Source organism: Papio anubis, chromosome 18, assembly GCF_008728515.1.
Source record: "Papio anubis isolate 15944 chromosome 18, Panubis1.0, whole genome shotgun sequence".
Classification (NCBI taxonomy): Eukaryota; Metazoa; Chordata; class Mammalia; order Primates; family Cercopithecidae; genus Papio; species Papio anubis.
In genome coordinates, this window is record NC_044993.1 from 34,218,296 (window position 1) to 34,362,474 (window position 144,179).

The window sequence follows — 144,179 nt, forward strand, 5'->3', positions numbered from 1 at the left end:
GTCTAGCTATCTTATTTATTCTTTCAAATAACCAATTCTGGTTTCATCAATCTTTTGAATTTTTTTTTTGTGTGTCTCAATTTCATTCAGTTCAGCTTTGATTTTGGTTATTTCATGTCTTCTGCTAGCTTTGGGGTTGGCTTTCACTTGTTTTCCTAGTTCCTCAAGATGTGATATTAGGTTGTTAATGTGAGAAATTTCTAACTTTTTAATGTGGGTATTCAGTGCTATAAAGTTTCCTCTTAACCCTGCTTTAGCCATGTCCCAGATATTCTGGTATGCTGTATCTTTGTTTTCATTAGTTTCAAATAATTTCTTGAGTTCTGATTTAATTTCATTGTTTACTGAGAAGTCATCCAGGAGCCGGTTGTTTAATTTCCATGTAATTATAGGGTTTTAAGCAATCCTTTTGGTATTCATATCTATTTTTATTGTACTGTGATCTGAGAGTGTGGTTGGTATGATTTTGTTTTTCTTTGGATGTGCTGAGGATTGTTTTAGCCTGATTGTGTGGTTGATTTTAGAAGATGTGCTATGTGGTGATGATAAAAATGTATATTGTGTTGTTTTGGGGTGGAGAGTTCTTTGGAGGTCTATCAGATCCATTTGGCCCAATGTTGAGTTCAGGTCCTGAATATCTTTGTTAGTTTTCTGCCTCAATGATCACTGTTATGGGGTGTTGAAGTCTCCTATTATTATTGTATGGTTTATCTAAGTCTCTTTGTAGGTCTCTAAGAACTTGTTTTATGAATGCAGATGCTCCTATTTTGGGTGCCCACATATTTAGGATAGTTGAGTCTTCTTGTTAAGTTGAACTCTTTACCACTATGTAATGCCCTTTTTTGTCTTTTTTTGACCATTGTTGGTTTAAAGTCTGTTTTGTCTGAAATTAGAATAGCAACCCCTATTTTTTTTTCCAGTTTGCTTGGTAGGATTTTCTCTATCCCTTTACTTTGAGCCTATTGGTGTCAATGCATGTGAGATGGGTCTCCTGAAAACAGTATACAGTTGAGTCTTGCTTCTTTATCCAACTTGCCACTCTGTGCCTTTTAATTGGGGCATTTGGCCCATTTACATTCAAAGTTAATATTGATATGAGAAGATTTGATCTTGTCATTATGTTGCCAGCTAGTTATTATGCAGACTTGACTGTGTAGTTGCTTTATAGTGTCAACAGTCTATGTACTTAAGTGTGTTTCTGTGGTGGCTGGTAATGGTCTTTTGTTTCCATATTTAGCATTCCTCATGTAAGGACTTCTTGTAAGGTGTGTCTAGTGGCAACAAATTCTGTTAGCATTCACTTGTCTGAAAAGGATCTTATGTCTCCTTTGCTTACAAAGTTTAGATTGCTGAATGTAAAATTCTTGGTTGGAGTTTCTTTTCTTTAAGAATGCTGAATATAGGCCCACAATCTCTTTTGGCTTATAGGGTTTCTTCTGATATTAAACTTTTCTTATATCTGTTACAAACTGCATAGCACTGGATTAACTTTAGCTATCTTGATAATTTAGTTTACATATTTAATCCATTTATATCAGTTTGCTTATTGGTTAATTTGGATTTATTTCAGTCATATTGTTTTTGTGATATTTACCTTGCTTCTTCCATGTTCTTGTCTCTTTTATGCACTAGTGGTTTCTTGATTTTTAATGAAATTAAAATTTTAAATTAAAATTCCCACAATAGTTTCCACATTTCACCAGCTGTTTCTGTTCTTTTCATGGTTCCCTTAAAATCTTAACACAGATAATTAATAAAATCTAAAGAAATCCAAATCTCAATCCTACTCCTGACTAAGGCTTTAAACCTGATCATAGTCCTCTCCTCTTTTATATGTTATGATTGTGTAGTATTTTAGTTCCACTTTGTTACTGATATTTATTCACTGTCCACTGTCTTCTCCTCTTCTTCCTCCTATTTCTTTTTCTTTACAGTCAATTTTTTAAAAAGATTTATCTACCACTTATTTTATTTATCATTCTTCCTTGAATTTTGGTCTTTGCATCAAGGTTCATTTTCTTTATTTTTGAAGTATATACTTAAGATGCTTCTTGAATAAATTTTTTTTGTTACAAACTGTTTTTGTTTGTCTGAAAATAGCTTTATTTTACTCTCAATACTTAAAAATTAGCTTAGTAGGATATACAATTCTAGGTCGACAGTTATTTTCTCTCAGCATTTTAAAGATACTATTCCACTGTCTTTTGGCTTTTGTGGTTGCTGCTGACAAATCTAGCAGTGCTACTGACAAGTTTGTTCCTTGGTAAGTAATATGTTTACTTCTGGCTGCTTTAAAAATCTTCTTTTAGTTTCTGCAGTCCACTGTGTTGAATTGAGGTACAGATTTCATTTTATACATTTCCCTGGGGCTCATTACAGTTCTGAATCCAAGGGATTCACATTTGTTGACTCCAGAATAGTATTATCTATTAGTTCTTCAAACAATGCTTTTTTTTCCTCATTCTTACTACTCTCTTCTCAAATTCCAATGAAATCTGTGCCAATTATTCTTATTCTTGTATTTTTTTTTTACCTTCTTTTCCTCATTTTTCTCTCTTTGCCTCTGTATGCTGCATTCTGGACAGTTTCTTCAAATCTATTATCAGTTTCCTAATTCTTTTGTAAAGCTGTGTCAGTATTTACAGTTTAACTAATCTATTTAGTGTAATATATAGTTTTATTTTCTAGATGCTCTATTTCTAGAAGCCTTTTTCAAATAGATCTGGTCTTTTTTATGGTACTATGTTCACTTCTCATAGTTTCATCATTTTATTAAACAGCCTTTAAAATCTTGCTTTAATTTTTATATTCAACAATTCTATAATCCAAAGATTCTGAGATTTTTCCCGATGTTTGTTTGTGCTGACTCTTGCCTTATCTCCTTGCATATTTCATAATTTTAGAACTTTGGTTTGGCTGGGCTTTACTTGGCAATCCATCACATGTTAGGTTGAAGATGTATCCTTCCAAAGATTTACATTTCTATCTAGTTGGTATCCCAGGGAATTCTTAATTTTCAGCATTGGGGATTCATAGACCATATCAGTAAATTTCAAACTTTGAAAACATGTGAGGTCAGCTCTATATTTTAAAATGCTTGGGATGGAGGCAGTGAGGAAACTCTGCTTCCACCTATGATGGGATAGCTAGTACTTGGTTAGCCCTCTTGCTATAAAGTATTATTAAAATGAACAAAATATATGAAAACTATTTTCAGACTTCAGACAAGAGGCAATGCAGGACTATGATTCCCAAGAGAAGGAAAACAAATGAGGTGATATAATGACCACTCTGCTTTATTCTGTCTAGAAAATTTTCTGGACTGTTTTGTAGAGTGCAAGAGCCCAAACAGAATACAGAAGTGTCACTTAGCTAAGGAGACAGAGATTAGAGCCTGAGGAGGCTAAGTTGGTTGGAAAGTGTGGAGTATGGTACTGAGAAAAAGGAAGTTGGTGATAGATAGAGCTACAGAAATATCTATAAGAAACCCCTTAAGTCTTTGGTTAACTACTGTTACAAACTGAATTGTGTCTTTATCCCCCTCACCTAAATTCATGTGTTGAAACCCTAGCCCTCAACGTGCCTGTCTGTGGAGACAGGGCCTTTAGAAAGGTAAGTTAAGGTTAAATGAGATCATAAGAGTTGTGCTCTAATGCAATAGGAATGGTGTCTTTATAAGAGAAACAGATACCAGAGCGCTCTCTCTCTCTCTCTCTCTCTCTCCAGACATGTATAGAGAGAAGAGATCATGTGAGGACACATGAGTAGGCAGCTGTCTATAAACCAGAAATCTTACCAGAAACCATCCTTAATAGCATCTTGATCTTGGACTTCTAACCACTAGAACAGTAAGAAAATAAATTTCTGGTTTGTTAAGCCTCCCAGTCTGTGTTATTTTGTTATGGCAGCCTAAGTAGACTAATATAGCTACTAAGCCACACATGATCAGCGAAAGACTCCATGAGGCCAGATAAAGAACATCTATTGAAGAAACAAAAAAGTACTGAGGTAAGAATATCTACAAAGGAAGTTGTATATTGAATAACTACTGGAGCTCACATAAGGTTAGAACATAGAGCATAGAGCCAGAGCGTAGAGACTTTGTTGAATATCCAGGAGATTCAAAAGAGAACCTCAGAAAGGCTACACCTTAGGCACAAGGCTAATCTAATCCTAGAGTAAAGAATACTATGGCTCCTTTATTGTAAAACCTTAAAATAAGCCTAGAAAGAGCCAGGCTGATCTGCAAGTAAATTAACCACCTGGCAGAACAAAACTATACACTCGATTTAAGGATGACAGCCAAATCTAGACACTTAATAAAGTGGCATCCATAATGTCCAGGATATAACACAAAATTATCAGACATGTGAAGAAAAAGGAAATATGACCTATTACTAGGAGGAAAATCAGCTGATAGAAATAGAAACAGGAATAACAAAGACAGAATAGGAAATAAGAATTTTAAAACTACATATAAATATATTCTAGAAATTTAGGAAATCTATGAACACAATGAGAGAATAGGAATTCTCATTAGCCAAATAGAAGCTAAGAAAAAAACTAAATAAAACTTCAATAAGCAAAAAAATGTGGTATCTGAAATGAAACATTTATACTGCAGTAGATACAATTGGTGAACTTGAAGAGCAACAAAAAATATGAAAACCAAAGCATACAGAAAAAGGAAGATGAAAAAAATTAACATAGACTCAGTGACCTATGGGGTAGTTCAAATGGTCTAACATATATGTAATTAGAGGAGAGAAATGAGAAAGATTAGGGGCAGAAAAATTATTTGAAAAAAAAATAGCTGAAAATTTTCCAAATTTCATGAAAACTCTAAACTTACAGATCCAAGCAATTCGATAAACCCCAAAAGCATAAAGAATATCACACTAAGGCAAATCATAATACAATTTTTCAAAACTAGTAATAAAGAAAAAAACATTAAAAGTAGCCTGATGATAAATTACATACAACAGAACTAGGAAGATAATTACTGTTAATTTATCATCAGAGACAATAAAAAGAAAAGGACAATGAAATCTGTAATGTACTAGAAGGAAAAAAAATCAACCTAGAATTCTGTATCCATCAAAAATATTCTACAAAAATGAAGCCAAAATAAAGACATATTTAGACAAAATAAAGTTGAGAGAGCTTATCAACAGAAGATTTGTGCTACAAGAACTGTTCAAGGAAGGTCCTCATGCTTAAGGAAAATGATGAAAAGTGGAACTACATAAAGAAATGAAGGGTGCCAGAAACAGTAAATATGTAGATAAATACAAAATACCTTTCTTTATCAAAGCCTTACTTTCTCTCAAGGGTAATTATTTATAACAAAAATAATTAAAGTGTCTTGTGGGGTTTAAAACACACAAATAACATATGACAATAGCAGAAATAATAAGGTAGAGTAAAATGAAAGTATATTGTTGTAAGGTTCACATGCTATAGGTGAAAAAGTATACTATTATTTGAAAGTAGACTATATTACATTAAAGATACAGTTTAGATGTGAAAGATATTGTAAGCCTTGGAGCGACCATTAAAAATAGGTAATTATATCTAATAAGTCAAAATAAAATATAAAGTGATAAAATGTCAAAAAAATGATTAATTCAAAAGAAATCAGAAAAAGAAGAGAGAGTATCCTAGAACAGATGGAACAAACAAAACAAAAAGCAAGAACTAAGACTCTGTATGGTAGTAAACCTAACTGTATCAATAATTACATTAAATGTAGGTGGAGTAAATGCTCCAATTAAAAGACAGAAAGTGTCAGATAGAATAAAAAAATCAAGGCCTGAATGAGTCATAAAATGTTCATTTAAGAGATGTTTAAAAATATTTATTTAAAAAATAAGGACACAAGTTAATAGTAAAAGGATGAAAAAATATAAACCATGCAAACACTAATGATAAGAAAGTTGGCATGGTTGGAGTAGCTATGGTAACATTAGCAGCATTTATCAACATTATCAATATTTCATAATGATAAAAGGGTCAATTCATCAAGACAATGAAAATCATAAGTGATTATGAATCTAAGGGCAGGACATCAGACAAACTGACTGCTGATAAAACCATGGTTGCAGTTGACAATTTCAATATCCCCTTTTCAATAATTATAGAACAAGCGGACAAAACGTCAGTGAGGCTATAGAGGGTTTATATAGCATTACCAACTAACCGAACCTAATTTATATTTATTGAACATTACACTCAACAAATGCAGAATACATATTCCTTTCAAATGCACATGGGACATTCAACAAGACATACACAGACTGGGTCATAAAATGAGTTTTGAAACATTTTTTAATTGAAATTTTTTGAAAAATCAGAGATTCTTTCCCCCTGCTCCAACCAAGCACCCAGCCCAAGACGGAAAACTTTCCTCATTGTCTTTTTTGTCAGAAGATGGATTTTTCCAGTTCTTTCTTTTACTGAGCCTCTAACCCTTCATCTGTTTTTTCTCCTATGAGGTCTGAGTTTAACATTCCCACCTTATACAAAAAGCTTGTCTTTTGTCTTCTTCCATAGCCAAAAAATACTAAGTCCCTTTGTTACTGAGATTGACAAATGTCTACAGGACAACTGTAACTTTTAGGCTTTTACACAGTTCTGGTTTTCAGCTGCTTTCCACTTTTGGCCATTGAGGAGTTCCCTCAGTATTTTGCATGTTCATCTTATGCATTTCAAAATACGTTTGTGATATTGTGTTCAGTATTCTAGGGGTTTTGTGCCCAGCAGGTTCTCAGGTTTCCATGTTACTGGAAGTTAAAGCCTGTCAAACAATTGTTTGGTTATTTTAAGGGTTCAGGTTACTTTGGCTGAATCAAACAACCCTTTATTTAGAGTCAGGCAGACTTGGGTTTGAAATCTAGCTCTGGTATTCACCAGTTATGTAACTCTGAGCAAGTGATGAAACTTCTCTGAGCCTTAATTTACATATGAGTTTTAGAGATCATAAGTCTGGGTTTTCAAGTTTGTTGTAAGGATTGTCTCTAATCTTACACAATACAAGGCAGAATAAGCAAAAAAAAATTAATGTTATCATTATTCATTCATTCATCAAAGATCAAGTGTTTACTATGTGTCAGGCATACCTTCTATGTGCTAGGAATAACAGACAATAAATGTATAAACAAGTAAATAATTTCATGTAAGTTCAAGTGTAACAACAAAACAGGTAGTGGGATTGAGAATGTCTGTAGAAACATAATGGGCATTTCTAATTAGTGATTGGAGTTCCTACTGGATGATGTGACATTTGATTTAAAATCTGAACCAAGATGAAAACGTTCTGAAATTAGAGTGTGGTGATGGTTGTACAACTCTGTGAATATAGTAAAAACATTAAAATGTATACCTTAAATGGATAAATTGTATGTATCTGAATTATATCTCAATGAAGCTGTTTGTTCAAAAGACTAAATGAAGAAGAGAAAGCCAGATAAAAATCCTGGGGAAGAACACTGTAGCTAAGAGAACAGCAGCACAAAACTCTGAGGCTAGAATAGGGCATTAGCCAGTTTGAAGAAAAGATTTGCTGGTAGGAGTTTAATGAGGGAGGAGATTGGAGACAGTTGAGATTTAGACTGTGGGTACGAGCCAGACTCAACACCCTATTTAAGGGTGACAGGGCTTTGTAGGCCATGTTGAATATTTTGATTTTTTTTCCAAAATGCAATGGGCCTTTGAAAAAAATTAAACTGGAGAAGTGATGTCTGGTTTATGCTTTGAAATAATCACTGTGCTTTCCATAAGGCAAGAGAATTAACAGGATAGAAAAAGCACAAACAGGAAGAAAAGGAAAGGAGATAATTCCACGGTAACTAGAATGAAGTCCTAGGTATCCTACTTTTGACTTAGTCCTCAGTTCCCTCAAACTCTACTTTTTTGATTATATTCTTATTTTGAGAACAGAGGTGTGACCAAAAGGGCCATGACAGCAGAAGGACTGATAAGAAGTAGAGAATTCATGCTCCACCACTACCCACAAAGGAAAAAAATTATTGTAGTATCCTGAAGTTCAAATTGTCTCTGATTTCCAGTACCTGGACTACTCAGAAGGTTTTGACATTTTTGGCTGACTGAAAATAGGCCATTCTAAACCGTCTCTGTCTTCCATTTAAAAACTAAGTCAACATTTGATATATATCATTCATCAGTAAGAAAATATATGGCAGAAGCTAAATCTATAAATTCTATAAATCAGGCAGCTGTATTGTTTTATATAAATGATTAAAAGTATGGCCTTTACAATCAGACAAAATTTGATTTAAGCTTTGTCATTTAATGAGTGACTTAGAAATAGTTTTAAATTTTGTTAAATAAAATAAGGCACAAACAAAACTATGAGTCATTGAGGTTCAAATGAGTTGAACTGTAAATAAGATGTCTGTACATCACTTAGCACAATGACTAATACATAGTAGGCCAATAGGTAATCCAAATAGGTAGCAATTATAATTATTATTGCTTATTGTAATAATTGTTGTTTGTTACTTTTACAAAGGAAAAAGTATTTTGAAAAGATGAAATCTACTCACCTTTAAAAGACACGAACCTGTTAACTTCATATAAAATTACCTTCAGGCTAAGTTATGGTTAAAATTACCATACTCGATGTAATCTATAATAATATCAAAATTTTCCTGTAATAAAAGTAGTTTCAAACCAATTTTAATAATTATAAAATCTTCAGCAGATTTTTCAGTAAGTTTTAGCAAACTATTTCTAATTATGAACTACTATGGAATATTGAGTTGGATTTTTTAATAGATCCCAAATGAAAGTCAAACTCATATGGAGAGGTGAAGCCAGCTGGGCTTCTGGGTCGGGTGGGGTCTTGGAGAACTTTTCCGTTTAGCTAGAGGATTGTAAATGCACCAATCAGCACTCTGTGTCTAGCTAGAGGATTGTAAATGCACCAATCAGCATTCTGTAAAAATGGACCAATCAGCACTCTGTAAGATGGACCAATCAGCAGGACCTAGGTGGGGCCAAATAAAGGAATAAAAATTGGCCACCTGGGCAAATAGTGGCGACCGGCTCGGGTCACCTTCCACACTGTGGAAGCTCTATTCTTTTGCTCTTCACAAGAAATCTTGCTGCTGCTCACTCTTTGGGTTCGCACCAACTTTAAGAGCTGTAACACTCACTGTGAGGTCTGCAGCTTCATTCTTGAAGTCAGCGAGACCAGGAACCCACAAGGAGGAACCACCACCTCGGGACACACCACGTTTAAGAGCTGTAACACTCACCATGAAATCCGCGGCTTCATTCTTGAAGTCAGCAAGACCAAGAACCCACCAGAAGAAATAAATTCTAGACACAGTATGTTTAATATTAGAAGAATGATTGCACATAGTTTGTTACAGATTTCCAAAAAACAGTAGGTACACTTTTTAAAATTTACATTTGCAGAGAATTTTAATGACATTGAAAAATGTTATGCTATAAGTGAAAAAGTAGAATATAAAACAGCATATACACATTGTTGTTTTGAAAATGTAAGAAACTTTGAAAAAAGATGGAGTAAAATATGTGTAAAATTGGTAATAGTTGATTTAAAGTGGTAGAAGTAAACTTAATTTTTTCTGTTTATATTTTTCTCTACCTTTTTAATTTTGCTAATGTGCATAGGTTCCTTCAAAATAAGAAAATGATAAAGTTAATACGTTATAAAAAATAGGGAGCTGGCTGAAGTGCAATGGAGACAATTTGTTAGAACATGTTGGTTGTTACACAGACACTTGAGAGGTTTGTTGGGAGAGAACGATTACCTAGGAACAAGAGTTACAGTAAATGAGGTAAAAAGGGCAAAAGTTCTTCAGATTACTATCCTATTTACCAAAGTTTGTGATACGTATTTTGAATATATATGAAGAGTTTCACCTCTATCAAGCCATAGCACTTATTTATCACTCTGATATAACAATTTAACAAAAACTTGAGGCGTTCATTCAAATGCGCAGAAAAGGAAACAAATGTAAAAAGTCTGCTTTCCCGGGAATGGTCTTGTACCAGTATCTTTCTATCCATGTTAGCATTTTCTATATAAGAAACAAATACCCAAAGACTTTTGTAGTAGAGTCCATCTGTACCAATATAGTCAATGCCCTTCTATTTGAGCATCAATTAATAGCCTTCAATGAACCACCTTGCATTCGGTAATAGTTTGAAGGTGAGAGTTCTGATTCTGGGAATCAGATAGCTTTACTGCTGTGCCTCATGCAGAGAGTAGAACAGATGTCTTCTAAAAGGGAGGCAGTCTCCTTTAAATATCCATAAGAGCTAGCATTATCATCACACTCAGCCTTATAAGGCTCTAAAAGCAGCGGCAGAGGAGGACTAAACACACATAATGCGAGCAACTTGGTCTATAAGCAGTCAGTATGTCATTATCCTTCAACAGAACTGTTTCAATTGAATTTTTATGGTTTCGAGGTTTTAGGATAAAATATTTCTCACTTCAAAGAGTATTTTTTTATATTATTATATGAAACCATGGTGCATTTAACTGACTTAATAAAATGTAATTCTTACTTTAAATCTTAAGAGGAGAAAAGCCTCTGTGAAAGAAATCTTTGTTATTAGCAAGGCATATAAGCAGAGTCCTGGTCTGCAATAATATTGATGATCATGACTTGTGTTACTATATAAAATTCAACCAGTTAAAATTCAATGTCTATAAGAATATTGCTACTTTTGGCAAAATTTGAGTTTTTCATTAGAGTAAAACTATTTCTGACATTTCATAAAGCTTAATGCAAACAAAGATGATAAATCATATTCATAAATATGTAAACATGATACTAAAAAGGTATATTACATTCAAGACAAAATGGCAGAACCAGAATTTTTTTAATTGCTAAGAATTTTATGTAGCAAGTTTGTTTATTCAGTAACATAATCACAAAATAGAAATATCACATTCACAGAAATGGAAATAAAGAGCATAAAATATTATTCTAAAACAGAAAAGCAGTGGGATCACTTTCAAGAGCGTCATAGAAAACCTTTAATTTACAGTGCTATGCTTTCATGATTAATAGGATTAATGTGTGGTTTTTCTTTGATAAAAGTCATGATTTTTTAGTATTACATACATTCATTGCATATGACAGACACTATGATAAAGACATACTGTTCTAATTACTTAAACAATTATTTTGGCTCATTGAACACCTTGTTTAAATAACTTTAAGACATATAAGAGGCAAATAATTACATATACCTAAGGATAAAATTTTCAGGTATTTAATTATCCAAACACACATTTACTCATTAAATTAGAACACTAACTGCTTCATATGTAAAACTAGTTTGAAATCATGACTCTTGATTAAACACATACTTCAACATCTCTCATGAGACTTCCCAACTTCAAAAATGACTTTAAAAAATTAGCTTGGAGGTGAATCACCAATACATTCAGAAACACAGCCAAAACAAGGAGTTTTATTTCAAAGACTGAATTCAGAAAATAAGCCAACTATTCTTGTACATTATATTAATAAATTGGTTCTTTGTTGAAAATCTCAAACGTGAATGATATTAGCAATATGCATGTATGAGACCCATTAAAAATGGCAATTCAGAAAAATTATTGCTTAACCTACAGGAAAAATGTTGCTGTTGGATTCCTGCCTGGGTCTTAAATTGTGGTCTTGCATTAATAAAGTAGGTTTTTTGATTCCCTAGTTTTGGGTGATACTTTGAAACCATTTGTGTTTTCTGTGAAGATACTTCACCCAAGTTCTAAAATTTGAGAGTCTACTTAACAAAATAAAATTCCCACTTGGAAGATAATATATTAATTCTAATATGATATAAATAGAACAAATCTGATTCATTTATAGGGCAAGTGCTACATTCTGAACTATCTAACTCAAATTAAATTCAACTCTGTGGCAAACAATTCATTTTCTCATTAGCCAATCAACGTTACCTTCAATAAGGCAATTCCCATTTACCCTCGGGCCATAGCAGTTGTCTTAAAACCAAGTTCTAAACCTGTAGTTCATGTAAAAGGATATGATTTCCTTAGCAAGTAGTTAAGAAAATCTACAACAGGCCAGGCACGGTGGCTCACGCCTGTGATCCCAGCACTTTGGGAGGCTGAGATGGGTGGATCACCTGAGGTCAGGAGTTCGAAACCAGCCTGGCCAACATGGCAAAACCACATCTCTACTAAAAATATAAAAATTAGTGGGTGTGGTGGTGGGCACGTGTAATCCCAGCTACTCGGGAGTCTGAGGCATGAGAATCACTTGAACCCGGGAGGTGGAGGTTGCAGTGAGCCAAGATCGCACCACTGCACTCCAGCCTAAGTGACAGAGTAAGACTCCACCTCAAAAAACAAAAGAGAAAAAAACTACAATAGAGATGTATGTTAAAGAGAATATAAGTTCTTAAGAAGTTGCATCTAATTAATGAAGCTCTCCCTTCCCATATTCAGTGATCCAAGACACTGAAATTTAAATGGAAAATGAATCTTTAAAGTTATAGATGTAAAATTCTCAGATTCTTCATTCTTATTTCCCAAATGGAAAAGGATTAGAAATAATAGAATATTATTGATTTTTAGAGGAAAGTAGATTAAAAAGTGTTTATATTTTTAAAACTTTATATAAGGTTGCTCAATCCTCACCAATAGTAAGACCATTGCATTCATTTGTATATGCAAATTAAACCGGAAAATCCATAAAAACATATGTATCACCAGTAAACGAATCAGTAAAGTACGATATAATATAAAAGAAAAAGAAATATTGCTTGATTTTTTCCAATAAAAGCAAGGTTAATAAAAACATTTTTAGTAAGAAAATCTATCATTTTTATTTAAAAAATCTTTCAATTTTAAACATCATTACCAACACATTAAAAGTATTATCAATAAGTGCCTTTACAATTTCAAGCAAAAGCTACTGTGTTTTCCTTATTGGAAATACTGCTTTCAGTCATCTTTTTTGTCTGAGGCACTCTCTTCATGCTTTTCAGGGCTGACTTTATTACTGGCAATGGAGGGGGTTGTCTGGACTTCTTTTGGTAATGAAAACACATGGCACGTCTGGAGGTCTAGGTATGTTGTAAATATCTTAGCATATTCTGGATGCCTTAAGGCAAAACTTTTAAATTCCTCTAGAAGAGAAAGAAAAAAAATCCAATAAGTTGGGGTGAATCTTCTTTTGACATGATGCAGATTAATAAATGACTCTAATAATGCAATTATTGCAAAATTCTACTACTCAACACACGAATATTGCTGATGAAAATAAAAGTTGTACAACCACTTTGGGAGATAGTTTTTCCATTATTTAGTCAAGTTGAAGATATACATACTCTTTGACCCATTAATTCTACTCTGAGGTATGTATCCTAGAGAAATTTGTGCATATTGTACTCTGAGAGACATGCATGAGAATGTTCACAGCAACATTATTTATAATAGATAAAAAATAAAAACAACTTGGATGTCCATCAACAGTAGAAATGCATAAATAAATTGTGTCATACTCATGGAACATAAGGCTATAAGGCAATGAAAATGAATGAACAGCTAGTAGTCACAATGTGGATTAATCTTAAAGCCATAATGTTTAATGAAAAAAGCAAGATATAAAGTAACACATAATTGTATCAGTCTATTTATATAAAGTTCAAAAACTTAGACAAAACTAAAATTTAATATTTAAAGAGACATACTTTAGGGGTGAACTGTTAAAGTAAAATAAAGCAAGGCAGAGATTCCTTTTTAAGTCAGGATAACAACCCTCTTCTTTAAGAGAGAGGTAGAGGTGTGGTTGGGAAAGGGCACACAGAGGTTTCTGGAGTTGTGGAAAAGCTCTATTTCTTGACTTGAATGGTAGTTACACAGGTGTTCACTTTATAAAACTTCATTGTGCGTTATATGTTTTATTTAGTTTTCTGTATTTTTGTTATTTCTAGCAATTTAAAAAATGTTTTAAAAATTCTATTACCCACCACTTTCTATAACTGGTTTTTAGAATTATTTGAGCCCTTAACTCTGGTACAGAAAAACAGTCTTAAAAAGCTGAGCCTTGATTTATAATCAATAATGGATAGGAAAGTGTACAATATATAATAATCATACCACAAGACCTCCAAGTAGAGGAGTTCTTTTTATCTCAAGTGTTTTAGAAGCTGGGATAGGGCTATAAAAGGCTTAGTTAATTATCAGGATTTGAACCTCAATCCTCCAGTAACCTGGAGTTTCTGAAATATTATTCTGTCTTCTATTTTTAAATCCTTCTACTCTCTACTTTTGGGTGGATAAAACTTTATTGAGCTTATTACAGCAAAGACAGCATGGTCTTTGGATTAGTTGCCATTTGGCTCTATAATAAAATAATTTTAACTTTAATGTTTAAATTTAAATAAATTTAATGTCCTATTTCTATCCATTTACTTTTTAAAAATCCTCTGATAAGCAAGGGTCTGCGTCATGACACATTAGACTACCTTACTCTTGAATATAAAAGGTCTTAGTCTGCAGTGACCTGTGATCATGCCATTGCACTCCAGCCTGGGCAACAGAGTGAGACCCTATCTCAAAAAAAACAAATATACAAACAGGTCTTAGTGATGAGGAAGTCACCAGATTGAACCCAAATCATTATTTGCAATTGCAATGTTGTTTTGCATTAATAAACCACTTTTTATTTCTAAATCAGGCAAACTACTAATTGTTCTTTATTAACTTCCAAAATAAAGTTTCTAGTTTCTAGGGATACATTATAGAAAAAAATAAAAATAAAGTTTCATCTACATGAGTCTGTTTCAATGACAGAGACACATAGAAGACTTAAGTGACTTTGAAGATAAGTGAGCATGACAGTTGATTTACTGAAACCAAGAACTTTAATTTCAAGACTTGTGCTATGGCCAAAAGATCAAGATTTTCTGTTGGGATGTCAGTGGCATTAAAGAGTAACTCATTTCTAGAAGTCCTGTGATTGACTCTACGTGGAATTTGAGCATTAATTTAGATAACAGAAAACTGAAAATAAAGTAATTTAAGGCAGCAGTCCCCAGCCATTTTGGCATCAGGGACTGGTTTCATGGAAGACAATTTTTCCATGGATGGTAAAGGGGATGGAGGAGATGGTTTCAGAATGAAACTGTTCAACCTCAGATCATCAGGGACTGGATTCTTATAAGGAGCATGCAACCTAGATCCCTCGCATGCGCAGTTCACAATAGGATTCATGCACTCCGACGAGAATCTAACGCCTCCACTGATCAGACAGGAGGCAGAGTTCAGGCAATAATGCTCACTCGCCTGCCACTCACCTCCTGCTGTGCAACTCTGTTCCTAACGGCCACAGATCAGTACCGGTCCATGGCCCAAGGGTTGGGAACCCCTGATTTAAAGGATCACATTTAAACAATTTAAATGGTCACATTCATGACAGATATCAATATCTACTTTTTAAACAAAATTATACTTAAATACTTCAAACATGCTTGAAAAAAATAGCAGATTTGCCTATTTGCAGAATAAGGGGAGATATTCTATATTCTGCAAAGAAAAAGGTTGAACTCCAAAAAACAAAGCAGATTTCCCTGCAAAATTACTTAAATCAACAGGTTATAATGGGTTTTCTACAAATCATTTTTAGTATTAGCTTCCACTGAAGTAGTTATTCCAATAGTTTTTCAAAATTTAGTAGTTTAGAGTAATAGTCTTACTTATGAAAAGAAAATAGCCAGGGAAGAATTAGTATAAATGAGTTTATGACTCATAAGTTTCATTTCAGTATTTATACTTCCCATTTTATGCTATTTTTTCAAATGAACTCAATAGATTAAGTGCTCTAGGCATTTAATTATCTAAATGACAGTAATTAAAAGTAAGAGAAGTATGTGATCTACTTTTCCCATCCCATGAAAGTTAACAAGCTGAAACTCTTGAACACCATAAGGAAAGAGTAATTAAAGAGGAGTCTCCCTCCAGCCTCAGGTGAAAGACTGGGGAAGATAAGCCAGCTTGACATCCATGACCACATCAAACCCAAGATGGGGAAACAATTATCTTGGCCTCTCCATTGAGGTGTGTTTCTCAACAACTACACTGTGAATATAGAGAAACTTCAGCCCAGTGCAACTTGTTTTGATGGGTGGACTTGAGTCATCAAGAGAAAAGACAGTTACTGATGGATAGACCTGCCACTTTGCCACAAGGTCTTTCTCCCTGATAGACCCTAACTCACAGGCGCTGCTAGCAAGATGGCATGAGACAAGGAATGTGAAAAGTTACATAGGTCACTAATAGTAAACATCAATAAATGGTTTAGCTACTATTATTGTTGGTGCCTCAGTCCATGTTCCTTTACTATAGTTGCAACCTATTTGGTTTACTTGTTCAGTTTTGCCTGGCCACACTGACACACTTTACAGTGAGAGCACTAAAGTATAGAGTCAATAGTGCAGGCTCCAAAGCCAAACTGTTTTGGTTTTTGAATTGTGGTTCTGATGTTCTTTAGCTAAATTATCTTAGATAAGTTACTTAAATTCTTTGCATCTTAGTAAAATAAGAATAATTAAGAATACCGATTAGATAGGCTTGCTATAAAGGTTAAATGGGTTAATATATATAAAATGTTTAGAAGAGTGCCTAGCATATAAGTCCTCAATAATTAGCTATTACTATTATGCCATTACTACTATTATTACTGTGGTCATCATTATTACTATTATGTCTATTATTAATGTAATTAGTTAAGACAAACAGCACTCTTGATCATCAGTCCATAGTCTCGATGCCCTCCTTGTAAACTAAGTCAGGAGGCCAAATTGCCTACTCACCATAGGAAATTGAGTCCCCTTGGGCTATTTCCTTGAAGAGACCAGAAACATCAAGGTCAGGCACTCCAAGGGAAGCCTGTAGAATGGTAGAGAACTCTTCCTCTGTTATGTAGCCATCCTCATCAACATCAAAGAGCTGAAGAAAATAAAATGTAAGAATTAGTTCCCTCAGGGTCATAGTGGTAGGGAATAATCTTAGAAACATAAAGTCTTTAATAATTCAAACATCTACTGTGGCACGGGCTAGAAATATGTATATTAAGAAAGTATCATCTCTGCTACCCTCACAACACCTGTAGCTTGATGGTTGAGAGAGACAGGATTAAAACAGGAGCTATACTGATGGCACATAACAGGGGAGCTCCATGGGGAACATAATGAATCCTACCCAGAGAGGTCCAAGAAGGCTTCACAGGAGTTGACATTTGAGTTGGGTCTTAGAACATTAAGAGAAGTTCCCAGAATATACAGGGAATGGCAAGTGATTGCTTGGGGCTCCAGTCAGGAGATAGAGACAAACAGGAATCAGATCATGGTGTATATATAATTCCTCACCAAATCCTGTAGGATTATAATGGGAGTGAAGGTAGTGTGATCCCATGAGAACTGAGAAAACTTTGAGGCAGAGTATGGAGGATGAATTGGGAGCAAGAGGTTGATAAAACCAGAGGCAGGAAAACCAATTAAGAGTCTGATTTTGAGATGTAGGAAGGATAGGAAGGGATAGAATTCATAAAAAGCAAAGACAAGACTTGCATATCAATAAGGGGTCTGTAGTGATGGAAAGGACAGAAGTAAAAATGATATCTTCTAGCTTAGGCAACTGGGTGAAAGCTGATTACATTAACCGAAGTGGGAAAACAGAACAAGTGCCAATGAGATCAAGAATTAGATCTAGATAGGTTAAATTTGAATCAGAGGTTCCAGGAGTAAATAAGAGATTCAGAATATCAGTTTAGGAAACTGAGGAGTCTTGAGATATGAATTTGGGTAAACATGGAAACTATAGGCATGTTTCAGCTTATCTGTAGAGAATGCACAAAGTAAAGCAAGGCCTGGGAACAGCAACAGTTGAGGTATGAGTAGTGAAGAGGAACTGACAGAAAAGGCTTAGAAGCAGCAGCCAGACAAGAGAACCAGGAAATAGGAGCATGCATCTTAGAAGCTAAGGGGGTGTGTTCAGGAAAGAGAAAGAGATGCTAACAGTGGTAAGGGCCAACAGAGCAAAATGCCATAGGAAGGCCAAGCAAGAAGCAAAACCGTTTGTTGGATTTGATTATCAGAGGATCCTGATGACTTTAGTAAACAATTTCAGGGGACCGGAAGCCAGATTGTAATGGGAATCATGAGATGAATAGAAGTGAAAAGCAGAGGCAAGAAATATGGACTCTTCATTTTAAGAAATTATGAAACAAAGGGAAAGAGATAATCGGGGTAGTACCCAAGCACAAAAGAGGTTATTTTAGGAAGGGAGAGACTGAATATGTTTTAGGAGGAGGGGAAAAGGCAGTAGAGTGGAGTAGACTGAAAGTCATGCAACCAAATAAGGATAACTGATGGATAATTAATATTCCATATTCAAAATCCTCTCCTGGGTCTTAAGAATTTTTAATTATATGAGTACTTACTTTTTATAAGCACTGATCAAAAGTGTTCAAATCACTTTACATGTATTAACTCACTCAACCCTCACAATAGTCTTATGGTAGGTGCCACTGTCAGTCCTATCTTACAGATGGGAAAGCTGAGGCACAAGGAAGTTAGGTAACTTTTCCCAAGGTCACACCACTTGCAAGTAGTACAGGGGGCATCCAAATCCAGGCAGATAATATCTAGAGTTCCTGATGTTGAGATTTCTACTTCTGACCAAATACAAGATCAAAAACGGAGAAAAACAGGTATTAGATAAGGGGTGATAACTATGAAAAAAATAATAAGCAAATACTGAATCATGTTTTAATGGTCCCTAAAGGGTAGGAGAATAAAAAAAATGTAACTTGAAATTGAGATTTGTTGCCCCAGCAGACAAAGCTCTGGTCTCAATTCCATTTCTTACCACTCAGTCCCTAGTTAGGAGATACAATAGTTGAAAAGTGAAAAGTGAATTGGCATCTGTTTTCACAAGCTGTAGACCTCAGGCTCTTCATGTGCCTTGGACTTCACACAGTAATTGCTGGGACTCAGTCATAGCTCCCTCCTCACAAGCTCTAAGCTTTCTTCAGAGGCCTTCCATTTCTAAACAGTTTGCACCAACTCATCTGAACAGTCTAAATTCTTGCCAGGTTTGGTGCTTTGTTGTCTCTCACTTCTGTGTAAGTTCCTTTTACATGGTCCATACTAGAGACTTTTATTTCTTCTATATGTGCCCTTTGCCATAACTCCTCTCACTAAACTCTTCAATTTCCCTCACTTGCTCGTCACTACCCACTACAAAGTTCCTAGATCTAAGGTAAACCCCATGCATGATCCGGACTCTGGTAGAAAGTTTAACACCTCAGTTTCCTTTGAAATGGGGACTGATATCTCCCCATTGCACAGAATAATGTGGAATCTTAATGAAAACATTCTGTCTTTCCCATCAAGCACATGGCCCAAGACCAGCTGGACCCTCCCTGAAATGTGTATTATGAACAGAGTTGAAGTTTGCTCATTTTAACTGCAGTGCCCAGGGAGGGTGTAAGGATATTCCTGCAGCCAAGACCTCTGAATCTGCCTGGCTGTGAGTTTTCCCTTGAGTCTACTCCCTGGCCTTACAAATAATTCCACTTTGGCGTCAGTCAGCCAGTCTATCTTACTGCTTGCAAATGAAGAATCCTGACTACTATTCTACCTCTAAGTGTCACTGTGAAGGTGAAATAAGATAAAAGATGGGAAATTAACTGTGAAGTGCTATCCAAATAAAAGTGTGTAAAAGAATCCTATATCTAAAAGGATAGTACTAAATAAAAAGTATGCAAAAACACTTCCAAAACATAAAACACATTTGAAAAGGAGGGTTAAAAAATAACCAATGTAAAGCATAATTCTTGCCTTACTGAAAAAAAAAGGTAATTATAGTTTTAAGCCTTCCTTTCTTCCCTTCCCCTTCCCCAAACCAAGGTCTAAGCTAGATAAAAATCTCACAGCTTCTTTCGAAACGTAATTACTGTGATTAAAGGCCAAATTTTGTATCAGGTCTTTCATTGGTAAACCAAAAATGACCATTTGCTCAACTAAACTTACAATTACACATACAATCCCCAAACAGAAACAGAACTATCTAGATCAGAATAAGTTAGCTATGTGTGTAATTTTAGGTTTTATGATGAATAAGTCTGTAAAAGCTGAAGGATTTAAACTTTGGAAAAAGTCTGGCCCTTGCCTTATGACCATCTGCTAAGCATCAACCATTTAGGTTCTTTACAGGCCTAGCAGTTAACTCAGTTTAAACCAATCTGAAATAAAAAGTAAACTCAGGGGCTCTTCTATCAATGATAGTGCACATGAAAATTCCTAAGGCTCATCCCAAGTGGCCTCTAAGACATAAGAAATGAACTCTTGGAAGAAGAAAGTCTTTCTAGATAATAGAGGGGGAAAAGACTTCTTGGAAATGCAGGGAGACATTCTTCTCCAAGAAAGTCAGGAAAAGATGAGTAGAAAACAGAAACAGAAGGCCAGGCGCGGTGGCTCACACCTGTAATCCCAGCACTTTGGGAGACCGAGGCGGGCGGATCATGAGGTCAGGAGACCAAGACCATCCTGGCTAACATGGTGAAACCGTGTCTCTATGAAAAATACAAAAAATTAGCCAGGCGTGGTGGTGGGCACCTGTAGTCCCAGCTACTCGGGAGGCTGAGGCAGGAGAACAGCGTGAACCTGGGAGGTGGAACTTGCAGTGAGCCGAGATTGCGCCACTGCACTCCAGCCTGGGCAACAGAGTGAGACTCCGTCTCAGAAAAAAAAAAAGAAAAAAAGAAAACAGAAACAGAGAAGGTCTGCAGCTCTCCTGCTGGACGAAAGCAAGGGAACTACGTGGCTGTACAACAAGGGCAAATATACACAGCTTAGCAAGACAACGAGAGAAATCAAGTTTCTCTTTTACTTGAGAGACGACCTTAGAACTAAAAGGGCATATCATATTTAAACATACTGATTAGATGAAGCCCCTTTATTCTCAGAACAGAACCCACATTTTGGGAATGTATTCTTCCCTCTTCTTTTGCACTTGTAAGTAAATGGTCCTCAAAATTCAAACTTTCATCAAGCTCTGTGGGAACCAGGGATATGAATTTTATTCATCAGCTCCCAATTTAGACCCCTGTATTGCTGTGAAAATATATGCGATACTACAGAAAGCCATGAGGGGTGGGAACTTGGGACATTTATGATGGTGTTCACTTGATGCCACAATGACAAAACAAATGTCATTTAAAAAAAGTACCACTGAAAATATCACTGACATACAGAATGAGAAAATAAGGATAGATCAGAACTTTCCAGAGAGTGAATTAGGATGACTAGTGACAGGTGGTGTTTATTTATAAATTTCCCCTTTGGGGCTTCAAAATGGGGAAGCTGAAAAGAAATAATTTTTTAAGTTAGCTTGTGAAATCTCCTGCTCTTCAATCTTGATGCTGTTCATTAGGCTACTTCTAGAGACTTTTTGTGTAAACAAATGCTTGTGTTTTCTTTATTCTCAGTAGCAACTGATTTAATCACATTATTGTCCTGTACATGTCACAGCAGATCTATAAAATCATGTAATAGATTCACTGATTTCCAAATAATACACTTAGAGTCAACACTTGTTTACAAGGCAGACCAAGATGCTTTCAATGGGGCTGACATTACCTTAAATGCCACCTGGATGATCTCCTCTGTATTGGCAGGGTTGCACAAGACAGCCAGGCCAATCACATACTCTCGGAAGTCGATGCTGCCGTCATGGTTCTGTGAAAGGATGGGAGAAATTAATTAGAAGGGCCACTAGTGGAATTACTATTAATCCTACTACAAGGTGAAATTCAGGTATGCCTTATAGCTCAACATCATCATTCACTGTTCCTATTTGGAGAAAAGTCTCACTGAGAAGGAACAGCAAGCAAGTAGCCCAACTATTCCCAAGAAGGAAGAAAAATATATTTTCTGTTTAGCAATAAATATAAACTATTTATGACTGGGGCCATTTATCATGGCTCAATGGCACCCAGTGTGGGTTCTTGAGCTCAGCTTTGCCATGACTGGAGCCCCTCTGGGAGGCAGGACCTGTGAGTTTCATCCTTTGTGGAAGTGAAGTGTTCATTCCACAATTACTGGTGGTCCTGCCATAAAGACCAACATCAAAGGGTCATTAAGGGTCCTAAAGGGTTACTAAGCAATCTTCCACATGTGGAAAATGGAAAGAAAAGAAAAAGGGCAATAATCACAGCTACATTTTTTCTTTCTTCGAGGCTTAATCTGAAGTAAACCAGGAGCAACTGAAGCAAACTTGGGCAACTTTAATAGCCCTGGGGGACATCAATCACCCCAGAAGATCTTGCACTTCTAAGCCAATGAAAATAAAGCATAACTAGTATAATACACCTTAGGAGGCATTTCCTGATGGCAATATAAAGGAAGAAATTGATCACTGTAATTCGGGCTGATTAAATACAGAGTTTTCCCTGTACATTAACTGTTTACCTAGACAGGAGCACAAAGAAGATGAAAATGGAGAGAAGAAAGCTTAGGAGAAAAGGAAGAGAGAGAGAGACAGAGAGAGAGAGAGAGAGACAGACACAGAGAGAGATAAGGCAGACAATAGGGAGGACTGAAAGAAGATAAACCAGACAGAGAACTAAAAAAGAAAGACGGAGAAGAGGAGAACAGACAAATGAGATGGAAGTGTTAGAAAAAGATAGAGAGGTGGAGGGAGTATAGGAGGAAGGAGAAAGAAAGAGAACTGTAAGTACTTGATTATAATACCAGGTGTTAGAATCATTCATTTTGGCAGCAAAATTTTCAAGTGATACATTCCCAGATAAACTATGAGCTAGTAACAACAAAGCTAGGGCAGTACTTAATTTGATAGACTAATAATAATATTTGACACCACAAGAGTATGATAATTGTCTGTGATGAAGTATCTACACTTCAATCAAAAGTTTCTTAAAAGCAAGGGCTGTTTTCTTTGTGTAACAGTGTATTCTCATTCCACGGCACAGAGACAGGGGCTAAGGGAAAAAAAAAAAAAAAAAAACAAGAACAAACTTTTTCTCATCTACCCTTACCTACTATTCTAGGTTCATAGAACTTTCACTTCAAAACACTAAGCCAAGAATTCTTTGCTGGAGTTTCATGGATGAATTTGGGGAAGGGAGGGCTGTGAAGCCCCTGAAATGGTATGTAATTTTTATGACATCTTTCTAGAGAAAAATGTAGCTTTTATCAGCTTCTCAAAGCAACCCAAACTTAAAAAGTTAAGAATCATTTTCACCATATTACTTTATCTTACTGCAGGGCGGAAACTAAAAAGAGCAATAATTTAATCTCACTTTCCCACCAGAGAAGGTAGAAACAGAGGTTTCGAGATTTCCCTAAAGGAACAAGGTTTATTTCTGAAACAAACATTCAGGTCCTCTGACTTCCTTTTGTCTGATTACCAGTTTGTCAGAGAGCTGTTTTTTCTGTTTGTTTGTTTGTTTTTTTCCTTTTCTTTAATCAGCTTTATTTGTGTTGATTACATTTACATTCAACAGAATGCATCCATTTTAAATGTAGAGTTTGACGTGTTTTTTGGTTTTTGGTTTTTTTAAAGATATGCTCTTACTCTCTTGCCCAGGCTGGAGTGCAGTGGCTATCCATAGGCACGATCATAAGCGCACTACAGGCTCGAACTCCTTGTCTCAAGAGATCCTTCCACGTCATCCTCCAGAGGAGCTGTAACTACAGGCGTGTGCCACCACACCCAGCTTAGTTTGATGTGTTTTGACAAATGTATACACCATGGTAACCAGCACCACAGTCAGTATCTACATTTTCATCACTCTAGAAGTTTCAGAGAAGGCAGAGTATTAAAGGAAATCTTTTCCATCTTTGCCACCACCATTTAATTTTCTTATGCACTCTGGAGGGCTGTTTTTACTGAGCCTTAGAGGCTGAGGAGCTTCTTGAAACATGGCTATATTGCTCAACATAGATACATTTCTTCTGCAATTAACTTTTTCCACTAAGCAACATAGAAGTCTTAAATAGAAGTTCTTAAGAACAGATCCAAGAATGATTTATGGACACTGAAGTTACTATCACAGATTATCTGAATAATTGGAAATACTCCTTTGAATTTATGTTGTATCTTTATTGTGAGACATCCAGTTTTTATCTATACTACCAAACCCTATGTGTAACACAGGTCAAGCATCATTAAGTCATTTTGCAGATGGAGAAACAGCAGTGTGACAAACTCTTAACATTACCACTAGTCACAGAACAAGGTAATATTCTGGACCTCTAATTTCATTAACATACGTGTGGTTCTGAATGACAAAGAATGTTAAAGCAGATGATCACAAGAGAGGGTATATGAATGTTTCCATCCTAGTAATGTGAAGGAAAAAGCAGCATGGAAATTATTCTGAGAGATTATATTATTGGGTTAGTAAATCAATACACTGTTAAGATTCCAAATTCAGAATAACAAAAGTTAGAACTGGAAGGAATCTTATAAATCATCCATTCAACTTCTTCATTTTTACCAAGGAAAAAAATGAGACAAAACTTTCTCTGAGGTCACAAAACTAACTACTGCCATAGCTGCAATTAAAATTTAGTTAATCTGGCTGCTAACTAAAGCAAATGGCTTGATAAAATGTACCCCAAAACAGATAAAAATTATACAGCAAAATATACTATTTTTAATTCTTAAATATTGAATCAGTATCATGATAAGAATTATTCCACAATCTTTGGTTCTTTTCTTTAAAAACCTACTGAGGTCCCCAGGAAGAATTATAAACTTAATAAAAAAAAAATCTAGACTTGAAAATATTTCAGAGCCACATTTCAAAGGAGACCAGCTCTTTGGAGGGAGGCCATAATCCCTCTCCATAACCTGTCCTAATCTGGAGCCCAGAGAAGTCCAGAGTTGGAACTAAGGACTTGCATTGGTTAAGTACAAATAGAAAAGATAATGGTCTCATGGAAACTCCAGAGAGTGGGCGCCATCCCTTTCCTGGAAGTCAGCAGGATCAGAAAAGCATGGAGTGTGTGTGAGGGGAGGTCACTGTGAGCTTATGGCCCCCCAGCACATTTCATCTGCTCAGTCACACAACACCAGCTTTCAGGGCCAGCAGGAAGCTCTAGGCTACTTGTTCAAATATTGTCCACTTAAAACTCTTGAAAAAATACGTGGTGATTCTCATGTGTCTGATTCTCAGGTATCAGTTCCTTCCAGTTGTGTCACCATTGAATTTATTCAACATCTTTATTCATGTGGAATTAGATACTCTTTATAACTTTTCATGTTCAGCAAAATGTAAGGATATGGTTTTGAATACATTTTGCAATGATAGTCCCTCAAGAGGAGGGACTATTTTTCTTTGTTGTGTTATAACTGATATATATCATCCCTGTAAATGAGAGATAATCAATGTCGTCAAAATAATTTTAAAATGTTTACATAAAACAGAATTTACTTGACAGCAACCAACAGAAAAAAAGTCACATCTTGAAAGATACTCTATAAATCGAAAGGAGTATTAGTATTAAAATACAGTAAATTCTCAGTTATGCAGAAGAGTATGGGAAGAAGTATTCTATTTAACTGAATATTCTGATTAAGAGCATATTTCTAACCATATAAATTGTATCAATTTTCTAGGAATAAAATTGTTTTAATATACTTAAATATTTTTAAAAAGCAATTCAGAAGGTTCTTCAAGATCAGTAGGCACATTAAATATCCATACGTCATAAGTGCCTCCACAAATATTTTTTAAGTCCCCACTATATGTGTAGTTGTGTAATACGACTGACAAGATTTTTTTTAATAATTGTTTTTTCAAGACAGGGTCTCCCTGTGTCACTCAGCCTGGACCTGCCGGGCTCAAGCGATCCTCCACCTCAGCCTCCTGAGTAGCAGGGACTATAGGCGTGTGCCAACTTGCTTGGCTAGTTGTGGGGATTTTTAAATTTTTTTGTAGAAACGGGGTTTTGCCATGTTGCCCAGGCTAGTCTTGAACTCCTGGGCTCAAAGCGATCAGCCTGCCTCAGTCTCCCAAAGTGCTAAGATTACAGGCTTGAGCTACCATGTCTAGCCAGTACTGATAAGATTTCTGACTGGGGTAGCTAGATAAACCAACTTTTAAAAACACATGCACCACTACCCAAAAATATTTTTAAAGTGACCTTTAAGATCACATACAAATTTTGAATGTTTTTGGAAGTTTGCTGTTCATAGTTACAGAGCACATGGTTCTTTTCCTTTTTTATAGGTTATAAAATTTAGTGGATTATATCAAGATAAAGTTACTTTTCAAAATCACATGGGATATTTTGAAATTTAAAAATGTAGATGTATAATTTCACATATTTTTATCACTGAGTATGATTTTCAATTTACACTGATTAAATTACTTAATGTTAGAAATTTGAAAATAATGGCATGGAGTTATATGAATGATCTTATATAAATCTTAGGCTATAAATAGTCTTGCATACAGAACAGGCAAATTTTTAAAAAGGTGTCAAGTTAAGTATTGCTTCTAACACTAAAAATGTGCCTTTACAAATATTGAATGAAAACTAAGAAATTCAATCACTTGCCAGGCTATTGGTTCTGCACAACGCTAAATATTTGGTTACTTGGGAAAAGTTCAGATTTTTTAGTTTCTAGTATCCACTCTGATGTCTGAGGTTACTTACACAAATTCAGAAGAGAACAGGAGAGAAACTTAGGTAATTTCGGGATGTTTTTCCGTGAGCATGCTAGAAGAGAATCGTAAAAGTAGGTAATCCTTTAACTTGAGGAGCAAGGGCAATAATACTACTCCTAGTGTGAGATGATTGTTTTAACTTTTATGAAACATTTACAATAAAGCGAGGAACAAAAATGTGGTTACACTGTTCTTTCCACAACCATCCTGTGGAAAGGTTAAATTATAAACCTAATATTCTGAGACCTTAAAAGATGTCTGGCAGCTTTCCCCTTTCTTGGCTACTTTACTACATCCATGCCTAACATATTCCTGGACTTATTCTAAAATAGAGAGATTGATATTAATGTCTGGTTGCTGGCAGCAGCCTCCTTCTTGTGTAACCACACCTGGTCTAAGTAGCATACCAGACCAAGATTAAATTACAAGTCCCTTGAGGAAAGTGGATGTGATCTCTGTGCTTGGCTCCATTCAGAATTATATGTGTGTGGTGTTTCATAAATATTATATGATGGTGATGATGGTGAACACAAAGGCCAAAAGCCAACCTCTCCACATTTCACTAGGGATTTTTAACAGGAAGTTGAGGATGTTAACAGGCTAGTTACATCATTTCCATAGTTACAACTTTCTTCTAAATGAGTCCAAAGAGGAAGGAAGAATTTATCTGCAAACTCGGGATGACCCTCCAAAGTAGCCTGGGATAGAGATAATGTATTAAAAATCAGAGAAGCAGAATGGGTGGAGACCAATTAAATAGCAGACAGAGGAACTGAGCACTTACAATGCAGCCTCTCTAGCTGTGTCTACTGGCACCGGGATTCTGGATTCTGTTTGCTCTGCTATAATAGCCTGTTATCAAAATTATAAAGCCAAACCAAGGTCTGTACACAAGAAAGACACAACTACCCCAGCTTTTGGGTGGCAATTTCTTGGTATTTCTATCTTCCTTCTCCTGAATGCTGGCAACACTGACTCTCCTGTTTGGCCTTAGTTTTGGCTGAGACAGGCTTGAAAAATACTGTGAGGCGGCCCTACTTTAAAGCAATCGAGGCTGTCAACCTTGGCTGATCATCAGAATCACTTGAGGAGCTTTAAAAATATTCATCTCTGGGCCCCACTTCTAAAAAGTCTTATTTAACATATTTGGAGACTTAAGTATTAGTATTCCTAAAGAGCTCTCCCAGTGATTCCAAATTGCAGCCAGGGCTGAGAACAATTGCAATAGTGAGCAATATTTGTTCTCTATATTGGTTTACATTCCATTTAACTGATTACTGTTCATGTGTTTTTCTTTTTTCTTCTTTGTTTGCTGCTTGTTTCCTACCTGTAGTTTTCAAAGATGAACGAAAGAATTTTCCTTGCTCTAAGGCAGGACAAGACACGACAAGAGCTGGCTAACGTCAGCAGGGCATGCCTGATTTTGTATGAAGTACGTGTAAGAGCGAACATTTTGATTCATTAAGGCAGCTAGAGACATTTTTGAACTATGAGTATACTGTTTTATTCCCCAATGTCTTTGACTCTCTTTACAAATGTATCAAAACAAAACAAAATTGCTATGTGCTTTTTTTTTTACTAAAGAAACAGAATTAAAGAACTTTAGAATTTTAGGTAGTAGCTCCATCATTTTTTAAAAATGCTACCCTTATATAAAACTGCTTAATTTCATTGTCTGAACCTGTTTCTTTACGGTTAAATAAGTTTCCTAAAAAGCACTTTTCATTTTTTTACATAATGGAAAGACCAGGTGTAAAATTACAAGAAAAACAGATTTTGAACCTCTCTCCCCAACTTCTTAAAATGGAAAATGTATCTCCTGAGGGCTTTCTTGATTTATTCCAGGATTTAAAAAATTCATTCTTAACAACAATAACAACAATGATAAAGTTCCTACTCCTTGGAATTTATTCACCAAATAAGCAACACCTTTTAAAATCTACTCCGTTAGAACTCTACCCCACAACCTCCCCATCATATATATGTAAGTCCATATAAATCCAAATCTCAAAAACCTGATATACAAACCACTCAGAACATTTGTCATGAAATATCTGTTTTAATTCAGCAGTAAAAGGCAGCACACAATCAGAAATACGTAGGGTTGTGAAAGAGCTCGCCAGGAAATGACAGCTGTTGCACAGGGTATCAGCAACTGCGTACAGCATGGCAAGGTTTTCAGTCCTGTCCTCCTGTCCTCCTCTTGACTTCTCAGTGCTCACTTCAGGAATACATGGTCAACTGCAGCCACTCTTTGATAGACACTTGAATCAGGCCATCTCTATCTCTATCCAGAGACTTGAAGGCACGAAACATGGCATCCAGGCGGACCAAGCAGCTGATGAAATTGTTAAAATCCATATCTCCATCTTCATTAGCATACCGGCGGACAATCATTTGGTAAAGTTGTTCATTTAGCTGGAAGCCTGCAGCCTGCAGAGCTCCCCGCAGCTGAGAACTTCCCAGAGACCCAGAATGGTCCCTGTCATACTGCTTATAAACACACTGCCATTTCTTGATGTTGTTCCATAGATACTTAAATTCTTCAAAGCCCAGCTTCCCAGTCGTGTCACTGTCCATGACAGATACAATGCTCCGGCAGGTGTCAAGACTAAAACCGTCGGTCTTCAGATCCTTGTGCTTAGAAAGGACTTTGTTGAGAATATTCATCAGGTCAGTGGCACCCACCTCCATATCTGGTCCAGCCAGCTGTGTAAATTGTTGCCGAAATCGCCTAACTTCCTCACTTTCTGAGGCCTCCACATTGGTGAAATGCTGTTGAATAGGAGGCGGTTCTGGAGTATACTGAGCCGCTGCAGCCTCACTGATAAAATTCACAATTCCTCCAACTATCCCTCCAATATTTCTTCCTCCTCCTTCTCTTCTCTGACCACCTCCTCCAAAGAGGCCTCCAAGAGCTTCTCCAAGACCTCGATCTGCTCCTTCCAATAGAGCCTTTGCAAGAAACATGCTTTCAGTTTAACAAGCAAATGTGAAAGCTGCCGCAATCTTAGGGATGGTATGAGAAAAGATGAAATGGAGTTCAAGTGTTTACATGTGGAAGAACTGGCTTTTCTTTACCTGCTCACACTGCACCACGCCCCATGATGTGATGTTTCACATCCTCCTGAAGATACCTGAGTTCCATGAGGTCCTAGAACCTGTCATATTTTACAAGGCCTCAATAAAATTGTTTTCACTCTTCCAGATATTCATAAATTATAGTATGTATGACACCTTAGGATAATAGTTTTAAAGAAAAAATATTAAACTCTGCATTTTTATGTCATTGATTTCTTAGTCCTGTGTCTCAGCACCTAAAACATGATGTGCATTTTCCTAACAGGAAGAAGGTAAATGATGCAAGGAAATCAAAAATTTCTTTTCTAAGAAATATTTATTGTTAGGATAGAATTGAAGAAATCTTGGGCATTGGAAGAATATTTATCTAATCCTCTTCCTTTAGCAAAGATTCTCAAAATCAAGTAGTCCTAAGAAAAACTTAGGACGGAGATTTTTAAAATGCAAGGTCCTGAGTTCCCACTCCCAGATATTCTGATTCCATAGGTCTGCTGTGGGGTCTGTGATCGACATTGCTAAAATCTTTTTTGAAGTGTAATATTCATGTAAAAAATGTATCATATAAATCACAAATGGATAGCTCAAAGAATTTCACAGACTGAACACATACATGTTATAGCATCCACATCAAGAAATAGAATATCACCAGCACCCCAGAGACCTCTTCATACTTCTCTCCAGTTACTTCCTTCTTCCAAGGATAACCATTGTCCTGATATCTAACACTATAGATTTATTTCTGCACCTTAAATAAATTAAATCAGAAAGTACAGACTCTTTCATCTATTACTTTTTCATTATAAAAATTTTAAATATTTTAAAATTGTCATAAAATATGTATACCATAAAATATACTATTTTAACCATTTTTACGTATAGAGTTCAGTGGCATTAAGTATATTTGCATTGTGAAACCATCACCACCAACTAGCTTCAGAACTTTTGTCATCTGGCAAAACTGAAACTGTACCCATTAAAGAATAACTCCCATTCTCCCCTTCTCTCACCCCTGGTAACCATCACTCTACTTTCTATCTCTATGATTTGACTACTCTGCATGCCTTATATAAGTGGAATCGTACAGTATTTGTTCTTTTGTGACTTGCTTATTTCAATCAGCATAATTTCTTCAAGATTCATCCATGTTGTAGCACGTGTCAGAATTCCCTTCCTTTCTAATGATGAATAATATTGTATTGCATTAATATACTCATTTTGTTTTTCCATTATCCCATTGGTGAATACTTGGGTTGCCTTTTGGCTATTGGGAATAATGCTGCTATGAACATGGGTATACAAATATTTGTTTGAGTCTTTGCTTTCAATTCTTTTGAGTATATACCAAGAAGTGGAATTGCTGAATCATATGATGCTTCTATTTTTATCTTTTTAAGGAACTACCATATGCTTTTCCATATTGACGATACCACTTACATCCCCACCAGCAATACACAAGAGTTCCAATTACTCCATATCCTTGCCAACACTTGTTATTTTCTCTTTTGTTTTGTTTTGTTTTCTAATAATGGCCATCCTAATGGGTGTAAAGTGGTATATCATTGTAGTTTTGATTTGCATTACCTTAATGATTAATGATGTTGAACATCTTTTAATGTATTAATACTTACTGGCCAAAGAAGATCTTTGGAAAAGTGTCTATTTAAATCTTTTGGCCATTTTAAAATCTGGTTATTTGTTGGGTTTCTTGTTGTTGAGTTGCAGGAGTTCTTTAAATATTCTAGATATTAATCCCTTATCAGATATACAATTTGTAAATATTTTCTTTCATTCTTTCATTCTGCAGGTTACCTTTCCACTCTGTTGTTACTGTCCTTTGAAGCATAAAAGTTTAAAATTTGTATGCGGTCATATTTATCTATTTTTCTTTGGCTGCCTGTGCTTTTGGTGTAATATTCAAGAAATCATTGAGAAATCCAGTGTCTTGAAGTTTTTCCTCTGTTTTCACTGAAGAGTTTTATAGTTTCAACTCTTATGCTTAGATCTTTGATCCATTTTGAGTTAACTTTTGTATATGTGTAAGGTAAGTTCATTCTTTTGCATGTGGATATATAATTTTCCCAGCACAATTTGTTGAAAAGACTGTCCTTTCCCCACTGAATGGTTTTGGCATTCTTGCTGAAAATCATATGACCATATACACAAGGGTTTATTTCTGGGTTCTCTATTCTATTCCATTGGCTTATATGTCTTTCTTGAAACCAGTACTACACTGTTTTGATTACTGTAGGTTTGAAGTAAGGTTTGAAATGAAGAAATGTCAGGCTTTCAACTTCGTTATTCTTTTTCAAGATTGTTTTGGCTATTCAGGGTCCCTTGAAATTCCCTGTGAATTTTAGGATTGATTCTTCTATTTTTGTAAAGAAACATTGGGACTTCGAAAAGGATTGCTTTAAATCTGTAGATCACTGTGGGAAGTACTGACTCTTAATATTGTCTTCTAATCCGTAAATATGGAATATCTTTCCATTTATTTGTCTCTTCTTCAATTTCTTTTAGCAGTGCTTTGTAGTTTTCAGTGCACAAGTCTTTAGCTTCCTTCTTGAAGTCTATTGGAAGTATTTTAATTTTTTTCTATGCCATTGTAATGGAATTGTTTTCTTAGTTTCCTTTTCAGAATTGCTTATTGTTGGTGTATAAAATGCAACTGATTTTTGTGTGTTGACTTCATATCCTGTAACATTGCTAAGTCCCTTAATTAGTTCTGTTTTTTGTATGTGTGAGGGGGGATCTTTAGGGTTTTCTACAAATAAGATCATATCATTTGTTAACAGAGATAATTTTACTTCTTCCTTTCTAATTCATATGCCCCTTACTTCTTTTTCTTGCATAACTGTTCTGGTGATGATTTCCAATACCATGTTGGTAGAAGCATGAGAGTGGCATCCTAGTCTTATTCCTGATCTTAGAGGAAAAGCTTTCAGTCTTTCATCACTGCACATAATGTTAGCTATCAACTTTTCATATATGGTGTTTATTATGTTGGGGCATTTTCCTTCTAGTTTGTTGTGTGATTTTATCAGGGAAGAGTACTGAATATTGTCAAATGCATTTTCTGCATCCGTTGAGATGATCATATGATTTTTCCCCTTCATTCTGAGAATATGCTGTGTTACATTAATTGATTTTCATATACTGAACTATCTTGCATTCCAGGAATAAATCCCACTTTATCATGATATATAATACTTTTAATGTGCTGTTGAATTCTGTTTGCTAGTATTTTGTTGACTTTTGCATCCATGTTCATATGGCATATTGTTCTGTGGTTTTCTTGTCTCCTAGTGTTTTTATCTGACTTTGGCTGTTGAATTCTGTTTAATGTGCTATTGAATTCTGTTAGACAGTATTTTGTTGACTTTTGCATCCATGTTCATACAGCATATTGTTCTGTGGTTTTCTTCTCTCCTAGTGTTTTTATCTGACTTTGGCCTCATGGAATGAATCAGAAAGTATTCCCTCTTCTTTAATTATTTGTTAGAGTTTGAAAAGAACTGGTGTTAGTTCTTCTTTCAATGTTTGGTGGAATTTTCCAGTGAAGCCAACTGGTCCTGGGCTTTTCTTTGTTGGGAGGTTTTTGGTTACTGATTCAATATCTTTGCTAATTATAGGTCTATTCATATATTTTACTTCTTCATGATTCAGTCTTGGTAGTTTGTGTAGGAATTTGACAATTTCATCTAGCTTATGCAATCTGTTGCATACAGTTGTTCATAGTACTTACTCACCATCCTTTTTATTTCTGTAAAATTGGTAGCAATGTCTTCTCTTTCATTTCAGGTTTTATGTGTCTGGCTTTCCACCCCTCCCCCCCTCAACATTGTATTTTTGAGATTTGATTTTATATATATATATTTTTTTTTTTTTTTACCTTTTTCAAATCTCCCTTTTTCTTTTTTTTTTTTTTTTTTAATTTATTTATTATTATTATACTGTAAGTTGTAGGGTACATGTGCATAACGTGCAGGTTTGTTACATATGTATACTTGTGCCTTGTTGGTGTGCTGCACCCATCAACTCGTCATTTACATCAGGTATAACTCCCAATGCAATCCCTCCCCCCTCCCCCCTCCCCATGATAGGCCCCGGTGTGTGATGTTCCCCTTCCCGAGTCCAAGTGATCTCATTGGCATGTTCTCACTCATAGGTGGGAACATGCGGTGTTTGGTTTTCTGTTCTTGTGATAGTTTGCTAAGAATGATGGATTCCAGCTGCATCCATGTCCCTACAAAGGACACAAACTCATCCTTTTTTATGGCTGCATAGTATTCCATGGTGTATATGTGCCACATTTTCTTAATCCAATCTGTCACTGATGGACATTTGGGTTGATTCCAAGTCTTTGCTATTGTGAATAGTGCTGCAATAAACATACGTGTGCATGTGTCTTTATAGCAGCATAATTTATAATCCTTTGGGTATATACCCAGTAATGGGATGGCTGGGTCATATGGTACATCTAGTTCTAGATCCTTGAGGAATCGCCATACTGTTTTCCATAATGGTTGAACTAGTTTACAATCCCACCAACAGTGTAAAAGTGTTCCTATTTCTCCACATCCTCTCCAGCACCTGTTGTTTCCTGACTTTTGAATGATCGCCATTCTAACTGGTGTGAGATGGTATCTCATTGTGGTTTTGATTTGCATTTCTCTGATGGCCAGTGATGATGAGCATTTTTTCATGTGTTTGTTGGCTGTATGAATGTCTTCTTTTGAGAAATGTCTATTCATATCCTTTGCCCACTTTTTGATGGGGTTGTTTGTTTTTTTCTTGTAAATTTGTTTGAGTTCTTTGTAGGTTCTGGATATTAGCCCTTTGTCAGATGAGTAGATTGCAAAAATTTTCTCCCATTCTGTAGGTTGCCTGTTCACTCTGATGGTAGTTTCTTTTGCTGTGCAGAAGCTCTTTAGTTTAATGAGATCCCATTTGTCAATTTTGGCTTTTGCTGCCGTTGCTTTTGGTGTTTTAGACATGAAGTCTTTGCCCATGCCTATGTCCTGAATGGTACTACCTAGGTTTTCCTCTAGGATTTTTATGGTATTAGGTCTAACATTTAAGTCTCTAATCCATCTTGAATTAATTTTCGTATAAGGAGTAAGGAAAGGATCCAGTTTCAGCTTTCTACTTATGGCTAGCCAGTTTTCCCAGCACCATTTATTAAATAGGGAATCCTTTCCCCATTTCTTGTTTCTCTCAGGTTTGTCAAAGATCAGATGGCTGTAGATGTGTGGTATTATTTCTGAGGACTCTGTTCTGTTCCATTGGTCTATATCTCTGTTTTGGTACCAGTACCATGCTGTTTTGGTTACTGTAGCCTTGTAGTATAGTTTGAAGTCAGGTAGCGTGATGCCTCCAGCTTTGTTCTTTTGACTTAGGATTGTCTTGGAGATGCGGGCTCGTTTTTGGTTCCATATGAACTTTAAAGCTTTCCACCCCTCCCCCCCTCCCCCCCTCAACATTGTATTTTTGAGATTTGATTTTATATTTTTAATAAGCATCTTCAGAAGTCAGTCTGTAACAGGTAGCCCAGATAATACTTTGAGAAATCCTACCTTTAATACTAGTTATAGTCAGAGTACAAATCCTCCAGAGGTTGTTGGAAGTTCTATTGGTGAACTTGGGGAAAAGTAGCTAGGACTTAATGATTAAGTCATTATATTACTTAGCATTTGGGGTCTCAATTTCAAATCTACAAAATGATAATAATAATATCTCCCTTGCTTACTTTAAATGATTCAATCTGATTTATTATGTATCAGGACTTGGGCTCAGTACTTAGGTTACAGAGGTGAATAAAGCAGGATGGCTGTGCTCAAGAATCAAGTAGAACTATAGGAAACTGTTACAATTATAATATGAAGTCTATGTTCACATTTCTACTATTAATACTAATCTATTGTATTTGTATGTAATATGTTTTAGAGCCTAGGTTTGATTGAATTCCTCTGAAAGATACAAATGTATTTCAGATAAGGTAAGAAAAATTCAAGAAAAGTTAAGCTAGTTATCCAAGGTCATGTAGCTAGTGCACTGTCCTATGATACCAAACCAGTATGGGCACGCAAAAAGGAATCAGTGAATTCCACTGAGGCAAAGGAAAGGAGAACATTTACCTATAGAAGAGATCATGTGTAGACCTGACTAGAGACTGAGTCAGAGTTCTCCAAATAGATAAGGGATATAAAAGGACAGTCTAGCAAAAATACAGAGGAGCTAAAGGATATGAGATATTCAAGAGATGGTGAACAGTACAATGTAATGAGACTCTATTGCTAGGAGTGATGAGAGATAAAGAGAGATCAATAAGATGGAATCAAATTGGAAAGGGCTTTGACTGCTATGTGGCAGAGTCTCTCTCACAAATAATTGTAGAAACTACTGACAGCTCAAATGTAAAGTCAAAAGGAGATTAGATGTGAAATTACTTTGGAAATTATGTAATTCTAGAATTGAATAATGATTATTCTAGCTATTATTAGGGAGAGAATAGTAGCGAGGGGACATCGCTCTGTCCAGGACATGAGAGAAATGTCCTGTCTTCTGCCACACTGAGTGGTTTGTATAATACTTTCCAACAACTGATTTTATTTCTCATAGGCACAATGAAATGGCCTCTGTGAACACCAAAAGCCAAATGTCTTCTTTAACTACTCAGCAAAAGTATCACAAAAGAACTGTCTTCCTTTTAGGGAATCACAAGGGGCCATCTGGCTTTAGACAGATTTAAACACATTCATATAAGCTTCTCTCAGAGAAAATTACATGAACTTTGTTTTTATAATATTGCAAATTAACTTGATAATATCGACTGTCACATAAAATGTGCCTCCTTGTGCCCGTCTGAAGTGTTTTTTTGCTGTGGTTTAAATTCAATTCTTCTCATTTATTTTCTGTGAAGATGGAGGGCATTTGGCTAACAATTTCTCATAAGCCATCATAGAATAAAAGACTATTATTAGATTAACAAGCTTTTTCTCCTCTGGATGATTTAATCCCCTATGGCTATTTATTAGAACATTAATAGCAACCTTAATTTCTGTCTGTGGGAACTCTACCATCCATATCTGCAAAAAAAAAAAAAAAAAAAAAAAAAAAAAAAGTGTAGGACGGGAAGAGGCCACATCTGATGGATAATTTAGTCCCAATTTGGGGAACCAAGTTATTAGACTTAAAAAGTACACACTGAGACACAATGTTATTTAAAACATTATTCAAAATAGTCCAAAAGTGGAAGCAACCTAAATGTTCACCAATGGTGAACAGATAAGCAAAATATGATATATCCACATAAAAGAATACAATTCAGCAATAAAATCATGACTGATATATGCTACAAGATAGATAAACCTTAAAACATTATGCTAAGTGAAAGATGCCAGACACAAAAGACATACATTATAGGATTCCATTTATATAAAATGTCCAGAAAAGGCAAATCTATAGAGATAGAAAGTTGATTGGTGGTTGCCTAGGGCTAGGGGATAACTAGGTGACAGGAACTAACAGTTAATGACATAAAAAATCATACTGGGGTGATGGGAATGTTCTAAAACTACTTGAAAGTTGATGACTGCACAACTTGGTAAATTCACAAAAAAAATTATTGAATTGTATACTTGGGTGAGTTATGATATGTAAAATATGCCTCAAGAGAATTATTTTTTAAAAAGTCAATAGTGACAGTTTGTAGTAAAAAAGAATACCAGACTAGGAATTCTAGTCCCAGTCTTGCAATTAACCAGCTGTGTGGCCTTGGGCATGTAACTTCCTCTCTTGAGCTGGCAATCTTCTGCAAAATAAAGAAGATAGGCAATTTGATACCCAAAGGTCTGTTTAGCTCTACAATTCTGTGAATCTAGATTTGTGACAGCAACATCATTCTTGTATTTAGTTTCCTTCTGGCGCCTAGACATTTTTATGCTATATATTAATTTAATTTAATCTTTCTTTATCTCAGTCTGGTTCCACAACTTTTAAAGACATGCTCACTTACCCTTATTCCCACTTTGACATATTGTCTGGTGACTGCAACCTATTAAGTATGTTGCTTTCCAAACAGAATTCCAAGGGGAACTGAACCTCATCTAGAATAACAGAAGGAATCACAACTCCCACTTTAGATGAAGCCTTTCTGTCAAGTGGGGCTTTCATCTAACTGCAACATGATCTGGACCAGACCTTCCTAATTTGTTGATAAGAATGTCATGTTGGATGAAATCAAAAGCCTTTCTAGAGTCCATATAGATGAAATCTATTTCATTTTCCTTATCATCTTGGACTGTCACTCTGTCATAGAGGGAAATTGAATTGATATGACACAATTTTCTCTTTACAAAACCTTGTTCTTTACTTCCTTGTGCTCTTGGAGGAGGCCAGTAATTACTACCTTGCTCTAGTTTAAAAACTTACATTTTAATTTTACAGTCTCCTTTCTGTTTCCTCTATGCATCTCCCAAGTATACTTGCACTGAGAAGCCAAAAGTAAAGCATATAATTCTCATGTCTAAATGGACATTTTAGTTAACTACACTCGGACATAGGAAATACTATGACGGACTAAATGGAGGAACTAAGTGAACCTGAGAATTGAATAGGGAAAAACTCAGACATATAGAACCAAACTTTCAAGGCATGTAACCGAATAGAAAAGTTTATGTGTCCCACCCAGAAAGTTATAGCCTTTTTTTTTTTTTTGTAAACTATATCATATAAGTTGTGGAGTAGACTTCATATAGCAAATCCTGATTAACTGGGATTGGAATCAAAATGGTTCTTTTCATGTGAATTATGAAACACTATATTACATATAAAACCTTAACTGGAAACTTAAAAGATAGAAGACTTCACTGTTTATTTCCAGTCATTTAAGCCACCTAAGTGCCCTGTCCTAACTCTCGGCATGAGCAGAAAACCTGCACACTACAGCACCCTACCTTCTCTAACAGGAAGGAGCAGGCAAGAATGTTTGTTATTATTGGCACTCAAGATTTAACACATGAACTAATACCAAGAACAAGAACAAGGCAGACAGGAAAAACTTGGAATAAAGAAACACATTCATTCCACATAATGTGAAACAGTAATAAAACATCTACAGAAGTTTACAATAGCCAAGAAGGCTGGATTGCCAAAGTGCTAAAGTATACACAAACTTTTCCTGTCTAATATTTAAACAAAGTACATAGTAATGCCAGAAGAACTAAGTACTTGTTAGGAGGCAGAAATGGGAAAAATCATGACCGTTGTTAAATTTTTTACAGAATGGAAATCATAACTATCTATCTAAATTTTCCTAAGGAATAATCTATGATGCATATAATGGTGGTGGTAAAAAGAGAAAGTGAGCTCATGCCAGGCTACAGCTGAGAATTAGAAATCAATTTCCTCACTCTTTTCCTCTCATCTGTGAAGATGAATGATACACCACTACTTACAACTATGGGAGGATAGTTACAAGAGCTAGACAGATTAGTCAATAATAAAGAGTCTTAGTGATCCCTTTAAATCAGATGTAGAATACCCACGAATTAATAAGTCACTATAAGTCTGACTTATAGTGACTTATAGTAATCCTTCAATCCAGTTCTTAAACCTACAAGCATGCTTTGTTTTCATCAGCTTAGGAAATACAGTAGGGACCAGCGAACTACAGCTGGAGGGGCAAATCCAATCTGGTGCCTGTTTTGTAAATAAAGTTTTATTGGGACACAGTCATGCCATTCATCTATGTATTTTTATGGCCATTTCTGCACTATAATAGTGGAGATGAATAGTTGTAACAGACACCATATGGTCTGCAAAGTCAAAAATATTTTCTATCTGGTCCTTTGCAGAAAAAGTTTCCTGACTGAAATACAGCTTTGCTGCTAGTGAGTATGGTGACAGTGTTAGATAGAAAATTAAGATGAATGCATCTTGAGATGTAGTGTGGAAGAGACATGACTTGCTTGGGGTAGGAGGTAAGAGGCAGATAATATGGTATATTGGCAAGCTTGCAAAAAAAATTATGTGCTTACACAAATATGTGAGAACTGTTTTATAGGTACAGAAGATACTGCTGCCAGGGCAGCACACAACTGCTGAATAACACCATGCTGAAGGAGGATGAAATGAAGAATGATGTTGTTATGGACATTGTAAGACATTGTTATAACTGTAAAAATGATTGTATTATAATTAATTCTGATTTAGCCATTGTAAAACTTTCCTAATCTTGTGTTAAGTATCTTTGAATCCCTTCAAGTGTGCTGGCATAACATCTACTCTTAATCTGAATTATAAACATACAAAATGTTGAGAAGCCACTGTTTTAAACCATTGTTTAAGCCCTTAGCTCTCACTCATCTGGACATTTAACTAATCCCCAATGAACCTCTGAACCAGAGTTAAGAACACATTCACGAAAATAAAGAAGCTAACTTAAACCTAAAGTTGAAAAGGGTCTTTTTTGTTTTTCCAAGATATGAGACCTTTCCAAAGGAAATTATCCCAAACTAGTGAACTATGCCATGCTTTAGATCATGAATACCACATTTCTATTGGACCTTCAAATTGTCTGCCATCAAATATCTGAGAATCTAAAGACATGTTAGAAGGAGCTAATAGCATATTTTTGTAGGATAAATTGAGATAAAAAATATTATGAAGTTTTTGTAGACTAACCAAGAATGTAGGTGGGAAGAAAAAGTAAGGGAGTGGTGGAGAGATATTGAGGTTTTCCCTCCATCCCCTAAATGCCAACCACAACAGCATTAGACTTGAGAAAAGATGAGAAAAAAAAAGAAGAAAGGGAGAAAGGAGGATAAAGTGGGAAGGGAACATGGGAAGGGCATATGGGAGCATTTTCCACTGCAGGAATTTCTACCTGCTGAAAGAGCAACAGGGACACCTTACCTTTTCTCTTTCCCATCCTTCCTCCCTTTCCTCCCATTGTGCACTTAGTTTAGCAAGATAAACTACCCTGAGAGAAACAAGCTATGGAGCTGCTGAAATTTCTTGCCTATCCCATCAAACGTCCCTCTACTAAATCACTTACAGAGACTGAGAAAACAAGCCTAGCATGGAAAGTGGGTATGTGTATAAGGTGTGGCATCAATTGCACAATTCAGCTTCTCAAAACAAAGTAAATCTTCACAGGCACAGACATTCAGGTGTGTTCAGAACAGAAAGAGAGAGAGAGGAAGAGAGAGAGAGAGAGAGAGGAAAAAGGAAGGAAAGAAAGGTGAAAATGCATTAATCATTAATTCTCCAGACTATTTTCTCTACCTTCCAGTATGTTGGAGATCAAAAGAAAAGTGTTTTGAAGAACAGTTATGGTTTATATCTAAACCTCAGACATATCATACAAAGAAGTAAAACAAACAAACAACCAGAAAAACCCCATGATTATAAAATAATATGTCAGCCTACCAAATCAGTTCATGCAAAACTGTGGTAACCAAATAAGCTACAAAGGCTCACCAGTCTTCCAACTGCCTGGGCCAACTGTTATCTCTAGTCTGAGTTAGTCAATCAGCTAGCTGGCAGTTATTTTAATCTTTGGTTTATATCCCCTTCCCCACTCAAATCTTCCTATACTCAACAGTGCTGTACAAACAATGAGGGTGTTGGCAGGTATCATCAATCATCAAAAGACAGAACTGGTGTCATAGCAGTTCTGTAACTGCTAGCTATAATAGTTTGACACCTGAAGGACAGGGAAAGCTCTACAGATATTATTTTTAATTTTGATTAAAACTCCTTATGAGCACAATGTCTAAGATACGCTATAAACTTCGTCCTTTGTCCCTGTTTCATGTCCCTTCCTATTTCCCTGCCTCCTGTCCTGGTTTGTAGGTCCCTGCCATATTCTTTCCCATTACTAGTTTCATATATATAGAAATGTTACTTAAAATTACTCGCATGGTTTCCAAAAACATAGTGGAAAATTCTATATAAATCTTAGAAATATTAGTAATCATACAAGTAAAAAGGTACCTCTAATTTTCCAACTTGCACAGTTACATCCAATAATTTACTTGTGGCCAGTGCAGTAACTCATGCCTGTAATCCCAGCACTTTGGGAGGCCAAGGTGGGCAGATCACCTGAGGTCAGGAGTTCAAGACCAGCCTGGCCAACATGGTGAAGTCTTGTCTCTACTAGAAATGTAAAAATTAGCCAGGTGTAGGAGTGCATGCCTGTAATCCCAGCTACTTGGGAGGCTGAGGCAGGGGAATCACTTAGACCTGGGAGGCAGAGGTTGCAATGAGCTGAGATCATGCCACTGAGCTACAGCCTGGGAGATAGAGTGATACCCAGTCTCAAGAAAAAAACAAACAAACAAACAATAATTTACTTATTTCTTCCCCTAAATCTTCATTGCACTTTTTAGTAATACTGCTGCAGTCATACATTAGTATTTAATACATGAAAACAGATTATTTGTATGCTGCATGCAAGCCCAGAAGAGAGGTCCAGGCACTACACCTAAAAGAAGGTGGCTTAACAGCATCTTGTTAAAGAATAGTTCATCTATGAGGTCACAGAATAAGTCATTAGAAGAATGTACTGTGCTCTGGGAAAAAAGAAAAAAGCCCTGGTTATTTTGGTCATCAAGTAATGTTTTCTTTACAAACTACTTTTTTTTTCCAATAGTAAATATAAAGCTGGAACTTTTGTTACATGCCAAGATGGATGGAATCTTTAGCCAGTGTATCATTCTCTACTATAACTGGAAACTTTGAACAAAATACAAAAAGCAACTACCTCTGGACAAAATAGCATAGGAGGAGGATTGGTGAGGAAAGTCAAAACTTGAACAACTAGTAGGGCTGCAAAACCATGGAGGCAACTTAAAGTAGGACATTATTAAACTGTTGAAAGAAAAGAACAGTCAACTCAGAATTTTATATACAGGCTTATCTCATGTTATTGTTCTTTGCTTTACGGAACTTCAAAGATAATGTATTTTTTGTAACAATTTGAAGATGTGTAACAACCCTGCATGAGCAAGTCCATCAGTGCCATTTTTCCAACAGCACCTGCTCACTTCATGTCTTCGTGTCATGTGTTGATAATTCTCCTAATATTTCAAAAAATTTTGTTATTATTATATCTGCTATGGTGATATATAATTAGCAATCTTTGATGCTGTTTTATAATTATTTTGGAGCACTACAAACTCTGCCCATGTAAGATGGCAAACTTAATTGATAAATGTGTGTATTCTGATTGTTCCATGAACTGACTGGCCATTCCCAGTCTTGTTCCCTCTCCTTGGTCCTCCCTGTTCCTTGGACACAACAATACTGAAATTAGGCCAAGTAACAACCCCACGATGGCCTCTAAGTGTTCAGGTAAAAGAAATGGTTGCACATTTCTTACTTTACATCAAAAGCTAGAAATGATTAAGCTTAGTGAGGAAGGCATGTCAAAAGCCCAGACAGGCCATAAGCTAGGTCTCTTGCATCAAACAGCCGAGCTGTGAATGCAAAGGAAAGTTCTTGAAAATTAAAAGTGCTACCCCAGTGAACACACAAATGATAAGATGGTGAAACAGTCTTATTGCTGTTATGAAGAAAGTTTGAATAGTCTGGATAGAAGGTCAAAGCCACAACATTTTGTTAAGCCAAAGCCTAATCCAGAATAAGGCTCTAACTCTCTTCAATTCTGTGAAGGCTGAGAGAGGTGAGGGAGCTACAGAAGAAAAGATTGAAGCTAGGAGAGGTTGGTTCATGAGGTTAAGAAAAGAAGTTGTCTCCATAACATAAAAGTACAAGGTACAGCAGCAAGTGCTGATGGAGAAGCTGCAGCAAGTTATCCAGAAAATCTAGCTAACATAATTGATGAAGATTTTCAACATAGATGAAATGGCCTTTTAATGAAAGAAAATGCCATCTACGACTTTCATAGCTAGAGAGAAATCAATGCCTGGCTTCAAGGCTTCAAAAGACAGGCTGATCCTTTTGTTAGGGGCTAATACAGTGGGTGGCTTTAAGTTGAAGCCAATGCTCATTTGCCATTCTGAAAATCCAAAGGCCGTTAAAAATTATGTTAAATCTACTCTGTCTGTGTTCTATAAATGGAACAACAAAGCCTAGATGACTGCACATTTATTCATAGGATGATTTAAAGATTATTTTAAGAACATTGTTGAGACCTACTGCTCAGAAAAAAGATTCCTTTCAAAATATTACTGCTCATTGAGAATGCACCTAGTTACCCAAGAGCTCTGATGGAGATATAGAAGGAGGCTAATGTTGTTTTCATGCCTGCTAACACAATATCCATTCTGCCACCCATAGATCAAGGAGTAATTTCAACTTTGAAGCCTTATTAAGAAATGCTATAAGGCTATAACTGCCATAAGAAATGCTATAAGGCTATAGCTGCCATAGCTAGCGATTCTTCTGATGGATTTGGGCAAAGTAAATTGAAAACCTTTTGGGAAAGATTCAGCATTCTAGAAGCCATTAAGAACAGTCAAAATATCAATATTAACAGGAGTTTGGAAGATGCCAATTGCAACCCTTATGGATGACTTTGAGGGGTTCAAGACCTCAGTGGAGGAAGTAACTGCAGATGTAGAAATAGCAAGAGAGCTAGAATTAAAAATGGAGTCTGAAGATGTGACTGAATTGCTGCAATTTCTTGATAAAACTTGAATGGATAAGATGCTTCTTATGGATGAGCAAAGAAAGTGGTTTATTGCAATGTAAACTACTCCTGGTAAAGATGCTGTGAACATTGTTAAAATGACAACAATTGATTTAGACTATTACATGAACTTAGTTGATAAAGCAATGACAGGGCTTGAGAGAACTGACCGAAATTTTGAAAGAAGTTCTACAGTGGTAAAATGTTATAAAATGGCATCGAATACTACAAAAAAACTTTTTTTTTTGAGATGGAGTTTCGCTCTTGTTGCCCCAGCTGAAGTGCAATGGCATGATCTCGGCCCATTGCAACCTCTGCCTCCCAGGTTCAAGCAATTATCCTGTCTCAGCCTCCCAAGTAGTTGGGATTACAGGCAAGTACCACCATGCCCAGCTAATTTTGTATTTTTAGTAGAGACAGGGTTTCACCATATTGGTTAAGATGGTCTCAAATGCATGACCTCAGGAGATCCACCCACCTTGGCCTTGGCCTCCCAAACTGCTGGGATTACAGGCATGAGCCACTGCACCCAGCCTACAAAGAAATCTTTCATGAAAGGAAGAGTCTATCAATGCAGCAAACTTCACTGTTGTCTTATTTATTTAAAGTACCACAACCAGCCCAGCCTTCAGCCAACTACCATCCTGATGAGTCAGCAGGCATCAACACTGAGGCAAGACAATCCATCAGTAAGAAGATTACAAGTTGCTGAAGCCTCAGATGATTGCTCACATTTTTTAGCAGTGAAGTATTTCTAAAATAAGGTATATACATTGTTTATTTAGACATAATGCTATTGCATACTCACTAGACTACTCTATATTATAAATAAACTTTTCTATGTACTGGGAAACCAAAAACTGCATATGGCTCACTTTATTGTGATACTCCCTTTATTGCAGTGGTCTAGAACCAAACCCTAAACACCTCCAAGACCTGCCTGTACAACAAAAATATCCTTCAGAATGAATGCAAAATAAGCTAATTCTCAGATAAGATAAAATAAAGGGTTCTTACTCTTCAGTATTTACCCAAGTGAAATGAAAGGAAAACCTACATTTATATAATAACCTATACACAAATGCTTAGAATGACAGCTATAGTCATATTTGTCCCCAACTGTACACAAACCAAACTGCCTCAACTAGGGAATAAAGTAACTATGGTACATCCATACAATTGAATACTACTCAGCAGTGAAAGGGAATTAATTATTGATCTATAAAACACCATGCCTGGATCTCAAATGCATTATACTCAGTGAAAGAAGCCATACTCAAAAAAACTATATACTGTATGATTCCATTTATATGGCATCTGGAAAAAGATAAACTATAGAGATGGAGAACAGATCAGTGGCTGCCAGGACTTAAAACTGGGGGAAGGGCTTGACTACAAATGGAATAACTGCAAGAAAATATATATATTTTTTCAACTGTTGTGTATCTTGAATGCAGTGGTAGTTACATGCTTCTGTGCATTTGTTAGAACTCATAGAACTGTAACCAAAAGAGTGCATTTTACTATCAATTTTTTTTTTTTTTTTTTTTTTGAGAATAGGGTCTTGCTCTGTTGCCCAGGCTGGAATGCAGTGGCATGATCTTGGCTCACTGCAACCTCCGCCTTCTGGTCTCAAGTGATCTTCCCACCTCAGCCTCCTGAGTAGCTTGGATTACAGCTGTGCACTATTATGCCTGGCTAATTTCTGTATACTATCAATTTTATATATTAAAATACAAATTAAAAAATAGAAAACCTGAAGTCATGATACAGTTTTCCTAGGGAAACTTTTTGACAATTCAGTTATCTAATTGCATGTACTTAAATATTCATAAGCAGCAAACTGTATCCCCAATATAATGGCAAATGGCCAGATTTTCATTAAAATCTTTGTTACAAAACGTCACTTGAAAATAAAAATCTATTTGGTCTTCATCCAGGTTTGTGGAAGTCTAAAACCTTCAGAATAAAATTCTAACACGCATGTCATCAATACATGAGTTTTGATATAAATTTTAAAATTTCTGCCAATTATATAAACTCTTTCAATTCCATACCACAAATGTGGTTATATGGCCACAATATTTATTTCTGACCTGGTATTTAAAATAATAGATATATTATATTATATTATATTACACTAAAATAATAGATACATATATTATATTATATACGACACTATAATAAATGTTACAATACACACACACAATTATTAATATTGCTATGAAGGAGAAAAAAACAAAATCGTGCAATTAAACCATAGGCTCAGCCTTGATTCTTCTAACACTGACCTATCAAGTTTTTCAAATTGTCTACCATATTGATTTATTCACTGTAGGACTGACAGAGTAAAAATGTGAAAGATTAATTTTAACATACCCTGTCAAAGAGTGCAAAAAGTTGTCTCAAGACATCTGAAACAGGCAACTTTAAATACTTGGCGAATTCGTCAATTCCAATTCTTCCTCCTTTTGAGGAACTCGCGATAGATGCATATTCATCCAATTGCTTACGAACACCATCCCAATCTAATCTAAACACACAAAGAATTAGAGATACATGTTATTAGCCCTTTACAATTCACATGGACATTTTATGGGCATTATTTTACTAATGTATCTGAGAGAAAAATATTAAGTGTTAAATTTGTAAAGGAGAATAAAATAGGTACTTAAAAGCACATATTGAACATATATGCAGGCATTTAATCTTTTAAAGGATACTTATATAACTGACAATTATCTTAAATATCTCAGGGAAAGAAAAGTAAATAAAAAGAAGAACATTGTAGTGGAATAATAAATTATTCATGAGAAGAAAATAAGAAAGCAAGTATTTTAAATCTAAACATTACTTAGTGAGTCCATAGCACGTTACTAAGTTTTTAAAGGTGAAATAACAATTCTTGCTTTCAAGAAGCTTTCAGGCTGACAATGAATTCATATTTCACAAAACGTTATGATAGGGGGATTCATTAGACTATACACATGTCCTCCAAGATTAGTTATGAAAAACCACTGTGATAAAACACTGGAAAATGTACTGTAGCTTACATCATACCCTATCTCTGCTTTGTTGAATTAAACAAATGAGCTAACACATACTTCTTAGCCCAATTTCAGTGACTATCTAAACTTTTTAAATCTACAGAACATTGTGACCATAATACGCAAACAAAAGCAAAACATTTTTATCTTACGATATAAATAATATTTTCTATACCAGTTATCAAAATATTATACTTTAATACTGAACTTTGATATAGTAACTGGTTCTTCATCTCCTTCATAGACAGGATGTTAATAAATTCTGCAAATTCCAGATAGGGTTGAGAACAGAATGAACTGCAATAAGGGTAGAGGGAGGTTGAGGGTTATACCTGTTACAGCAAATAGCTCAACAAGGAAGTTCTCAATGGTTTAAACTAGATCATAAGAGCACAAAGAAGAATTTTTGCCTTTTTTAAAAAATAGGTATCCAGAAAAAAAGGTAGATCTAGGGCAAGTATTTAATATTCAGTGATGGTAAGAATTGCAACTATACAAATCAATTCATGTTTCACATGTGAAGTTTTGACTACCACATGCCAGTATCATCTAATGATGCTGTCCTTGTAAGAAGGTGGCAGGACTAACTTCTCTGAGTCACTAACTCCCTCTGAAGAAGGAGGCAGATCTGTGTGGATCCATATTTATTATCCCTTGGTCTCCTCCTGTGGCCAATGCACATATCTCTGAGTTAACTGTTCTTGAAAAAGCAAAAGTAGATGAATAAAATGTGAGATAAATTCACATCTCCGACTTTCCTAATAAACACCAAGTGGGAACTAGAGCAGGAGAAAATAAACAGATAGGATTTCAGATCCCCTTTGAACAACTTTATGAAAGTACAGTCATTTTAAAATACACTTACTTCAATTTCCGGCTAATTTTAGTAAATTCCACCAGCCCAGCTTCCATAGGCAATGTTAGCTGTCCTGCTGAAATCATCAATCTGCAATCTTCGTAGGTATGATCTGTTACTGGTATTCCCAGAGCTCTGAAAGTATTAAGAAGCAAACTAAAATTCATTTTTTTTTAAAAAAAGTAATCATATTTCATTAGGCTTTAACTGGTTCCAAACAACAGCAAATGAAAAAGTATTTACTACTTTTTAAACCAGTAACTCTCGCTTTTCTTGACAAAGAGACATGTTTCTCCATTTCTTTGCAGACTTACTAAGGATCAGGTTAATCTCCTTATATCTACATGCTTCTGTCTGTGTTGCTGATAATTTTTGTTTTGTGTTTTAACTATAATGATAATAGTTGCCTTCAGTCTCATCGAAAGTAATTAGAAGACTTAGGTTCGAGTCCTAGTGGAGTTTTTTACCAGCTGTGGATGAAGCCTCACTTTTCTCATCTGTACATAGGAATGAATACTGTCCTTATTCCAAATGGTTACTGTAAGGACAAAAAGAGAATGCCTGTGGAGGGTATTGTTTAAACAGATAAATGGAGCTGAACGCAGTGCCTCACGCCTGTAATCCCAGCACTTTGGGAGGCCAAGACAGGCAGATCACTTGAGGCCAGAAGTTTGAGACCAGCCTGGCCAACATGGCGAAACCCCATCTCTACTAAAAATACAAAAATTACGCGGGCATGATGGTGGCACACCTGTAGTCTCAGCTACTCAGCAGGCTGAGGCGGGGGAACCGCTTGAACCTAGGAGGCAGAGGTTGCAGTGAGCTGAGATTGCACCACTGCACTCTAGCCTGGGTGACAGAGGGAGACCCCATATCAAAAAATAAATAAAATAAAAGAAACATATAAATGGCATTTGTATATAGTGTAAGTAAACAGTCTATCCAAATTGCTAGCTGTCTATGTTTTTCATCTTTTATAGCTAGAGATCACCTTCTTGCTACATAGCAATCTTCCAAAAATACTGAAGCAAATTGATAAGTTAATATTTCTTCTAAACCTAAACATCCTCCATCCTTAAGTGAAAGTATAGCTCCTAGTTCCTACTTCACTACTCACAGATTAAATGATAGTGAATTAAATTTGAAAAAATATATATATTTATAAGAACTGGAAAAACACTGAATACCAAAAAACAAAAACAAAACAAAAAAAACATGCAGTACATGAGATAAAGATTCCTCTTCACTAAATTTTTATTCACAAATATTCAGTGAAAATCATAAAATTATGTCTTTAAACTGTATTGGATTTTGTTGAATCATTGCTAGAAACATTAAATTTTGAATGAATACAATCAGAATAAAACATTTTTTTCAGCTGGGTGCGGTGGCTCAAGCCAGTAATACCAGTACTTTGGGAGGCCAAGGCAGGCGGATCACCTGAGGTCAGGAGTTCGAGACTAGCCTGGCCAACATTGCGAAACCCCGTCTCTACTAAAAATACAAAAATTAGCTGGGCATGATGGTGGGCACCTGTAATCTCAGCTACTCAGGAGGCTGAGGCAGGAGAATCACTTGAACCCAGGAGGTGAGGTTGCAGTGAGCCAAGATCGCTCCATTATACTCCAGCCTGAGTGATAGAACAAGACTGTCTCAAAACAACAACAACAACAAATTTTTCTGTCTAAAATATTTTTTTCTAAGCTCTTTGATTAATAAGTGTTTTGGCATAAGAATATATAAGATGTAAAATTAAATTTTAAAATATTTTGGGACTTATAATAATAAATGATACAGTATAATAGTTAAGAGCTTGGGCATTGGTAACAGGAAATGTGGATTTGAGTTCTAGCCCAGACAGTCACTACCTAATGTGACTTTGGGCAAACTACTCACCTCCCTGAGTCAGCTTTCTTACTTGTACCATAGAGTTGATGTAAGGATAATGTTAAATAAGTTGAGGGCTTACCACAGTACTTGTGTTTTCAAATGCTTTTATCGTATACTTTCCTACTTGAGTCTCCTAATAATCAAAACCATGAGAAAGACAAGGCAATGATTTTAACTCCCATTTCACATGTGAGGAGAAGGGGATTTGGAGGAGACTTGTCCAAGGTTGTGCAGCTAATCAAGGTCTTTCTTACTCTTTATCACAAGTCATTATTACTTCCACACCTTTGAATTCAGAAAAAGGCTGTCTAAACAAATCCCTTCTCTTGTTTCTAAGCACAATTTGGGAAGCCAAAATATCTGATATAAGTTCTCTCATTTTTTTTTTTTTCTTTTTTGAGACAGAGTTTCACTCGTCGCCCAGGCTGGAGTACAGTGGCATGAAAACTCAGCTCACTGCAACTTCCGCCTCCCAGGTTCCAGCAATTCTCCTGCCTCAGCCTCCTGAGCAGCTGGGATTACAGGTGCATGCCACAATGCCTGGCTAGTTTTTGTATTTTTAATAGAGATGGGGTTTCACCATGTTGGCCAGGCTGGTCTCGAACTCCTGACCTTGTGATCCACCCACCTTGGCCTTACAAAGTGCTGAGATTACAAGTGTGAGCCACCGCGCCCGGCCCAGTTCTCTCAATTTCTGATAATTATCTTGCTTTCTACCTTTTGGATATAAGCTGGCATGAAAACATAAGAAAGGAAGAGAAGAAAACAACATAAAAACTAACTTTGTAGCTGATCTAGAAACTAGATAAAACAACCACATCTATATACACTTAATAGCAAATTTTTTGCCAAACATTTATTCTATTTTGAAAATAGTTATTCTGCAGAAAAATATTAAGATACATATATTAGAATAAAACATATAGAGACACATACACATACATATATACATGGCTGGCTATATATATGAAATCTGGCTATAAAGCTAAATTCAGCTGTGAAGCTAAATTCAGAGTTCTCATTGAATTTTTACTAAGAGAATAAACACTGCTGGTCTATTAGCTCCAAACTTACTACTGGGAATGACGGAGGTGGTATGTGGGAAGAGGGTGCACACCTGGAAGGCTCTGAGGCTGCTTGGGTGGTGGTATAGTATAAAACATTCTTTCATTACAAGATAGGGGTTGATTTATCTAATCAGAATAATGGCCAGTTACAACTCTCTTATGTGCAGGAAAATATTAACCTTATGTTTTATAGTTTCTAAATCCTAATTTATAGCCATCCATGAAGAGGTGACTTTTTCCCTCTTCTATGCATCTTTTTACATGGCAAACTTTCTCCTTTTTGGTGCTACAGTCAGTAACACCTTAGAAACACTCAGCCTTGGGCAGCTATATGAAGGTCGAAGGAATAGAAGGTGGGCCACGTCAGGAACCACTGAGATCATCACAATGCTCATTTGACAGTGGCGGGCCAGCTTAGGAGAATCCACCCTGTGCAAGGCACTGACTGGTCTTTTCTGGTCATTGAACCCTCCCCAGTCTTTCCAGTAAAGACATATTTCCTTATTTGTGGTATGCAGCTGGGGAAAATATTTATAGATTGTTATACTGACCTCATCCCTGGGCACATTATTTTATGTATCAAAATGAGTTGGGGAACGAGGCCTTCAGGGGTTAAAAAAAATCCTTAAAACGAGTTAAACAACATGTACAAATAATTTTCAAATTATTTACAAATTATAATCAAATATAGACACTTACTCTGCCATTACATTCCGGACTTTATTAGCAAAAAGGACAGGATCATTTTTTTCTTCATCATTTGGTACTTGAACTGGCATAAACTGAAAGACAAATATACCTTTCTATAACAATGTCTTAAGCCTAAGACATTAAATGCCAAGTAAATTAATTTATACATTATCAAAATATTAAATCATCTACCTTTCTAGAACATAGCTTATATGAGGTAGTGGGGCACTGGGCTTGGATTCAGGAGATCTGTTTCTAAGCCCTGGGTCTGCTTGTGTGTTAACTAGTATGTCATTTAACTTTGCTGAACCATCTCCTCAACTCTAAAAAGAGGGCTATGATCACTACTTCCCTGGTGACTGTGAGGGTGAAACAAGCCAGTGTCTGGAATTTTGGAAGTGTAAAGCTATAGCTACTAAAATCTTTCTCCTCGAGCTGCATTTTCAACTACTCCCATCCCTTTATGTGAACTTTTTTTTTCTTTTCTTTTTGTCTTTCATCTTCTCTATTTATTCTAATGTCAACCATATTTTTACTATTCGGTTGAACTTTAGTCATTTATTCTGCTTTTTAAAAAAAACTCTTAGTATTGGCTTTACAGCTTTTTGCTTACCACCATTTTTTGCTTTAGCATTTTTAATTGTATTTTTTCTCCACTTGATGTTCTGTGATGCCTCAATTGTACTGTTCTTGCTTTTATTTATGGTTTTCTAACATTAACAAGGTTTTAGTGCCATATTCAAGTTATTACATATTTTTCAGCACCTACTATATACCAGGCAAGATTAGTAGGACCCTATTGCCTGCTCTAAAGAAGATCAATATTTTAATAAGATAGAACAACACATTAATAACCCCATATGCTAAGTGTCATTATCTCTATTGCCCCCAATTATAGATGGGGCTCAATAGCTTAATTAACTTACCTAAAGGCATACAAGTCACATGGCCAGAATTCAGCCCAAGATTTGTCAGATTCAAAAAAACCTTATTTTCTCCACTAACCATCCTTCCTGGAGTATGAGAGCAAGAGGTAGGAAAGGATTAATTTTGTCAGGGGCCAAGGAAATGCAGCCAAAGAGGAAGGTGGTGCCTAGGGAGAGAGTGCACACAAGAAAGCTAATTCGGTTAAGGGTGCTCTACAGAAGAACTAATACCTGATGGTGGCTTTTTAAGGATAAGTGAGATTTTTGCCAATAGTTACTATTTATTGAATTATAACTAGAAACCAGGCATCATGCTAGGTGTTTTACATACATTATTTTATTTCATTAATTTTTCCCCAAAATAGGTGCTCAGGTGCTGCACTAAGCCCTAAAAACATGACAACAAAGTCCCTGCCCTCAAGAAGCTCTCCATTCAGTAGGGTAGAAATTTATGAAACAATGAGCTAAATCCACCAATAAGAGTTACCATCCATTAAACATCTACTGTGTGCCGGGTATTTTATATTAGGGGCTTTATATGATTAACTCTCTAAACAATTCCTTGAGGTAAATCCCACCACTTCCATTTGATAAATAAAGAATGTAACTAAAAGTAGTTGAAAATACCATTTTTTCCCCAAATGGACCTGTTTTCAAGTCCTGTCAATCATATTAAGAAACCTGTGAGCATTGGTATCTCAGAGGTGACATTTAAGCAAGGGAATGACATGACCAGGTCCAAGTTTTTGAGTGGTAACTTCAGCAGTAAGGAGTAGATGCATCAAAGAAGAGACTAAGAGTGGGGAGAATGTCTGGAAGCAGCTGCAATCGTGGGAGAGACAATAAGACCTTGAGTAGAGGGAGTGAGGATGTGGAGGATGACATAGATGCAAGTGGCATTTTTAAGAGAAAATGTATGGAATTATAGAATAATGTGCTATAGGACATTTTTACTTTTCACATTTATCTGATTATTTCCTCTCTAAGGGGGCAGCTGCAAGCTGCAGAAAGAGTTCTTGGGCTGGGTTGCTGCTTGAGATCTGCCGTGTGATCCTGGAAAAGTCATTTAGCCTTTAGGAGCCTCAGTGCCTTCTCCTGTCAAATGAAAACATTTAACTAAATGATCTCTGAAGTCCTTCCCATTGGAATTCTGTGTGTGACTCTCTATTTTGCATAGTTGTTTTTTAAGATGGAAAAATAAACTAAGCCACCAGAGGTCCCCACATCCTTATATATTTAGAATAACTATCTTTGCAAAGAAATATTTCTAAAAATTCCCTGCATCCTGATCTAGTAAAATTTCTTGAACTTTCTTAGTATAAAATCCAAGAAAAAAACAGTAAGTTGAAATTAATGTTCACAAAATCTCTAACAAAACAGTGTAAGAAATTAAAGTTTTTAATTGCCATATAATTCTTCATCTTTTAAAGAAGCCAAACAAACATTTGTAATACACTTGATTTGTAGGTCATAAAAGCACATACTGAAAACCTTGAAAAATAAATTGCTGCTACACTGTTAACCAAACATAATACAATGAAATACAGGTTTGGTTTCTATTAGTGCAGGTAGTATTTTTCATAAAATGATTTTTAATAACTCTCATATTGGCATGGCATCTTATTCTTGAGGAATTAAGATCCACTGAGAGTACAAAATAATTAAAATCCTAAATTTGACACCCATGGGCCTTGGAGGCCCTATTCCTCCTAAGAAGCAATTCAATGGAAATTCTAATAAAAAGTCACCTCTCCTAGGATAAGACCTTGCCCTCTATATCACATTTCCATTTTGTACAGTCATTCAAGACTCACAGTATGAATGTATCCTTTATTTGGAAAGGAAAATCAATCAAAGAAAGGGGAACATGATTGCCACTATTATGGTTCCCAACACACACCTATATACCCTAATGACTTCAAGCCCCGAAGTTTTCCTTTCTAACTTCATCTTTTCTCAGTATCCTCAGTACTCACATTGACGACTCACTTGACATCTTGGCCACAGATATTCTTCTAGACTCTACTTCAGCCATGGAAACAAACTTATGACTCTAATTTCTGATAAGTTCTTCAATCAGTTTCCCCTCATTATCCATTAGTGTTTATTTCTCCCCTAATCTGGTCTTGCATAGACCATGACAACCTAATGGTCACATCTGGATCTAATCATCCCTCTTTAATCATTCCACTCCCTCTGGCAACATCTCCCTGCCTATCTACACTGGACTTGGGAGTCAGATACTTCTGTATGACCTGTTACTTAGAATCTTTCACTTCTGCCATGCCCACAGTGCCAATCACACATCCTCAGCCACCTCTCCTGATCTTGCCTTCATATTCCTGTTAGGGACCACTGAGAGATGCTAAAAATGTTAAATATGTTCCATGCTTTTCAAGTTGCAATTCCACTTTTACCTCACTCTCCCTGGACAAATGGCATTTCACTTTCAACTTTATAAAGAAGACAGCTTACGTAAACTTACTCCCTTCTTTTGCACCTGAAACTGGCTTCATATCTCCACTCCCCTCTCCTTTCAAATACAGTATTCTCTGTACCTTCACCATACTTAACTTTGCACCATCCTGTCCCAGATGAGGAGCAGACTAAGTGACATGTTTCTCAGATTAACATCTCTTGTTTGTGCTTTTGGTCCCAGAGTCCCCCACTTCCTCTTGGTCCTTAAATTGCATACAAGCAAGATACAAAATTCTTCAGCCTACTATTTAAGACATCCATCAACCAAAGCCAGTCACTTACATAAATGCTCCGTATCACTAAAGCTAGTTTATTCATTTTTTCTTGACCACATCAAGCACATTCCTTTCTACTAAAAAAAAAATGATGAGGAAGATTGAGGAATTATGACACTATAATCAATCTTTTATTTTTTCCTTGCAACAAACAGAAAAGAATTTTAAAAGGACAATCTTAACAAATGTGCAGTTCTAGTTCTTTCTATAATTCTTTTAAATCTTCGAAGAGAAAAAATGCAAAATAAGGAAGATATTTATAAACAATGCTTGCTGCTTCCTTCCCAAAAGAACAGAAACATCCAGATGAGACAGAAAGTAAAAGTTAGTGCTTACTGAACACTTACTATGTGCCAGCACATAAGTAACCTTATTACTCCTCAAAACTCTATAAATTAGGTGTCATTATCCCCATTTTTGTCAGTGAGAACACAGGCTTAGAAAGGTTTCATTTTCTCAAGCACATACAGGTAGGTAGTAACAGGATTAGAACAAAAACTCTAGTTAATACCCTTTTTATATCTCTATTAGTATTCACACATTCCAGAATTTTACCAGGTTCCAGAAGAAATTAGCTTTGTTAGAACAAGTATAAATATAGGGTGTGTGTGTGTGCGTGTGTGTGTGTGTGTGTGTGTAGCTGTGTGATTGAGGTTTCCTAAAAGGCTTATTTTAGATTAAAAACTACAAATAATTGTAGTGCATTTGGATACTTAAATAAACTATATAAATGTCTTTGAATCCTCCCTAAGTAATTAACTCTCTATAGATCTTAAAAGTGATATATGCATGTAGCTGTTGATCATAATACTCATCATTAATTGCAATCTTTCCCTAAATCAGAAATTCTTTCTAAATAAAAAAAACCTTTCTATTATTTTAAGGAAATGAATTGCCCATCACAGAGCATTTTAGGCCTAAAACTAGCTACTATAAGCTCACTATAAGCTTTGTAAATGAATTTTCCTAATGAAAATACAGTAGTGTCCCTTATCTGGGATTTTACTTTCTGTGGTTTTAGTTACCAACAGTCAACCATGGTCCAAACACATTACATGAAAAAGTCTGGAAATAAACAATTCATAAGTTTAAATTGCATGCCATTCTGAGTAGGGTGATGAAATTTCATGCCATCCTGCTCTACCCTTTCTTCATCACAAGGAGAAGAGGGATGAGTATAGTACAATGAGATTTTGACAGAGAGAAAGAGAAAGACCACGTTCACATTCAACTCTTATCTATATTGTTATAACTGTTCTATTTAATTATTAGTTATCACTGTTAATCTCTTATTGTGCCTATTTTATAAATTACATTTTATCAGAGGTATGTATGTTTAGGAAAAAAGTGAGTATATATAGGGTTTGGTACTTTCTGCAGTTTCAGGCATTCACGGGGGGTCTTGGAACATATCCCCTACAGATAAGGGGGGACTTATTATATGTTTAATATGCCCACTACAGACAATTTTTATGTATCTATAATATATACTAGATGGCTTCTAAAGTCAACATGCTTTGAATACAAACTGAGATATAGCCTATGAAGGAAACTGACTGCACAGTCAATGTAAATGACTTGTTTCCATTCATAAACTAGCAGAGGCCCACTTAGTGCTTTATAGTGTGACTTAGCATGTATTCTCTCTCATGAGATAAACTAGCAGACTCTTAATTCATGTCACATTTTGCAATGTTTCCTACTAGCTATTTTATTCCCTATGCCCTAAGCCATATCCTTATAAACGTATACTTGTGAAGTAGCTGGTTAATAAAAGTATGACTAAAAGATACTTTAAGAACACCCATTATGCCACATTACAATTCAAAGAATAGCTTTTAGTAGAACCATACTGTAGACAGACGTCTTCATCATTGCTCAAGGATGCCAGCAGAACAGTTACACAGGACATGCGGTTTAGAACTAACTATATTTTTAAGATCCAAGAGTCGAGAATATAATAACCTTTTCAAAAACACTGTATGTTTCTATGTTGGGAAGCAGAGAGGGCTGGGAAGAGGTGGTAAGAAAATATTCCTAAATATTAGATTCATTACATCTTAGATATCTAATGATTTTGGTAATTAAAGAGTTCGGTAGTCACCATTACTGAGGGGAAACGTGTGAAACTAAAGGATATGGCAGTCAACATAATGGGGTGTCATGTGACTCACAAAAGCAAGAGTGTCTAAAAGGGCACTTTAATAATTCATTCAAAGTTCATTTGAAAAACCATAAAATTAATACCATATTCTTGAATAATACATCTTACATTAGGTTTACCTAATATTCAAGAAGTCCCAAAACCATGTTTAAAATAAGATACTAGCAAGGATTTCCATCAATTTTAAAGAAAAAGAAAAAAGGGGGTTACTTGAGAACAACCAAAACAATTGAAACTGGAGCAACTAAATGTACTGAGACCACAAACCAATCTCAGGCCGGGCCTCGTCAGACATAGTGGAAAAGCTGGAACCTCAGAGATGGCCCAGCTCTTACCGAGCTTCAAGCCAGGGCATGGTATACTTAGTGTCTGAAGGGCTGCTGGGATACATTTCGGTTAAATCCAACAGTGAGTATTAAAATATTAAAATATCATAAAGTATTCAGGAGTCACCTGGGTGAAAGGGGGAGTCATAAATTTAAAGTAAAAGTAATTAAAATAAGAATATCTGTACTAAATTTGAAGTCCACAAATTCCCATCCTCTTGTTCTGCACCGCAATTCTAATTCATCAAATCTCTGTCGATGCGGCTATTCTCAAGCAGCTGAAAGTCATTTTATTTGTGAAGTTACGGAACAAATAATACATTTTTTTTCTTTGCCAGAAAAATATGATCCAAACAGGTCTCAGAACTGGCTGGAGAATGCAAATATTGTAATTTTTTTTTTTTTAAGAAAGAAAAAAAAAAGAAAGCCATGACATAGAAAGGAAATGTGGTAATAATGGTCATGACAAAAAAACAAAAAGAGGACTCTGAATACCTCTGTTGTAATGCAGTTTGACCACTGACATGCTACGGCAAAAAAGACAGCTTTGTGTACATTTCTGTATGTGCTGCTAGATCTTGTTTTAGCTACAGAGGGGTGCATTGAGAGGAAGAGACAATATCTTGCAGAGAAGATAGCATGGCTTTTTTAAAGTATGAGTTTTCTTTTTTTTTTTAAGAAAAGTAAAACAGGCCTAGACTACCTTAGCAGCTATTGAAAAAGCAAGAGCAGTGCTCAGAGTATTTAGAAATATTATGATATATGGCTTCCTGAAGTGTATTCTATAGAACCCTGGTTCCGGGAAATATCCAGAGAAAAAGGTTCTGTAAGTCAGACATTTCAAAGGCACTGAGTAGTCTTGAGAAAAAAAAAATTCATTTTCTTTACCTTGATACTTTCTAAACTTACTAGTTTTTGTTCCCCAGGAACCTCTAAGAAAAACCTAAGAACAAGTGTGTGTTTTGTTTTCTGTTTGTTTGTTTGTTTGTTTGTTTGTTTGTTTTTTGGCCACAGTGAGAGATACTGAGCTGGTTTTAAAAGTGGGGAGGTGTGAAATATAATTAATAAACAGATATTTTCAAGACAGGCAGAAAACATGCAAATCTCAAGAAAATTTCACTAAACTCATTCTGAAATGTAATTTGCCCTCCTAAATCATTTGGTATTGCTAACAATCTCTAAATGGCCAAATCACTGAGCTATCCAACAGAGCAAAATAGTATTCTTGTGAATTAAATTCCACAGTCCTGTCACTTAGGCACTAGACCCCACTCAGAACTCTGTATGACACAGGCAAACTTAAGGTTTTCATTACACAATCCATGGATGCATTTAGAAAATCCAGGAGACCCATGATCAAACCGTCTCTCTTCAGAGACTACCTGAGGGTATTGCTAAAACTCACTGGATTCTGAATTCAGGGGTCCATTCTACATCATATCTAGAAACTAAGAACAGCTCTGGAACCAACCTTTAGAGCCTTAAAAACCTGGTGGAAATTTTCAGAATGTTATAATAACTCCTCTCTCACTACCTGCCACTGTAACTCAAACCAAAAGACTGTCCTGTGAATGATAATACGTGCTGCCTCTCGGACAGAATTTCCTTGGACTTTTCATGTGCAGGGTGATTTCACAGTGAAGTCTTCTGACCTCTATGTCTCTCCCCTTGACCCCAAGTAGCATCTCTTAGCTTTCATAAAATATTTTCTTTAAAGAGGTATGGGTCTCTATCAGCTATGGTCAGCTCCTTTTGTCAGGATGTGAAAATACATCATTCAATTTGGCAGGTGTCAGCATTAAAGGAGTAAAAAGATGAGAGCAAGGTGATGCCCCTCTGGCCAGCCAGGGTGGGGTGGTTACATGTTTCAGAATCTAGAGGTGTTTTCTAACATGATTTCAAGGGCTAAATCTGACTGACAGGCTAGGTTTATATACACAATTTGTAAAACACCAGGGTTTATGTTATGGGTGATGGACCTTTATATCTGGTCTCTCTAGACTAGAAGTTCAAAATTAAAGGCAAGGCCAAATCTCAAGTTCCAAGGCTACATTTTGAATGACTTACCTCAACTTCTACCTTTGTGAAGAGCTGGCAGAAAGTAAGCATGCAAAGCTGAATGCTGAAGAGAAAAAAGAAAAGGCTATTTTTATACAGTAATGCAAGTATCACCTTACATTATTCAACAACCATTTCTTTATACACAAATACCCCCACATCACACTTCATATATATTTTGCATTTATAAATGCTACACTGCAGCTATAACACTTTTTGGGCCTAGACAACTAATCTTTTTTTTTTTTTTTTTGAGACAGGGTCTTACTCTGTCACTCAGTCTGGAGTACAGTGGCATAATCAAGGCTCACTGCAGCCTCAACCTCTTGGGCTCAGGTGAGCCTCCCACTTCAGCCTCCAAGTAGCTGAGACTACAGGTGTGAACCACTGTGCCCAGCTTAGACAAGTATTCTTGACAATTATTATTCAAAAGTTAAATCACCAAATGAATACCTAATACGTATTTGAGTCAGACCCTCAGCTCAACAGACTAAACCACAAATTTGAAGTTTCCTTGACAACACAGACTCAAAGGCCCAAGTCCCTAGAGAATATACCCAAGGCCACATTTTAAGGTACGTAAATGTGTTTATAAGAAAACTCCTAGGTAGATCATTACATTTCTGAACTCTTTTTTGACATTAAATCAATGGGCCTTTCTGTAAAAGCGGAAGCTTTATCAAAATTGTCCCAGTTATTAATAAATGTTCTAGTTATGAGGAAATCTGGAAAGTTTCAAATTTCATTGTAAAGGCAGTCAAAGGCTGTCTTCAAACTAGTTAAGCAACCCTCTCAAAGAAAATGTTTGAAATAGCTGTTCCTACTTATAGCTTTCCAGTACATATTTAGACCCTCTGGATAAGATTTCTACTGGATTTTTAGTTTAGTCTCATTAGACAATTGACCCAGAAACCAGGCAGAATGGATTAAACTACACATTTAAGAAAAGAACCAACCAATCTCCTTTCACTGTTAAGAAATTAAAATATAATTTATCTGTAAAAATTACCTGAGGCGACTTATTTAAGGAATTTAGGAGCTTAAGAATTTAGTTAAAAGAAAGAATTTAGAAAGTAGATATATCACTTTCATAATTAATTATAAATTGTTAATGTGTCAGTTCACAAGTCTTCCATTTGAAAGAAAAATATTTTTTACTATCTATAAACTCTAAAGTCAATCCACACTATCTTGCATAAATTGTTTTTAATTATTTAAATGGAGCTGTAGAATTCAATTACTTTAATAGATGCATATTCTATTCTGAAAATTCTGAATACTGTACAAAATATGAAACCACACATAAAATCTAACCTGTCTTGTCCACCCTACAGACAGACCAAATACTTCTTAGACTGATACAAAACTTCTCTAAGTTTATTCCAAGTCTCCTTTCCCTTGGGATATTTGTTTTGGTATAAAATCTGTTTCTTAGAATCCGTATCTGGAGTAGCACTTTGAGCAAGGGCAATTGAGAAAACAGATTTAGAAGTAACAGACACAGTGCTAACAATATTAAGTAGATGAGAAGACAAAAGTGGACGTGAGATTTGCAATAGATAGGTGCAATGTGACATTTGAACAACACAAAGCTGTGCCTTTTAAAGATTCTGTGTTTGTTTAAAAGTCCTGAAAATTTTTTGACTTTTGAAATATTTCTTCTCCCTTTCATTCCTGAATTCTTTCTCCTAATTTCCTTTTCCTCTTCTCACATACTTCTCAGTTGAGAAGGCTAGATTAACTAAACCTGTCTATTATATTTTCTATTCTCAGTTACTCTTCTAGAAAAGCTTTCTCCTATTTGATCACCACATTAATCTGGACTGCTAGGCAACCAAAAAAAGTCTTGTTGGCCACATCACTATCTCTGTAAGGAACTTAACCTGTAAAGGCCCAAAGGATGGCACACCTCAGGAAGTGGAAGTATGCTACGCATCCATTGTTAAGGCACTTTGTTTTCCCAAATACTTTCATACTACCTGTTTCTCCCAATTATCCCATGTCTAAAAGCAACCAGGAATTCAAAATAAGTAATGGCATGAAACATGTATTTTAGTTAAATGAATAAATTGATTTCTTGGTAAGTAAAAGATAATATGCTGTTTAGATATCCTTTACAATTTATGTTCTTTATTTTTGGTGTTATTTGCTTATCTTTAATTATCAAGGACCGGAGCATAACAAGAATATAAATGTTTCATATGTGTTAATATTTATTCTATTGTCCCATCAGTTACATATTCTGATTTAAATTTATTATTTCAAAGCAATGTATATATATACAAAGTGGAGAAATTACACAGTTTTGATTTCAGAAGTTGGCTGGATTACGCTGAAGGTATCTATAAAAAGCCTACAATGTGTAAGACAACTGATGATTTCCTTAAATATTTCCAAGTGATTGTCACCTATCCATCAACAATGTTATCTGAGCTTTGTGCTTAACAATATGAAAACTGGGTAAGACCCTAAAGGAAGTCTTCAAATCCAGGTGTTTCATATGACTCTCACCAAAATTTAAACAGGCTCACTTATTCAAAGGGAACTAAACAAACGATCTTGAGAGAAACCAAGTTTCTACATGTTCTGTTCTTTGTAAAGGCCTACTTCACATCAGCTTGCTTAATAATGAAACTGTATTCCTCTTCTCTCTTAAGTAAAGCGCTTATAGAAACTGCTGATTCCAATGCTTTTCAAATGCAACAACAGAACTGAAATCTTGGTTAGCTATTTTTTCAACTCATATCAGACACATCATAGCTATTTCAGGCCATATGACTAAATTTTTCTGAATGGGTTAAACCAACATAGTAAGTAAGGATAGAGACATTGGATAATGCCAAATCTGCAATGGAAATAAAACTGCAAAATTAAAGCTAACTATGATGCAAACTAGGTCACTTACAAACTAGCAGACAAACACTTGAGACCCATTTGAATGAGACAGATGACTAGAATTTTGCATACAAGGGACTTGAGGGGTTAGTGGTCAAGATAGTGCAAGACAGTGATGCTCTCTACAGAGACTTATCAGTTATAAGACTTAGGGCTCTGATCAGAAATCTTTATGTTTTTAAATATAATAAGAATTTAAAATAGCACTTTTTAAAAGAATGAATAAATGATCTTTCTTTTTCTTCACTAAAATAAAATGTATATAAACTAATAATGGACATAAGTGACTTACAATGTATATCCTTGCCATGTCCAGGTCACAGTATCCTATAATAACAAAATTATTTTAGCTGTTAGTCTGGAGGAAAAACACTAAATAAAATAAAGATCTTATTTTAATATGGGGATTCATTTATTTTTTTCTGAAACTAAAAGCAACATGTTGAGAAGTAAAATAAATACATTATTATTAAAGAACAGTAAACTGACCTATGAATTCTTGGATTACATATCTGCATAGCAAAGATCATCCTAATGTCAACAACTTTTGATGAAATGACTTGCTCTAATTTTTTAAAAACTATTTTACATGCTTAGCCAGTTTTCTCCTAATATGAATATATCTGGATAATTAATTTGCTTACAAAAAACTCAGAATATATCAGTTTTCAAAAAAAAAGCTTATTTAGGGGAAATAAAATAATAGGAATACAATAAATCAAACCTATAGGCAGAAGTACAATGAATAAAAGTTTTATAGATTTTAATTCTTTTTTTAACCATAGATGTCCAAGGTTGAAAAACCAGCCTCTAAATACAAAACTGATTTGATCAATAACCCTTAAACTTACATAGTAGAGATAACTAATAATTATATCCTGGCTTTTAATATAAATTCTCTCATAAAGAAAGTTCCTCTCAGAACCAAAACATTCCCTCAAAAATCTTTCTCTAGGAAAATGGTGGTACAATCAATATCTAGAAGACAACAATGTATCCAACTGGAACAGAAGAGACTACTTCCTGAATCAACTCTGGACTTTATATAAGATGTTAAGTTAGGCCAGGCGTGGTGGCTTATGCCTGTAATCCCAGCACTTTGAGAGGCCAAGACAGGTGGATCACTTGAGGTCAGGAGTTCAAGACCAGCCTGGCCAACATGGTGAAGCTCTGTATCTATTAAAAATTCAAAAATTAGCTGGGCATGGTGGCACACGCCTGTAATCCCCACTACTCGGGAGGCTGAGAAAGGAGAGAGAATCACTTGAACCCAGGAAGTGGAGGTTATAGTGAGCCAAGATCGCACCATTGTACTCCAGCCTGGATAACAGAGCAAGACTGTCTCAAAAAAACAAAAAAACCCAAAAAACAAACAAAAAAAGATGTTAAGTTTTCTCAGGTGTTTTCTTATTTAATTAAGCTACTTATTACCAAGGCTCACACAATTAGTAAGTACTGAGGCAATAATGAAAGACCAAGCCTCTTCCATATTTATCCTGCTATTTCAATACTTCTTCAATAGCAATGAACACTGAATCAAGAAAAATTTCCTTCTAGAGTTAATGAAAATCACAAATTTGTAACTATTCATTCTAATGAGACCCTAATCTGGGAATTAATCACACCAACATGGTGACAACAGAGTAGAGGCTAAGAAAATATCTTCCTGAAGTTCAGTAATAGCAAAATAATATTTAATATTAGTATCAATGGATATGTGCCTATCTTGCAAAATTTTAAAAACTAGATGTGGTGAGCAGAATGAGCTCTCCCATTTGCTTCCACCATTTATCTGTTCACAGCCTTATTTATATATTAAAAGGGGTTCCAGAGAATCTGTGCTACTTGGAATACTGAAATTCTTCCTGTGGTGAAATACTATGCTTACCAGCTTGTTTGGGTATCTGAGGAGGACTGGCTGCACTGGAACTCCTGGAATGAAGGCTCCTGCAACCATGTTGAAATTTTATAATGTGTTTTTATGTGAATAAAAGTTTTATGATAAAGACAAAATTAATAAATAGTATAAATAGACTGAATATTTTAAGCGTATGTATAACAGAAATCGTTTGCTAAATGTTGATAAATCCCTAGTACTTACCAAAATGAGGGATTTTTTTTTGAATTAAGAACTACTGAAGCAAAATATTAAATACTGTGCCTATGCCACTTAAAATATTTGTTTATTCACTGATGTATTTCTCCACTTTTTTTCATTTTCCAAGTGTTAATACTCAACAGAATTTTTTAAATTTTTTAAAACATTTTAAAGTATTACAAATTATAATGAAAGCTGCATTCACTGACTTCTAATGTTAAAAAAGAAATGAACCTCAGAAAGCAACTGAAGACATTATAATGATAATGAGATAGGTTTTCTACTTGATGGCATAGAACCTCACGTGTCTGTGAGGGTTCCCAAACATACACACAGCCACACATCCTAAGCATACATGCATGGAGTGGACACTCCAAGGGGAGAGGAATTATGACACCAAAAGAGAAAGCAAAGCAGTAAGTTCTGTGGATCCACAGTGTTAAAAAGTTGCAATCAGAAAAGAAAAAATTGTTCAGAGCAAGCTCAAGAGTTATTTTGTGTATTTCTATAAAATCATTTGCGAAATCTTCCACATTACTTTGTTAGAATACATAATTTAATTTTTCTCACCTGGTTTAAAAGTAATCAAACAGGAACGATTAGTACAAGTACCTTCTGGAAAAACTAGTATCTTGGGAAAAAAGGAATAGATTTAATATTTCAATCTAATTAATAAATTACCTCTTTACTTGCTTTCTTATGACTTCACAAACAGCTGCCAATGCTTCAAAAACAAAAATGAAATAAAAGGCTAACACTTGATTCTAATGAAAGCTACCATCAGATTATTCAATTTTCTTGTAAAGAAAGTGTTGTCTATTAATTTAATTAGAAAATGGATTTAAGTTTTAACAAATGTCTCTTAATGATAAAACTAATGATCTGAATAAACTTAAAAGATGTAGAGCATAATTCATGGTCAAAGTGTGCAGTAGGCTACATTAAATTCTTTCTTCTGCTATATATGCTTAACCAAATAATTTCCAATTTTGTTTCAGTTTTCCCATTAATATTTACCCCCACAACATATAGTTCAGGCATGTCTTGAGGACAAAGGAAAAAAGATATGTGTACAATGTGCTTTATGTGTACTTGAATTAGTTGACATGTGGAATACAACTTAATATCTTTTTTTTCTTTTTGAGGCAGTGTTTTTAGTTTTTAACATACTTCTTCATGTTTTCAAAGTAAAAGATAAGCAGCATGTTAGCTTCCCCATTAACTAAGTAAAATAGCAACTTAATTTTCTGATGCTTTTAAAATTTAGCCATGAATAAATTGCTAAGTGAATAAAATAAAGTAAAATCCTGCACTCACAGCAGTTAGCAAAGTGTTTTTATGATAATTAGATAGGGAAAACATTATTGGGCTACATTGCCACAATAACAGGTTATTTATAAAATAAAAATTATGAATAGATATAATTCCATTTTCCAATTTAAAAGTGGGTTTCCTATAACAATGGGATACAATATCAAATATATTTTATTCAGTGAAAATTCAACAACTAAACTACTAACAGTTAATGGATATACAGTGAATTGTAAAATCTCAGAGCTGGAAGGGGCCATAAAAGTCACCTAGCATCTCTAATGCTTTAATTCTTTCTACAATAGTGGTAGTTCAGCCAATGCCTGAAAATTCTAGAAAAGGATTCCACATCAGACCATTCCACTTCTGGACAGAAAGTTCTTCCTCAAGATGAGCAAAATGAGCTGAAATTTATCTATTTGTTATCTCCCACCTACCACTGCTAGATATATTCTTTGGATCCACAGAGAAAAATCAAACCCTACTCCCAATGCCGCCTATTCTCAATCCTCTTTTTAATCATTCCTTCCATGCCTTAGTTTCTAAAACAACCTGTTTGGTCACATACTTTCTCTTGGACTTTAACATCTTCATGTCATCATGTGTGGCCAGATAACTGTAGGACTATTAGTCTGCTAGAGATGAGTTGTTTTCAACTGGGCAAAGATAAAGGGGTTCCTATTAGAATCACCCTTGGCTTATTTTGCAGTAAATGTTACCCCCCTCAACCCCCGCATTCAAGGGAAGGGGGTGGTGAGATGGTAAAGTTTGAAAAACAGTTCTACAGGTGATTTTGATATGCCCCTTGAACTGAAAAGCACTATCTAAATATACCTCAGGTGAGATTAAAGATCTTAATCAATTACCCACCACAATATTGAGTATAACTGAGCTTATATAATTAAGCTTCTAAAACATGAAATAGGAGATACTTTAGTATAATGGTAATAGATACTAAGGTATTTCCTATCTCATCTTTAAAGTGGTAATTAAATTTAGAGTTAGAGAATCAAATTTTTATAACACAAAGAGAAAATTGCTTCAAAGAGTTTGGAGAATAAAAAAGAATGATACATTTAATTCCATGGAGTATCTCATGGGGAAGAGGACTTCTTAATACTTGCTACTGTATTTATTCTGCACTTATTACGCTAAAGATACCTAGTATAGGTGTCCACAGATAGCAATATCTGTGGATCCAAATGAATAAGTCTACAGACACACAATTAACAAACTCCCAATATGTTTAAATTAACATCTACCATGTTTTACCTGGGGCCATTCTCCTCCTGATGTTGTTCGCTTTATTATTTCATTTATTGTGTTTTTTCGGGAATCCGGATCTACACGGGACACCAAAATTGGTTGCACAGCCCGTAACATTCCTTTAAAACAAATGAAAAGTCACAGGCAAGCCATTTTTTTGCTAAAGCAACCACAGCAATAATGCTGGATATATAACACATTGTACGGAAAATTTAAATGAGCAAATCAAAGAGAACCATTCAAAAACAATTTATTAGAACTTAGCTTCTAATTTTGAAAGGAGAAGTGGATATTTACAACTAAAAACATTTTATTAATTTAACAGAAGTAAGCAGCAAAAATACAAAAGAAAGCAAATATAATTTTCTCCCTAAAGGTCTCCTAAAGGTCTTCTTCCTCAGTTGACATTAAACCTTTGGAATATGCTACAAGATTATTGTTTTACTTTAGGAATACCTTGAAAAGTGAATTCATAGTACACATAAGTAGGAGTAACCATTACTCATAATACTGCAATTTTCAGCACAACATTTTTTTGAAATAGTTTCCTAGCACATGAAAAATCAACTTCAATTTACCAAAAATCTATTGCTACACAATTTTTCAGGAAAAAGCCACATTACACAAAGCATGGAAGTTACATTAAAAAAAAAAAAAAAAAAAAAGTGTCTTAGCTGAATGACAAAGCTGCAAGAACTACTATTACTTTTCCAGAGCACTGAGGCAACATCAGGGAACTTTCACACTCTCTCATCATCTGATGTTTGCAATAACCTTGGGACAACAGGGAGTAGTTACTTGGAGACAATTCTTGAGGGAGACCAAAGCATGTGGTAGGAAAAACACTTCACTTGCGTCATTATTTTTTATGGCAGGAAGTACCTATTGTTCCACATCATAATTTTCAAAGAGCTACACATAGGTCCCTCATGGAGATTTGGAGGGCAATAATGAAGAAAACAGAGTGAGGAGAAATCACTTACTGCATTTAGCAGCCTAACATCCTGAAGATAAATTCATGAAACAGCATATACCTGTGTTTTCACAGATTCTCTCAAATCAAACATGGGTTAAATTCTCTCAAATCAAACATGGGTTAAATTCTCTCAAATCAAGCATGAGTAGTACCTGAAAACTAGTCTTTCTGGCTATATACAAGAACAGAAAGACATAATGATATAGTGATGAAAAGTTTTAAAGAGTTATGAAGCTATAAAAGGGAAGTCTAATCTTTTTTCATAAATATACTATTTCCATGTAGTAACTTATTACAATAAAGTAAATACGTTTGAAATGTTTAAACTTTTTAAAAAGTTTATCAATAAACTATATATGATTATTTTAATTTAAAGCATAAGCATGAAAATATTTTATCTACATTACCTTACAAGTACTTACTGCCAATCAGAGGGACTTGTGCATTCTCATTTCGAGATACCATAGAAGGTAACCCAGCTACAACACAGGCAATTCCATCAAAGAATGTTGAATGAGGGGCAGCAACAAAAACTGGTGCTTCCAAAGGACTTGCAATCCTTCCTTTTACAGAAACTATAAATCCCATTGAAAAGAACATAGCACGACCCAGAAATTTCAAAGCTGTTTGAGTAATTTTCCTTTGAAAATATAGAAAAGACAAATTAGCTTTGTTAATTAAAGCTAGTAGCAAGGTTTTACTCTATAATACAATAAGAAAACCAAAATATGTCAGAGTATTTCATATGAAAATATGAGCTGAGGAGAATAATAGCTAACACTTACATGGAGCTCTTTCTGCCAGGTGCTAGACACTATTCTAAATGCTTTACATACAGATTAATCTCTTTAATCCTCAGCCTAATCTTTTGAAGTAGGTATTTTGAAATTATTACTCCCATTTTATAGATGAGAAAACTGAGGCACACAGAAGTAATTTGCCCAAAGATATGTGTGGCTAAGAAACTGCTCCATCATTCTGAGACTATAAAGTGTTAAAAATGAATTTTCAACACACATCCCCTACTGAGATATCCAAATCAGTACTGTCCTTCAAAGTGGTTATCTTGGGAATCCACATTTGTGTAATGAAGATGCTACTATCTCCTAAAACACTTTTGGAACTCTCACACTGAAACTATTCTCAGAATTATTTTAGGAATTTTTTTAAAAAGTCTTGTAATCCGTATTGTTACAGTTTTTAGATATCATTAACAATCATCAGAAGTGAGTTCATCATCTCACTTCCCTGGAACAGAGATGCACTTAAGCAATTCCAGAAACTACTTTTTTAAAAAACCTTTAAAAAAGACTCTGCCATTATAGATTAGTTAATTTATCAAACTGTGTCAGGAACTATGCCAGACACACAAGACAAGTAAGATCCAGTTAAGCAGGGAAACAAAAATGTATTCCTAGAAGTGCAAACACAGGAGGGATATCTTGGTATGTGAATAAGCACACAGCTTTTTATGAAAAATAAAATATGTACATCATCCAGGAGGTATCTAATGAGAGTTTTTTTTTTTTTTTTTTTTGGAGACGGAGTTTTTCTCTGGTGCCCAGGCTGGAGTGCAGTGGCACAATCTTGGTTCACTGCAACCTCTGCCTCCCAGGTACAAGTGAGTCTCCTGCCTCAGCCTCTCGAGTAGCTGGGATTACAGGCGTCCACCACCAGGCCTAATTTTTGTATTTTTTAGTAGAGATGGGGTTTCACCACGCTGGTCAGGCTGGTCTTGAACTCCTGACCTCAAGTGATCTGCCTGCTTCAGCTCTTTTTTTTTTTTCTTTTTTTTGAGACGAGTCTTGCTCTGTCGCCCTGGCTGGAGTGCAGTGGCGTGATCTCGGCTCACTGCAAGCTCCGCCTCCTGGGTTCACGCCATTCTGCTGCCTCAGCCTCCGGAGTAGCTGGGACTACAGGCGCCCGCCACCACGCCCGGCTAATTTTTTTGTATTTTTAGTAGAGACGGGGTTTCATCGTGTTAGCCAGGATGGTCTCAATCTCCTGACCTCATGATCCACCCACCTCGGCCTCCCAAAGTGCTGGGATTACAGGCGTGAGCCACCGCCCCTGGCCTTCAGCTTTTAAAAATAGGATTCTCCTCTAATTCTCTCCACATTTTTGTAATAATATAGTGAGGAGCTATTAGCAACTAGCTCCAAAGAAGTTTCTGTGACTTTTATTTCACAAGAAGGAGATAAAGAAAACCACAATACTTTTCCAGAGGGCACAGAAACTGTACCTCCCTTTCTTCTCCTTTAGTTTAGAGATGAGATTTCTACTAATGTAATGAGACGAAGTATATTCCTTTATCAAATTTTCACACCTCTTATTTTTTATCCATAGTGATGTAGCTTCTGATAACTATATTTATCCCACATTCCGAGCCATTAAACACTCCTATTTAACATATTTAAAGAATGGCTCTAAGTCTGGTCCCACATAATAACTTTGACATTACCTGTTTGAGAGGAGAAAGAGATACTGCTTTAATTGACAAAAGTAAAACTTTCTTTTCTAACATTTATTATATCTATTGTCTGGATTACTTAGACTATTCCTTCTATCATCCTAAGTTTTCATAAGCCACTGACAATAAAAACCAAAGAGGTAATCTGAAAAGAATTGGTGAGTCATAAAAACATCCCTTCAAACATTGTTTTATACTACACAACCTTGAGTTATAAAACAAAGGAGTATGATTTGCAAGAACTGAGAGTTCTCTGGGGCATTGCCAGCATTGAATCCATTTCCACTTTGATAGTGACATTTGTTCACTGGAACATGAACTGAACAGCAAACTACATATTTCTTTAAAAGTTTCTATAACAGTCTTTCTCAAAATTTTTGGAGGATGCATTCACATTTGAGATTTAAATACAAAAATATCCTTGCGTGCAACAATTTCAAAGAGTTTGACAATGCCCTAAAACCCATGTACAGATTTGGAATTCACATGGAATCCGTGGAGTCCACATAAGAGGCTGCACTTTTAAGGCATACAGATCACAACAATTTGGTTCTGTTCAATAAAAATAAACTTTTACCAGTAGCTTTGTTAACTCATGATCAGTTTCTCCTCTATTACCATCTTAATTAGATAATGCCTGAAAAGCAGTTCCATTCTGCCTCATGCTAATGTTTAAAATAACTAGACTATATTGGTTAATAATTATTATTAATAATTGTTATAATAGAAATTACTACTAAAGTAATTAATAAAAATAATATAACTAATCCACTTATGCCACTGCAGAAAGCTGTAGAGGGAGAAAAGCAAATGTGAAAACTGAGGAAGAACAGAAGAGAGCAAGGTATTTTGTAGCTTCAGTGATTTCAAGTACAGTAGTTGGGTATCTTTCTGAACTAGGGATGTATCGCATTTGGCAGTAACTCAGAAAACAAAATATTTTAACATTAGGAAATTACAACTTTTAGGAGATTATCATAATGTAGTTGGCATTTGGGCAGTACTTTCTACATATTTCATATGAGAAATAAAAATAAATTATTTATTATTGAGTAGGCTGATAAAACTAAAATTTATTATTGAGTAGACAGATAAAATCACTGACTATGATGAACTCTTTTTACATTGATTTAATATACGTTAATTTAATATTATGTCCTAATATTTTGGACAAAATCATTTCTTACCTCCTCCAACCAGTTACTGGGTGGGTCAGCTTTTCAGGACAGCATACTGTTGAAATTGCAGCAAATGGCCATGCAAGTAATAAAATTAAAGCAACCAATAATACACGAATTGGAAGCAGGATAATCCCAAGAAGAAAAATCTGAAAGTCAAAGTTGGTAAAAATAAATGAATGGACATTATTTTAATTCATAGCTATCAAACAGAAACATGTAACAGGAGACTTTTATGGTGTTCATGCATTTAGTCAAGGATGAATTGACTACTACCCTGTACCAGACAAGGATTTAAGCACAAAGAAAAAAACAAATTATATCTGACTTCACAAAGCCTACTGTGTAGCAAGAGAAACACTAAAGAAAACCGTAAGACAAATGATCTGCATACCCATGAAAGTGAATAGAGAATGTTGGGGGAACAAAGAAAAGGTGTATTTGATTTAGCAGCCAGGGAAAGCTTCCTGGAGGAATTGTAGCCTGAACAATCTTGCAATAAGTAGGAGCTAGCAAGGTAAGAAGGAGAAATTGCTTTTTGAGAGCTTTAGGTAGAAGAGTGAAGGCATCAGAGTGTGAAGAAGTAAATACATTGTTTTATATACCTGCCAGAACTTTATAACCAATAACAATAAGGAGATAGATGCAAAAATAAAAAAATTAAGAAGAAATGAAAAGTAAATAAATAAGAATAGCAAATAATACATGAATCCTTACTATGTAATATACCAGCCATTCTAAGCACTTGGCATGTAGTAACTTTTTTAGTTTTTACAACCTTAAGTTTCAAATTTTACAAACCAGAAAGGAGTAACACAGAGGAAGTTAAATTGCTTAAGATCACAAGTGGTAGAACCAGGATTTGAACTTAGTTTGGTTATAAAGTTTGTGCTCTTATTCTTTTACTGCACTGCCGTTTGAGTAAAATAGATTGTGCTTATGTATGACACATTGTCTTTTCTTCTATAAGCTAATTATATTACTCAAACAGTAGCCTTCTTTTTCTGTCTCTACTGGCCCTTACATGATTCTGAGCACCATCAGATAATTTAGAAAAAAAATGCCAAAATATTCTAATTATCTGATCTTTAGAATATTAAACAGTAACACAAGGAAATGTACAGATCTAAAGTATACAATTCAGTGAGCTTTAATAAATATATACTCATGTAACCACCACCACAATTAACACACAAAACATATTTACCACTCCCAGAAAGTCACCTTGTGCCTCTTCTAGTCAAACCCTATACTCTTAGGTAACAAATGCTAGATTTCTATCATCATAATTTAGTTTTATCTGTTCTTAAATGTCACATAAATGGAATCATACTTTATGCATTCTTCCACTTAATACTTTTTATTCCACTATGTTGTTTCATACATCAGTAATTCATTCTTTTTAATTGCAGAGTATTATTCTACTATGTGACCATATGACAATTTGCTTATTGATTATCCTACTGATTAACATTTGAGTTGTTTCCAATTGTGGGCTATTATGAATAAAGCCACTATGAATATTCTTGTACAAGCCTTTATGTGAATATGTTTCCATTTCTCTTAAGTAAATACCTAGGAGTGAAAATGCTGGCTCATAGATGTTATTTAACTTTATAGCAAACCACCAGTTTTCCAAAGTTGTGTCATTTAAAAGTATCAGTGGAAATGTGTGAGAATTTTCAGCTGCTGTACATCCTTGCCAGCATTTGGTGTTGGCAGACTTTTAAAAAGCTTTATTAAGGTATAATGTACATAAAAGAAAAAACATCTATTTTAAGTTTATAGATTACGAGTTTTTCAAATGCATACCCCTATGCAATGACCACCACAATCAAGATATTTACATCATCCCAAAAAGTTTTCTTTTGCCCTTTGCAATTAATACACCCTCCCCAAACCTAAGCAACCACTGATAGGCTTCTTTCACTGTAGTTTTACCTGCTGTAGATGTTCATATAAATAAAATCACATAGCATTTATTTACCCTTTTATATCTGGCTTGATCACTTCATATTTTTGAGAGTCAACCATATTGTCATATATATCAGTATTTACTGTTTTTAATTGGAGAGTACTATTCCATTGTATGAATATATTACAATCTATTTATTTACTTGTTCATAGACATTTGGCCTATTATAAGTTCTCAGCTATTATAGCTCATATGAACATTAATGTTCAAATCTTTGTGTGACCATACATTTTCATTTCACTGAAAATAAAACCATTGGGTCATAGGGCATGTTTAACTTTATATAATACTATAAAACTGTTTTCCAAAGTGACTTCACCAGTTTATATCCCCAGCAAGGTATGAGAGTTCCTGTTGCTCCACATCCTCACCAACATATGGTATGGTCAGTTTTTTTATTTTTAATGTTAGCCATTAAAGTGGGTATAAAAGAATATCTCATGTGGCTTTAATCCGCATTTCCTTGATGAACAATAATGCTGAATACCTTTTTTCATATACTTATTGGTCATTCCTTTAACTTCTAATATTAGTGTCTGTTCAAGTCTTTGGCCCATTTTTACTGGTTTGTTAGTCTTTTTCTTATCAATTTGTAAGAGTTCTTTATATAAATGTATACAAGCCCTTTGTCAATATATATGTTGAAAATACTTTTTTCCTCATTCTGTGGCTTGCTTTCTCATTTTCTTAGTGGTATATTTTGATTAAAGCAATTTTAATTATGATGAAGTTTAATTTATCAACTTTTATTTTATGTTTAATTCTTTTCTGTGTCCTTCTGAAAAAATCTTTACCTCAAGTTCCTGAAGATACTCTATATTCTTTTCTTCTAGAAGCTGTATGATTTTCACTTTTACATTTCAATCTATGGTCAATCTTAAATGACATTTTTTGTGTGGTATGCATTGATCTGTTCATCATACTTCTGTCAATACTCTGCTACCTTATTTACTACAGTGTTGAAGTAAGTCTTGAAATCAAGTAGTGTGTGTCCGCCCATACATTCTTCTTCATCATTTTTCTGAAGGCATTTTAGATACTCTGCATTTCCATATAAGTTTTAGAATTGTCAGTTTTTACACATACACAAAAGCCTGTTAGGATTTTTACTGAGATTTCAAAATGAATCTACAGAACAATTTGGAGGAAATTGTCATTCTAATAATATTGATTCTTCCAATTCATAAACATGGTATATCTCTCTATGTAAGTCTTCATTAATTTCTCACAGAAATATTTTGTAGTTTTCAGTGTAGTGGTCTTATATGGTTTTTCCTAAGTATTGAATGCCATTTTATTGCTGTTATAAATTAGATTACCTGATCTCATTTTGCAATTGTTTGCTCCTACAGTATATAAATGTAAAATTGACTTTTGATCTTTTATCCTATGACCTGGTCAAGTTCACTTATTGGTTTTCGTAGTTAGTTGTTCTGTTGATTCCTTAGGAAGTTCTTCATATATAGTCTATACCATTTGTGAATACGACAGTTATACTTTTTCCATTCTAATCCATATGTCTTTTATTTCCTTTCTTTTCTTATTGCACTGGCTATGATCCCTAGCATAATGTTGAACAGAAGTGGTGAACAAGATATTTGTCTTATCCCAAACCTTTGAGGAAACAGATTCAATATTTTACCACTATGATATTAATTGTGGGTGTTTTGTAGATGCCCTGTATCTGATGGAGAGAGTTTCTCTTTATCTCTATCTTACTAAGAAAATATTTTTATCACCAGTGGGTATTGAATTTTGTCAGGTGAATTAATGAAATTTCTGCATCTATTGAGATGATCACAGGCATTTTATCATATGTTCTGCTTATATGGTGAATTACATTGAAATTGGAATTTTATGTTACATCAACCTTATATTCCTGATATAAGATAAACTTGGAAGTGACATACAGTATCATCCTTTCTATACAATGCCATATTTGACCTGCTAATATTTTGTTAAGAGTTCTATGGCTATGATCATGAGAAATATTGATCTATAATTTTCTTTTCTTATAATGTCTTTTTCAGATTTGGTATCAAGGTAATATTAGCCCCATAAAATTAGTTGGGTACTGTTCCACACTTCTCTACTTTCTGAAAGAGCTTGTGTGAGTGATTTTATTGTATTCTTAAAAGTCTGACAAAATTTACTAGTAAAATAATCTTGGTGAAACGTTTTCTTTAAATGTATATTTGTGGATACAAAATAAATTCAAATTCCTTCATAGATAAAGGGCTATTCATATTTTCCAGTTCTTGTGTCTATTTTTGGTACACTGGATTTTTGTCCATTTCATGTATGTTTCAAATTTACTGGCATAAAGTTGTTAATAATATTCCCTTATTAGCCATTTAACCTATAATGATATATGCTGTTTCATTCTTGATACTGGTAATTTGTATTTTCTTTCTTGTTTTCTTATCAGTCTTGGTAAGGATTTATCAATTCCATTAATCGATTCTATTAATCTATTAGACAAATGTTTGATTTTAATTTTCTATGTAGTTTTCTATTTCACTGATTATTGCTCTTATCTTTATTATTTCCTTTCTTTGACTTACTTTGTGTTTAATTTGTTCTTCCAGCTTCTGAAGGTAAAAACTTAAATCATTAATCTTAAACCTTTCTTCTTTTCTATGTATTTAAATGTATTGGTTTACTGGCAAGCACTGCTTTAACTGCATCCTACAATTTTGATACGTTGCATTTTGTTCACATTTAGTTTAAAACATTTCATAATTTCACTCGTAATATATTTTTGACCCAAGGACTATTTTAAAGTATATAGCTTGATTTCTAAATATGTGGATTTTTATCAGATATATTTGTTATTAATTTCTAATATAATTTATTGTGTTCAGAGAACATGCTCTGTAATATTTCAAACTTTTGATATTTATTGAGATTTTTTATGACCCAGCCTTTGGTCTATGTTGGTAAGCATTAAATGTGTACTTGAAATTATATTCTGGTACTTTTGGAGGTAGTGTTCCATAAATGTCAATTCAGTGGAAGTGGTTACCAATGTTCAAATTTTCTATATTATTAATCTTTGGTTTGATTGTTCTGTCAATTACCAAGAAAGGTGTGTTACCATCCTCAATTATGTTTTAGTTATTTCTTTGCTTAGTTTTCTCAATTTTAGCTTCAAGTTTTCAAAGTTCTGATATTAGGTACATAAACATTAAGTGCTGCTAAGTTTTCCCACTGACCTTTCAAAATGTTCCTCCTTATATCTGATGTCATGACATGTCTTGAAGTCTACTTTATCTGATATTAATACAATAACATCAGCTTCTTACACTTACACTATTTCCACATTATATTTTCTTCCTTCTTATCTTTGTATTTACATTTGTAGTGTATGTACTGTGGATTAATGTAGAGCTGGGTCTTATTCTTCTGTCCAGTCTGAAAATCTTTGCCTTTAAGTTAGGATGTTAATTAATGTATACTAAATGTAATTATTGATGTATTTGGGTATAAATCTACTGTTTTGCTATTTCTTTTCTATATATCCCATCAGTTCCCATCAGTTTCATGTTTCTATTTCTCATTTTCTGTTTTCTTCCTTGAGTTCATGAAATTTTTCTTTAGTGATCCATTTAAATTTCTTTAATGGCCCCTTAGCTATACCTTCTTATACTTTTAGTCAGCAGTTGGTCTCAAGATTACAATGTGTGCTTAGCATAAGATGAAGTACTCAGAGTTAATACTGTACCACTTCACAGAAAGTGTAAGAAAAGTACAATTCCATCCCATCCACCACCCTTTCAGTATTGTTATATGTTTTACCACTAAATATATGTAAGCCCAAGAAAACAATAATTTTTGTATTAAATGGTTACATTTTCTAGCTCTTTGATGAAATTAATATAAAGAAAAAAGTTTTATATCATTCTTTCCATATTTACCATTTCCAGTGTTCTTCATTCTTTCCTGTATATCCAAGTCTCAATCTGGTGTTATTTTCCTCCAATCCAAAAAACTTTCTTTACCATTTCTTGAATGCAGGTCTGACAACAAATTCCCTCCATTCTTATCTGAAAATGTCTTCATTTTCCCTTCATTTCTGAATAATATTTTCATCAGATATAGAATTATGGGTGGATAGTTGGGTTGGGTTATCTTTTTATTGGTGAGTTCTAAAAGTTATTTATATGTTTTGAACACCCTACTCTTATCAAATGTATAATTTGCAAATATTTTCTCTCATTCGGTAAGTTATCTTTTCAATTTCATTGTAGTGTACTTTGAAACACAAAGTGTTTTATTTTGATGAAGTCCTCTTTACCCATTCTTTCTCTGGTGGCTAGTACCTTTGTTGTACGTCTAGAAAACCACTGCCTAATTCAAGGTCATGAAGATTTACACTTATGTTCTCATCTAAGAGTTTTATGATTTTAACTCCTACATTTAGTAGTTTAATCTGCTTCGAGTTAATTTGTGTATGTTATGAGGTAAGGACCTAACTTCCTTCTCTTGCACATGTCAATCCAATTGTCCCAGACCATTTGTTGCAAAAACTACTCTCTCCCCATTTTATCGTCTTGGCAATCCTGTGGAAAATCAGTGGCCACAGATGTATGAATTTACTTCTGTATTGTCAATTCTATTTCATTGATCTAGATGTCTGTCTTTTTACTAGTACAATACAGTCTTGATTACTGTAGCTTCACAGTACGTTTTGAAAATGAGAAATGTGAGTTCTCCAATTTTGTTTTATTTTTTTCAAGATTCTTTTGGTTGTTTGTGATCCCTTGCATTTCTGTACAAATTTTAAAATTAGCTCATCAATTTCTGCAAAAAATAAAGAAGCCAGCTGATATTTTGATAAGAGTTATACTAATCTGTAGATCAGTTTGGGGAGTGTCATTATCTTAACAATTTAAGTCTTCCAAATTTATGAACACAGGATGTCTTCCCATTTATTTAAGTCGTCTCTAATTTCTTTCAATGATATTTTGTAGTTTTCAATGCAGAATTCTTCTGTTGCTAAAATATTTAACTCTTTTTGATGCTAACTTAAATTGAACTGTTTTTAAATTTCATTTTTAGATTGTTGCTTGTGAAAAAATATGCCATGGTTTTTGTATATTGATCTTGTATCCTGCCACCTTGCTGAACTGATTTATTAGCTCCAAGTGTTTTTATGCATTCCTTAGGATTTTCTGTTTAAAACATCATGCCTTCTTGATGGTTTTACTTCTTCCTTTCCAATATAGATGTCTTTTCTTTTTCTTTCCTAATTGCCCTTCCTAGAACCTCCAGTACAATGTTGAACAGAAGTGATGAGAGTAGGTATCTTTGTCTTGTGCCTGATCTTAGAAGAAAACTTTTTGGTGTTTCGCTGTTAAGTATAATGTTAGCTATTTTTCACAGATGCCCTTTATGAGGCTGAGGAAACTCCTTTCCACTCTTAGTTTATTGAGTGGTTTTTATCATGAAAGTGAGTCAAATCATATTTCTGTGTCTATTAAGATGTTCTTGTGCCCTTTATTCAATAAATATGGTGCTCATGTTAATTTTTCTATGTTGAACCAAAATTACATTTTTGGGATAAATACCACTTTGCCATGGTATAGTTCATTTTATTAGTTGATGGATTCAGTTTGCTAGCGTTTTATTGTGGATTTTTGCATATATATTCGCAATGGATATTGGTCTGTGGTTTTCTTTTATTGTAATGTCCTTTTTTGGTTTTGGTATCAGAGTAGGCCTGGCCTCACAGAATGAGTTGGGGAGTGCTCTGTCTTCTTTCATTTTTTGGAAGAGCTTGTGAAGGATTGGTGTTAATTCTTTGTTAAGCCTTTGGTGGAGTTCACCACTGAAGTCATCTGGTCCTCAACTTTTCTCTGTGGGATGTTTTTAAGAACTAGTTAATCTCTATATATTATAGGTCTATTTGATTTTTTATTTATTCTTGAATCAGTTTTGGTATTTTGTCTTTCTAGAAATTGGTCCACTTGAACTAAGTTATTTGTTAGCATGCATTTGTTTATATAATTCCTTATAATCCTTTTTATTTTGGAAAGGTCAGTAATATTGTCCTCTCTTAATTTGAGTCTTCTTTCATTTTTTTTCTTGGTCAGTGCAGATAAATATTTGTCAATTTTTTTTCAGAGTACCAACTTTTAGAGTTGTTATTTTTCTCTATTGTTTTATTATTACTTTGGAATCATTGGTTATTTAGAAGTAATTTAATTTCAACATATTTGTGAATTTTTTTCTGTTATTGATTTCTAGTTTCAATCTACTGTGGTCAAATAACATACTTTGTATTATTTTAACCACTTTATATTTATTGAGAATTGTTTTATTGTCTAACATACAGATCTACCTTGGCAAATGTTCCATGGGCACTAGAAGAATGTGTTTTCTGCTGTTGTTGAGTGCTCTACATACATATCTGTTAGATGTAGTCTGTTTATAGTGTTCTTCAAGTCTTCAATTTCCTGATTGATACTGTCTCATTGTTCTACCTTCTATCATTATTTGGTAATTGAAGTCTCTCGTATTGTTGAATTGTCTTTCACCCTTCAATTTTGTCACTTTTTCCTTTGTGTATTTCTGGACTCTGCTGCTTGATGCATATATGGTTATAATTATTACATCTTAATGAATCAATCCTCTTATCATTATGTCTTTCGTTAGCAACAATTTCTGTCTTGAAGTCTATTTTATCTGATAGTAATACAGCCATTCCAGCTCTCTCTCGGCTACTGTTTGCATGGTATATCATTTTCCATCTTTTACTTCCAACCTATTTGTGTATTTGAATCAAAAGTGTGTCTCTTGACCAGGCATGGTGGCTCACACCTATAATCCCAGCACTTTGGGAAGCCAAGGTGGAAAGATTGCTTGAGCCCATGAGTTCGAGACCAGTCTGGGCAACATAAGGAGATCCCATCTCTACAAAAAATACAAAAATTTGTTGGGTGTGGTGGTGCATGCCTATAGTTGCAGCCACTCAGGAGGCTGAGATGGAAGGATCACTTAAGCCCAGGAGGTCAAGGCTACAGTGAGCTGTGATTACACCACTGCACTCCAGCCTGGACGACAGAGTAAGAGCCTGCCTTTAAGTAAGTAAACGAATAAATGAATAAATAAAGTGTGTCTCTTTTAGGAAGCGCACAGTTATGTATTTTTATCAATTCTGTGAATCTTCATTTTAATTGGATTGTTTTATCAATTTATATTTAATGTAATTACTAATAAGGTAGGATTTATATATGACATTTTGCTATTTGTTTTCGATATGTCTTAGGTCTTTTTAAATTTCTCTATGTCTACATTGCTGCTTTCTCCTGTGTTAAATATTTTCTAGTGTATCATTTTAATTCCCTCATTCTTTCTTTTGCTATATTTAAAAATGTATTTGCTTAGTGATTGTCCTAAGTGTTGCCATGTTAACTTATAATAATTATCTGGTTCAGATCAACCAACTTAATTTCAATAGTATACAAAAACTGTGATCTGTTCCCTTCTTTCTCCTATTTGCTATTATTGTTATACAAATTATGTCTTTATACATTGTATGTCCATCAACACAGATTTATAATTATTGCTTTATGTAGATGTTTTTAAAGTTGGATAAGAGAAAAAAAGATTTACAAACAAAAAAAAAATTACATTTGTACTGTCCTTTACATCTAACCATGTAGTTACCTTTACCACTGCTGTTTATTTCTTCACGTGAATTTGAGTTACTGTCTAGTATCCTTTCATCTCAGCCTGAGGGACTCCCTTTATTATTTATCTTAGGGCATGTGTGTGCTAATGACAAATTCTCTCAGTTTTTGCTCGTTTATAATTCATTTTAAGGATAGTTTTCTAGCTATACAATTCTTTATTGACAGTCTTCTTTCAGCACTTTGAATATATCATCCTGCTACTCCCTTCTGGTCTCTGTGGCTTTTGATGAGCAATCAGTCATTAATCTTGTTGAGGATTCTTTGTACATAATGTACATAACGTATCTGTAGATATAGGTATATTTGAGTTTATTCTTAGAGTTCCTTGAGCTCCTTGGGAATGTAGATTAGTGTTTTTAATCAAATTCATTAAGTTTTTGACCATTATTTCTTCTAATATTCTTTCTGCATCTTTCTCCTTTCCTGGAACTCCCATTATGAATCTGTTGGTAAAATTGATAGCATCCACAGGTCTCTGAGGTTCTGTTCATTTTTCTTCATCTTTTTTTCTTTATGTTCCTCAAACTAGATAATCTCTGTTGACCTGTTTTCAAGTTTGCTGATTCCTTTTTTGTTAGATATAGTCTGCTGTTGAGCCCCTCTAGTGAATACACACACACACACACACACACACACACACACACGCATTGCATCTGTATTGATATTCTCCATTTGGTGATACCCTGCTCCATACTTTCTTTTAGCTCTTCACACATGGTTTCCTCTAGTTATTGGACCATATTTTAAATATCTAATTTAAAGTCTTTGTATAGTAAGACTAAAGTCTGGGCTTCCTCAGGGAAAGTTTGTATTGACTGCTTTTTAAACTACTTATAAGCTATACTTTGTTTTTCTTTACACACCTTGCAATTTTTAAATTAAAACTAAACATCTTAAATAATATAGCAACCCTGGAAATGATTCTCATCCCTTTCCAGGGTTTGTTGTGGTTGCTGTTTGTTGTTATTTGTTTGTTTAGTGTCTTTTATAAACTAATTTGTAAAGCTTGTATTCTTTGTCATTGTGGCTACTAAAGTTAAAGTCTCTGACCAGTTAGCTTAGTAATCAGCTAATGATTACAGATTTTCTTAAGCACCTGAAACCAATAAGTTTCCTGATGCTTGCAAAGAGTCTCTTTGTGCACATAGGGGCACATCATAAACAGTCAGGTGACAGATGACAACTCTGCCTTAGCCTTCACTTTCTGCTTGTACAGTCCCTCAAGGTTAGTCAGAGGTGAGAGCTTAGGGTATTTTTCGATATTTTCAGGACATGTGCATAGCCTTGAGCATGAATAAAGCCTTACTCAGGTGGACAGCCTTCTAGATTCCTAGGAATATGTCAAAGCTTTTAAAGTCCCCTATGATCATCTCATCCCTTAACTTTTCTTTTAAGGTTTTTGGCTAGCCTACTGTTTGCTCCAACTGTTACTGTCTCAGGCAGCTGTGATGTTAAGCAATTGCCTTTGATTTTTTTATTTTTACTTTTTAAGAAGCAGAGTCTCCCTATTTTTCCCAGGCTGGCCTTGAACTTCTGGGCTCAAGCAATCCTCTCACATAAACCTCCTGAACAGCTGGAACTACAGGTGTGCACCACTGCATTCGCTTTCCTCTGATTGGTTTTGACAAACACCCTTGAGAAAAGGCTATTTGCACTGTGTAAGCACCAAGACAAATCAAATAAAGACAGTCTCGCAAATGAGGCCTTCCAGGCAGCCACCAGACTGGCCAATAATGACAGTTCCTTGGGAATGGGGCTTTGAAAATGCTCTAACACTATTTTTCCCCCTCTAGTGGCTGACAGGTTGCTGGTTTTCATTATGACTGTAGGACATTGGTTTTTAAGGCTACTGCAGAGCTGAGGATGAGGGATGAGAATAAAATTAAACTGTAACAAAGCCTACTATTTTAACTAAGAGTCAGCACTCTTAAATAAATGCTCCTTGGATTGTTGGAAGCCTTTGGTTAATTTTCAGAGCTAAGACAAAGTTGATTCTGATCTTTTTTTTTGTGTTTTCATTGCTTTATGGAGAAGATAATTTTCAGAGGCCTTTACTTCACCAGTTTTGCTGATGTCTCATCTCAGTTTTCTTCATTCTGCTTTTTAGACTGAATAATTTCTAGTAACCTATCTTCAAGTTCACTAATACTTTCTTCTACCATCTTCAATGTGTTGTTGAGCCCATTCAGTGAATTTTTCATTTCAGATATAACAGTTTTCAGTTTTAGAATATCCATTTGGTTCTCTTTTACATTTTCTATTTATCTGCTAAGCTCCTTCCAACTATTCATTCATTATGCCACTCTTTACTTTTAAGTCCTTGAGCATTTTTATAATAGCTACTTTAAAGTATTTTTCTGCAAAGTCCTACATTTGATCATCTTAGGGTCTATTTTTATTGCCTGATTTTTCTTTTGATCATAGGTCACATTTTCCTATTTCTTTGAATGTCTAATATTGTTTTTATAGTATTTTGGCCATTTTGTGTGATATATTACAGATATTCTGGATTCTGTTATCCTTTTCTCAAGAATGTTGATTTCTGTCCTAGTAGGTAGGTAAAATTCTGGCTGATTGCATTCACCTTGTGAAGTCTTAGTTTTATACTTTTTAAGGGAAAATTTGTTTGAAGCTAGCCCTTAGACTTAGATTGAAGCCTTAGTCCTAGGGTATAGGACTAGCTTTTCTCCTATGGTATAACCTTTGTGAGGTTTCAGTGTAAAGCCTGAGATATTTGCCAAGGTCCTCTTAATTTGGTGGGATTCGAACTGTGCCTTCCCTGTAGTGTCTATCAGTTGAAATGTCTGCTCAGTTTCTTCTTCCTTCCAGCTGTTACTTTCCTCCAGGGCCCTTGAAGGCTCCTTTGTAAATATACAGTTCAGGAATTGACCAACGTTTTGAGATAATTTATATGCCAATTTAGGGGCTCCCTCATTTCTAGCTTTCTCCTTTCTGGGACTTCCTCCTTCAATTTTTAGCCACTCTGATGGTCCTGAACTTTGTGCTCTGATATATCAGGCCAGTAAGACTGAAGCTTTCTAACAATCCCTTCACATGGTGTCAAGTGACAACCTTCAGGGAAAAAAGGGGGTTGGGGTAATGTTTCACAGTACAGAATTATTATTTCAAGCAACAAATCCCTCCAGTTTCTGTCTGATTTGTGTTGCTCTATAGTGCTTTCATGAAGTTTTTCCTATTTTGACTACAGTTTATAATTGTTATGCATGGAAAGGGTTGTCTACATTAAGCTACTCCACCATTCCTGAGACTAAAACTAGTCCTGTTAAATTATTTTTCACTTGAAAACTGACTTACAAATATAATGAAACTTTGCTATCAGTCTTATTTCCTATAAAACAGAATATGTTTTAAGATGAGTAGGAGTTTCAGAACTATAATATAGAAGGGATCTTGGATCCAGGAGATTTTTCTTGAAGCTCTCTGTACATGGTAAGCACACTATTTTTAGATAATGTTATATTTATTTGAATGGTGGTGCAATGAAGTATGGTGGTATACTGGGGAAGAGTACTGTGGAGAAAGATGAGATGACTCAAATTCCCAAGTCACTCTGGTAGGTCACTGGCTGAGATTCTCTTTGAAGAGGTATCATTATTAAAAGACCAAGAAATAATCTTGACTGAAAGAAAGGACCATATAGCATAGACCCTGAAGAAAGAGTTGGAATGAGGTTAAAGTATATTAGCATAAGAGTCACTCATATCTACACTGAGCAACCCATATGGATTTTAACTGAACAAGTTGCGAAATATTAGGCAACTTTTTTTTTTCTGTGCCATCTTCAAGGTTTGCAACAAATAATAGTGCTTAATAGTAAATCAATTTTGAGTTAACTCATTGACAAATTAAGAGAATTCCCCATCATATTTCCATTTGATAATATGTCATCTCCATTGGGTGGCCTCCTCTCAGTGTTATTCTCTGGTTTTCCTTCATTACACTTACTAAAACATGAGATTATATATTTTTGTACTTATTTGTTTAACTTTCTTACTGAAATGTGAGGACAACAGTCCTTAAGCAAGACATTGATCACCATTAAAGATTAAATTTAGCCTAAATTAATTATACTAAGCCATACTTAAATGAAAGTATGTCCATCTTTTAAACTGGATAATATGGACATTGTTTTTCTACCATGCCTATTCAAATCTTCCCTTTACCCAGATGACTCAAACCATTGAAACCTCTTTGGTATCTCTGATCTATATAAATTTAAAAAGTATTTTTAATATCCAGACTTTGTTAAATCCCATTTAATCCAAGTAGTAAATTTTAAGTACAGTATATACTTTCTAGAAAATAAATAGGATAACTATCAATATTATCAATATTAAGATCAACAAACAATAACAGATTATTTCACTTAATTTTAGCCCTCCTTTGAGTTATTAATATTCCAATGTAATAGACGAGAAAAGTGTAGTTCAGAGAGGTTAAGTGACTTGGCTAAAGTCACACAACTAATAAATGACCAGGTCCTATAATTGACTAGCTATCATTCCATTATACTATAGCTCTCAGAGAGTTATTTGGAAGAGACCTTTAAACAGTAACCAACCAGGTGATGGAAAAACTTAATAATTTATTATAGGTTCAATATAAATATTTATCAACATTCCATTCTGATTCTTTCCAAAAGATGAAGTCAAATAGATGGGCATATTTTCATTTAAGTATGATTTAACTAAATCAGACTAAATTTAATCTTGAACAATGGTCTATGTATTTACAAATGTTTCAGAATGTCAAGACACAAAAAGAATATCTATTCATTTAAAGACATGAAGATCACATTTTTAAACGTTTAATTTCCTCACAAAGCGGTATTACCATATTCTTTATCTTCTTCCTCTCTCACATTCCTCTTCAACCAGACACCCATTTACCATTACTCAAGCCGCCACCTGTGTTGCTTAGCTCTGCACTTAACCTTCCCCCACTGTAGAAGACAATGGTGTTAGTGCATACAAGCTGATTGCAAATATTATACGACTTCAAATCCAAAGTAATGTGTGAGACGGACATGAAAACTTCAAAATTGTTCCCCCAGCCCCCCTGCAGAACACACAGGACAAATGTGGTTAGCAGGGCCTATCTTGTTCTCTGATCACTAATTTCAACAAAGAGGAAGTCCAAAGAGTGCAACTGTCAATGGTAAAAGGAACCCTTTACAAGAAAAAGGAAAGGAAAGGAAACTTTCTTTGTGAATAACAGTATAGCCATTTTTAACAATGGAAAACAGTCTGGGCTACTACTTCTCACGCTTCTACTTAGGAAACATTTTTAGGTGAAGACTGATTCTGGACCAAAACTTCTTGAACACCCTACGCTGACTCAGTTGTCCCTTTTCTTTGATTCTGACTTCGCACCTTCCATCATGCTCCTGCTCGGCTAAATCTTTCCAGCCTTACCTGTTGTTCTAATCACAGACCTGGGCTTTCTGCCTTCTGCCTCACTCTTATCCATCCCATACTGACTTCTCTCTTTCCTAAGGCAAAAAAAAAAAAAAAAAAAAAAAAGCTTCTTCAAGTCTACTCTCCCGTGGTAGATCTGCCTCCCACTACACTCTAATAAACTCAAGTTGAAACTTCTGTCACAGATTCAGATTCCTTCTCCCTTCTGGGGCATGGACTGTATAGCCTGCGCCACCAGCCAGCTCTGTCTCTTCCTGTTTCGGATCCTCCTCTCAGATCCGCATGTTCCCTGCATCTTCTCCCCTCCTGTGCCCGCTCAGACCATCCTCTAAATGTCCTCAATTCTCAGACGCACATCTCTGCCCCTTTCAGACTCACGGTCCCTCAAAAGTCCTCTCCTCTCAGATCCACTGCTCTTTCTTTCTCTGATTCCTTTGCCTCCCAGACCCACACGCCCCTCAGACCCACGTGCCCCTCGACCGCCCTCTCCTGTCAGACCTACACCGGTCACCTGGACCTGCCTCAGACCCTGGCTCCCCTCGGGCCACCTCCCTCCTCAGACCCACGTCCCCTTCAGGCCACCTCCCTCCTCAGACCCACGCCCGCCGCAGACCACCTCCCTCCCTCAGACCCACGCCCCCGCTCGGCCGCCCTCCTCTCTCAGACCCACACCCCTTACCTGGACCCCCCTCAGACCTAGGCCCCCCTCAGACGACCTCTCCCCTCAGACCCACATCCCCCTCAGACCACCTCCCCTGTCAGACCCACGCCCCTCACCTGGACCCGCCTCGCGGAGCCGATATGCGTCTGCTGCACGAAGGGGTTAGGCACCGGCGGCGGGAAGAAGGACGCCTGACGGGGCACCATGGGTGGCCGCAGCCCTACGTTCCCGACGCCGGCAGCTGGCACTGTGGCCGCCACTGCCGCCGCCTGGGCGCACCGGCTCATGGTCGAGCCGGGCGTGGAACCCGGCCGAAGCGACCTACTCGGGCGCTGCAGCCACTACTGAGCCGAAGACCCACTAGAGTCCCAGCCTACGGCGACGCTGGGGAGCCTCTGCGCAGGCGCTGAAGTTACCTAGAAGCCAGCTGCTGCCGCCCTGCCCCTTCGGCTCTGACACGCCCCAGGCTCTGGCCACACCCCCTCAGGCATCTGGCCCCACCCCCTTGGTAATATAGCCTGTCTCCTCGGAGAGGAATGCTTTTCCTTCAGAGCCAAGACCTTGAAGGGTACACCAGGATCCCTAACACTCCACAGAGAGACACTAGGCAGAGTTCCCTGCTTTAGCGTCAGGCGGACCTGGATTTTCAGTCCCTTTTACTGGGCCTGTGACGTTGGCCAAATCACTATCTCCATGAACCTCAGTTGCCTTCTGTAAAATGGAGATAAATGTATTCTCAGATAATCAGAACTTGGATCCAGTAATGCCATTGAGCAACCACTTCCCCCGGGCTCTTCCATTAAGTGAACTAATATTAATACACCCATGATGGCACTAGGAGTGGAATTTGTTTCACTCAAAACATAATGGACTGACAGGGGAGAGATGGTCCTCTAGAGGAAAACTGAGCTACTATTACCGGAAAAGGCAAAAATTACAGTTGCCCTCCTCGCTAGATGAGGAACCTGACCAGAAAAGGGAAATGTATTGGGCTGTGGCTCCATTTCACACTGAGGAAGTTCAAGCCTGTTTGGACCTATGTAGGTGCTCGTGGGGGTGGGAGGGCAGGGGTTTGTCCCATTATCTGAGAACAGTTGATCAACCCTGAGTGGCTGAGAGTTAAAGGAAGGAGATGATAATCAACTCATCCCTACTGATCAACTCTGCTCACAGCAGGCAGGAAGGCCAGGATGAAAATCTGAGTCTGAGCCCTGGAGTTCTCCAAAATTATCCTCTGAATCTCACAATCTTCCAGCCCGACCACATAGATGTGTGGCTCTGAGTCAGTCACTTAACCTGAGTTTGCTTCCTTGTCTAGGAATGAGAGATTTATTCTAACTCCATAGAATTGTAGCAAGGATTAAATAAAATAATGCATGTGTAGTGTTCATAGAGAAACACTGAAGAAATGGCATGTTTTAAGCATTATTATGCCACTGACTTTTCTCTCAATGTAACATTAGTAACAGTGTATTACAGCCATGACAGAAGATTCCCCAGTCTAGGGGGTCTTCAAGTTGGGACTGGCAGACCCTTGAGACTCTTTAGCCAGATACCTGCACAGAAAGATGTGTTTCCAACTGTCAACAACCTAAGCCAGGCCAGGTGTCGTGGCTCACGCCTGTAATCCTAGCACTTTGGGGGCTGAGGAGGATGGATCCCTTGAGCCCAGGAGTTCGAGAACAGCCTGGGCAACAAAGTGAGACCCCCCACTCCCACCGTGTCTCTAAAAAAAAGTAAAAAGTTAGCTGGCTGTGCTGTTGCATGCCTGCAGTCCCAGCTACTCAGAAGGCTGAGGTGGGAGGATTGCTTGAGCCCAGAAGATCGAGTCTGAAGTGAGCTATGATCATGCCATTGCACTCCAGCCTGGGTGACAGAGCAAGACGCTGTCTCAAAAGAAAAAAAAAAAAAAGAAGAAGAAGAAGAAGAAACAAAAAGAATCTGAGCCAGAAGGGGCAGGCCATGGGAAGATAAAAGATAGAAAAGATGGGGCCGGGAGCGGTGGCTGACGCCAGTAATCCTAGTACTTTGGGAGGCTGAGGTGGGTAGACTGCCTGAGCTCAGGATTTTGAGACCAGCCTGGGCAACAGGGTGAAACCCCATCCCTACTAAAATACAAAAAAAATTAGCCGGGTGTGGCAGCGTGCACCTGTAATCCCAGCTACTTGGGAGTCTGAGGCAGGAGAATCGCTTGAACCTGGGAGGCGGAGGTTACAGTGAGCCGAGATTGCGCCATTGTACTCCAGTCTGGGCGACAGAGACTCCGACTCAAAAAAAGAAAAACAGAGAGAGAAACAATGACATCAGGTTCACTGAGGAGGTCACCTGTAGAGTTCACTCCTTACCCGCCTTCCTCACCAGCCCCATCATAAGAGGCCAGAAGCAATATACTATCAATCAGATTATCGGAACCAGAAAGGGCCTCAGAAAAACCCCAGGCCTTCCATTTCTGTTCAGCAGTAGCTCCAGAATATCTATGTACATTAGGGGTGGGTAGACTGGTAGGGAAGGAGTAAGGAGCTTATCCATTAATACCAGTTGTGTTTAGAAGCAAGCACATTATTTCTCCCCTAGCTGTGTTTACCCAGCATGGTTGTGGGGGTGGGGGAGGGTAGCAGGAGTGGTTCTGAGGGTGGCAGAGGGTGGTGGAGATTCTGGTTTGAGGGCTAAAGCTCCTCTGCTAGGCTATCCTTTGGCCTCGTAGGTCCCTAATAGCTATGGGACCCTGGAAAAATCACTTCTCTTGAGCCATCAGTCTCTTCATCAATAAGATTCAACTAATAATAGCCTCTTTCTATTTATGTGGTTGGAAAGGTTAAATTAAGTGATACAAGAAAAGTGCCTTGCACAAAGAAAACACTCTGTTAATGGAGGAGGATATTATCGTTGCTGTTCATTGTTATTAGTAGTAGCATTAAAACTGATATGATTGCTAATGAAGAAACTGAGACTTAAAGAGGAAACAAACCTTGAACAGATGCCACAATAAAGCAACAGAATTGCTGTTTCCTGGGGGCTCTTTCTACAGGACAGAGGGACTAGAGCTGACTCTCCCTGAGGTTCTCTTGCTGTTTACTTTGGAAGCTCTGACCTTTCCAGCAGACACCATCACCTGTGCCCTACAGGGAGCAGAGATTCGGACTTCTTAAGTTGTCGCTTCTGGCTGGGTCTGTGGCCCTTGTCTAGGCTCTGCTAAAACAGATGGCAAACACAGCCACTCAATAGGTGTCTTTATTCATACTTGTTGACATTTCCCATGGGGAACGGTTGAAGGGAGGGGCGGGGAGGGCTGAGCAGGAAGCCACAGCTTGGTTTTCCTCCATCCAGTGGAGAAAGAGACTCGGTAGGGACATGCTAAATAGAGTGAACAGGGGAACGATCACTATGTGGGCTGAGATGCACTGTGCAGTGACTTCAGACAACTTGAGTCCTTCTGTCAGGAAATGCAATTTCTAAGTGGAAAAAAAAACAAGACCCAAAGAAAAAAACAAAGTGCATACAAAGCAAACTGCTAATGTAAGAAAGGTTCTAAGGCAGCCAGCAGTGAAAAGCCAGGGCTCTGGAGTGGCCACCTGGCCATGCCCCATCCCACTGCCCTATGCCAGGCTGTCGGGCCACCAGTGCCCTCTTGAGACAGTCTCCATTGGCTCCAAGGGTGCTGTGAGCCACAGAAGGTTGTGGAGGGAGAAGAGTCTGAAGTGTGGCAGCACCAGGGCAGCCCAAAGCAGGGCTGCATTGAAAATATCAACGTATCTCTTTAGGGGTGGCTCTGAGGGTTGGTGGGATTGGAGGGGGAAGCGGCACCTGGGAGGAGTACAATCAGCATCTATTCTTGGGCACAGGGAGGAGCCACTCTCTGGAATCTTAAATTACCAGGTAGGAGTAAGAATGCTGATTAGCTGTAGAGCTGAAGGCACAGCTGCCAGGCCCCTCCGGGTCGTTCTCTAGTGCTCTAGGCCCGGTGTATGGAAGGCAGTGGAGAGGAAGGGCCTGTGGGAGCCGGGGCCAGCTCAGCAGCCTAGCCAGTCGGATTTGATGCTTCCAAACTTCACACTCTTCAGACTTTGGTTCTCCAGCTTCAGGTAATAGGCACCCTTGAAGAAGTAGCTGTGACCTGGGATAAAGAAGAGACTGTGACCCCCTTATCCTGACATTCTGGCACACAGAAGGTTCCCAGGAGCTTTGAACTTCTGCCTGGCATAGGGAAGAAGTTTTTAAACCAGAAGAGAGCTTTGAAAGGCTGAGGCAGGAGGACTGCTTGAGCCCAGGGGTTCGAGACCAGCTTGGGCAGCATAAAGAGATCCCTGTTTCTACAATTTTTTTTTTTTAATTAGCTAGGTATAGTGGTGCATTCCTGTAGGCCACGCTACTTGGGAGGCTGATGTGGGAGAGTCGCTTAAGCCCAGGAGTTCGAGGCTGCAGTGAGCTATGTTTGTGCCTCCAGCCTGGGTGACAGAGCAAGACCTTATCTCTAAAAAAACAAAATTCAATTGTTTCAGCCTGAGCTGATTGAAGAAAATAAAATAAAAACAAAACCAAAACACAACAAAAGCCCAGAAGAGCCCCCTCTGGGACTGGAAGAAGGAAAATGGCTGTGAAATAAGCTCTCTTATTCCCTGTTCACTCATTTCTGAGATGAGGATAAAGATATCAACCTTCTAGGGCTTGCAGTGAGCATTAAGTCAGATAACATATGCTATTATTAAAAACAATAGCCCCACTTAACACAAACATCAAACTAAGCACAGTCCATGTACCAGAGGTGGCAAAACTGGATACGTCCAGTCCTATCAGGCCCACAGATGGGTTTTATTTGACTCTCACAAGTTTTTTTGTTTAGTTTTGTCTTTAAATCTGAATAACTTGCCAACATGTAAACATCCAGAAAAGTCATACAAAAATACAGATTTCCGGCTTCTATTAAAAAAAATAGAATGTCTAATATAGAATATCTAACAACACCAGACTCCATTCGTTTTTTTTTGAGACCAGGTCTCACTCTATCGCCCAGTCTGGAGTGCAGTGGCATGAACACGGCTCACTGCAGCCTCAAACTCCTGGGCTCCGGCGATCCTCTCTGCTCACCTTCCCCACTAGCTGGGACTACAGGTGTGTGCCGTCATGTGTAGCTAATGTTTTTAAAAATATTTTTTGCAGAGATAGAGTCTCACTGTGTTGCCCAGGCTGGTCTCAAACTCCTGGGCTCAAGCAATCCTCCTGCCTTGGCCTCCCACAGTGCTGGGATTATAGGTGTGAACCATGGCACCTGGCCTAAGCCCCTAATCTTGCCCGCCAATAATTACGTGAAGGTGAGAAGCAACTGTCTCCTGTAAATGAGGCACGTGCTCTCTGATTCAGCGCAGACTCCACAATTCCCCACTGTCTGCCCCTGCCTGCTTTACTCATTTGTGCTACCTGCCTGATCCATGGAGCTGTTGGAATTTATGACTCCTGACATACATAATTCATTTACTGTTAATATGCGAGCATGCAGTAGGTGCTCAATAGATGTTTATTCTTGAAGATAATCCCTAGTCTAGCATCTGATTGTACACTGCTTTTTCTTGGACATATAAGAACTTCAGCTACTGGAGGTCAGGACCTGTGCTTAGCATACAGTAGGTGCTCAAAAAAAAATTCTGTGGAATTTAGTTAAAATCTCCTCTAAAAAAGCCAAACTGGATCCATTTCCAGGACCCCAGAGAGCTCACAGATGCCTCCTCAAGAGTATGACTTTCAAACTCCAAATTCTATCCCTCGCTGCTACTGGTTGTGTTTTAATCAGCAAGGGGCCAGGGGCAAACTGGCTGAGTAGGGGATCTTTGCCACATGAGCAACAGAGCATGACAAAGTTTGCCTTGTCTCAAATGGAGCCATCCTTCTGCTAATGGGAGGTGGTCACAGGCCTACGAAACCCAAAAGTGCCTGGACCAAACCCCAGAATGAATCCACAGCACGGAGCCCATGTTCCTTCCTCTTCCCCCAGCCCAGGCCTTCCGTCCTCCCCTGCCCTGGCTCCAGGCCCTGCAGCTGTGAGAAGCCTTTCTGGGTCTTACTGCCTGGAGCCAGGCCAAGGAGCAGAGGTCAGGGATCTGGAAACCTTCCCAGCACCGGGATGAAGGAGTTGATTTGTTTTCCCGGGCGCCGCCTGCCTGCCTGCCCTGCACAATGAAGAAGTGTGTGTTTGCAAGGAGCTGGGCCCTGGCTAGGGGCGGGGAGTCCTAGAAAGCGGAGACAGTCCTGGGTGGCTCACCGCTGCCCTGCAGGTCCACGACGGCATCCAGGTTATCCGGGATGGCGTTCCAGGCATCTGCGATGAGCTTGGGGAAGCCAGGATCCATTTTCTTCTTCACCTCATTGTATCTGTAAAGAAACAGACACAGTGAACCAGCAGGGCCTCTCTAAAAGACACTTCCCCCCTAGCCTGGATGGGAGCACCCAGCTGATGACTCCTGGCTAGGCCTGGGAAACCAGACCTAGCCCTTCAGGGAAGCAGCCGGCTGCAGTGAAAGGAAGAGCATGGAATCAGACCTGAGTCTGAACCTCAAATCTACCACTTTTAATTATATGACTTTGGATGACCCCATAAAAACAATCTCATGATTACTGCTAACATTTATAAAGCACTTACTACATGCCAAACAGTGTGTTAACCGCTTTCCATACAGCCTCAGTTTTACCAGCTGTAAAATGGGGTTGTGTCTAATTTAGTGTATTTAATTTAATGCATGCATTAAATAAAATAGCACATGCAGAGCCTCTATCCCCATGTCTCATAAATATTTAGTAGGTATTTAAGAAATGTTAGCTCCCTTACAAGTAAATCCCTGCTGTAATCCCAGGAGTGCTAAACTAGAAGCCCAGGGATGGGAACCTGCCCCACCATTCTTTCCCTTTGTGCCTTGGAAAAAGTGCTGCTTCTTCATCTATCAAGGGAGATGACAATCCCTGCCCTGGGAGATGATCACGGCTGGGGCAGTGAGGTTACAATGCAAAGTGGTAGGTATGTGTGAGTCCAAGGCCTGTTAGTCACAGGGTGCCACCTCAGTTCCGGCCACAGCAATCCTGGGCCCCGCCTTTAATTTAGGTAGATACTTTGGGCGCCGGTTGGTATGTTCTTCTCCCTGGCTAGCAACCCTTCTGTTTTTTAAGATTTTTGGAGAGCTTTTTAAACGCTGCTGTCACGTTGATTCCTTTGCTTCTCCACTTCATTATTCCGTAAATATTTACTGAGCTCCCACTATGGGAGCTATGGATATCCTAGTAAACAAGATCAAGTCTTGCCCAACTGGAGCTGTTTCTAAACGGATGTTTCAATCCCATCCTGGTAGCAGCCACCCTTTGCTCCACAGTGCCTCCTAGTGGGCTCTCTTCCTCTCTGCAGCCAGCCTTGACCACCTCCACCCTGGACCCCAACAGCAGCTTTCCCTATATGCTCCCTTCTAGAGGGAACTTCTCCCTCAGCCATCACCCCAAATAACTGCCAGAAAAGCCTTCCTTAATCCCAGCTGCAGCATTAGACTCGTTCTTACAAAACCTGGCATGCTTCCTCATGGCCTGGGGCACCAAAACCAAGTTCCCTAGCTCAAAATCCCAACACTCCCATCCGAGGCACCTCCACTGAGCCCTCAAACTACATTCCCTAGTGTTAGGATGGTTTGGAGATGTGTGTCCCACGCTTGAACTTTATTTCTTTCTCATTCTACCCACAGAAGGTGGGGATGGCAGAAGTCAAGCCCGCTTTTACAGATGAGAAAACTGAGGCTCAGATAAGAGAACTATTTTGCTTCCAAGTTCTTTTCATCCAGAAAGAATGCAAGCACTGTGGTGTCCGAAGATGTGGTATTCTCTGCAGCTTTAGAAGTTGCCGCGTAGAGCAGGTGTTAAGAACACAGACATTTGTGTCCCAGCTTTTCCTTCAGCCACTTTAGCCTCAGTTTCCACACTTGGGAAAAGGAACTAACAGTATCTACCTCAACTGAGAAATATAGGTGATATGCATAGTCTCAGGCTGGGCTGTGGTAGAGGCCTGATACTGACAGCCATCATTATCCGATTCAAATGTGTTTACATAATTTTCCCTCATTCTACTACATGAGGGCAGGGTGGGATGATTTCTTGACTCCATCTCTCCAGCAGCTAGCTAAGTGCCTGGCACACAGCAGATGTTGAACATATATTTGTGGCTTAGTGAAAGCTTCTATAAGCAGGGCCTGAGCCCTTCCTGGCATGCTGAAGACAGCTGCTCAGCCTCTGTCACTGTGGGGCTCTCTCTCCTTCTCCAGCAAAGATGCCTCGGGGGCCTCTGCAGACTCCTCACCACTTCTCTTGGAATAGAGATCTGTCTCCTTTGGAAGCCAGCCCAGAGCTTCTGATAGGCCTTTCAGCTCTGCCCCTTTTCAGGAAGTCTCAGGGTGGTTCCTCTATAGAGCAAGCTGTCTGTCCTGGCTCTGGCTCTGGGAGGTGGGCTTGTATGGAAAAGGACTGGGAGGCAAATAACTCTGCCTGGAAACCCAGCAAGGCACTGCCACAACCTGCATGCCTCTGTGTGTGTGTGTGTGCGCGCGCGCACGTGTGCACACAATCATGCTCCTATATGCTGGGAACAGGTCTGTTTTTGCATGTTTACATAGATACGGTGCCTGGGAAAGTGATTTAAAAAGTCCTTCCAACACCGTAATCTGAAAACATCAGAGCTTTAGGATTCTAAGATTCACGTTTCTGTGGGTCTGTGCCGCTCACCAGCCACAATTCTAAGATTTGGAGATTGAGGGCTCCTACAATGCTGAGATGTCATTCGCAGTACGTGTGTGTGTGTATGTGTGTGTGTGTGTATGTGTGTGTGTGTGCACACGCGCCTGCTAGTGTCTGGAGCCTGTGGGTGGAAAGCCTGCTCTGTGGTTTCCTGCCTGACTGTTTTCTTTCTTGAGGCTTGAGATATCAATCAGCTTAGGTTGCTAAGTGTCTTAGCAATATGTCTGGAATTCCACCCTGACATGGGCAGGCCTGGGATATAAAGAGTTTCTGAATGCAGGGCAGCTGGGGGGCAGAGGAGTGGGGAGGAGGGAAGGGGCAGAAGACAGAGGCCTTGGGAAGTAAATGGGATTGTTTCAGGGATGGCAGACAAAGGCCTCAGGGAGTGCCCTCTGAAATTCTTGGGTAGAGCCCAGATGCAGTGGCAACCACGGAAGGAATGTGGGGATACCAGGAGGGAGGGGATAGAAAGACACACCACAAGTCTTTGTGCCCCAATCACTCTTTCCCCACTAATCAAATGGACTGGCAGGTATAGTGCAGGGGGCACTTGGTTAGAATACAAGAGAAGTAGCTATAATCCTGGCGTTGTGCAAACACACATATCTCAATAGCTTGGACAAGTTATTTAATTTCTTTGGACCTCTGTTTCCTTTTCTAGAAACTGTGAAGAATTACAGTCAAACTCCTGAGGTTTGGGCTACCTCTCACCAGCCATTCCTGGGTGTTAGGTTCCCTGGTCATGACCATAGCCCCTCAGAACTGGACCCTTCCCTGTAGATAACCTGGAGCACAGAACCACCTGCTTCCAAACTGTTCCCCTGCCAACCTGTACCCACAGCCACGGGCCTGCTGTGGCCATGCCACAGGGTGCCTGTTCCTTCCAAAAGGTCTGATTTGGATGCTGGTTTCTGTGGATGACTGTTGCACTCATCTCTAAGTCTTCTTAATATTTTGTCCTCTGCCATCATGTTCCCCTATATCTTGGAATCCCCTACCCCACCATCTCAGGTACAGAATAGTAGTGAAGACTAACATGTTTTCCCAGGAGACAGAATGCCAGGGTTCAAATCCCAACCTGTCCCTACCTGGCTGTGTGACTCCAAGCTGGTTACTTAACCTTTCTTTTTTTCTTTTTCTTTCTTTCTTTTTTTTTTTGAGATGGAGTCTCGCTCTGTTGCCCAGGCTGGAGTGCGGTGGCATGGTCTCGGCTCACTGCAACCTCTGTCTTCCGGGTTTAAGTGATTCCCCTGCCTCAGCCTCCTGAGTAGCTGGGGTTGCAGGCATGCACCACCATGCCCAGCTAATTTTTTGTATTTTTAATAGAGACAGGATTTCACCGTGTTGGCCAGGCTGACCCAGAACTCCCGACCTAAGTGATCTGCCCATCTCGGCCTCCCAGAGTGCTGAGATTATAGGCATGAGCCACTGTGTCCAGCCACGGTTACCTAACCTTCCTGAACCCAAGTTTCCTCATCTGTAAAATGGGAGGAGTAATAATTCCCACCTCACAGAGCCCTTGGGACAGTCTCTGGCACACAGTCAGTAGGAGCAGTTACTATCTTTATTTTTATTACCCCCTTCTTCAGTGAGTCATTTCAAAATGTGGGGGTCCAGACCAGACATGGGCCAATCAAAGGAATTCTGCAAAGGGAAAGGATGTTCCAACCAGAATTACATCAGCAATGTGACAAGAATGGTTCACCTTTGGCAATATCTCAGAGGTTAGAGACCAGAGAGAGGGCATCCAGAGCCCACCGACCTCTGAACTCGACCCAGGAGGCTTGAAGCCTCAGGACGGCTTCTCTGTCTCTCACAGCCAACTGTGCTGCTGTCCTACCCACCGCCCTCCCTTACCTCCAGAATTTGTCTCCGGCAAAGATGTATGTCTTCTTGTTTTTGCTCCAGTTAAAGGCGGCATCCACTCGCTGGACATCAGGGGGCAGTCCCAGGCTGGTCAGTGGCTTGGGGTATCCTCGCTCCAGGGTGCTGGCTGAGTAGATCCAGTATTCATTCCCTAGGGTGGAAGCAAAGGGTGTGTTGGCTGGTGCTGACATGCCCTAGGTCAGCCTGTTCCTCCCATCATCTGTCTGTCCTCGGGCCCCACTGCAGCCATTCCCAACAGAGTGCAACTTCCTGCTCACTCCTGGTTGCAGTGCCCAGAGTCAGGGCTCACACAGAGGACTTCAGAAGTCAATTACAGAAGGTGCCTGGTCAAGGAAGTGAGTTGGGGGATAAATCCAGCTCACACTCTGCTCACCAAGTCGTGCATTCTAAGGGCCTTGCCTGCCATGAAGAGGCACCTTTTGCTAATTTGCAAAAAGGTGCCGTAGGAGCCAGCAGTTGTCCTGGCCAGGACCCATGATTATGGTGGGATGGGGGAGATGGGAGCCAGGTGGTGGAGACAATAAGTACCCATAGTCTTGGCTGAGCCTTTATCTTCTCTAGGATCCCACCTCAGACCAGGGCAGGGACCTCCTAAGTCCTTCTTTACCCCCTCACAACCCCCAGCTGTCTGTCTCCCCAAGTAGTTTGTGAGCAACGTGAGGGCAGAGCCTGTATCCCCAGGGTCTGGCAAAACCCAGCACGTGGAAATGCTCCAATAAATGTTAAACAAGTAGGGCTTCCCAAACCTTAGCCATACAGACCTCACCTTGATGATTTTACAACTTCTAGGAACTCCTTGTACTATTATTTACTTAACATTCAGCTTTCAGTGAATTCATTTGGAAATCTTTAAAAACAAATTTATTAAAAAATGTTTTTTGACTGTCAAAATATCGGTTACTGAATAATCCGTTTCTGTCCTGATTTGAAACTTCACCCTGTTATAACTAACTACCTGTTAAAATCAATTTGTGTTTAAAAGTAAAAATGAAAACAAATCTTCTTTAAAACATTTGAACTTAAACTGTTACCTGCCAAAGACTGTATCACTACAAAGGTGTTAGGGACACACCAGCACTAAACTGAGACTTTTTTTTCTTCTAGAAAAGAAATGAGATGATTGAAAAGAATTAAGAAAATGAAATGTGTACACTGAAGGTTAATGCTATCTGATGTTGGGTGTCGGAACCAGTCTCCCAGATGAGCTGCACACTTTGGGAAATGATGTTGAAAGAATGAATCTATAAAGGAGAGGGAGCACCCACGGGTACATAGGAACTGTGGTTTGGGAGGGGGAGTGAGCCTGGGACACGCAGGAGCCCTAGTGCAGAGTCCTGTGGAGCTGAGGGCCAAGGAAGGGTGCTTCCCACACACCTGCAAAGAACACAGCCTTCTCCTCCTGTGGGGCCTCGTATACTGCATCAATCTTTTCCGGGAGCTCAGGCCAGAATGTGGCCACCAGCAGCGGCCCCATGGGCTTGTCACGTGGCGTCACAGTCCGCCAAATGAACCTGGCAGGAGGCAAGGGGGCACAGGAAACCACATCTTCAGTCACCCTGCAGCTCGAACCACACGCACGCCCCAAACCCACCCAGAAACATCCCAGAGATGATTCCTTGATGGGAGTGGGAGGCAAGATCAAAGGAAGGTTGGGGAAGGACTGGAGAATGGGCAGAGATTCTGTCTGCAATCTGCCGGAGCTGAAAAACATCCTCCTACCTTGTTCTCTCCCTCTACCTCCTCCAGGAAGCCTTCCCTGACTACCTCTGTCCATATTGTGTTTTCCCTCTCTAAGCCTCTCAAAATCATCAACTCTGAGTGCCTGGAACAGTAGTGTCTGTTTGTCTTAACTCTCCTGTTTGATTAGAAGCCAATTGGGGCAGTAGCTGATGACACTCAAGTATTTCCTGAATTAAAATGAAATGAATTTGTGTACTTTGTCAAGAGTAAGAGTTATCATTTATTGAGGTCCTGCTAAGTGCCATGCGCTTTTTGTGCCTTGTAATTTAATCCTCACAATCTTATAAGACAGCATGCACTCTGGATGGTCTACCTAGCATTTATTATCTATTTCCCCACCATCCTTCCTCACAAAACTCCACATTTATGATCCAGCCTTCACCTCCTCAGACCCTGTGTCCCCGACTCCCATTCTAGGGGTAGATACTGATTGGTCTAAGCCACTGGTTCTCCAAGTGCAGTCTTCTGCCCAGCAGCATCTGTGCACCTGAGAACTTATTAGAAATGCAAATGATTGGGTCCTTCCAGAGATCTACAGATAAGAATCTCTGGGCTCGGGGCCCAGAATCTGTGTTTTAACAAGCCTTCCAGATGATTCTAATGCATGCCAAAGTTTGAGAACTGGTCTAAGCCAGTCAGAGTTTAGCATTCCCTGGCACTGTTACTGATTCAGCAGTTGCCATATGACTTTACAGTAATGTTAAGATGGAACACACAGACTTATTTCACATCTGGGGGTCTGTGTGTGCGTGTCTGTGCGTGTCTCTTTCTCTCTCACTTCCTGGGAAAGGGGAGGGATTAGAGCCCCAGTTACCACTGGTAGCCTTCTTATGACCATAAGGGGGAACCGGCCTTAGGATGAATTCAGTGCAGAGGCTAGCAGTGGACAAAGACATCAAGTCACTGACCTTCTCTCTGCCCCTGCAGGCAGTTCTACCCCTGGACTTTGTACCACATGAAAGCAATTTCTTTCTACTGTTTAGGTTGGATTGAGTTTGCAGAGGGATCATCTCTCTTTTTGCAGCAAAACATCCTAACATAGGAAGGTGTCACAATTTTTATTTAGCAAATGAAGCTCAGAGAGGTTAAGATTCAAATTACTTAGTTATTACTATATCAATGACTAAGTAAATTAGTTATTACCAAGATTCAAATCCAGATCTGACTCCAAAGTCTGAGTTTAATCACCCTGTGATACTGTCCTTCACGACCCCCACCCTCACCAGTGTCTAGCAGCAATTTTTGTTCGTGGTTGATGTTTAATATTTACTGGTTAATCAAACAAGCCCATTAAACATTCATCAAGTTCCTTTTGAAAGAAAACTGTGATGGGGTAGGCCAGGGATGGCTCCAGCCAGGGTCTGGGCTCTGCATCCTTTCCTAGGCCCCACACATCTGAGATCTGCGTGTGTGGTCAGGGCTTTCTTAGTGGGAGGTGCTCCAGATGAAGGACATTGCCAGATCCTTACAATGAGGACTGCAGAGCAGCGCTGACATCTGCTGTTATATACCCTGGTTTGGGCATTCGAGGCCTGATGGGACCTGATTTCTCACTACATTCGAAGTCTCATCTCTCATTGCATTCTTGCCATTTCCCCACTGGCCAGCAGACCCTGTGAAGGGCAAAGCATCTGCACCCCAGAATCTGGCCCAGTGCCTAGAGTAGAGGAAATCCTTCCTGAAAGTTTATGGAACATCTTCTAGCTTCACCAGATTCTCGCTGGTTAATCCAGAAACTTTCACATCACTATGGCTTGGCTCTGCAGGTCCCTCTGTCTCAAAGAACCTCCTAACTTGTCACCCCCATCAGATTATTGCTTCTCCTTTAAAGGCTCTGCTCAAATGCTGCTGCATCTGTGAAGTCTTCCTTGACTGGGATGTGCCCACAAAAGCACCTAATGCCTCTGCAATCACTTTTCTTTGATCCTGCCATTCAGTTCTCTATATGCCTATTTCTCAAACTGTACTTGTGATGCAGACTTCAATGTGCATCAGAATCACTGGGAGAATCTGCTATGATGCAGATTCCTGGGGCTTATCCCCAGTCAGGAGGGTCTGAAGCTGGGGCAGAAACTCACCTTTTAATACTCACACTCTGGGGGCAGAAACCCACCTTTTAATACTCACACTCTAGGTGGTTCTGTTATGGGAGGCCCACGCTCCTGTCTTTGAGAACACTGATCTAGCAGCCCCCAACCCCACTGTCCCAAGAACATCATTCTTCCTCCTCCAGCTACTAAAGCCTAGCCAAGTATTTGGCACAGTAGATGTCAAACAATTATTTGTCAATAATAATAGCTAATATGAATACACTTACTCTGTGTCAGGCATTATTTTTGTTCTCAGCGCTAAGTTCATCTAATCCTTACAACAACTCTAGGAGATAGGTTGGAATATTAGCCACATTTTATAAATGAGGAAACCAAGGTACAAAGAAGATACTTAATTAACGTGGCTATGATTACATAACCAGTAAGTAGCAGGTACAGAATTCTAACCCAGACAACCTGGCTTCAGGGTCCATTTTCTCAACTACTACGCTCTATGAATGAATAAACGGATGAATAATGAATAATGGATGGCTGGATCATAAATAATGGATAACAGATGGCTGGCTGGCTGGATGGATGATGGATGGAAAGATACAGGTATGGATAGATGGATGGGTAGATGGATGGATGATAGAAGAATGGAAGGACAGACCCTTTAATGAGGTCCTAGATACTGCCTGCCATTCTCCAGGGAGCTAGGACATTACGGTAAACCTCAGCCGTTAGTCAACTGAGTGGTGATTTTTATCTATAGCAGGTAGAATACCACCTCTTTCTACTCTGCAGTCGCTCACCACCCATACACAGAGTAATCTGGCCATTTGAGGGCAATGCCATTCTAGAAGAAGGCCTGTTGTAGTCTGAATTATTGTTCCCAATTCTTCCCTCCATTTCTATTTTAGGATTATATATTCATGTGCATTTCCATGTGACTTTGCAGTACCACCCTCTAGGGTATGTGTTGGGATTTGCCATGTGATTTATTTCAGGCAGTGGAATATTCTCAGACAAGATGGGAGTAGAGGCTTTAAATGCACTTGTGTAGTTCAATTTGGCCTCTAGCACCATGTCATCTGCCATGTGTAGCTGCTAATCCCATGAGAACAACAGGCAGAGCATACCTGAACCCAAACTGAAGCTGGAAGCCAAGATAACTAGTAGACCCACAGACTATAGGAGAGTAAACAAAATGCTTGGGTGCAAAAAATCTACTAAAACCTGGAGGCTGTTTGATACACAGCAGAAACTGCCTAATACAGGTCATTCTGCGAAGCACTTGGTGGGGTCTTCAGAAAAGAGTGAGGGAAAAGAGTAATGGTATAAGAGCAGAGGACAGGAGACAAGGAGGACAAGAAGCAAGCTCCTGCACTCACCGGTCCTTGAAGAAGAAGATCTCACCACGGATCTGAGCGATGCCATCAAAGACAATGTCCTGTTTGCAGATTTCAGGAGTGACAGGGCCCAGCGTGGGGGTGGGGCCGGTGCCAAGGTCAATGTCAGGAGAGGCCCCTGGGGAAGAACACCTGATCTTAGACTCTCTGCAGCTGCAAAGGTTCTCCCCACCAGGCTGAGCCCCCAGGGGTGCCCACCCAATCTGCTAAGAGTCAGAAGAAATTGTTTTCTGGCCTTAGTGTAAGCTCCGTAAGATAACAAGAAGATGCCTGGACTTTGGGAGTCCTGGGGCCTTTTGTACTTTAGATTCGCTTTTTACTGATATCACCCAAATCGGTCCTCTCTATATCCCTGAGAGTGGGGTATCAGTATTGCACCATTTCACAGGTGAGGAAACTGAGGCCCAGAAAAGTTGAGTGACTTGCCCAAAGACTCAAACCCAAAGCTCAGATTCTTAGACCCACAAGAGTCAGGGCAGTCAGGGGGCCACTGGTGTGTCCAGCACTGAGAGTGGGGCACTCTTCATGATAAGCAATTCTTTTAGAGATGAGGAAACTGAGTCCAAAGAGGTATAAAGACTTGCACAATATCTTGTAGCTGGTTAGGGGCAGAGGCCACGCTTGAACCCAGCACCCTTCACGGCAGACCTTGGGCTTCTTCCTGAGTCTAGCGGTCCCCAAACTTCATCACCATTTTCACTATTTTGGCCTGGCTCAGATATCACCAGGACCATTAAATATTTCTTTTTTTTTTTTTGAGACAGAGTCTCACTCTGTCACCCAGGCTGGAGTGCAGTGGCTGGATCTCAGCTCACTGCAAGCTCCGCCTCCCGGGTTTATGCCATTCTCCTGCCTCAGCCTCCCGAGTAGCTGGGACTACAGGCGCTCGCCACCTTGCTCGGCGGGTTTTTTTTTTTTTTTTTTTTTTAGTAGAGACAGGGTTTCACCGTGTTAGCCAGGATGATCTCAATCCCCTGACCTCGTGATCCGCCCGTCTCGGCCTCCCAAAGTGCTGGGATTACAGGCTTGAGCCACCGCGCCCGGCCGGCTAAATATTTCATTAAAAAAAAAAAAGAACAGACTTTTAAAACTCTAGCCTCACTGTAAGCACCAACAATAAGTAAATCACTGGCTTAAGGCACTGGTTGTTCTGTTTCTATTACATACTAAAATCAAAGCTTATTATGAAAACCAGAAGCTTCCACCCGCCTACTGTTAAGGTAATTCCACATGACGGAAAATTCTGTCCTGTACTTGGCTGTTCTTCTGGATTCTAAACTCCACTGGGTTGCTCAAACCTGTGTAACCTTGCACCAGGTGACCTTACTCACCTAGAAAATGGGAGAAACCCAGAAATGGAGAGCTAAGAGTGACAGGGATATTAGCATTGTTCAGATAGGGAAGAGTTATCCAAGTATCCCCTTGCGGAACTGCTCTGCCTTCCCAGGACTAGGTCAACACTCCCGCTTCCTGCCCTTGTCTCCAGCACTCCTGGCTGGATGAGATCTTGCTGATCCCAACCCTGGGCCTCCATCCCAGGCTACATGACCTCCCCCCACCCTATCCCCCACCCCCCAAGGTTTACCGTAGAGCTCCTGAATGCCCTTGATGTCGTCCTGGGACAGACGGAAGTTCTTGGTGTAGGTGTAAATGGGCGCCATCAGGGCCCCAGGGTCCTGGGAGTGCTCCAGCCCCATGGCGTGGCCAAACTCGTGGGCTGCCACGAGGAACAGGCTGTACCCTGAGGGTTGCAGGGAGAGGAGAGGGTTGAAAGATAGGAGGAGAGATGAGAGAGAAGTCAGGATCTGACCCAGTGAAGCAGACTTTTGAGGACAGCCCCACAGTAAGGCTAGAGAGCCCTGGAAGCGGCATGTATTGATTTGTTTTTTCTGGGATTAATACACAATTTTGGGATTAGTGCCTTTTGCCTCCAAGTGGGGTCAGCCAAAGTCCTCTTGTCTCTTTCCAGGTTAGTATCAGGACAGATGTGCTATAAAGGAACAGGACAAGTAGTATCTGTGAATTTTTTATTTAAAACCCTATTCATTTTAAAATCCTGCTTCCTGGCTTTTTGTGTCTCTCTATAAAAGATGAGCTCTACAAACCCAGCTCCTCAGGTTCTCTGAAGAGGTAAGATAGTGGGGACAGGCTGGCCCCATGTTACTACCATTTCTGCCCAAGTGAAAGCAGTAGAAACCATTCCCGCTTAGCGTGGTTGCACAGGCTGAGCCACAGCCAGCGAGCAAAACCTGTCACACCCTGTTGTGGTTAAATGTGTCCCCCTAGAAAAGATTTGCCCAAGTCTTAACCCTAGGGACCTGTGAATGTGATCTTATTTGGAAATAGGGTCTTTGCACATGTAATTAAGATGCAAGTTAAAATGAAGTCAGATTGGACCAGAGTGGGCCCTTAATCCAATATGGCTTGTGACCTTATAAGAAGAGGAGAGAGGCCAGGTGCGGTGGCTCACACCTGTAATCCCAGCACTTTGGGAGGCTGAGGCAAGTGGATCACCTGAGGTCAGGAGTTCAAGACCAGCCTGACCAACATGGAGAAACCCCGTCTCTACTAAAAACACAAAATTAGCCATGTATGGTGGCGCATGCCTGTAATCCCAGCTACTCGGGAGGCTGAGGCAGGAGAATCACTTGAACCCAGGAGGCGGAGGTTGCAGTGAGCCGAGATCGTGCCGCTGCACTCCAGCCTGGGCAACAAGAACGAGACTCTGTCTCAAAAAATAAATAAATAAATAAAAGAGGAGAGGCAGACAGAGGGGGAAGACGGCCATCCATATCATGACAGAAGCACAGACTGGAGTACACATCCTTCAGAGGGAACATGGCCCTAATGACACCTTGATTTTAGACCTTAGCTCCCAGAAGCATGAAAGAATACTTGGGATTTGTTTCGAGCCATAAGTTTGTGGCACTTTGTCATGGCAGCCCTAGGAGACTATAATATTCACCCTGGGTGAGTCACTGAGCTCTCGATCCTTGAACTACTCAGGAAGATGGAGAATCCCACCTTTAGGTAGAAGGCTGGTAAAATCAGAATGTGTCCTAGCAAGGAATTTAGCAAGGGATAAGAAAACCTCCTTTGGCCAGCCTCTGTCCACTGACATCTGCCAAGTTCCATCTCATGATGATTATAAAGAATGAAAGTAACATAAAGACAGGCTTGCCTAATTCTGACAGGCCCTGGACCTGCCCACTCACCTGGCCACTGTGGGCCATCAGGGAGCTTTAAGTAACCCTGTAACCCTGGGCCCTGCGCCTGGAGTGGGCACAGGACCCCAAGCACCCTGCTCACTGCACCAAGCACACAGTGAGGTCACAAGCTGTCTCCTGGGCACTCTCCCCCAAGCTTGTGAGTCCTAGGGGGCAGAGAGTTGTCCCAGCCAGCTGCATCCTCAGCACCCAGGACTGACAAGGACCCACCATTTACACCTGGTAACAGATGGTGCTGACTGATGGGGGAGGGAGGGCTCTGGGGGCTCCCCCAGGGCTGTGTGGACCATGGGGTCAGCTCAAGCATGAGGCTGTTCCTTTTTTTGTTTCTTCTGCTGCCCCCCAGCTCCTTGAAGGCACCTCTTTGTGCAGTGGAAATGTCTCAGGAGAATTGTCTCTCTGGTAACCTGTGCTCAGAACTCAGCCATTTTTTGGTAGTTACAAGCCCACCTGGAGGGTGGCTGAAGGGGAAGGCAAGAGCAGTGACTCCTCAGGAAGGCCGGTTCTTGCCCAGGAGGCAGGTAGCAGCATCTGGTCTACCAGGGTCTGGTTTTGGAGGCTGTGCCTCCACCTGGATGGGCAGTATCTAAGCAGGGACCTTGGTTCCACCAGAGATGGGCATTGTCTCAGCCCAGATGGGCGGGTCTGGGTAGATGGGTGTCTGAGGGGCAGTGTCTATGCTTGCAGTGGGTGAGGTCTCAGGAAGGTTTTGGGAGCAAGTTTAGGGGCAAGGGCGATGTCCAGGGTCTCTGTCCAGTGACCAGGGCCTCGTACCTTGGTCGGGGCAGAAGCCCCACTTGCGGTCATCATCGTAGTTGGCTGTGGTCGCACACCACATCTTTCCATCACTGCGGCCAGCGCTGGTGCAGCTCTCATACTTGTTGCCCAGGAAGGTGAAGGGGAAGACACAGGGGGCACCTTCTGAGTTCCCACCAACAGTGGACATGGCTGTGGGGTTAGGGATACAGGTCAAGGCACAGCAAAGAGTCTGAGGCTACCAGCAGGAAGCAATGACATGATGCTGATCTTAGCAAGCCACACCTAAATCAGACTCAGTCCCAGGCACTGTATCTTTAGACTCATCTCACCCTACCCCTGACAACAGCCTTGTGCAGGAGGGACTGAATGGCACCCCGTTTCATGGATGGGAAACAGGAGATCAGAGAGATGACGAAATTTCCCTGAGCCAACACTGCTAGGAAGTATCAGCTGCAATTCAAACCCAGGAAGCCAGATTTCAGAGTTCTAATGAGCCTCCCATGGAAAGGGGCAGATGGGCTAGGGGCAAAGGGAGTTGGATGAAGCTGATGGCACCAGCACACGCTCCTCAACTGTGAGCCCCCTTGGGCAGGGCTTTTCTGAGACCAACCTCTGCATCTGCTGCACAAAGCAGGCACTCAGTAAATTCCTGTTGGAGGAAGGGAAGAAGGAAAGGAGGGAGAAATGGAGAGAAGGAGGGCAAGAGGGGGACAGGGAAGAAAGCAGGGAGCTTTTAATAAAAAACAGACTAAAAGGTGGAGATACAGACCAGGAAAGGCAGGGGGAAGAGAGACTGCAGGGTCAGAGGAGGAGAGAGAAGTATCTGTCAGAGAGTCTGAGAGAAAAGGGATGCAGGTCAGTCAGAGGATCCTGAGCAGGCCTGACATTTAGGTGTCACCAATTCAACTGTTGATACCCAATGTCTGTTCTGATTTCAGTGTCCAGGCCATACCAGGTGACAAGTATCCTGACCAGCTGCACGGACATCTTGGGTGTGGATGTCATTCGCACAGATGTCTTAGCATCCCTGTCTTGGGGAAAAGAGGTTGGCACAGGGAGTCTTATGGGTTTTTTATCAGACAGCAGGTGCTGGGCCCTGAGGGAGGGAGAGGTAGTGGCACCCACCGGTCTCAGGGCAGAAGCCATACTTCTTGTCGCGGTCATAGTCCTCAGTGGTGCCGCACCAGCGGTAGCCATCCGTGCGGCCCTCAGTAGTGCAGCTGTCATAGGATGTGCCCTGGAAGCGGAATGGGAACTTGCAGGGCTGTCCTTCAGCATTGCCGCCCATCGTGAACAGGGCTAGGGGTAGGGGAGAGAGAGAAGGATATGAATGAGACATGCCTCCATGGGCATACAGCTGGCTGGCTGCCCATCTGCCGGTTCACATCAGTGAAGTTGATGCATTGTTAAAATATTAAGAAAACATCTCTACTGGTTGGTAAGGAGCTGCTTCTCTGAGCTCCCAGAGAGAAGCCCTGCTTCCCTGGTTATCCCAATCCCTCCCCTGGGATCTTATGGACCATCCAACAACAAAATGGTTGACACCTGGGACACAGCAAGGGCTTCTAGAACCCTGCCTCAGCCCCAAGGTCACTATCCACACTGCCTGGTCCATGCCTGTACCATGCAAATTTCATGTAATAATGATGTATGACATGAACATAACAGTCATGGCAGGCAGGACCACAAGAATCTCTCTCCGTTTGATAGGTGGAGAAATCAAGGCTAGGACAAAGCTGGTTCTCAAACTGCTCATGGTCACATAAATGAGAGAAGTGAATGAAGGTTGTAACTAAAAACTACAAAACACACCAATCTCAATCTCTCTTGCTCAGTCTGTCACTCTCATACATGTAGATGTGTGTGTGCACACGCATACACAGAAAGAAAGCTTTACCTCCTGTCAACCCCAGGCCCCTTCCTGAATGGCCTTGTTGCAGTCTCTGTAGGAGGGAGAGAAAGACAGAAGAGGAGGAGGGAGGGAGAGGTAGGTGGTGCCTTCAGGTTCCTTTTACTAAACACTCTGGGCTTCTACTTTGACATCTTCAAGACAGGGGCCATAACTGGAAAGCTGGGGGAGGGAGTGGGGTTCAGAGCCTGGCCTGTGTGTCTTGGATTCTCCCCGTCTTCCCCTCATCCACCCAAAGCTAAAAAATGGTGTGTCTCTGGAATTGCCAACTAGCAAAACCACAAGTCCATAACAAGGACCATCTGTGCACAACGGCGCCAGAGGTGACCTCACCAGCCCCCGTTAACTCCACCATGGCCAGAATGGAGCCCAGTGCCTGGCCTCCCACCACAGAACTTGGAGTCCTGTATCCTCACTGCTCCCCTCTCTACCAAAAGACCTTGTCCTGCAATGCCAGAAAAAAATGTCACCTAGAGAAAAGGCAAGACTGAGTCCAGATACCTTAGTGGCCTCAGAGTTGAGAAAGGCAAAGTGTTAACTTTGACCAATGCCAGCCCCCTGCCTCTGACCTCCCATCAGCCGCATATCTACCACCCAGGAAGCCCCTGTCTCCTCCCAAATTCCCCTGACAAGGATGGCAAGAATCAGACACTGACTCAGCAGTCAGCAGGGGCTGAGTAACAAGAATCTCTGCCTCGAGACCCAGACACGTGCGTGTTGTGCGTACTTGCATCTGGCTAAGCACAAAGTAAATAACTAATGTCCAATGCAGGGAATAACCCTTCCCAAACTTATGAAATACAGCTGTTTCCACATCTATCTATCATCAAAGCATTCTGTTCCTATCAGAGGGGTGACACAGGGAAGGGTTAATGCCACATGTAATCCCTACCGGGAAACGCAAGATACAAAAAACATTTTTATTTCAAAATTTCTGACTTATTAATGGTGAATGGCTTAAACTCTTACTTAATATAAAGTTTAGCTCTGGTAATAAAAGCGTAAACAGGAAGGGGATTAACTAGTTCTTTGTTTCTTTCGTTCCGTGAAGATGGTTGGTGCTTAGTTTTCAGTTACAATGGGGTTAGGGAGATTCACAGACCTAAAATTACAGACAAAAAGACAGTCTTTAGTCTATGTAGATTAAAGAGTCTTTGTGAGATGGGAAAGAAGATGGTGTTAAAAATTTTTAGACGTTTTTCCGTTTTCCCCAGGTTTTCTGGGCTTTCAATCTGCAGAATTATCAAATATGATGACTTCATAGACTATGAAGTTACATACACCGTCATGACTATGAAGTGTGTTAAGGATATTTTTAGAAAGGATTGAGTGTGTATGTCAATATCTATACCCCATTTTAAAAGGTTTCCCCCATGTGGCTTCAAAATCTCTGAAAATGTTGTGTCTCAGGTACTGACAAGCACACAAACACAAATACTGAGTCAAGCCTAAAGTATTTATCAAGACACAGAGATGCAGACACAAGCTACACAGGAGGCAGAAAAAGACAGTGCCCAAGAGAGGCAGATGGTATAGCCTCTGTGCCCAGACACACACACACACACACACACACACGCATGCACGCATTAGCAGAGGCAGCATCAGGACCAAGGCTGGAGCAATAGGTGAAATTCCTCGGTTGGAGTTCGCAAACCAGGTTGAGTCCAGCCCTGGTCTGAGTCCTGCCTCCTTATCACACTGCTAGGTTTCCAGCTACCAGCAAGCCTTTCCTCATGCCCTTGAAGTATCAATCTTGATTGAAGTATAAAGACTGGTTCTAGAGAGAACCACTGGGCATTGTAACAGTTCTAAGTTTACTCCAACATATGTAAGAAATAAATAATTAGCACATCAAATCTGTGACTCCTAAATGATTGCTAATGGTGAAACTTAAAAAAAAAATCGACTTGATTTAATTAAAGTATTATGTTCATCATGGTACTGGTGGGAGAGAAACAACAATGGCTCAGATCAGGTTGGGGGGGGAACTGAGTGAAGGATGTTGGAGGGATGCTCATTGACTGGCAGTGCCAGCCAGTCCTGGAGAGTGCGGAGGGTGGAGCACAGTGGGGAGCCAGGGAAGCTGGAAGCTTGGGGTGGAAAGTCTTGGGGACTAGAGTGGATGCTCACCTTCGTGGGGACAGAAGCCATACTTGCCATCCTTCTCAAAGTTGTAGGTGGTAGAGCACCAGAGGAAGCCGTCGCTGCGGCCAGTGTCAGTACAGCTGTTGTACTCCTTGCCATTGAACAAGAAGGGGAACTTGCAGTACTCCCCATCGGCATTCCCATACTTCACACGGACCACTAAAGGGTGACATGGAAGGGGGAGGTTGGACTTCTCCATGCCTTCTTTGGAGACCAAGATTCTGACTCACCCAGATGTGTGACTTTGCTCCCCTCCCACCTCTCCGGTCCAAGCAGATGGAGTGGAGAGAGGACAGGAGAGAAGGTCTGGGGCATGCAGAGGGCCCCTTTCTCACCTTGGCCTTCTCCCAAGGTCCATAGCTCATCGTCGTCAAAGTGGGAGTCTCCCCCAACACCAGTGCCTGGGGCAAAGGCATGAGCCAGGAGTCCGTCCTTACCATCAAAGGGGTATCCGTCGCCATGCTCTGAAACACACATTGGGTCTTAGCTTCTAGCTGTGCCACCTAGACCCTGAACCCCCCCCCACCCCATCTACATGTGGAGCCTGTCAGCCCACCCAGCATCTGTCCCCTTCCCTCATCCCAGTGGGGTTATCCAGGACTGCAAACACTGGGGCTCGGTAGAGATCTGCTGACCCGGTTGTTACCATCCTATGGTCTACACTGCTCTCCCAGGTTTACATGACTCCCAGTATCCATACCCGCTACCTTCATTGTCTACACTACCACCATGACACTATACCTACCACATACACACATTACCACACTAGTGTCCTCACCCCATCCTCATCATCCCCAGTGTCTATGCCATCCACCCTCTTGTCAATACTGCCCTCTTAACCACAATCCTGCCTTTATGTCACACTATCACCAATATCTGCAACACGAATCCTCATGCCCACCTTGTCACCAAGGCCTGTACCACCCACCCACTTGTCTACACTGTTTCCCATGCTCTTTACCTTCATCACTTACCACTCAGTGTCTATACCACCTACCTTTATGTCTGTGCTACTGGCAATGTTCACACCATAAACTCACATGGCCACCTGGCCCCGGGTTCTATGACCCTTCCTCTCATGTCTACACTGCTCCATTGTTTTCAAACCACTCTCATATATCTACACTTCCTCAGTATCTACCAGCATCATCCAACAGAGCTTTCTGTGATAAGAGGAAAATTCTTTGTCTGTGCTGTCCAAAATCAATAGCCACTAACCTCCTGCGTCTTTTGAGCACTTGAAATGTGCCCAGTGTGACCTGGAAATCGATTTTAAATTTTTAACTAATTTAAATTTAAATAGCCATGTATATTCTACCTAATGGCTGCCATATTGGACAGCATAGTAGACCACTTGCTTCGGGTTTAGATGGCCTCCAGGTTACACCACAGCACACCATCTGCCCCTATGTCAACGTGGCTCTCCAGTGTCCACTCCGTGTTGTGTTGCCCCCATCTAAACCACCCCCAGGGTCCACACCATCTACTGTCCTATCTAAGCTGCCCTCAGGATCCCCACACCCCTCTAATGTCCATCTCGCCCCTTCGTCTCTACGCTGTTCCCTGCTGGCCCCTCTTCTGCCCCATCTTCTGCCTACCCCAGCGGCCAAAGTTGATCATGATGTCTGCCTCTCCATCATGGATTCGAGAAAACCGCAGTGGGGTCACATCACTCCAGACTTGGAAGGCACGAGCAAAGGCATCATCCACCGTCTCTGGGTCCAGATCAGGTGTGTAGCCAATGATCCTGGAGGTGGTAGAAATGCATGTGAGTGTGTATGCATGGGCATAAGTGTGTGCATATGCAAGTATGTGTGTGTGCACAGATATGTGAAAAGGTTTTGAGTGTGTGTGTATGTGAACATACAAGTATATGCACAAGCATGGGAAGGGTGCACAAGTATGTGAGCATGTACCTGCATGTATGTGTGTGTAGGTTGGGCAGGGCTCACTGCCAAGAACAAACTTCTCAGGATACCTTGAAGACCCAGGGAGTCCCAGGCCAGCCAACATTTTTAGGCCCCAGCTCAGGAGTTCCATCTGTCACTTCTGGCTGGTGGGGGAGGGCCATAAGTAGTGCATTTCGGGGCATAAGGCAAAGATCTCACCATTGGAACCCAGCACCAGCCAAACAGAGCACAGCTCTCAGCCCAATTAGCAACAATTTATAACCCAATTGGGCTGCTAAACCCAATTAGCTACCAATCATCACGTTCCTTCTGCCCATCCCAATGACCTCATCTAAAAACAACAACAATGGCTAGCATTACTACACTCTTGCTCTGTGTCAAAAATCATAGAAGTCGTTTGTATTAGTTCAGTCTAGGTTAGTTCCCCAACCAACCATGTGGGGAAGGGCATTTTTAAAGCCCCACTTTGTAGATTGGAAAGCCAACATTCACAGCACTGAAAAGGAACCCAATGTCTGATGGCTAGCAAGTATGAAATTCAAGTCTGTCTGACTTCATTTTCTAAGAACTATGTATTGAAACTCCCTAAGATGCCAAGCCTTCACAAAAGACACTTCATGGATCCCCTGAGTGGAGAGAATGCATGGGTCAAGGAGACTCGTGTCCCTCAGCCCAATGGCCCTGCCTCCCCAAGCCCTGCCCTGGCACCTGTATGTGATCTGGTTCTTGTCCCACTTGGGCTTGCGGGGGAAGAAGTTGTAGTTGGCCACATCTGGGTTGCCGCAGCGCGGCTTCCGCATGGTCTCGATGGTATTCTGGTCAAGATCACCTGTCTGGGGCAGTCCAAAGAACTTTTGCATCTTCTTTAGTGTGTCCTTCAGAACAAACAGGTTGCAGCTCTCCTTGGGGCAGCCATAGAAGGTGTTCAGGTATTGCTGAAAGAAATGCACACCCCCAAGGCAAGCAGCCACATTAAGATGGCACAGTATTAACCAAAGCAGGCTGTAGCAATCAGCCCCCAACCCAGTGCCATAGTCCAGACCGGATATAAGCCAGGGGTCCCAGAGCACTGGGTGGAGTACCGGGTTCCCAAATCAGCACTGGCACCCCTTAGTTGAGCGACAGGACATACAGCTATAGAGAGCATAGCTACCGCTTGTTGGTGCTGGGTGCTGACTATATGCCCAGGCACGAAAGTCAGACTATGTTAATTCATTTAATGCTCAAAACTCTATAATGTAGATATACTATCCCTATTATACAGAGGAGGAAACTGAAGCACAGAGAGGTTAAGAAACTTGCTTACAATCACACAGTTCACAAATGGTAGATTCGGATTTGGGACAAAGCAATCTGGCTCCAGAGCCTGTGCTAGGAAACGTGATACTCCAGTATCCTTCCTTTACTTCTATCAACTCTTTTATCTACCTTGCAGCTGGTGACTTGGGGACTTTTTTCTTCCTTTTTTCTTCTAAAGAGATTCAAAGACTATGTGCATGGGCTCTGGCAGCAGACAAACCTGGGTTCAAATCCTGAATCAGCCATTTGCAAAAATAAAGCAGTCCTGTCCTTCAGGAGCCATACAACTGGCCTTGCCCAAACTGAGGCCAAAACTGAGCAGGTCCCTGCAAAGAGGTTCAGGGAGCAACGGACTCATTTATTTAGTCAACAAATACTTTTTAGCACCTACCACGTACCAAGCCCAGTGCTACTGCTGAGGATAAATTGGTGAACAAGATAGACAGCTCTGTCTCTAAAGTTCAATCCTAGCAGGGAGGCTGATAGATCACAAATAAAACCAAAATGAAGTATGTGATAAGTGCCCTGTTGGAACGGTGAAAGGAGCCAGGAGATCTTCTGACAATGGTCCTAGCCTTGTTGGAAGTAGTTAGGAAAGGGGAAATCAAGGACATAATAATAATATAATAGGAATAATGGCTAGTGCTTATTGAGTACTTACCATGTGCTAGGTAAGCACCTAAGATTACCTCTCTTTTAACCCTGAGATATGGAATTTCCCAGTTTGCAGATGAAGAAACTGAGAAGTCACTTGCCCAAGATCATCACTAGGCCAGCTAGTTAGTTCACGCACCCTTTGATTTGAAGCCAAGCGGTCTAAGTCCAGAGCTATCTTCTTAAGCCCCCCACTGCATTGCCTCTGGACAACACAGACTTCCATTTGTCAGTGGTGTTCAAACCAGGCACCTCCATCTTGAGTAGGGGCTGGGTAAGATGAGGCTGAGACCTGCTGGGCTGCATTCCCAAGAGGGTAGGCATTCTTAGCCACAGAATGAGACAGGAGGTTGGCAGGACTGATTTCACAACATACAGGTCAGGTCACAAAGACCCCTATGGTAAAACAGGATGCAGTAAAGAAGCTGGAGAAAGCCCACCCAAACCAAGACAGCAATGCAAGTGACCTCTGGTCGTGCTCACTGCTCATTATATGCTAATTATAATGTATTAGGATGTTAAATACATTAGACACTCCCACCAGCGCCATGACAGTTCATAAATGCCATAGCAACATGGAGAAGTTACCCTATATGGTCTAAGAGGGACAGGAACCCTCAGTTCCAGGAACTCCCCATCTCTTTTCCGGAAAACTCCTAAACAATCCACCCCTTGTTTAGCATATAATCAAGAAATAACCATGTGTATACTCACTCAAGCAGCCCATTCCCTGGTCTGCCTATGGAATAATCACCCTTTTATTCCTTTAGCTTCTTAATAAATTTGTTTTCACTTTACTCTGTTGGCTGGCTCTTGAATTCCTTCCTGTTCCACGCCAAGAACCCATGTGGCCCCCAGGCTGAGCCTCAATTTAGGGGTTCATCCTGTGACCCATTGGCTGGAAAAAGTGTAAGGAACCCAAGTAGCTTTGTCATTGTCCCACAGCTCCACTCTCAGCCCCACCCAACAGCCACATCATTATGCTAGCCAGCTCCAGACCCTTGAAAAAAGTAGCCCTCTAAAAATGTACAGAGGTTTCCCAACCCATCTATCCAGAGGGGGCTGAGACTTAGCTGCTTGGAAAGGGTGAGAGTTGGGAGAGGGTAGGTGTCATCTCCTGAAGGAGTTCCTAGGGTGACCAGAGGTCATGGGCGTCTTCTCCCGGACAGGTTGAGGGGGAGGCTGGAGGGCAGGGTGGCTGAGGCAACAAGGGAGCAGATATCCCCCGGAGTGGAAAGGACATCTTGAAGGGTCCCTGGCTGGCCTCCCTCCTCAGGCCCTACTTACGCAACACTGCGGCCAGGCTCAGTGTCCCTCCAGCCAGGCGCGCGCACGCTCACAAGACAACATCTGAACCGCAGTTTGGGAACCCAGCCAGGAAGGAGGACTCGCTGGCCGCTCTCCGACCCGAGCGGAGCGCAGTCCGCCCCCGCCCCACGCGCCAGGCCCTCCAGCGCCTGCCCCACTCCTCCTCCCTCCTGCCGGGCAAGCTCTCTCCTTCTTTCCTCCGACCCTTTGGAGAAGTTCGAGGAAACTTTCCGAGGCCCAGCCCTTGACCAATTTGTCCATTAAGCCAGGTGAAAAAAGATGCGCTCTCTGCTTCCCTCCTGCCCCAATCACTTCCCAAATGGCCCCCTTGAGCTGTTTATTTAAAGGCCCCTCTCCGGGTCTGTGCTGAAGGTTCCTAGAAGTTTGCCAAGCCCCGCGTTGGCCAAGCTCCCTCCCATCCTTATGCGCGCATAAATTTACCCAAATTGTGTGCCAGAGCCCCGTTCCCGAAGTCCTACATTAGCAAAAACGACCCCTTTAGCTGTCTGCCAAAGGCCTACCAAGACGCTTGGCGAGAGCCCTTAGCAACTGCCCAGATGTGTCCAAAAATTGTTTACAAAGACCGCCCCCCCTTGCCAAATGTCCCAGATACTAGAGGAGGTCCCCGCCATTTATATAAGAGTCCCTTTCCAGTAGTTTGCCAGGTCACCCCTCTCCCGCTCTCTGGCTTGTTTTTCGCCCCACTGCTGTATCCTGAAGGTTGCCAAATTGTTTATCAAAGGTCTTCTCTGCTTACAAAAGATCCCCCACCGTTTGCAAGACATCACTCCAATAGCTTACCAAAGACCCCCCAAGCTGTTTACCGAAGCCCTTCCCCCACACTGTGTGCCCACCGCCGAGGGCAGGGGGAGAGACACCCCGATCTTTTGCCTCCGAAGTTTGTCTAAACTTGGTTCCTTGAGGCCAGCGCAGCAACTCACCACTGCCAACTCTTTGTCCGTTTTGGGGGCAACATCGCCGGGGAACTTGATGATGGGCGACGGCGCGGCGGCGGCATGGCTCAGCAAGCAGCCCAGGAGGCAGAGCGCCCTCAGGGGACCCGTGAGCGCGCCCCGGGCCATTAGCGCCTCCATCGTTGCGCTCCCGGGCCCCGTGCGTCGCCCGGGGGTCGCTGGCTCCGTGCGTGTGGCCGCCTCGCCGCCTGGTTGGAGCCTGCTCTGCGGCTCAGGGCTGCGCTCCGAGGGTCCGCTGGCTCGGTGGCCTGGGTTTTGCCCGGCTCAGCGGCTCATGGTCCGGCCCCCGCGCCCCCGCCGCCGCCGCCGCCGCCGCCGCCGCCGCCGCAGGTCCTGGCAATCCCTTTGTATGTTTAAAGCCCCAGATGCGCAGCCTCCAGCCACCGCCTGAGGAAGTCTGGATGCAGCGGAAACAAGGGAGGGCAGCCGCCAGATGTAGCCGGCTGGGCTGGGAGGGAGCTGGCAGGGCCGGGCTGGGGGTGGGGGGCGCACTCGGGCCCGCCCCTCTCTGCCCCACCCCCTACTCGCCCTCCTCCACTTTTCTCTCTTTTTCCCTTTCTCCACCTCTTTTCCCCGGCCGCCTGCTACTTCTGGCCTCCGCGTCCACCCTCAGTGCACGACCTCGTCACCCCACTTCCCTCTCTCGAGATCTGGGCGCACAGCCTGAGAACCCCTTGCTGGGAAACATCTGGCGCTGTCGCTCTAGGCCCTTGACGTCCTGAGGTTAGAGAGTGGTACTACTTGGAGGAATGCGGGCTGGGCCAGGACTCCCTGCACTCCCTGGGGTCAGGAACGGGAAGGAATGGTCAGAAACAGATGATCAGCCACATTGATAGATGGTCAGAGACAGAAATTTTCGATATTTAGAAATGGGGACAGAGAGGAATGAGATGAACAGAGATGGAAAGAGATAGAGAGATGGAAACAGAAACAGTGGAACGTCCCAGGTTGCTTTGCTACCTCTTTCCTTCTGCAAATGTGTAAGCCTTAACTTGGCCTCGCATAGTGCGAGATGCTAGATACACCTTGGGAAACAGAGTAGTCACGGGCCCCGCGTTAGAGACGTTTGAACCAGAGCGACTCCATCTTGAACAGGGGGCTGGGTAAAATGAGGCTGAGACTTGCTGGGCTGCACTCCCAGGAGGGTCCGCATTCTCAGTCACAGGATGAGATAGAAATTGGTCAAGACTGGTTTAATAAGATAGAGGTCACAAAGACCCCACTGATGAAACAGTATGCAGTGAAGAAGCCAGCCAAAACCAAGATGGCAAAGAAAGGGACCTCTGGTCATCCTCACTGCTCATTTTATGCTAATTATAATGCATTAGCATGTTAAAGGAAGCACCCACCAGTGCCAAGGCAATTTATAAATGCCATGGCAATGTGGGGAGGTTTACCCTATATGGTCTAAAAAGGGGAGGAGCCCTCAGTTCCAGGAACTCCCCACTCACTCTTGAATCCTTTCCTGAGCCAAGCCAAGAATCCATGTGGCCTCTCAGGTTGAATGCCAATTTTGAGGTTCTCCCCGTGACAACATTCTCTGAGGAATGTCCTCTCCCTCTGTCAGGAAAGACAGTTGAGAGATAAGCTGCGATGGGAAACTCTCGCAGGCTATTGGGAACACCTGACTTCAGCCCCTAAACTAGCAAAGACAATCAAGGAAGGCTGCCTGGAAGAAGTGACTTCTGAGTTGAGACCTGAAGAGCTAAAGATGTGGAGTGCTGGGTGGGGAATATGGGAAAAGTTTTAGGCACAATCTAGGGAACATTGGCAATGGCCCAGAGATGAAAAACAGCAAGAGGCACTGGAGATGAAGTTTTTTCCATCTGAAAAAGGTGGGGCACAGGGTGAGGGGATGGAGCTGGAGGGGTCAGTAAGGACCAGCCTAGGAAGAGGGCAGATAGGACTGGGGTTCAGCAGGGAATAGTTTGAGAAGCAAGGTCAGGGGCTGAAAGAATCAGGAGCAATATGCTTGTGGAGGGCTTTGGAGGTCACGATTATGAGTCTTGATCATCACAGCTGGAAAAGTCTCTGCGGCTTGGGTCTCAGTGGGCTTCGGACAAGTTCAGGCTTGTCTGAAGGGGGGTGTGTGCTGCTGACTTGCCAGAGTCAGTTTTAAAGGAGCCTCTTGGGAGGGACCTTGCCCGGCAGGAGGGAACCAGGCCCTTCAGCCTGACCCAGTGAGAGACCTTGGCTGTTTTGGAGAGGGCAAGACTGAGGTCAGTTGGGAAGGGGGATTGCCTGCTGGCCCAGCCCCACTGGGCTCGTGTCCACGTCCTGTGAATAGCCAGAGAGCCAAGTTGGAGAGCTGAGAGCTGAGAGTGAAAATGGAAAAAGTTGTCTCACTAAAGCAGGGGCTGCAAACTCGTGGCCTGTGGGCTGAATCCAGCCTGAACAGCATTTTGAAATTTGGGACACTTCATGTAAAAATCTGACGTTCTGGTTTTCTTTTTTAAAAAAAATTTCCCAAAAATCTGGCAATACTGGATGCCAGTTTCCATATGGCAATAATTTGCTGAAGCTGAGTAGTGACTGCTCCCTTTAGATGGTTTGCCACAGTCCTCACCACTCTCTGTCGTATTGCCTTGTATGTGACTTCCTTCACTAGGTGTAGCTCATTTACACTTGCCCAATTTGAGTTTTAACCTTTTCGGAAAATCTTTGGGGTCTACATAACATAGCTTTGGGGCTCCTCTGGCAGAGGGCAGCTTTGACTGTACCTCTTCACAGCCTCTGTGGTTATGGCATTCCAAGGGCATCGGTTTCCAGTGTACGGGCTTGGTGCCCATTCAGAGATGGCAATGGCTGCAGAAGCAGCATTCAGTGAGAGAGAGGCTTCTGTGCCCAGCAGTGACTATGTCAGAGGCATTGGAACCAGAGCAACTCCATCTTGAATAGGGGTTAGGTAAAATAAGGCTAAGACCTGCTGGCCTGCATTCCCAGTAAATTAAGGCATTCCTAATCACGAAGTGAGATAGGAGGCTGGCATAAGGTACAGGTCATAAAGACCTTGCTGATAAAACAGGTTGCAGTAAAGAAGCTGGCCAAGACCCACCAAAACCAAGATGATGATGAGAAAAACCTCTGTTCAACCTTGCTGCTACACTCCCACCAGCCCCACGACAGTTTACATGCGCCATGGCAACATCAGGAAGTAATCCTATGTGGTCTAAAAGGGAGAAGCATGAATAATTTACCCCTTGTTTAGCATATAATCAAGAAATAACCATGAAAATGGGCAACCAGCAGCTCTTGGGGCTGATCTGCTGATGAAATAGCCATTCTTTCATTCCCTTACTTTCTTAATAAACTTGCTTTCACTTTATGGACTGCCTCAAATTCCTTCTTGTGTGACATCCAAGAACTCTCACTTGGGGCCTAGAATGGCCCAGGGGACAAGCAGAGAACAGGCAGTATCTGATGATAATGGGCTTATTGGTGAGCACATGCCATATGCTCCAGGGCCCCTGTGCACTCCTGTAAATCTCTCCTCCCCTGCCATGGTAACCCTGGGAGCCCTGTGTTGATCTGGCAAAGTCATAAAGTGAAAGCAACTAGACCCACTACAGACTTCGTAAGTGAAAAACAAACTCTTATACAACGAACCACGGAGCTTTTGGGATATGTTTGTTACTGCAGCATCTTTTAGTCAATCTTAATGTAGAGGCAAAAGTGCTGTTTAGTGGATAGAATTGTGTTCCCCAAAAAGATATGTTCAAGTTCTAATGCCTGTGACTGTGCCCTCACATGGAAATAGGGTCTTTGCAGTTACAATCAAGTTAAGATGAGTGGGCTCTAATCCAATGCCTGTTATCATGATAAGAAGACAAAAATTTGGACACAGAGGCACACAGCGAGAAGAACTCCATGTGACCATGGAGGCGGAAATTGGAGCAATGTAGCTGCAAGACAAGGAATGCCTGCAAGACAAGGAATGCCTGCAAGACAAGGGATGTCTGCAAGACAAGGAATTGCCTGCAACCCAGAAGCCAGAAGAGACAAGAAGGAATTCTTCTCCAGAGGCTTCAGAGGGATCATGGCCCTGCTGGCATGTTGAGTTTGGACTTCTAGTCTCCAGAACTCTGAGAGGATAAATTTCTGTTGTAAGCCACCCAGTCTGTAGTATTTTCTTACAGCAGCCCCAGAAAACTACGTGGGCTGTGATTAGAAGACATCATGATTTGACATGAATTCTGTCATTTATTCCGGAAGTTTTTGATGAACACTGTTTTCGGTGCTGGGGTACAGTGGCATTAAGATGGTGTTTTATTGATGAAGACGCAGAAATGACAATGCGGGATGCTAAGCAGGGGACAGAGCATTGAGGGAGGTAGTGGCCTTCGGCCATGTAAGCCTTCCCAAGACCCTGTTCTCCTACGTCTGGTTAGCTGCCCCTTAGTTTCCCATTGGGAAGTCACTTCTCCCCAACTCTGAGTTCAGCAGATATGACCCACCTCCTGGCTCTACAGTGGCGATGTGACCCAGGCTGGGCTAAAAAGCAGACCCAGACATCTTGGCGAGGTGATGATTCAGATACTGGCTTGTGAATCCGTTGGAGCCAAGGAAAATTAATTCTGGGAGTTTAGCTGGAGGTACAGGTTACCTCATTTGATTCACACTTTGCCCTATTGTGCTGTGCAGATATAGCATTTTTGCAAATTGAAGGTTTGTGGCTACCCTGCGTCAAGCAAGCCTATTGATGTCATTTTCCCAATGGCATGTGCTCACCTCATGTCTGCGTGTCACATTTTGATAATTCTTGCCATATTTCCAAATGTTTCCTTATTATTATATCTGTTATAGTGATCTGTGATCAGTGATCTCTGATGTCACTATTTAACTGTTTTGAAGTGCCACAAATGTCAGGCCTCTGAGCCCAAGCTGAACCATCATATCCCCTGTGACCTGCACATATACATCCCAATGGCTGGTTCCTGCCTTAACTGATGACATTCCACTATAAAAGAAGTGAGAATGGCCAGTCACTGCCTTAAATGATGACATTACCTTGTGAAATTCCTTCTCCTGGCTCATCCTGGCTCAAAAGCTTCCCCGCTGAGCACCGTGTGACCCCCACCCCTGCCAGCCAGAGAACAACCCCCTTTGACTGTAATTTTCCTTTACCTACCCAAATCTTGTAAAATGGCATCACCCCTATCTCCCTTCACTGACTCTCTTTTTGGACTCAGCCCGCCTGCACCCAGGTGAAATAAACAGCCTTGTTGCTCACAGAAAGCCTGTTTGGTGGTCTCTTCACACGGACGCGAGTGAAAGCGAATACCAGGGTGAACTTAATCCATATACCAGGGTGAACTTAATCACCCTTGTGAATGTGTGTGTTTGACTGCTCTACCAACTGACGGACCATTCCTCATTTCTTTCCCTTTCTGTGGGCTTCCCTATATCCTACGATCAACAATATCAACATGAAGTCAATTAATAACCATACAATGGCCTCTAAGTGTTCAGGTGAAAGGAAGGGCTGCACATTTCTCACTTTACATCAAAAGCTAGAAATGTTTAAGCTTAGTGAGAAAGGCATGCCAAAAGCCGAAAACTAGTCCTCTTGCACCAGGTAGCCAAGTTGTGAATGCAAAGGAAAGCTCTTAAAGAAAATTCAAAGTGTTATCCCAGTGAACACACAAATTAAAAGAAAGTGAAACAGCCTTATTGTTGATACAGACAAAGTTTGAGTGGTCTGGATAGGAGAACAAAGCAGCCGTAACATTCCCTTAAGATAAAGCTTAGACCAGAGCAAGGCTCCAACTTTCTTCAATTCTGTGAAGGCTGAGAGAGGTGAGGAAGCTGCAGAAGAAAAGTTTAAAGCTAGCAGAGGTTGGCTCATGAGGTTTAAGAAAAGAAGCCGTCTCCATAAGATAAAAGTACAAGGTAAGCAGTAAGTGCTGATGGAGAAGCTGTGACAAGTTATCCAGACGGTCTAGCTAAGACCGTTGATGAAGGTGGCTACACTAAACAACAGATTTTCAATGTAGATGAAACAGCTTTCTATTGAAAGAAGATCCCGTCTAGGACTTTTATATCTAGAGATGAGCAGTCAATGCCTGCTTCAAAGGACAGACTGACTCTCTTGTCGGGGGTTAATGCAGCTAGAGGCTTTAAGTTGAAGCCAATGCTTGCCTGCTAATTCAAAAATCTTGGGCCCTTAAGAACATTTCTTTCAAACTACTACTGCTTATTGAGAAGGCACCTGGCCACCCAAGAGCTCTGATTGAGATGTATGAGATTAATGTTTTCATGCCTGCTAACACAATATCCATTCTGCAGCCCATGGATCAAGGAGTAATTTTGATTTTCAGGTCTCATTATTTAAGAAATGTATTTCATAAGGCTATAGCTGTCATACATAATGATTCCTCTGATGGATCTGGGCAAAGTAAATTGAAAATCTTCTGAAAAGGATTCACTGTCTCAGATGCCCATAAAAACATTCATGATTTCATGGGAGGAGGTCAAAATATCAACATACCAGGAGTTTGGAAGAAGTCAATTGCAACGCTCATGGATGACTTTGAGAGGCTCAAGACTTCAGTGGAGGAAGTAATTGCAGATGTGATAGAAATAACAAGAGAATTAGAATTAGAAGTAGAGCCTAAAGATGTGACTGAATTGCTGTAATCTCATGATCAAACTTGAACAGATAAGGAGCTGCTTATGAATGAGCAAAGAAAATGGTTTCTAGAGACAGAAATCTACTCTTGGTGAAGATGCTGTGAACATTGTTGAAATGACAACAAAGAGGCCGGGCGCGGTGGCTCAAGCCTGTAATCCCAGCACTTTGGGAGGCCGAGATGGGCGGATCACGAGGTCAGGAGATCGAGACCATCCTGGCTAACACGGTGAAACCCCGTCTCAACTAAAAATACAAGAAAATTAGCCGGGCGAGGTGGTGGGCGCCTGTAGTCCCAGCTACTTGGGAGGCTGAGGCAGGAGAATGGCTAAACCCGGGAGGCGGAGCTTGCAGTGAGCTGAGATCCGGCCACTGCACTCCAGCCTGGGGCACAGAGCAAGACTCCGTCTCAAAAAAAAAAAAAAAAAAAAAAAAGAAAAAAAAAAAAGAAATGACAACAAAGAATTTAGAATATTCCATAAACTTAGTTGATAAAGGAGTGGTGGCAGGGTTTGGGAGGATTTACTCAAATTTTGAAGGAAGTTTTAGTGTAGATAAAATGCTATCAAACAGCGTTTCATGCTACAGAGAAATCTTCTGTGAAAAGAAGGGTCAATCGATGCAGCAAACTGTATTATTGTCTTATTTTAGGCAATTGCCACAGCCACCCGAGCCTTCAGCAAGCACCACCCTGATCAGTCAGCAGCCATCATCAATGAGGCAACACTCTTCGTCAGCAAAAAGACGATGACTCACTGAAGGCTCAGATGATTGTTCGCATTTTTTTTTTAAGCAATCGAGTGTTTTTAAATTAGAGTACGTACATTGTTTTTTAAACATAATGCTATGACACACTTAATAGACTATAACATAATGTAAACATAACTGGTTTTTTTTGAAACACGGTCTTACTCTGTCACCCAGGCTGGAGTGCAGTGATACAATCATGGCTCAGTGCAGCTTCTACCTCCTGGGCTCAAGTGATACTCCCACATCCGCCTCCCGAGTAGCTGGGATCACAGGTATGCACTACCATGCCCAGCTAATTTTTTTGTGGAGACAGGGTCTCACTATGTTGCCCAGGCTGGTCTCAAATTCCTGGGCTTAAGCAATGCTGCCCCCTCAACTTTCCAAATTGCTGGGATTATAAGTATGAGCCACTATGCCCTGCCCATAACTTTTATGTGTATTGAGAAACCAAAAATTGTGTGTGACTTGCTTTATTGCAATATTTGCTTCATGGTGGCTGCCTGGAATTGAACTTGCAGCATCTAGGAGTTATGCCTATATTTGGGATGCACCTACACTTTCAGCTATAAATGAAGTTGGTCTGACCTAAGGTTGGAACTACCTTTAAGGTTAGAGGCTTCCCGAGGTTGAAGTTTCTCCAATGGGAACAGAGCCAAAAAATCAGTGGAAACCCTGGACCCAGCCCTGCCTGTAGCCAGATGTATCCTTCATTTTCTAGTTTGTGAGCCAATAAATCTCCTCCTGTCAACCCTTGAGTTTTGTTTTGTTTTTTTCTTAAAGTTGCCTGGGTTGAGTTGCTGTCACTTGCAACCTGAAAGTCTTGACTGAAATAGTGAAAGACTTCAGCTGAGAAACATCTTAGCCGAGAAACCTCCCATCTTAAAGATAAGAAACTGCAAAGCTTCTTATCTTTACGGTCTCAGCTCCAGTGCTGCCTCCTCAGCGAAGCCTTGCTTGGCTGATCATCCCCTAAAATGAGTCACCTCTGTGTTATTTCATTTCTGGCAGCTACTGCTGTCTTGAAACAATCTTGTTTTTTTAATTTCTGACTTCTTTATTGATTTCTGAACTAGAATGTCAGTTGTGTTTCCAGTACTTAGAACAGGGTTTTGCACATAGTAGGTGCTCAATAAATATCTGTTGAACAAATAAATGGTTGAAGAAATGAATGATTCTCCCCTACATATGGGCAGATAGAAGGGCAGGCCCAGTAATCAGAGTTGGGGCTGGTGGGGTCATCCCCAGGGTAGAAGGAAAGGCCAGAAAGAACATGAAGGCTAGAGAGACCCTCTGCCCGAGGTCCCTGCCCTCTGTCCTGCTGCAGGTCCCAGGTACATCTGAGAAGCATTCATGGGCCTGAAAGGGCGCCAGGACACACAACCCTTAAGGAGCAGAGGCAGGGCTTTCCCCAGGGCCACGGCCTCCCAGAACATTTAGGTTCTCTGCTGGTCGCCTCAACTCCAGGCTCATGGATTCCAAGCTCCAGAGGCTTAGAAGTCCTGGCTACTGTTCTTAAAACGCTTTGCCAACTTTGACTCACTCTTTTTTTTTTTTTTTTTTTTTTTTTTTGAGACGGAGTCTCACTGTGTCTCCCAGGCTGGAGTGCAGTGGCGCGATCTCGGCTCACTGCAAGCTCCGCCCCCCGGGTTCACGCCATTCTCCCGCCTCAGCCTCCCAAGTAGCTGGGACTACAGGCGCCCGCTACCGCGCCCGGCTAGTTTTTTGTATTTTTAGTAGAGACGGGGTTTCACCATGTTAGCCAGGATAGTCTCGATCTCCTGACCTTGTGATCCACCCGCCTCGGCCTCCCAAAGTGCTGGGATTACAGGCTTGAGCCACCGCGCCCGGCCAGACTCACTCTTAAAATAAAACCACAACTCCTTGCCATGGCCTGCAGAACCCTCCACACCCTGCCATGACCTCTTTGCAGCAATCGGGATCCCAGGAGGGAGCAGATGGCCCTCCCGGATAAGGATAATTCGAGGAGAGCTTACTGCTGACGACGACGGATTAATTCCAAAGCACAGGGGTAGGGTATAAGGGAAGCCAAGGGGTGGCACGCAGGGACCTGAGCCAGAAGCACCAGGCCCAGAGGGCTGACCAGAGGGAGCAGCTCCTGGAACCCAAAAGAAGGGAAAATTGCACACAGCAGAGGCCATGAATGAAGCAGCCAGCCCCAGGTGACCTCCGAGGAGGAATCCGGAAATAAACACACTGACTTTATTCTCCTCTCTCCTTTTTATCTTTTGCCGCACTCCCCATTGGCAGAACCCAGTCCAGCCCAGGGAGCACAGGAGCTGGGCAATGCAGTCTGAGGGTGGGAGGTGCAGAGCCACCTGGGGAGGCAAAGAGGAGAGCCCAGTTCTGGCCTCTATCTTCGCATTCTTTCCCTTGCTCTTTCAGCCTGGGCCACACCAGCCTTCTCTCTATTGCTAAAAGGTAGCAACCCTGTGGTGAGGGCCATAGAGGTGGCTGCTGGGGTCCTTTTTAAAGAAAGAACTTGCAGGCTGGGCTGAGTGGCTCATGCCTGTAATCCTAGCACTTTGGGAGGCTGAGGCAGGTGGATCACTTGACGTCAGGAGTTCGAGACCAACCTGACCAACATGGTGAAACCCTATCTCCATTAAAAATACAACAATTAGCCAGGAGTGGTAGCGCATGCCTGTAGTCCCAGCCACTCAGGAGGCTGAGTTGGGCGGATTGCTTGAACCCTGGAGGCGGCGGTTGCAGTGAGCCGAGATTGCACCACTGCACTCCAGCCTGGGAGACAGAACGAGATCCTGTCTCAAAAAAAAAAAAAAAAAGAGAAAAGGAAAGAAAGAAAGAACTTGCCATTCAGCAGCAGAATGCAGTGAAATGACAGCCTCAGCCTTTAAGCCTAAGCCATCTTCCTTTCAGTCAAGCCCCAGCTAATGATTAAGCATGGCAGGAGGCTAGAGCCTGGCGTATCTGCCTAAATGTGGGACTCCTATCCTTTCTCCAGAGCTCCCCATTGGGTGGGTTGATACTTTTCAGAGCTGTCTGGAGGTCTGAGATTCTCTCTTTTCAAATATGCTTCATCCCCCTTTTATTTTCTTAGTCCCCCAAATTTATAGCTTCATCTCAGACTCTGCTTCCTGGAGGACCCAACTGACACATCTGTCCCCACTGGATTTTGCATTAAATGTTCCCTGGAACTGCAAAGCTTCTCATCTTTAAGGTCTCAGCTCCAGTGCCACCTCCTTAGCGAAGCCTTCCTTGACTGATCATCCCCTAAAACCAGTCACTCCTGTGTGATTTCATTTCTGGCAGCTACTGCTGTCTTGAAACAATCTTGTTACTTTGATTTCTGACTTTTAAAAATTGACTCCTGCACTTGAATGTCAGCTGTATCTCCAGTACTCAGAACAGGGTTTTGCACATAATGGGTGCTCAGTAAACATCTGTTGAATAAATACATGGTTGAAGAAATGAATGACACTTCCCTAGATATGGAGAGATGGAAAGGCAGGCCCGGTAACTGGAGTTGTGGATGGTGGGGTGGTCCCCAGGGTAGAAGGAAAGGCTAAACAGAGCACTGGGGGCTCTGCCCTGGGATGCTCAGGAGTCATTTGGCTGACTCAAAAATCTAGGGATTTTCTTGTCTTATAAAGGCACAGGTTCTGTCCTGGAGCTTCTCCTTTCTGTCATGTGGAGGTAAGGTAAGGATAGACCACTTTAGACTTGGGAGTCTGAAGATAGCATTGTTTATTTGTAACCAACAGCAGGAGAAATTTAAGGTAGGCTCTAGGTGGGACTTCCCAACAGCAAATAAAAAGAATGAGGCTTTAAAGGGTTCATAAGGTAGGCCCACTTCCCTAAGGGACCTCAGCAAGACAGAGGACTGGTGAGAACCTGTTTGGCCTAGCCTGGACTCATCGGTGGACTCCAGGACCTTAAGACAGCTTAAAGATTCTGGCTGGGCTGGCAAGGACAAGCGGGCAGTTGGCTTCCTTGCTTGCCACCTCCACCTTGCTCATTGCTTCCCCCATCCCATTTTCTCTCCACCACCCCCATTTGGGGTCTCTGAGTCCCTGAGTCTCTGTGTCCTCCAAGACTCTGCCCCAGCCCACTTCCCCATCTCTCCCTGCTGTGTTCTTAGCCACAGCCTCTGACTGGTTTTGTCCAAATGTGTGGCCTCTGGCTGGGATGGTCAGGACAGGACAGGACGTGGCGCTGAGACAGCTGTTGCTTGTGCCTTCTCACCCCCACTCTCTATTCTGTTCACAGCACACTAGGCTGTCCTCAAGAAAGCAGGTGTCCCTACCAGTGTATGCCCCAGGCCGGTGGGAGACTTGATCCCTCAGGGACATGATGCTAACTTTAGGAACGGGCACAGGAGACTGTTGAACGTGTCTGTCTGGGGCAAGGAGCTCCTCAGAGAGGAGCAAGGGAGCAGAAGACACGGCCTTGTGATGCTGTTTGAGATCCTGGATCTAGCTATACCTGAAACCAATCTAGTCTTGGATTTTTCAATCTAGTGAGCCCTTTTTACACTTAGTCCAATTTGAGTAACATTTCTATTATTTGTACCTAGAAGCTCCCTGGGCAATAGAAGTGTTACCTTGGAAAGGCCACCACTGAGCTTCTCCCTGGCAGGACTCATCCCCCAGAGAAGGAGTCCTCAGTGAAAAAGGCTAGTGAATCGCCACAGGTCCTGGTGTGAGTCTGTCTACCTGCAGGTCACTAAGCCAGGCAGAGATCTTGCCATTTCCTGTGCCCCTGGGGGTTGGGTTTTCCTCTTTTGGCACCATGGGGTGGAAGAGATCAGAGTAGAGATCTGGCCCCCGTGGAGCACCAGGACATCAGTGAGGAAGGGGCCACATTCCTGCTGCTGTTTGAGCAACCCTGGGAAGCCCAGGTTATGGGGAGCTAGTTGGAAACCAAGCAGTGAGCTCCCTGTGCAGTACGGGAATGTGCTCAGATCAGCTTGGGCTCCTCTCTTTGGGGAGGCTGCAGAGAGGACGCTACTCACCCAGATCTGTCTCTGATTGGAGGACCTGTGCCCAGCTGCTAGTATGATGCTGCCCTGGCAGAAAAGACCAGCCTCCCTGAAGTTCACGTCCTTTCCTGGGGCTGCAGGCATCCAAGGCTGGTTGGTGCCCAATCAGAAAGGCTCCACTCACTCCTTTTCCCAATTTGGAACACTTCTTTTTTTCTTTTCTTTTCTTTTCTTTTTTTTTTAAGACAGAGTCTGACTCTGTCGCCCAGGCTGGAGTGCAGTGGTGATCTCAGCTCACTACAACCTCTTCCTCCTGGGTTTAAGTGATTCTCCTGTCTCAGGCTCCTGAGTTCCTGGGATTACAGGTGTGTGCCAACATGCCTGGCTAATTTTTGTATTTTTAGTAGAGACGGGGTTTCACCATGTTGGCCAGGGTAGGGTCTCAAACTCCTGACCTCAAGTGATCTGCCTGCCTCAGTCTCGCAAAGTGCTGGGATTACAGGTGTTAGCCACTGTGCCCAGCCCAATTTAGAACACTTCTGACGTGCCGTTCAGTTCTAGAGCTTCCCTGTGAGGTGGGACGAGGTCTTTGTGGAGACTGCACAGCAGCCCACCTCTCTGCCTGCCCCATTCCACTTCCTTCCTTCCCCTTCTGAGGGTGGTAACCCCAAGAGCACTCCCTGATAAATCTCCTGCTCACTCTTTGTCTCCGAGTCTGGACCTCCTAGGCAGTCCGTCCTGAGAAAATCCCCCATAGCACCGTGGGTTCCTTATAGATACTTGGTCCTTTGGGTTAAGGCACTGTCACTCAGGGGGGGTGGGGTTGGGGACAATACTTTTCCAGAGGAGAGGGAACATGGTAGCCCCACATTTGTTACTGGTAGCCTTTCCAGGCCTGCCTTCCTGTAGAATGGAAGACCACAAATGGTCGGAGAAAGGACAGGCCCAGGTTGGGGCATAGCCAGAAGTGGGGTCCTTGGGCAGTTAGGGGCTGCTAACTGAAGACCAGCATGTCAGATCTATGCAATTCCCAGAGATGAGCCAATTCAATTTCCCTGTTTAACGACAGCCAACGCTGGGAGAAAGACTCAGCACTGACTGCATGTCAGGCACTGTGGTAGGTCTTTTACGGATGTTAATTTCCAAGGTATTACTTTGAAACAGGTGGCATGGTTAGCAACCTCGTTTGTAGTTGAGGAAGTTGAGGCACAGAGACGATGACTCGCTTGTGGTCACACACTTAATACCAGCATCAGGATATGCCTTGGGATTCTCTAATGCCACAGTCTTTCCACCTAACCACCACATTACATAGCCTTCCTGGAGAGATGGGGAAACTGAGGCACAGGAAAGGATTTGCCTGGGCCACACAACAAAGGGAGGACAACCATCAATCCCCTGGGCTCACTTTGAGCCAGGAACTGTGCCAGGCATTTTCACACAGGTTGTTGTACTCAGTCCTCCCAATAAACTCAGGGGTGACTAGGCTACGAATATGATGGGAAAAGTGAGCCCAGAGAAGTTAAGGAATTTGACCAAGGACACGCAGCAAGTAAGCACAGTGCTGGAACCCGAATCGTTGATTCTTTCCTCTGCAACTGCGCTGCCTCTCCCGCTGCTGGGTTCTCTGTCTGCCCAGCTCCCCACTCTGCTGTCTCATGCCCCTTTGTGGCATCCCTGCAGCCAACATCCCTTTGCCCCTCCACCACCCTCAACTCACTGGCTCCCCCTAGTTTAGGGATGTTCTCCACACGCCCTCCCTTTGACACATCAGCAACTCTACCCTACTTTTTTTTTTTTTTTTTTTGAGACTAAGTCTCACTGTCTTCCAGGCTGGAGTGCAGTGGCGCGATCTCGGCTCACTGCAAGCTCTGCCTCCTGGGTTCAAGCCATTCTCCTGCCTCAGCCTCCCAGTAGCTGGGACTGCAGGCGCCTGCTACTATGCCCAGCTAATTTTTTTTTTTTTTGTATTTTTAGTAGAGACGGAGTTTCACCGTGTTAGCCAGGATGGTCTCGATCTCCCTACCTCGTGATCCACCCGCCTCAGCCTCCCAAAATGCTGGGATTACAGGCATGAGCCACCGCGCCTGGCCTAACTCTACCCTACTTTCAAAGGCAGCTCAAAACTCCTTGCCTCCAGAAAGTCCTCCTTGATTCCGAGCCCTTCATCTGCAGCCACGTTTGGGTACTGAATATGGCTTCCAGATCATGTGACCCCAGATGACAACCTCATAGAGCCTCACTCCCTTTATTTGTCCAATAATTGTAGCGACTCTCTCTCAGGGCTGTGGCAAGAATTTGTTGGTGTTTACAGTGCCTGGAATGTATGCAGTAGAAATTTAGTAATTGATCATTATCTTTATAATAATGTGTTCCCTACAGTGTTCATCAAGCAGGCCTGTGTGTATGTGTGTGTGTGTGTGTGTGTACAGGGGTTTGTGTGTGTGTGGATATATGTGTTATATGTGCAAATATATGTATGTGTATATATTCGTGTATATGTGTTTTATATTTGTGTGTATGTATGTGTATATATGTGTGTGGATGTGTATGTGTATACGTGTATATGTATGTATGTAGATATGTGTGTATATATGCACGTGTGTGTTTGTATGTAGATATGTGTGTATATATGCACGTGTGTGTTTGTATGTGCATATGTGTGTATGCATATGCGTATGCGTGTGTGTATATGTGTATGTTTATATGTGCATGTATGTGTAGTGTGTGTGGATATATATGTACATATGTGTATGCGTGTGTGTGTGTATGTTTGTGTATGCGTGTGTGTGTGTGTGTGTGTGTATCTGTCCAAACCAAGTGATCAAAAGTCTTTGGTGAGTACCTACTGAGTGCAAGGTTTCTATGCTGGGAGGAGGTGCAGAGACCATTGGCAGATGAGGCTCTGATGAGGATGGTATTGGATGCTCACTACCCTGAAATAGAACTGGGCCTCCCTGACCGCCGAGCTCCTCCTTGGGCTTAGAACTACCTGGGTAGGGAAGGGTCTGTGCCTCTCTCAGACCACAGGTTCTCTAAGGCGGGTTAACTGGACAGCCCGGATCCCATATTTCTAAGGCGCGCCTCCTTCTGCAGATAGGCTGCGCCATCTGGTGGCCACTTTTGGAGAAGCAGCCTCAAGGCTCAGAGGGCCCTAGATCAGCCCATTCTCTGGGCTCATGGCACCATCTAGTGGCTTTAATGCACAATCACGGTCCATTCGCTTCAGCCTCAGCAACACCTGAGGATGAGGCTCTTTAAAAAATTCTGGGACTCCATCTTAGAGCTACATAATCAGAATTTGGGGGAATGCATCCATATAACTTATATTTTAAACAAGATTCCAGTGTGATTCTTAACTCTGGAAAAGTTTAAGTTTGAGAATCATGACCTTACAGGGACTTCTGCTGAAGTATTTGCACCTGCTCCTCACCTGTTTGGTAATAAAATCAGCATCCACTTTACGTCTCGGAAAGCTCATTTACTATTTGTTGGCACTACTTATCCTCTTAAGAGGGGGACGGGACAGGGTGAGGTTCTTGTTTGCAATTTAAAGATGAGGAAAGGGGGACCCAGAGAGTCACATGTACTCACCCACGACCACACAGTGAGCCAGCAGATATCTTCCCTCCTCACTCCTGGCACATGGGGGCAGAAAGAAGGAGCATTTGCCATCAGGAGGCCTGGGTTCTCCTTGTTGCACTTTGCAAACAAGAGCTCTGCAAAAGTGAGATAGTGTCACTGGGGTGGGACTTGCTTGTCCCTGGGTCATATGATGCTCCTGTTTGTCTGTCTGTCGATTACTGTAGCTATCTGGCTTGCCCATTCGTCATCCTGGTTGGATCAAGGGTGGGGTTAGGCAATCAGAAATAAGGACACGGAAGGCTTCCAATCATAATAGATTGCACCTGTTGACAGTGTTACAATATTGTTGGGCCTTGTTCTAAGTACCTTACATATGTTAGTTCATGTGATCCTTGTCACAGCCTGATAATGCATTATTATTATGATCATGTCTTTATGCACGAGGATACCAAGGCACAGAGAAGTTGAGAAACTCACTCAAGGTTACACACAGAGCGAGTGTTGACCCAGGCAATCTGCTCTGGTGCCCACATTCTTAGGCTGGTGCCATCCAGTGCTCCCGGAGCAGGCAAGATTGGGTTTCTGCACCCTCAATGACATCAGTATTTTCTCTGGGCATCCTTGGCCAAGGCACCTTCCCTCTGGGGCTCTCTGTCTCTATATGTTTGTTTTCCTGGTAAATGTTTATTAAGCCCTGTGCTGAGTGCTGGATGTATAGCAGCAATTAACCACAGTCATTGCTCTTGTGGTGTTTGCATTCCAGTATTGCTCTTGTGGTGTTTGCATTCCAGTGGGGAGACAGCAAATACAAAGCAAACAGACTCATAAACAAGGTAACTTTAGATGGCTGGGAGACCTGGTAAGGATGAGGTCAGGATTATCTGATGGGGCAACTTGAGAATGGGTGGTCAGGGAGGGCCTCTTGGAGGCCCTTGTTTGGTGTGAGTCATGAAGGAGGAAAATGAAGCAGTCACATGCAGAACAAGGGGAAGAGTGTTCCAGGTAGAGCGGATGGCAAGTGCAAAGGCCCTGGGGTGGGAGCAGATGGCAAGTGCAAAGACCCTGGGGTGGGAGCAGACGGCAAGTGCAAAGGCCCTGGGGTGGGAGCAGACGGCAAGTGCAAAGGCCCTGGGGTGGGAGCAGGCGAGCAGGGTGCAAAGGCCCTGGGGTGGGAGCAGACGGCAAGTGCAAAGGCCCTGGGGTGGGAGCAGACGGCAAGTGCAAAGGCCCTGGGGTGGGAGCAGATGGCAAGTGCAAAGGCCCTGGGGTGGGAACAAGCTTATGGTATTTGAGGAACAGAAAGAAGGCCACTGTGGCTGGAGCAGAGTGAGTGACAGGCACAATGAGCTTTTGTGGATTTGGTTGGAGAACCTGTGTCCCCACCTCCTTGGGAGTTGTCCCTCCTCCTACTGAGGACAGTGTTGCTGGGAAGGTGGACTGGGTTACTGTCCTGCCCTCTTCAGAAGCCAAGAGAGTTCTAAGCCTTCCTCCTACTACCCTGCCAGGGTGGGGCTGTGATTTAGGCTCAGCCAATGGGACACTCATATGATTTTTTTTTTTTTTTTTTTTGAGACAGAGTTTCATTCTTGTCACCCAGGCTGGAGTGCAAGGGCATGACCTCGACTCACTGCAAATTTCGCCTCCCGGGTTCAAGCAATTCTCCTGCCTCAGCCTCCCGAGCAGCTGGGATTACAGGTGCCCACCACCAGGCTTGGCTAGCTTTTGTATTTTTGTAGAGACGGGGTTTCACCATGTTGGCCAGGCTGGTCTCGAACTCCTGACCTCAGGTGACCCGCCCACCTAGGCCTCCCAAAGTGCTGGGATGACAGGCGTGAGCCACCGTGCCCGGCCCATGCATATGACCTTGAGTGACATAGATATAGATGGAACAATGGCAGCCCAGGCACAGGAGCTGTGGGACCCTGAGGCCTGGTGTTCCCATCTTGATGTCTGCTCCAGTTGTCTGGATCCCTTATCCTATTCTGACAAATCCCCCTTTGCTTGTGTTGGACAGAGTTTCCTTCTGTGGCCTACATGCAAATGACCCTACTGATACAATGGAAGAATGAAGGGAGATGAAGTTGGGCCCAGATGCCCTAGGCCTGATTGGCCAAGCCAAGGAATTGGGTTGTGTTCCGAGGAAAATGAGGTCCTTGGGGATTTTTCTGGCACTGCCCTTCTGAGATGCTGTGATTCTGTGTGGGTGGCTTCCCACCTATGGGCATGACCTTACTCCACCAGCCCCTGTCTGGAAGGTCTCCCCTGCCCACTCAGGCCCAGGTCCCCACCACACTCTACCAGTAGTGTGCAATTGCCCTCCGCAGGCACCCAGGCAAGATGAGCTTGGGATTGCTTGTCTATTTCCAATGCACCCCCCATAAGGTCTCTATGGCTCAGATAAACATCTCTAAGATTTTATCCCTACCACACACTCCACCAAATGAAGAGCACAATGAGAAGGAAGGAGAAATAGACCATCAGAATGTCTTATATGTTGTGGAGTCCAGGAAGGGGGCTGAGGAGGGGTCAGGGAGCCAAGGTTCAGCCAGTGCCCCAAGTGCCTCCTGCCCTTGAATTCCAAAGCATCAGGAATCAGTCACGGTAACAGCAGCCAGCTGGTGACCCCAATCCCTCTGCGCAGCAACAAGCCCTGGCTCTTGTTTTTCTAAGAATCCAGTCAATCCTCTTTCCTGTAAGTTGCAACCCAGTCCTCCCGCCAGGCCAGGTTGAGGACACAGCTTGCCTTCTCAACGGTACCACTTAGAACTCTGCTTCCCCTGCTCCCTTTCTCTTCAAATAGGAAAACTGGCACAGCTTGACTTTTGTCCACTGCCATCCCAGCCACAGCTCAGACACTTACAAACTCCCACTGCAGGCTGGAGTCCTCTGGAGCCCTAACTGTGATACCCAAGTCAGTTTCCAAATCTGGACCTTTCTGCATCTCCTGTCCCCACTCTTAGTGAATTCAACTGGTTCCTGCCCTTCCTCCCCAATGACCAGTCCTAAGGAATTGACAGCTAGGCCACAGCCGCCTACTCCTCTAGCTTGACCCTAATTGGAATAAGTACCTCCATCATAGAATCCCAGAGGGACTTAGGGTGGGGTTGTAGGCAGTGAGCCATGATTGTACTACTGCAGTCCAGACTGTACTACTTACAGAGTAAGACCTTCCAAGAGAGACAGAGAGAAAGAGGGAATGAGAGAGAGAGAGAGAGAACAAGTAAAGAAAGAAAGAAAAGAAAGAAAGAAAGAAAGAAAGAAAGAAAGAAAGAAAGAAAGAAAGAAAGAGAAAGAAAGAAAGAAAGAAAAAGAAAGAAAGAAACCATTTAATATTTAAAGTTTACATTTAACAAGGGCTTACACAATGTGTCAGGTGTTTTACAAGTATTCATTAATCCATTTAAAAGGCATTTATCGAGAGGTGTAAAATGATTACCTCTATTTTACAGATGAAGAAACTGAGGCACACAGAGGTGAAACAGCTTGCACAAATGTTGCTTAGCTGGGAAGTAGACTAGTCATGACAAAGCTAGGCTAGGCAGCCTGCCTTCTCTCTCTCTCTCTCTCTCTCTCTCTCTCTCTTTTTTTTTCTTTTTTCCTTGACAGAGTCTTGCTTTGTTGTCCAGTCTGGAGTGCAATGATGCAATCTCGGCTCACTGCAACTTCCGTCTCCCAGGTTCAAGTGATTATCCTGCCTCGGCCTCCCAAGTAGCTGGGATTATAGGCGTGCACCACCATGCCTGGCTAATTTTTGTATTTTTAGCAGAGACAGGGTTTTGCCATGTTGGCCGGGCTGGTCTCAAACTCCTGACCTGGTGATCCGCCCACCTCACCTCAGCCTCCCAAAGTGCTGGGATGACAGGTGTGAGCCACCATGCCCAACCCTTATAGTCTTTTTTTTTTTTTTTTTTTTTTGGAGAGGGGTCTCGCTCTGTCACCCAGGCTGGAGTGCAGTGGCCGGATCTCAGCTCACTGCAAGCTCCGCCTCCCGGGTTCACGCCATTCTCCGGCCTCAGCCTCCCGAGTAGCTGGGACTACAGGCGCCCGCCACCTCGCCCAGCTAGTTTTTTTTGTATTTCTTAATAGAGGCGGGGTTTCACCGTGTTAGCCAGGATGGTCTCGATCTCCTGACCTCGTGATCCGCCCGTCTCGGCCTCCCAAAGTGCTGGGATTACAGGCTTGAGCCACCGCGCCCGGCCCCCTTATAGTCTTAATAGCTGAAAGACAATATCTTCTAGAAGGATTCCAAAGTCTCTGCATTCTAATTTTGTAGCTCTCAGCATTGCCTGCCATGTCTGTACTGGGCAAGGCCTTCCCTGGGCAATTTCCTTTCCCATGATAGAAAAAGGGCGAGGCCCCTCTATCCTGGTGTGTGTGGTTAGCTATCTGGCTGTGGGTGCAAAAAGGACGCATTGAGACCAGGTTTTGAAGACATTGACAGACACATGGAGCTCTTGGAAGGCTCCGCAGCCTTGCTTGTCCTCTGGAGTGGTTCTCAGAGGTGGACAATGCCACAGAAGCAGCGATGGTGCAGGTTCTCACTTGGAACCTTCCATCCAGGCCAGGCCTGGAGGAGCAGCCATCCCAGGCAGGAATTGCAGGAAAGGCTGCAATCCTTAGAGAGATCTGAAAATGAGGCTATCTTAGTGAGGCAGCAGTTGGGAACAAGAAACAGAAACCCCCTTAGACTAACTAAGGAGAAGGAAGTCAGAGTATGATTACAAGAACCCTGGGAGGCCAGCTGGGGGGCTTGAAAATCACGGACTCAGGCTGCACTCAGCTCTTTCTCCCTGTGGTCTCCCTCTGTTCCCCAAGCTCCCTTCTCTGCAGTTGCCCTGGGCAGCTCACTTGCCATGTCCCCTGGCCCCTCACAGCGGCCCTGCGTGGTCTCTTGGTCCACCAGGTCCCTGTGGAGAATTCCTGAGATAGGAAGATAGAAGGTGCGGGGGCCAGAGGGGTGCAGAAGGTGAGGCACCATTTCATCTGTAACAGCCATGACCAGAAATGCTAGTAAATGCTTTCTGAGGCTTGTTTCGTCGGGAGATTCTGCTTTGGAGACCAGCTGGGCGTTTTTCAGCACTGGCCTCTTTGGCTGCTGGAAATAGGACCCCACTCTAGCAAAGGGGGTTTCTTTTTCTTCTTTTACAATTCCGCGTTTTGCCGGGCGCGGTGGCTCAAGCCTGTAATCCCAGCACTTTGGGAGGCCGAGACGGGCGGATCACGAGGTCAGGAGATCAAGACCATCCTGGCTAACACGGTGAAACCCCGTCTCTACTAAAAAATACAAAAATCTAGCCGGGCGAGGTGGCGGGCGCCTGTAGTCCCAGCTACTCGGGAGGCTGAGGCAGGAGAATGGCGTAACCCTGGGAGGCGGAGCTTGCAGTGAGCTGAGATCTGGCCACTGCACTCCAGCCTGGGCGACAGAGCGAGACTCCGCCTCAAAAAAAAAAAACAAAAAAAAACAATTCCGCGTTTTTCCGCGGATGATATTCAGTCAGCCCACCTCAGATGGCGTCTGAGAGTGTTAGATTTTGCTCATCTGATGCTGAGAATGGTGTCTGAAAAACAGTCAGTGCTGAGTAGTTGTGAGCAGGAGTGGCTGGCTTCCTGCATATCCCCATGAAATCAGCCCAGGGGGCTGCAGGGTGCTGTTTGGAGGGGCCATTCCCCAGGGGAGTGAGGATTGTGGAGATCCCAGTCAGTCCTGCTTCTCTGAATTCGGCCAGCTGCTGTCCCGAGCTCCCAAACAAAGCCATTTTTTTCAGCATCTATTACACTGGTGCAAGACTAAATGTGGTTTTGCGTTACTTTCAATGGTAAAACTGCAATTACCTCTGCACCAACCTGATAGGGCTCTAAGACCTTGGGTGTCACAGCCCCAGACAAATGGAGCTGAGGGCCAGGGGTGAGGGGAGATGGCTGGATTGGAGACTGGTGCATGAACTGGGCACAGGCACTGCAGGAGGGAAGCTGGGTAGGGCCTGGGCGAGCTGCTTTTGGAGATTCTGAGGCTGTAAGGGAGTCCATGATTGGAAACGACCCCCCAGAAAAGGACAGAATGGTGTCAGGGTGTGACATGTCCTTAGACCTCTCCTCTCCCCCACCCCAGCAACATAGAACTCAGCTAGTTTCGAGGCTTGTTGAACCAGAAATGCTGTTGACTGAGTCTCTGAACCCTCTATTTTTGTGTAGTGGGAGCGAGGGAGTCACATAGAGCTGCCCTTTTTTTTTTTTCTTTTTTTTTGAGACAGAGTCTCGCTGTATTGCCAGGCTGGCATGCAGTGGTGTGATCTCGGCTCACTGCAACCTCTGTTTCCCAGGTTCAAGTGCCTCAGCCTCTTGAGTAACTGGGATTACAGGTGCATGCCATCATGCCCAGCTAATTTTTATTTATTTATTTATTTATTTATTTATTTTTGAGACGGAGTCTCACTCTGTCGCCCAGGCTGGAGTGCAGTGGCACAATCTCCGCTCACTGCAAGTTCTGTCCCCCAGGTTCATGCCACTCTCCTGCCTCAGCCTCCCGAGTAGCTGGGACTACAGGTGCCCACCACCACGTCCAGCTAATTTTTTTTGTAATTTTAGTAGAGACGGGGTTTCACTGTGTTCGCCAGGATGGTCTAGATCTCCTGACCTCGTGATCCGCCCGCCTTGGCCTCCCAAAGTGCTGGGATTACAGGCATGAGCCACCACGCCTGGCCTCCGAGCTGCTTTTTAAAACATGAATTAGTTGCTATATCAGTTAGCTATTGCTGCCTAATGAACCACTCCAAAGCATAATGGTTTCATACAACATTTTTTAAAATTAGTCTACAGGCAGGCTAGGTGGTTCTGCTGATCTGAGCTTGGCTGATATGGGCTGGGCTCTCTTTTGTCTGCAGAGCTGATGGTCAGCTAAGCTGGGCGGGTCTAGGCAGCCCACGGGATGGCTTGGCTCTGCTCCATGTAGACTCTGGTCCCCAGCAGTGCAACTTGGGCTTGTCTTCATGGTGGAAGCGGCTTCCAAGGCAGAGGATGGAAATGTGCAAGGTCACTTGAAGCCTAGGCTCAGAACAGACACAATTTTGCTTCTGACACACTCAGTGAGTCAAAGCAGATTCACTGAGCCACCGTGTCTGGCCTGTTTTTTGTTTTTTGTTTTTTTTTGAGATGGAATTTCACTTTTTTTTGCCCAGGCTGGAGTATAATGGCGCAATCTTGGCTCACTGCAACCTCTGCCTCCCAGGTTCAAGTGATTCTCCTGCCTCAGCCTCCTGAGTAGCTGGGATTACAGGCTTGTGCCACCACAACTGGCTAATTTTGTACTTTTAGTAGAGGCAGGGTTTCTCCATGTTGGTCAGGCTGCTCTCAAACTCCTGACCTCAGATGATCTGCCTGCCTCAGCCTCCCAAAGTGCTGGGATTACAGGCCTGAACCCAATCTCACTAGGTCTGTTCCTCATATCTCTTACCCACTCGGCCCTGTAGGCAAGTGAGTTGACCATCTCATCCTCCAATACAACCAACTCCTGCTCATGAATTGGCTCCCCATTGTCTACAGGAGAAAACTAAGCTCCTTAGCTTGGCAGTAAAGGCTCTTTGCCATGGACTATCCCAGGCTTACCTCCTGCCTCTGCCTTTTGTCCCTCTCCTCAGCTCTCCCTCACACCCTAAGTCCTTGTCACACCTTTGCAAACACAAGGGCCTTTTTTTTATGTTCTTCGGAACCTGTCTACTTTGCAACCTGTTCCTTCTGCCAGGAATACTCTTTCTGTGCCTGGAGAAACTTTCTACTCCTTCAGGGTGTAGCTCGATGTTGTGCCTACAAAGTCTCACTCTATCCTTTTGGGCTTCCCTTGATGCCATCCTCCACAGGTTGACCCGGGACAATTGACTCCTCCTCCTTCCCCAGCTCTGTCTTTGAGAGTGTTATAAACACAGCCCTCTCACTCCACTTGATGCTGCTGTAGACATGCCAGACTGCCCCAAAGTGCGTGTTTTCACCAACACACCAGCATTCACATCCTGCCTCCACCACTCATAAACTCGGTTACCCTGGGCAGGTTAGTTGATTTCTTTGAGCCTCAGTTTCCCCATCTGTGAAATAAGTTTACAATATATCTACCTTCTGGTGTTGTTCTGAGAGGCTCAATTGAGGAAGCAGGTAGAATATACTTAGTATGGTGCCTAGAACATAGCAGACATTCAATAAATATTTGTTGTATGAACAAATAGCCCAGGCCCAAGTCCTTTGCAGCCTCAGCACCTCCCAGCCTTCATGAAACCCTCTCTGCTTCTTTTTGGGCAATAATATTTCTGTTCTTCAATCCATGTCAACTTCTTAATCGCTTTGTGGGAATGGGAGTACGGGGCACAAAACATGCCCACAAAGTACTTGAAATTATTGCTATTCAGGGATCAGAAGACAAAGATTAGTTGCCTGTCTCTGTCTCACAAACAAATTAATGGAGTGGCAGCTTTTGGTGCAAAATACGGTTCTTGTCGAAAGGATTATATGTATTAAATCCAGCTAGAATATGCTGTGATTGTATATGTGTGTGTGTGTGTGTGTAAAGCAAAGCTGCGATAATCATACATTTACAACTAATAAACTGGGTCCTTTAATTCCTCTGCAATAAGCCCTTGAAATATAATCTGTCATTTCAGACTTACAGAACATGACTTTTCATAATTATAATTCTCCAGCACACATTACTACTTATAATTAAATTCACTTTTAGGAAATATGGGGCTTTTTTGTGGATTATCTGTTCATACGATGTCATGATGGTAAAATTAATGTATAATCTGTTGAATACATTTGGTTAGTTTTTGGATAAAAAACACACACTCTGCTATTGATCAAAAGCTGGAAAGACAGATGAGCTGAACAAAACATACACTACTTCTCAGCAACTGGCTCAAACAAAGCCAAAGCAAACCCAGGCATGTCTTTCCCATCCCTGCCTCCCAAATAGGGCATCTAGGACAATGGAACAAAAAGTGTTTGAGTTATTTGAAAGGACACAAATGTTAAATTATGGCCAAATTGTCTGCTGGAGATGAAACAGTGTCATAAATTTTGAACAGCAATTGAATAAAGGTCTCTTGCTGGATAGATGATCAGAAAACAGACCCCAAAAGACTCCAAACCAGCGACTGTGTGCAGGAGACATATACGGATTCATGATCTAAGACACAAAGGAAAAGATAAGCAGATAAGGAAAATGAAAACACTGCGAAACAGGCACAGAGAAAGTGGGCATTCATGGTCTAACAGCACCATCTTAAGCTTTTTTTTTTTTTTTTTTTGAGACAGAGTCTCATTCTGTCACCCAGGCTGGAGTGCAGTGGCGTGTTCTTGGCTCACTGCAACCTCTGCCTCCTGGGTTCAAGCGATTCTCCTGCCTCAGCCTCCCAAGTAGCTGGATTACAGGCAGAAACCACCATGCCTGGCTAATTTTTGTATTTTTGGTAGAGACAGGGTTTCACAATGTTGTCCAGACTAGTTCGAACTCCTGACCTCAGGTGATACACTTGCCTCGGCCTCCCAAAGTGCTGGGATAACAGGCGTGAGCCACCATGCCCAGCCCATCTTAAGCTTTTTATCAAAAAAGCTACATTGCATTATTACAACTCTGGACAAAAATGTTTTATCCAGCTCAAGGTCAAGGCTGCCCTAAGCCATGAATTGGTGGGTTCCCTACTCATGTCTCAAGAGAAGTAAATGCTTCCTGAAGACTGGATTTCAAGAATGTTGAAGAAATCTCTCCCCACCAGTGGAAATGTCCTTCCAGGTTTATTTTTTTTCCTAAGGCCCAGGAACAAGACCTCTGTTTAAAGAATAAGGTTTTCCTGAGGGGGCAACTTGAATGAGAAGTCAAATATTTAGCATGAACCTGACAACGTGTGTAACTTTGACAGAGGTGTAAGAGAAAGGGCACCTCTGCACTTGGGACAAAGAGTTTGAGCAAGAGCCCTGGGTGAATGACTGTTGATACAGAAGTGGCTTCCAGGAGCAAAATGCAGGGAAAATGTTAGAGAAGGGTCTAT

The 144,179-nt window shown here is 40.5% G+C and overlaps 3 protein-coding genes across 3 annotated transcripts; all 3 read right to left on the bottom strand.

Moving 5' to 3' along the window:
* Positions 1–9,337: 9,337 nt before the first annotated feature.
* On the bottom strand, positions 9,338–89,872 carry LPCAT2 (lysophosphatidylcholine acyltransferase 2). Its single transcript, XM_003916884.5, has 14 exons — positions 88,334–89,872; positions 72,456–72,595; positions 69,221–69,438; positions 67,829–67,941; positions 65,816–65,876; positions 65,036–65,094; positions 63,440–63,474; positions 60,262–60,316; positions 52,035–52,117; positions 48,388–48,513; positions 46,855–47,008; positions 21,679–21,777; positions 16,849–16,984; positions 9,338–13,161 (listed from the first exon to the last, which is right to left on the bottom strand). The coding sequence occupies exons 1-14, from the start codon at positions 88,502–88,504 to the stop codon at positions 12,977–12,979; spliced, it is 1,635 nt and encodes a 544-aa protein (XP_003916933.2). The 5' UTR covers positions 88,505–89,872; the 3' UTR covers positions 9,338–12,976.
* Positions 28,784–32,977, bottom strand: CAPNS2 (calpain small subunit 2). The gene has a single exon (XM_003916885.5). The coding sequence runs from the start codon at positions 29,706–29,708 to the stop codon at positions 28,962–28,964; it is 747 nt and encodes a 248-aa protein (XP_003916934.1). The 5' UTR covers positions 29,709–32,977; the 3' UTR covers positions 28,784–28,961.
* A 1,558-nt stretch (positions 89,873–91,430) lies between the features above and the next one.
* Positions 91,431–118,880, bottom strand: MMP2 (matrix metallopeptidase 2). The gene is made up of 13 exons (XM_021931977.2): positions 118,193–118,880; positions 114,699–114,925; positions 113,679–113,827; positions 112,416–112,544; positions 112,066–112,239; positions 109,152–109,325; positions 108,042–108,215; positions 105,626–105,781; positions 104,023–104,158; positions 100,233–100,369; positions 98,829–98,988; positions 94,471–94,580; positions 91,431–92,331 (listed from the first exon to the last, which is right to left on the bottom strand). Exons 1-13 carry the CDS (start codon positions 118,343–118,345, stop codon positions 92,228–92,230), a joined length of 1,983 nt encoding a protein of 660 aa, XP_021787669.1. The 5' UTR covers positions 118,346–118,880; the 3' UTR covers positions 91,431–92,227.
* Positions 118,881–144,179: the final 25,299 nt, after the last annotated feature.

Excerpts from the sequence above, each read along its gene's own strand:
- CAPNS2 (XM_003916885.5), bottom strand. The coding sequence starts at position 29,708 with ATGTTTCTTGCAAAGGCTCTATTGGAAGGAGCAGATCGAGGTCTTGGA.
- LPCAT2 (XM_003916884.5), bottom strand. The coding sequence starts at position 88,504 with ATGAGCCGGTGCGCCCAGGCGGCGGCAGTGGCGGCCACAGTGCCAGCT. Across the intron at positions 69,439-72,455 it reads CCAGTAACTGGTTGGAGGAG|GAAAATTACTCAAACAGCTT; the intron begins GTAAGAAATGAT and ends ATATTTTCAAAG. Across the intron at positions 63,475-65,035 it reads TCAGATACCCAAACAAGCTG|GATACTGTGACCTGGACATG; the intron begins GTAAGCATAGTA and ends TTGTTATTATAG.
- MMP2 (XM_021931977.2), bottom strand. The coding sequence starts at position 118,345 with ATGGAGGCGCTAATGGCCCGGGGCGCGCTCACGGGTCCCCTGAGGGCG. Across the intron at positions 108,216-109,151 it reads TGGCTTCTGCCCTGAGACCG|CCATGTCCACTGTTGGTGGG; the intron begins GTGGGTGCCACT and ends CTAACCCCACAG. Across the intron at positions 92,332-94,470 it reads CGTGGACCTGCAGGGCAGCG|GTCACAGCTACTTCTTCAAG; the intron begins GTGAGCCACCCA and ends TCTTTATCCCAG.